At 41.8% G+C, this 144,179-nt stretch overlaps 2 protein-coding genes across 2 annotated transcripts in view; one reads left to right on the top strand and one right to left on the bottom strand.

The window, feature by feature from the left end:
* Window positions 1-23,989: 23,989 nt before the first annotated feature.
* On the top strand, window positions 23,990-136,977 carry disp3 (dispatched RND transporter family member 3; the record flags this gene model as incomplete). Its single annotated transcript, XM_079827739.1, has 21 exons — window positions 23,990-24,295; window positions 67,067-68,062; window positions 69,724-69,943; window positions 71,944-72,080; window positions 81,865-81,999; window positions 82,081-82,241; window positions 86,139-86,278; window positions 87,704-87,792; window positions 88,683-88,847; window positions 94,941-95,102; window positions 100,448-100,579; window positions 107,163-107,299; window positions 110,993-111,166; window positions 111,362-111,488; window positions 114,596-114,771; window positions 115,012-115,138; window positions 115,222-115,367; window positions 120,325-120,484; window positions 120,735-120,848; window positions 131,181-131,356; window positions 136,633-136,977. The coding sequence occupies exons 2-21, from the start codon at window positions 67,075-67,077 to the stop codon at window positions 136,975-136,977; spliced, it is 4,011 nt and encodes a 1,336-aa protein (XP_079683865.1). The 5' UTR covers window positions 23,990-24,295; window positions 67,067-67,074.
* A 3,979-nt stretch (window positions 136,978-140,956) lies between these two features.
* bmp1a (bone morphogenetic protein 1a) overlaps window positions 140,957-144,179 on the bottom strand; it is a 158,037-nt gene continuing 154,814 nt past the window's right edge. The window contains exon 20 of the mRNA XM_079827733.1: window positions 140,957-144,179. This exon is cut by the window's right edge and continues 368 nt beyond it. The gene's annotated coding sequence lies outside the window, so the exon portion shown is untranslated.

Below are 144,179 nucleotides of genomic sequence, written 5' to 3'. Positions count from 1 at the left end.
ACGGCCTGGATCCGGCTGACTGCAGTAGACCTCGGGATAGAGACAGAGAGACGATCATTAGCGTAGATGCCATTCTTCTGAGAAAAGCCAGAAAATGTATTTTTGGCTCATATGGATGAAAGACAACAACTCCCAAAATGAACTTGCTTTGCTGCCCTACAAGGCCACTCCCAAGCCACGCCTACCGGTTACATCTCTTGCCCACCGCGGCACCACCCCACCGTCGTTTTGATTTTTATAGTAGTAAAATAATTTAGTTCAGTTAGAGAACCGACACTACAATTAAAAACTGAATGTGTCTGCTCAATACAGCACGAGCCGAATGAGAGTCGCAGCAGGAGTCAGATTTCATTCATCAAAGAGTGAGGAGCTGACAGACCAGATGATCGCGGAAGATTTGGTTTCAAAGCGAAATGCACCTATTTAAGTGAGTTTGTCATTGTACCGTTTTGTTGTTGTGTTTTCATGGACCCACAATTCAAGCAACCCGCCCCCCGAATTGGTGTTAATTTTAAACCGAAACTAAAATGAGCACGGCCGACCGACATTCATTCATGGCCACATTGTCATTCATTCACAGCCTCAGTCGTTCACGGCCACATTGTCAGTCTGGCGCATTTTCAGTTCATGCCTATGGAAGGTTAACTTTCATAGGAATTCATTAAGAACACTCGCTTAGCTCCGCACTGCTCCGTTATGAATGTCCGTGATGCCGTCTGTGTCTTAAGCCCTGTTTCCACCAAAATTACCCAGAACAATTTGTACCAGGAACTTTTTTTTACAGGAACTTTTTTCCCCCCAGACCTGCTACTGTCTGTGTTTCCACTGCGGTCTAAAGTACCGAAAAGATTAGGCAAATTAGTCCAGAGACGTGGGACTGCGCGCGGCTGCTCCTTCCAGTTAGCGACGGACAATAATCATTTTTGTGCGATACTGTCTGCAACAATAACAAGTATGGAGGAGATGCAAGCAGTGCTGCTTTAGCTAGTTATGTGGTTTACTAAATATGTAATTAACAAAACGGCGGAAAAGAGACGAGCACTGATACTAAAGCGTATTCTGAAAGCTCGTAAAGCTAGATTTAAAATAAGACAACGCATGTTATTATCAGCTATTACGGACATTGACCGTGCGATTGCTGAGACGAACGCGCGCCATCGGACAGAAAGAGCAAGACTGATATTTACTGAACGCAGAGCGAACCTCGCAAGACTTTTAAAAATGCCGGTTGAAATAAAATGTTGCGTGAGCTCAGCCGATCAGCATGTTCAGCGGCCAGTCCCACCCCCGAAAGTTCCGGAACTTTGAAAAAGTACTACCTCGGGAGCAGGGCTGTTTGGAGGGGGAAATATTTAGCCGGAACTTCATTTAGACCCTGGTTCCTGCGGTCGAAACACACCAAATACCACCCCAAAGTTCCTAGTTCCTGGGGAAAGTTCCTGCGGTGGAAACGCGGCTTTACATTTTGTGAGTGAGATCCCACCCCTATGGGAACTAGCTCCTACTACTGGCTGTAGTCTTTAGCCTCTGGCCAAAAAAGCCTCCGATGACGCAAAATGATGATATTTGCATCATCGGAGGCTTTTTTCCAGACATAAAATACATAAATCTCTCGTCTCAGGGGGATATGAGGGGGTGTGGGGAGCACGATCATTCGAATATACTGGGTTTCTATACAAAGCTTAATGCTAAATCACTGAAGTAACCCTTTTAGTACACCACAAACAGAGGAACTAATGAGACTAATTAAAAAGACACACCTGAACTAAGGACTCTAATCAAATGTGAGACCAAGGAGACAAACAGGCAGGGGATGGAGGAAGACTGAACTTATTAACAAACTGAGAGATTAACAATGAAATTTAATGTGACAGTATCTGCCACTATATTGGTATTAGCTGATAAACACTATATTGCTCAAACATTTTGGGACGTCTGCCATAAGATGCACATGAACTTTAATGACATCCCATTCTTACATAGGGTTAGAGTTGGCCCACCCTTTGCAGCTATAACAGCTTCAACTCTTCAGGGAAGGCTTTCCACAAGGTTTAGGAGTGTGTTTATGGGAACTTTTGACCATTCTTCTAGAAGCGCATTTGTGAGGTCAGGCACTGATGTAGAAGGCCTGGCTTGTAGTCTCCGCTCTAATTCATCCCAAAGGTGTTCTATCGGGTTGAGGTCAGGATTCTGTGCAGGCCAGTTAAGTTCCTCCACACCAAACTCGCTGATCTATGTCTTTATGGACCTTGCTTTGTGCACTGGTGCGCAGTCATGTTGGAACAGGAAGGGGCCATCCCCAAACTGTTCCCACAAAGTCGGGAGCATGAAATTGTCCAAAATGTCTTGGTATGCTGAAGCATTAAGAGTTCCTTTCACTGGAATTAAGGGGCCAAGCCCAACCCCTGAAAAACAACCCAACACCATAATCCCCCCTCCACCAAACATTACACTTGGCATAATGCAGTCAGGCAAGTACCGTTCTCCTGGCAACTGCCAAACCCAGACTCGTCCATCGGATTGCCAGACAGAGAAGCGTGATCACTCCAGAGAACACATCTCCACTGCTCTAGAGTCCAGTGGCACCGTGCTTTACACCACTGCATCCGACACTTGTAGGGCTTGGATGCAGCTGCTCGGCCATGGAAACCCATTCCATGAAGCTCTCTACGCACTGTTCTTGAGCTAATCTGAAGGCCACACGAAGTTTGGAGGTCTGTAGCTATTGACTCTGCAGAAAGTTGGGCACTGTGCACTGTGCGCCTCAGCATGCACTGACTCTGCTCTGTGATTTTTACGTGGCCTACCACTTTGTGGCTGAGTTGTTGTTCCCAATTACTTCCACTTTGTTATAATACCTCTAACAGTTGATCGTGGAATATTTAGTAGTGAGGAAATTTCACGAATGGACGAATGCACAGGTGGCAACCTATCACGGTACCACGCTTGAATTCACTGAGCTCCTGAGAGCGACCCATTCTTCCACAAATGTTTTTAGAAGCATCTGCATGCCTAGGTACTTGATTTTATACACCTGTGGCCATGGAAGTGATTGGAACACTTGAATTCAATGATTTGGAGGGGTGTCCCAATACTTGTGGCAATATTAGTGCATATATCGTCATTAGTGTATATATCGTCATATTGTCCAGCTCTAAAACTTGTGTAGTTTATCAGTGTTTATTTAAAAACACCTAATTATGCAGAATATAAGATGTATAATATTTAATTGATGAGTTGCCTATACAATATATAACAATACAATTATAGGGTGTGTTTTTAAACCAAAGTTCAACATATTGGCACAAAATAATAACTCCAAATCCCTGTTTTGTTGCCTGGAGTCCAGTTGTTTCTGAATTGCAGCGATCCTTTTGCTTTTCTTTTCTGTAGTTTTCGGCAGTCAAATATACCTCAGATTTCTTGTCAAATCTATTTGTACAGTCAATCTCAACGCTCTTTCCCGTTTTAGATGTGTTTTGTGTGTTTTTCGCGGCATTCATACTGTAAACCAATGCTGGTCTTTTTGACACTCAGTGGGCGTAACTGCAGTCACTCCAGCCGACGGGGATGTCACGTGCTTACTATTTTCTTCTTTACCTGCATATTGGTTCATTATCCCTCATTAAACTCCTCATTTCCTCTTATATTTATTCTCCTTGTGTTCTCTTTCCTGTGCTAGACTGTTGTCTAAAATGTACTGTGCCCCAGTCCTGCCGTATCCTGTCCTGCCCTGTCTTGCCCTCCCTGACCTGGTGACTGTTAGATTTCCCCTCGGGCAGCTTTTGTTTGTTTTTGTTTATTGTTTGTATTATGACCTCTGCAACTGAGTCTCTCCCTCCTTCAACCTTAAACCTTACAAACTGATCTCAATATGCCAAGATAGCCAGTTTATAATAAAATAAAAGTCACAGTGATGAGTTCTGGACGTGACATCTGTACACAGTGTCTCCAAAATCACATATCGCGAGGAAGCAGACTGGTGTATTTTGGCAGATGAAGTAAAAGAAGTTTGTATGGTCCAAAAACAAAGTCTGGATTTCACCTTCATTTGTACATTTGCTATAGCCTAGGAATCTAGACGCAGCCTAGCAAATCTAATTTGCAGCCAGGGTCGTCTAGCAACTCTGCGTTGGCTTGCGAGCTGGAAAAACCAAACTCTGGTCAGGCCAATCACATCGTGTATAGAGTCGGTGGGCGGGCTTAACATAATGATGGCAGAGTTGTGGCGGTTCCGCATGCTACTTGTAAACAAAGAAGCTGGCGAAGAGCGGTCTTTCGAATCGGCTTTGGCCGCGACTCTGGAAGACTTGGAGTTAAGCTTTTCTTTGAGAAAAGAACAAAGAACGGCACTGAAGTCATTCTTAAGAAAGGAAGATGTGCTCAGAGTTTTGCAGACTGGATATACGGCAAAAGTTTAATCTATCAACTAGCTCCGCTTCACCTGCAGAGGGAATTTGAACAACAACCGTTTATCCCGCCCCTCGGATTGAGCCCTGCCAATGGTGTGTTACCAGTCCCAACATCTTTATGTGGCTCTGGTAACACACCATTGGCAGGGCTCAATGGGTCTAGATTGTCAGGCTACATTTGCTAGGTAGTAGTTTTATAAATGTTTTATAAAAGTAAGATGTTTTACTTGTACCTAACCCTAACCCTAACCCTAACCTAATTTAAGTTAATAAATGTCAGTCTTTTCATCTCACAAAGCTACCGGCTTCTCAGAAAAAAGCTCATAAATGTAATGGACTATACTTTACGATATTTTGATGTGCTTTTTGGAGCTTGACAGACATGATCAGCATCTTCACACACTCCTTATGTATCTCCTTTTGTGTTTCACGGATGAAAAAAATGGGTTTGGAACAATGGGGATCGAGTAAATGAAGATTTTTCATTTTAAATTGTTTATGCGTTTTTTACTAAATAAAAAAAAAGTCCAGTTTAGGCCTACAGAAAGTTATTTCTTGGAAAAGATGACTATAGTGTTCAAGCATATTGTTAGAATAAACTTAATGAAACTATAATGTTGTTTAGAGCGATGCCCTTAGCTTAATTATATTGAATGTGAACTTATAATGTACTTTTAAGGGTTAGTTCACCCAAAAATGAAAGTTAGCCCATGATTTACTCAACCTCAAGTCATCCTAGGTGTATATGACATTCTTCTTTCAGACAAATAAAATCCGGAGTTATATTAAAGGGTTAGTTCACCCAAAAATGAAAATTCTGTCATTAATTACTTACCCTCATGTCGTTCGACACCCGTAAGACCTCCGTTCATCTTCGGAACAGAAATGAAGATATTTTAGTGTAAATCTGATGGCTCTGAAAAGCCTCCATTGGCACAATGGCACTTTACACTCTCAAGACCCTTAAAAGGTACTAAAGACGTTGTTACAAAGTTACAAAGACAATAGCTTTTGTGCGCAAACAAAAACCCTAAATAACGACTTACATAGTGATGACGATTTCAAAACAAGGCATCATGAAGCTTCGAAGCGTTATGAATCAGCGAGTCGAATCAGCGGTTTGAATCGCCAAATTTCAGCAGTTTGGCGGTTTGACACGCGATCCGAATCATCATTCGGCTAACTGATTCATAACGCTTCGAAGCTTCATGATGCCTTGTTTTGAAATCGTCATCACTATGTAAGTCGTTATTCAGGGTTCCCATTCAGTCGGTCACGTTCGACGTACGTCGGACGTACCGACGAATTGGGATCACTTCTGGGAGCCCCTATCAGCTTCGAGCTATCTAGAACCGGCCAATGAACAATTGGCGTGCGAGATTTGCATCTCACGCTCCGCCCCGCGCCGCAGGTATAAACAGGAAGCGAGAGCGAATGCACGCTGTCATTCACTTCGGAGCCAAACGGCAATCGAAGACCACTCAATATTGAGTTCGCTGCTATCAGCAAAGAAAAGGAGTTTGAAAGGAACCGGAGAAGAGGAGAAACGCGTGTTGGAGAGACGGCACATTCCAGCGGGATCGCGGAAGACTCATCTGCTGCCTCTGTGGTACAGAGAAAACTGCTGTTTTCACAGCAACAAATTTCTGTTGGTCTGGTTGGGCGTTTTCCCTGTTTGAGTACAGGCACGGGCTGCACACAATCCCGTGCGCTGTCGCGTTTCCCCCTGAGTGCTTCAGCACAGAGCGTTTCCTCACAAAAGAGTTCACGGGTGACGTGCCGTCCTTTTCAGGATGTCTTACCACCCGTGCGTTTCTGGATGCGGTCGTTCCCTGTCCCCTGCTGGCGGTCACAATCGCTGTCTCACGTGTTTGGGCACACAGCACGCTGAGGCGGCGTTTGTGGATAGTTCATGTTCCCACTGCGGGAACATGACTATCTCGGAGCTAAGATCGAGACTCTCCTACCTCCGGGCTGGGGGAGTCCCCTTACCCATCCCACGAACCAGGGCTGCCCCTAACCCGGGCGGACCTGCTTCTTTGGATGGCCAGGGTGATCTGAGGATTACGTTTAGGGCAAACCCGCCGAGCGACCCTCCGCAGGCCCCTAATCCTTCAGCTCCGCAGCCGGTAGAGCCTCCAAGAGAACCCGCTGGACCCTCCCACGGGAGACCAGTGGTGACTTTTGGAGCTCCAGCGGACGAACAGATGTCGATCGCTGCATCGGAGGGGGAGTTTCAGTCCTCAGAGGATGAAGGGTCAGCTGTACTGCCTCCCTCTGGGAGAGTGGCAACGGCTGCCCCGGACCCTGAGATGGCTGCTATGCTTGCCCGGGCCGCCGAAAGGGTTGGGCTCGAGTGGAACCCTCCACCGTGTCCCGAACCCTCTAGGTTGGACGATTGGTTCCTCGGGGTGGGTCGCGCTGGTTCTCAGCGTCCCGCCCCGACACCTTTCTTCCCGGAGGTGCATGAGGAGCTCACGAGGTCGTGGACGGCACCTTTTTCTGCCAGAAACCGGCCGAGTGACTCCTCCCCCCTCACTACCCTCGACGGCGGGCCAGCCAAGGGTTACGTGGGGATCCTGCCAGTGGAGCGCGCCGTCGCGATGCAACTGTGTCCGGCGACCGCCTCTAACTGGCGCGGTGACCCACGTCTCCCGTCCCGGGCCTGTAAGTTCTCTTCCGGTCTGACCGGGAAGGCTTACAAGGCCTGCGGGCAGGCTGCGTCCGCCTTGCATGGCATGGCGTTGCTTCAGGTCCACCAGGCCCAAGCACTCCTTGACATGCACGAGGGTAGGCCTGACCCAGAGCTCCTCCGGGAGCTCCGGACGGCGACGGACCTCGCCCTCCGGGCGATCGGTCAGGCGATGTCCACACTTGTGGTCCAGGAGCGGCATCTCTGGCTTAACCTGGCTGACATGAGGGAGACCGATGAATATCGGTTCCTGGACTCCCCCATCTCGTCAGATGGGTTATTCGTCGACGCGGTCGAGAGCTTCGCCCAACAGTTCTCGGCCGCCCAGAAGCAGACGGAGGCGATCAAGCACATCCTGCCCCGGCGGCCCGCTGCTGCCTCCACCCCGCCGCCGGCGGCAGCGCCTCCGACTCCTCGTCGCCGAGGACGTCCACCCGCCGCCGCCTCCGCCCCCGCCAAGGCACCGCAGCAGCCTTCCACCAGCCGACGGCGTGGGGCAGGCCGTGGGAAGGATGTCCAGCCCGCTCAGGCCGCTGCCAAGCCAGGTGGCAAGCGTCGTCGCAAGCGACCCTGAGACGGGCCGCCCAGAGATGGAGGAGACTGCTCTGAGGGAGATGGCTGCAGCACCACTCCTTCCCCCGGAGGAGGGCCGGGGGAAAATCTTTTGTTTTTCTGTTCCGCCGCTGGCCCCAGTGCCAGCGGCACCCAAAACATCAATAAAAGAGCAGTTTCCAATATCTCTGGGTGCCAAGAGAGCGCGCTTGGCGGTGGTCGACGCTCCCATGCCTCACCACCCTCAAGTATCTCTCCCTTCGCCAGCAGGGGACGCCGGCTGTCGGGACGCACACAAGCGGCCTCCCCACACTCGCACGTCCCCTCCGCGGATGCAGGTAAGTGTTGCACAGCACACTCAGATCCCGCTGCGGGCCGCTCCCATGCCGTCCGAGCCGGATCCCTGCGTTCCGCCTTGCTGCCCCGCTGCGGGTACGTCTGTGGTGCCGATGGTCCCCCTTGCTCGGAGTCTGGGAGCCTGGCTAGCGCTTCCCAGCCCGTCTCGGTGGCTCATCCGTACCATCAGACTCGGCTATGCGATTCAGTTCGCCCGGCGTCCCCCCAAGTTCAGGGGCGTTCACTTCACGACTGTAGTGGAGGCGAACGCCCCCATGCTCAGGGCGGAGATCGCTGTCCTACTGGCGAAGGACGCGATAGAGCCGGTCCCTCAAGCCGATATGAGGTCCGGGTTCTACAGCCCGTACTTCATTGTACCCAAGAAAGGCGGCGGGTTACGACCGATCTTGGACCTGTGATTCCTGAACTGGTCCCTTCACAGGCTGCCGTTCACGATGTTAACGCAGAAACGCATCTTCAGGTGCATCGGTCCCCGAGATTGGTTTGCAGCGATCGACCTGAAGGACGCATACTTTCATGTCTCGATTCTCCCTCGACACCGGCCCTTTCTGCGCTTTGCGTTCGAGGGACGGGCATATCAGTACCGCGTCTTACCCTTCAGCCTGTCCCTGTCGCCCCGCGTCTTTACGAAGGTTGCGGAGGCGGCCATTGCTCCCATGAGAGAGCATGGTGTTCGCATCCTCAACTACCTCGACGACTGGCTGATTCTTGCCCAGTCGCGAGAGCAGTTGTGCGAACACAGGGACAAGGTGCTCAGTCACCTCAGCCAGTTGGGACTTCGGGTCAACTGGGAGAAGAGCAAACTCTGCCCCATGCAGAGGATCTCTTTTCTCGGTATGGAGATAGACTCGGTCGCCATGACTGCGCGCCTCACCGAGGAGCGCGTCCAGTCGGTGTTGAACTGCCTGAATTCGTTCAAAGGCAGGACAGCGGTTCCACTGAAACATTTTCAGAGGCTCCTGGGGCATATGGCATCCGCAGCCGCAGTAACGGCGCTCGGATTGCTTCATATGAGACCGCTTCAACGCTGGCTACACGATCGAATCCCGAGATGGCCGTGGCACAGCGGTTCCCTCCGCGTCCAAGTGACTCCGAGGTGCCGCCAAACCTTCGGCCCGTGGTCGGACCCTCTGTTTCTCCGGGCGGGAGTTCCCCTAGAACAAGTGTCCAGGCACTCCGTTGTCTCCACGGATGCCTCATCCACGGTTTGGGGTGCCACGTACAACGGGCTTGCAGTTTCGGGTCTGTGGACGGGGCCTCAACTGCAATGGCATATCAATTGCCTCGAGTTGTTAGCAGTTCGTCTTGCACTCAGCCGCTTCAAAGTGCCGCTCAGAGGCAAGCACGTTCTGGTCCGGACGGACAACACTGCGGCCGTAGCGTACATCAACAAACAGGGTGGTCTACGCTCCCGTCGCATGTCGCAACTCGCCCGCCATCTCCTCTTATGGAGTCAGAAGCATCTGAGGTCGCTTCGTGCCGTTCACATTCCGGGCCTGCTCAATCGTGCGGCCGACGAGCTGTCACGTTAGCAGGTACTTCCGGGAGAATGGTGACTCCATCCCCAGGCGGTCCAGCTAATCTGGAGTCATTTCGGGGCCGCACAGGTAGACCTGTTTGCCTCCCCAGAGACGACCCACTGTCAGTGGTTCTATTCCTTGACCGAGGGGACCCTCGGGTCGGATGCCCTTGCCCATAGCTGGCCCCGGGAAGAACGCAAGTATGCGTTTCCCCCAGTGAGCCTTCTTGCGCAGACACTGTGCAAAGTCAGGGAGGACGAGGAGCAGGTCCTGTTGGTCGCTCCGTATTGGCCCAACCGGACTTGGTTCCCGGAACTAGTGCTCCTTGCGACAGCACCTCCCTGGCCCATTCCTCTGAGACAGGACCTCCTGACTCAGAGACGGGGCACCCTATGGCACCCGCGTCCGGACCTCTGGAAACTCCATGTTTGGTCCCTGGACGGGACGCGGAGGTTCTAGGTGACCTACCGCAAGCGGTAGTTGACACCATCACTTCCGCTAGAGCCCCCTCTACGAGGCGCCTCTATGCGTTGAAGTGGAACCTGTTCGTCGACTGGTGCTCTTCTCGCCGAGAAGACCCCCGAAGATGTTCGGTCGCATCTGTGCTTACCTTTCTACAGGATGGGTTGGAGCGAAGGCTGTCTCCCTCCACCCTCAAAGTCTATGTCGCCGCTATCGCCGCTAATCATGAGCTCGTAGATGCAAAATCTCTAGGTAAGCACGATCTGATCGTCAGGTTCCTTAGGGGAGCGAGGAGATTAAATCCACCTCGTCCTCCCTCCATACCCTCTTGGGACTTAACTCTGGTGCTAACTGCACTACAGAGAGAACCTTTTGAGCCTCTGCAGTCAGCTGAGTTGAAAGTTCTGTCGTTAAAGACAATACTCCTGACTGCGTTGGCCTCCATCAAGAGGGTAGGGGACCTGCAGGCATTTTCGGTCGACGAATCGTGCCTGGAATTCGGGCCCGGTAACTCTCATGTGATCATGAGATGGATATGTGCCCAAGGTTCCCACTACTCCCTTCCGGGACCAAGTGGTGAGCCTGCAAGCGCTGCCTTCGGAGGAGGCAGACCCAGCCCTAGCTTTTCTCTGTCCCGTCCGTGCTCTCCGGACTTACGTGGACAGAACGCAAAGCTTCAGGACCTCAGAGCAGCTCTTCGTCTGTTACGGAGGACAGCAGAAGGGAAAGGCTGTCTCCAAGCAGAGGATGGCCCACTGGATAGTGGATGCCATCGTCTTGGCTTATCAGTTCCAAGACGTGCCCTGCCCGCTCGGGTTAAGAGCCCACTCCACTAGGGGTGTTGCCTCTTCCTGGGCGCTGGCTCGTGGCGCCTCGCTGACAGATATTTGTAGAGCTGCGGGCTGGGCGACACCTAACACGTTCGCTAGATTCTATAGCCTCCGTGTAGAGCCGGTGTCTTCCTGTGTGCTCACTTCCCATAGTCAGTAACACCGAAGTACCCGTTCTAGTGTCGGCTTGCTGCGCCATTCCCTCCCCTATGGTAGACGGATGCGTGCGCTTATTCTGCTCCAGTCGAGTTCCCCGGAACGGCGAACCCTGTTGAGTCCTCCGCAACCCGCGGCAGTCGGACGTGGCGGAGCGTTCGACGCCAGGTCTAACACTCGTATGCATTGGTGGAACTTGTGTTAGGCTGGGTTCTGTATGTAGAGTTCCTCTGCCGTCCCAGGTACATGTTGTCTCCCTCCTAATTGGCCGGGGCCACCCCTGGGACTTCCGTATGTTGTGCTGCCCACGGCCAGCCCATACGTGTATTCTCCACATGTTACTCCCTCTGGGCATGATGTGGCTTCCGCAGCTGCCTTCACAGGCACGCTTTCCCAGCGTTATCCAATACAGTCAGCTGAATGGGTCTTGCGGAACAGCAGCTTTGACTCTCCCTGCGTGAACCTACCCGCCCGCATCAGATCGGGGTCTGTGGGGCTCATCGCTGGGCGCTGGAAGTGGTAGTAACTATGACGTTTTCCATAGGGGATCCCAATTCGTCGGTACGTCCGACGTACGTCGAACGTGACCGACTGAATGGGAACGTCTCGGTTACGTATGGTAACCCTCGTTCCCTGAAGGAGGGAACGGAGACGTACGTCCCGTCGCCACAGTTGCTGTACCATCACTGCAGGTCGAGCCACTACGTTTGGCTCCTCAGTGAAAAACAGCGTGCATTCGCTCTCGCTTCCTGTTTATACCCGCGGCGCGGGGCGGAGCGCGAGATGCAAATCTCGCACGCCAATTGTTCATTGGCCGGTTCTAGATAGCTCGAAGCTGATAGGGGCTCCCAGAAGTGATCCCAATTCGTCGGTACGTCCGACGTACGTCTCCGTTCCCTCCTTCAGGGAATGAGGGTTACCATACGTAACCGAGACGTTTTTTTGCGCACAACAACTATTGTCGCCGATTCATAAAGCTATTTTAGAACCACTGTAGTGAGATGGACTTTGTAACGAAGTCTTTAGTACCTTTTAAGGGTCTTGAGAGTGTAAAGTGCCATTGTGCCAATGGAGGCCATTCAGAGCCATCAGATTTCAACGAAAATATCTTCATTTCTGTTCCGAAGATGAACGGAGGTCTTACAGGTGTCGAACGACATGACGGTGAGTAATTAATGACAGAATTTTCATTTTTGGGTGAACTAACCCTTTAAAAATGTTCTGGCTAATTAAGCTTTATAATGGCAGTGACTTGTTGGTTAGTTTTTGAAGTCCATAAAAGTGCATTCAGCCATCATATAACTGCTCCACACAGCTCCGGGGGGTTAATAAAGGCCTTCTGAAGTGAAGTGGCGCATTTGTGTAAGAAAAATATCCATATTTAAAACTTTATAGACTAAAATAACTAGCTTCCGGCGGTCAATCATGGGCTAAATTTCATTTTTGGGTGAACTATATATTTTTTTTAACTGTACTTGCAAATAATATAATTAAATTAAATTAAAGTACTTTCATCATAACAAATGTGCAATTACTAATAAATTTAAACATACTTTAACCATATTTCAAAGACAATAGAATCATGAAATTACATATAAAGATTGTTCTTAAGAAAAAGAACGCTTAAATTCATCTAATTGCATCCAATTCAGTGTCTGAAAACATTACATTCAATTTCAAACTTGAGCAGCTTGAGGAGAGATGTTTTATATAAAATATGTTTAATAAAAAAAAATAAAAAAAAGAACATGTGCACAGAAATTGTCAGGGCTGGGTGGCAGAAGGCAGAATGACCCCCTCTGATAACTGATCATCAACCAATGTGTATAATTCCATAACAGTCAAATTGGTCAGTTAATCCGCCTGGATGATATATTGGTATATTACTATACAAAACAATTCCATTTGTCATAATATCAGCAATAGAAAGATGCTATTATTTTACAACACCACCCAGCCGCAGAATAGAAAAAGTGTTCTGTTTTGCTCCATTCTAGTTCTACACCCTCTGTCCTACTAACAAGTTTCCGCTCTTTATGCAATATCAGAGACCTAATAGCAATTCCATCATCATCATCATCCGAGTCTCACACACTCCAGTGCTTAAACATGATGAAACCCGGAGAGATGAGACATTTCGGCATGGTGGAGGCACTGAACAAGCAGAAGAGGTGATTATGCATGCAGCTTCTCTAAAATAACATATGATGAAGTGTCATAATGGAGCTCATCACTTTTTATCATTTTCCTTGCAAGCGTCTTCTCCTGTAACTGTTGGTGCAGCATGGAAACATTTCATAGTGTTAATGCCCTTTTATGTAAAAATGAGAGCCATCATCCTGATACATAAACGTATACAGTCTTTTGCCATTAACTTATCGAACATATGTATCCATAACCCTACAGGCATAATTAAAAAATAATGATTAGTCGGAAACAATTTGAAGGTTAACTGTCAAATGAAGGGCACTTTCTTTAAAAATTGAAGATGCTTGTGGGTTTTTATATCTGCGGCGCACACGCCTTCACAATGCCAGTTTCTTTAATTAAAAAGCCAGCAGGGATCAAAATGTGACGCTTCTACCAAATATGCAGTTTAACATCGTGAAGGATGCCGTATGCCTGTCTCTGAAATGCTGGTTTAAAAAAAAGTTAAGCTCTATAATCAGATTTGGTTTATTGTCACACACTTACAACTAAGGGTAAGTTTACACGACAATAATGTACTAAAAACAGAGAAGTTTTCCCTTTACATTGTTGAAAACGACCCCCGTTCACACGGATTTGCTGTTATAACCCGGCTCAAAGGTTATGACAAAAAAGTGGGATGCAAGAATTGAATCAAAATATAACCAATTTATTTAGCAAACCAGAATTAAACACAAAATGCCGGCAGAAACAAAACATAAGGAAAAGACACGCAGGAGAGAGAAGCTCTCTCTCTCTTCTAGGGGAAAGGCAGGAAGCTTTTATAATGAAGTAAGACTCCAAATCCAGGGCCCTCATTTATCAACAGTGCGTACGCACAGATTTGTGCGTAATGAGTGCGTAAGAACAGTTTCACGCAAAGTGTGGGATCTACCAACTTGTAGTTATACGTAGAAATGTGTGTAAATATAAGCACACTTCTGAGCATGCTTACGCAGAGAATACTACACATAAAAAGCATTTAAGAGTGTCACAGAATGCACATATGTCCTGTGTTTCCTTTAATTATATAACACTCAATTGATCATTTTTGTAGTTTTAAACACGATGCGTAATTGGTGTCAAACCCTATAAAAGACAGCTGTGACAAATGTTGGATGCAATTATTTCCTTGGCCCAAACCCACATCCAGTTCCCTTACCAAAATCCTCAACTGTCACATGCCTGTCCTGTCTTGTGGAGCACATGTGGTGTGTTGTTATTTTGGGCCATGTGCTCGTGTCTCTGTCTGATCCCTCCCCCTTGTTATCTGATTAGTATTTGATTTCTCCCACCTGTTCCCTCCTGATTTCTTCCCCTTTAAATAGTTCCCTTGTGTTCACAGTCCTTGTCGGTACATTGTCTATACGTCCTGCTCTGCCTGCGCCATCCAGGCGTCCTGCTCTGCCCGCGCCGCCCTGGCCTCCCGAACTCTGCGGGCCGCCCTGGCCTCCTAAACTCTATGGGTCACCCTGGTCTCCCGAACTCTGCGAGCCACCCTGGCCTCCCGAACCATGTGGGCCGCTCTGGCCTCCTGAACTGTCTGTTTCCCCTGTCCCACCCTGGTCTATCCTTCCTGTCCCGCCCTGGTCTGTCCCTCCTGTCCCTCCCTGGTCTGTCCTTCCTGTCCCTCCTGTCCCACCTTGGTCTGTCCTTCCCGTCCCGCCCTGATCTGTCCCTCCCGTCCCACCTTGATCTGTCCCTCCCGTCCCAACCTGCTCCGTCCCTCCCGTCCCACCCTGGTCTGTCCCTCCCATACCACCCTGGTCCGTCCCTCCCGTCCCGCCCTGGGGCCTCGCCCTATAAGAATGGTGTCCCAAATTCCTACTTCTGGTTCAGCAACCGATGCACCTAGGAAGCAATTTTAAGAACCCAGAAGAGGCAGCATACACAGGACAAAAGCAGTTACACAAGACAGCGCATCCACAATCACATTGTCAACTCCCTTGACATAACAAACATCCAAGCAATAGGACTGCAAAAATAATGACCATCGAATCAATCTTTGGTTCGGACATTGCAAGGAATTCAAGAAGGTCAGGAGATTATGGTCAGTAAAGACCACCACAGGAGCACTGCCACTTACAAAATGTTTTATAGCCACAATCAAAGCTAGCATCTCCTTTTCGATCACTGAATACTTCACCTGATAAAGATTGAAACTAACCGGCCTCTCAATGCCACGTTCATCCTCCTGCATTATTACTGCCCCAGCATCTACCTGGCTAGCATCCACATTTACAATTTAAACGATCTATCAAAATGTGGCACCGCTAAAACAGGAGCCATACATAGGAGCATTTTGACGCATTGAAAGACACTTTGACAAGCAGGAGACCAGACGAATTTAACTTTAACCCTCAACAAATCAGTGAGAGGCGCCACAACAATGGAGACATTTCTACAAAATGCTTTATAATGACCTACCAGGCCTAGAAAATGCATCAACTCTTTTTTTAGTTGTTGGAACTGGAAACTGCTCCATTGCCTGAATTTTCACATTCACCGGACGCACCTGACCCTGTCCGACTACAATGCCAAGATAGGTCACGGTCACCCTCGCAAACTCACACTTTGCGAGGTTGACCGTGAACTTGGCCTCCGCAAAACGAGTAAAAAGTTCCCGCATACATTCTAAGTGAGTATCCCAGGTGTTTGAATCAATGACTACATCGGCAAGGTACACAACGCAAACCTGCATGTCACCTACAACACGATTCATGAGATGCTGAAAGGTTGCAGGTGAGTTTCGAAGCCCGAACGGCATTACTTTATAGGAATATAAACCCTTTGGCGTAATGAACACAGCAATCTCACGGGCACGACTAGACAAGGGGACCTGCCAGTAGCCACCTCATCGATGCAGTCATCCATTTTCGGGAGGGGAAACAAATCTGGTTTTGTAACAGAATTAACTCTACGAAAATCAGTGCAAAAATGCATAGTGCCGTCCGACTTAGGAACAAGTCGACAGAGAGAAGTCCAGCTACAAAAACTAGGATCCGCTATGCCATTTTCCAGCATGTAATGTATTTGTTCCTCCATTGCTTTTGTTTTTCTGCATTTACCCATTAGAATCTCTGTTTTATTGGTTTCACATCGCCCACCTCAATGTCATGTTCTATCAGATGAGTGCACGTAGGAGAATCAGAGAATAAACAAGGAACACTATTCATTAACTCTGTCAACTGCGCCAAGTCTGTTAGTTATTAAAACCATCTATAGACATTTGTTCTACCTCAGCTAATGTATTTTCAATATGAGAGGTCCCGGGTTCAAATCCCGGACGAGCCCCCATTTGTCATTTGGCTCAAAGGTTAGGACAAAAAAGTGGGATGCAAGAATTTAATCAAAGTATAACCAATTTATTTAGCATACGAAACCAGAATTAATCACAAAATGCAGACAGAAAATAAACATAAGGAAAAGACACGGGAGAGAGAAACTCTCTCTCTCCATTAGCTGAGAGAAACTCTCTCTCTCGGACTATAAAGCAGCAAAATATCAGGAAAATGTGGACTGGGAGTCAAGTACTCGCACATACCTATAGACTAAACACACATGATGTCACCCATAGGTTTCTGAAGAGCATTTTTGAAGCCCAAAGTGGGCGGAGCCAGCCATCACTCCCAGATAACTGAAAACTGGCAAAGAGCCGGAACGTGCGTGGAGCTGAGGTGCCTGGTTGCTGAAACCACACCCACCTAGCTTTACCATAGTGACAATCCACCTGTCACTCAAGTGGCCACGCCCTTAATTATGCAGAATTTTAAGGCTTAATATATTTTAAATGGATTAGTTATGAATTCACCCCCCTCACAGTTGTCATGAAGGGCAAAATTAGCTATAAACCAAAACCACTTTTTGTACCAGGCTGTAAACGTATAGATTTTTTCTGCTGTAAAGTTTAGCATTTTAATATTAGGGGGTCTATGGGATTGACTGTACTCTAACGGCCGATGAATTGCAGTTTAAGTCACTTCAATGTTGGATTCAAGAGAGAGGCCAGAAGGTTGCCGCTTGGTCCTGAAAGGTGAAGCCAAAACATTTTGATCGCCCCCAGGTGACTGCTCCCGCTCATAAACCCCACCCTCTCCATGTATTCTAATGGGACGCAAGGCAAACTAAACAATCAAATTACACTTTAAATAATATATATATATATATATATATATATTATTTTTATTTTATTTATTATTTTACGTCGTTTTTATCACGCTGATGATAGTTCAAGTGTTCATTTTTTAAAATAAGTTTGGTTTTAGTTAGTTATTTGATCTCAGCGAAGTAGCCACTGAGGCACTGATATTTTTTCGGGATTTTCATGAGGAAAGTAGAGCTTTAACTTTAATTTCTAAATTTTTTCTACACCGACATTATGAGTTGTAGTAAACTGTACTAACCATAGACCATAAAAATATGGAAGACGCATCTTCACTACGTTCCACTGAAGAAAAGTGAAGCCACCAATGTCTGGATATGGTGCTGACATCTTGCACAGATTTGGGACCCGCAGTAGAGCAGTAGAGAGCAGGAAGTAGAGCCGCTATATCAAAAGCCCATCCACACTCTCGCAGATGCAGAACAATTCATAATGTCGGTGTGAAATAAATATGGAAATGTAGAAATTAAAGCTAAAGCTCGAATCTCCTCCCTGAAAACAGTCGGTTGGTGCCTCAGTGACTACTTCACTCAGAGAAGCCGTCAATCTCAGCTGTCAATCATGATGACGTCACACACCCCATTTCAAATAACTAACTAAAACCAAACGTATTTAAAAAACGAAATCAGCGTGATAAAAACTGCCTAAAATAATAGAAACCATCTTGTCTTGCGTAGGGATGGGCATTTTTGTCAATTTCTCATTTCGATCATCGATAGGTCTCAAAAACGAGTACTCGAGTACTCGGGGACGGGGCATGTGCAGGGGGCAGGGCATGTCCGTCATTGAGATAATGAAAACTGTTATGAAAATGGTTGTTGACAAATACAAATGTGACATGAAAACAGGTATATGAAAACATGAACATATAAAACAAAAAATAACTGCTAGATTATGATGCATAATTGTCTTTGAAAAAGAAACATCTCTATAAAATGACCGTCTCAAATAACCAAGTCAGTAATATCGAGCATTGCCTTTGAGCTGAAACTGTGAAATAACACCACCCTGCAGAGCTTGCTAGCTGGTTAATAAACTCAACCAAACGCACCCTATATCAATATTAATATGAAGATTATTATGAACCTATTACGACATAAATCAACACAAAAGGACGTGAATGCGCACGTGAACTTCAGCGTGCTAGATTTTACAGGCTATGGTTTGAAACTGAACATTTTGAATTCGCTCTTCCCTTAACAACGCTGATACACAGACAACGAAAGCACACACAAACAACATTTTATTAAAATCGTGTTCTCATTATAATGCTTTGACAGATTGACTCTGCACATCATGCACTTAATTGTATTATTCATGATCGAAGCGTTTACAGACTTCACTGCGCGTTTTCACACTCATAACGAAAAACAGCTTTAAATAAACTAGGTCTACTGTTAAAAAATACGAGAACAGTATAGCACTGCTGCATTACTAATGTCAATGATTCTGTTCAATGATCTGTCTCTAAACCATGTCGAGCTCGAGCTCATCATTTGAGCTGAAACTGAAGAGAATGAACAGCCGGTATAACGGCAGCGCTTTGCTAGCTTATTATGTTCAACCAAACGCGTTTTATATTAGATTAATCAGATATAGACAACATAAAAGTAATCTTACAATGTGCATCTGCAGAAAAGGACGCGAATGCGCACATGAACTTCACGCGCTAGTCTGAGTGTTCTCGCTAGTTTCTCTGTGGATCAGCTGATACACGGGGAACTAAACACAGATCATTTACAGATCTTTCCATCGTGTTCTCATTATAATGCTATGTAGGCTATGACAGATTGGCGCTGCACATCTTGCACTAACCATTTAATGATGATTCCAGACATCACTGCAGTGCACGCCTCAGTTTCACTTTATTTCGCCGGTCTGGAGGCATGCTGTATAACGCTAACCAATCAGACCTCCGGTACCGCGCAAAACGACGCAATAACCAATAAAAAAGAGACAAATATTTTTTTTTTCAGGGCGATCATCGTTCTCATGATCGATGATCGCTGTCACGTTCGAGTACTCGATTACTCGACCACTGTTGCCCATCCCTAGTCTTGCGTCCATTAGAATACGTGGAGGGGCGGGGGTTATGACCTATACTGGGACCAACCACCTGGGGGCGATCGAGGCCATCAGCTTCAGTTTTCCACATGAGTGCAGCATTCTTGGTACTAACCGATTCTGCGGTATTGTGAGCGGTCACACTTTCCATCTTTTTTACAGTCTATGGTTGACACAGATGGTTATGGTATTGTTTTCAAAATATGCATTTTGAAACCTGTTTTTTTTATTTATTTGCATTTTCAGACTCCAAAACACTGTCGTCGTGTAAATGAACGAAATTAATGGCCAAAATGGAAAAAAAAGTTTTCTCTTTTGTCGTGTAAACGCCCCCTAGGTTTTGGAGACACTGCGAGGGTTTAAAAGCAGTAATTTACAGCTTGTGTTCTTGTTAAGGTTTATATAATACATAATTCTTAATGAAATGTTTTTTAATTTTTTATTTTAGCTGTAAAGTTGAAATTGTCCATTTTAGAGATGGGACTTGATGGATGAGCTTCTGATGTAATTCCTGTAGGAATGTAAACAGTCTCTTTCTGTCTCTCTGTGTAAACAGTCTCTTACTGAAATCCTTGTGCTTATCAATCGAAAGCTGGAAGGTTTAGTGGCTTTACATGGTCGTGACAGAAGCTATATTGGCTATAACATCTCTCAGAGAAGGTTAGTAAGTAAAATTCTGTTATCATTTACTCATCCTCATGTCATGTTGTCCCTTGTGAAAAAGGCTAAAATATAGTATACTTTAAAATACCTTAGTAGCCTATACTTTAACAAATATGAATATAAGTGCGAACTCAGTGTAATGTTTCAGACATTTATTTACTGTTATTTACATTTAAATGAAAATTGTATAGTTAAAATTTATAATAAATCCAATTAGCTTAACTTTAGAGTGCTTTTGAGTCCTTTTTTGTAAATGTAATTTCATAATTAGAATAAAATCTTTTGTGTTTGAAACGTGGTTTATGTAAATTTATACCATGGGCTGTCTGAATATTTGATTCTGATTGGCTGGAAGGTGTGCAATAAACCCACCGTGCAGGTAGTTCCAAGTCAGTAATCGCCGTTCTATAGTAATGCGCTGTTTTCATGGAATCATTCAGGAGCACAAAACCTTGTTTTCAATGCTGCACCACGACTTTTAGTAATATAATTTATATATAGCTATTTTGAAGTAATCATTCAACTCACAGCGTTGTTGTTAATAGAGAGAGATGCTGAACACAGGTACGAATCTCTCTCTCTCTCTCTCTCTCTCTCTCTCTCTCTCTCTCTCTCTCTCTCTCTCTCTCTCTCTCTCTCTCTCTCTCTCTCTCTCTCTCTCGATAATTAAAGGATTAGTTCACCCAAAAATGGCTAAAATAATGTAATTTATTACTCACCCTCATGCTGTTCCACACCCGTAAGACCTCCGTTCATCTTCGGAACACAAATCTGAAGGCTCAGTGAAGCCTGCATTGCAAAGGATAAGTAAATCTGTCATTCACTTGTCAGAGTAAAACATTTTGCACCAGTGTCTAATCAGCTTTGACATATTTAAATATGCATATTTGTCATATTTGTACCTTTTTATAAAGGGCATTTTATAAATGGCATTTTTCCATAATCTTATTAAATATAGGATATGCTTCAGCTCTCCTTTTATATTCTTAAATTTGATCTATAAATGAAATTAGAATAAGATAGGCTGTTACCAATCAAATTAAATCATTTACACTGAAAAATTACAACTGCATTAAATAATGTTAAGAGATTATTTTAAATATTTTTGAATATACAAATAAGAAATGTTGGAAAGATGAAACTAAACCACCAGTAGGTGGCAGCATGTGACCGTCTTAATGAGCGAGTCATTGAGTCGATTCAGTGAAACGGCTGATTCATTCAAGAATTTGGCGGTCGTTTACGCATAGTTCATTGAATCTTTGATTCAACCGATTCAAAAACGCTGAATCATTCACTAACACACACCGTTGTTGTGAGATGCGTTACGGTTCTGGTGTGATATTTGTTTGGAACTATTTTCGCTGCTGAAATAGAACAAAAACAGTCCATATTGCTTCTAAAATGTAAGTGACTTAATATTAAATAATTGTTTATGGAACTGGCGTATGAAATCAGTGTCATTTTCAGTCGTGATGGTATTCAGGAAAACAACACTCTTGTTAGTGTAATGTTGCTTAACTGTATCATATGTTATAAATATAAAAACTGCACGATTTTAACTGTGTATGTTCGCTGAGTTTCTGTGTGTGAGCGGCGCTCATTTGTTTTCGATGTTCTCCTCGAGAGGCTGCGCGAGCCTCAACAGCACAACCTTGTTAACGTCATTTCGTTTTATATTATTCACTATCGATCGCCACTTAATCTAACTGAATGCAGAATCATTATTGCACTTTGGTGATTCCCTAGTTATTTTTTGTTTTGCCGTTTTAACCAGGATACTGCGGACAAGCGTTAATGTCGAGCCCTGTTAGTACATTAATGGATCTTAAGAGTGTAAATTGCTTTGCTCCCTATGGAGGCCTCACTGAGCATTCAGATTTCAACAAAAATATCTTAATTTGTGTTCCGAAGATGAACGTGTCCCGAGGTCTTACGGGTGTGGAACGGCATGAGGGTTTGTAATAAATGACATTATTTTGGGGTGAGCTGACCTTTTAATTCAAATAACTCAACGCAATCTTAAGCACTATGTTATCTCTGTGTCTGATTCAGCGTGGGAAGAATGCTAGATCTAACGAGCTGCAACTGACGAAAAAAACCGTCAATTTTAACGGTAACAGTAGTCATTCTGGTTAAATATTGCGCTGCAAACATCAATAACAGCTTTAAGTGGTCAGTGCTGCCAAATGACCATGGTATAAGCGGGATAAACCACGTCTAGCTGTGCATTAAACGATTTTCAATGCACTTATTTGTCTCCACATCGTGCATTCAAATCGTTTAATGCACAGCTAGCCACATTGAAATATGTGCACTGCCAAATGTAGTTACAGACTAGCATTCTGGCAAACTAAAATACTTCTATTGAAACTTGTATGTCTTGTATTTATATTTGTAATTACACATTTGTAATGATGATGTTCCAATTTACATTTAAAATATATGAACTTTAAATGTAATATTGAATAACACAGTAACGTTACAGTTAAGTACATTACACGTCCTTTATTCAACACATCAACATAAGTGTACTTCTTTAACGCATGACAAAAGATGATTAATTCATAATGATTCAAATATACTTTTAAGTTGAACTTTTAATTTAACATTAGAAGTGCACTTTTTAAAAGTGTATTTGTGTTAAAAACCATATGAAAGTGTTCTCTCTTTACAGACACAATAGCATTGTAAAGCTTCAAAAAGGAGATAAAATCACAATAAAAGGAGTCCACGTGACTTGTGTGATATATTTTAGTCTTTGAGTGGTTCCCTGAACGATCATAGCCTTCAGCAGATCAAATATGATCAATGGTTCCTTTAGAGGCATTATGTCTTTTTTGACATCCTGTTTAGTCATGCAAGAACCATTCATTTGAGATCCAATCTGGCACAATGTGTCTAAAGCCAAGGTACTATATCATGGTCAGTCATGGTGTTATTACACATATTTACTGACATATCGTTTGAGACTTACTAATATTATAATTCAACTTTATTTGGAGTACCGGTACTTCTGTATTGCACAATGCATATTTCTTAATATTAAGCCTAAAATGTGTTTTTATATCTCTATTAGTAAGGATAGGATAGTGTGATCACTGTCTTTAAATGCAAGATATTTAAAGTGTACCTGGGGTATACTTGCTATAGTTCCATTTTAGCACGTTCATATATCTTTAGTTGGACCTCAGCACTATTTCCAGATAACTAAAGTGCATTATGTACAAAACTAGTTGTTCCAATTTCGCAGACTTTAAGTACCAATGTAGTATATCAAAAGTACAATTGCAGGGTATTTATATTCAGTACATAAATATGTAAATGTATTTATACTTTGCATAAAATCAATGTCTTTCAAATACATTTTGGTATTAATTTTTTCACTATAGGGTGTACATGTCATTATTTACTCACCCTCATGTTATCCCAAAACTTCTTTGGAACTACATTTTTGGGTGAACCATACATTTAATTAATAATGTTACAATGTAAAGTCTTCCTTCATGATCCTAAAATATGCCTTGTAAGATTCAATCTATCGCTATTATTCACATTTAGTTTTAAATTGTTACCTTGTTATTGATTCTACTTTTCTGGTCTTTCATTATCGTATATATCTCCTCTCCAGTGTGTTTGCCTCTCTCTCTTTCTCTCTAGGTAAGACCAAACCATCCTCATCTGTACAGGGGTGCACATGTCTTCTTAATACAACAGAATCACATTATCTACAGCATTTGCTTTAAAATGACCAAACCATTCATGTATGTTCAAGCTAGTAACATCAGCCATGTTTTTGTCATTTTGTCTTCCCTCCCAGCCACCGCATTGCACACGAACATCTCTCCTGTCTCCCCCTCTCTATCCAGCGCCGATGAATCGGCTTGGATGGAGAAATGAACAAAGCCGAGCGGGAGAGCGAGCGGACGAGTAGTGCTGAGGAGAGTGGAAGCGCGCGCTCAACTCAGTGATGCTGTCGCCAGGACAACAACATACAGTACAGACACACAGAAGAAGCGGTGCAAACAAACAGATGCCAACATAACGCAAAGCCAATCCAAACCCCCTCTAGCCACTGAAATATAAGGATTTTTGTGTTATTCTAAGATTTGATGAAGTAGTTTGTGGTGTTCTCTACATTAAGAAAACAAAGACAAGTGCTTTCACTGCAGCGCTGACTCGCTGGCATTGAGGAAGTGCAAACCTTCACATCTTCACATCCATCCAGAGCGACTCAGGTAAGACTCTTTTTAATTCACTTCAACCTTATTCCGTTCAAAAGTAAACTAGGTTGTTACGACTGCAAGATAACAAGGTAAAAGACTAAAGAAAGTGTTCGGTTGTTCTCAAACCTGGACCACCAAGGTGTGATGTTTTCATCTCATTCAGCATCTTCAAAGCTGCTTCTCATAAGAATACCACTTTCCATATCACTTTTCATTCACTTCTATTATTTTGTAATAAGCTTATGTTATTTTCATAAGCCCAACCCTTATAGAACCCTTTATGCATTTATATATTTGCTTTATTTTAGGGACCAATTCTCAGTTGCTTATTAGCATGCATATTACTAGGATATTGGCTGTTTATTAGTACTTATAAAGCACATATTAATACATTATTCTGCATGACCGTATTCTACATTCATAATTCCACCCAATACCTTAACGTAACAACTACCTTACTAGCTGTTAATAAGCAATAATTAGGAGTTTATTGAGGCAAAAGTCATAGTTAATAGTGAGAATTGGACCCTAATCGGAAGTGTAACCATTTATCAAGCCTTATTGATGGGAATCATTGCCCCCATTATGCAGATGATTTCTGGTTTTACCATGTTTGTGGGGACGTTGGGTCCATAGAAAGTTCTTTAAAAACACACTATCTCCAGATCTGCAAACTCTCTCTCTCACGCAGAATCATTCATCCGGTGCGAGCCGGGAGCGGCTGATCTAATAGACGTGGACACATCCGTAAGCAAACGCTGGCACTGTGCTCCAATCGGTTTATCTCCCATTTCTCTGCCACACACACATTCACACTGTCACACTGCATTTGATAACATTTAATAGACCTATAGGAGACAGACTAGCTTTCTCCGACTAGCTCTGGTCTCTTGGAAACGGACTGGGTGGTTATTTACCTGTGAACTTTCCTGATTTTGGAGAGAGACTGGGCGAATGAGTCACTGTTGTTCAGTCTTAAAAGACGCCCGTTCCAGACAGTCAATCACTGTCGAGATTGATGCTGGTTTAAACTATGGTGTTGCGCACTTCACACTTCAGTGTGAATGGAGATTTGGAGAGTGAGATTCACACATGAGGTGGTGAAGGGGGGTGAGGGAAAAGGTGAGCAGAGGCAGGTGAAGAAAGAAAGAAAGAAAGAAACAAGGAAGGGGAGGGGGGGCTCGACTATTTTTAGCTTCCATCTGATGAGAAGGTTATATAGTCTGCCACACAGACGTGAGATTCGGTTTATGTGCACATATAAACACAATACCTTGGAAATGCTTGGGAGAGTATTACCAAACATTTCGATTAATTTAAAACAATGAGGTTTTTGCATGAGTCTTATTATATTAATATTGATCACTGCCGCTGCTTTATTGGATTTTCTTTATGAAGGGACTTCACTGTGCAAGAATCGATGTTTAAAACATCAGCATCCATAAACTCTAGCCTCTATACTTGATACCACTGTGGAAAATGTTCAGGTAGTTGAGCAAATTGATTCTTTTTAGCCAGAATATATTCAATATGAATGCCGTGAGGGTCATTTCTGATGCATTATGGATGGTCAGATGGACTGACGGGCCGGCATATTTGATCATGCGAAAATCCACAAGTTGAAACTTTGACAAAAATGTTATTAATGTTCACAGTGGCATGAGTTCATCTCCCTCGGGAAGATCAGACACAAACATTTAAATCAGTTTGTGCTGCAAGTGTGTCCTTTGAAAGGATAGTTTGCCCAAAAATGACAAGGATCAACAATGATTTATGGCTCAGGTTGCTCTAAACCTGTATTACTGTCTTTCCTGGAGCATAAAAGAAGATGTTTAGAAGAATACTCGTGCTGCTCTTTTCCATACATGAAAGCATATATTGTAACCAGGGGGTTTCAAGCTCAAAAAATCTACATAAAAGTATTATAATTAGGGCTAGGTATTAACACAAGTTTCACGATTCGATTTGACTTTAATTCACTAGCTTGAGATTTGATTCAATTCGTTTAAATATCAATTTATTTGGATATATATCAGGTGCAGTACAACACATTTTCTCAAGGAAAAAAAAAACTCTACTAATGCTGTAAACGATTCAGGGAGTCAGTTGGTACTATATTACTATAATATTGAAGGTTAATATGAACTGACTTTAACTACACTCAAGGAGATTTTTATAATAATAAAGTTATAATGCTAACTTCATAATTACATAATTATGTTTCAACTCCAATTGTTTTAAAAAAAAAAAAAAATATATATATATATATATATATATATATATATATATATATATATATATATATATATATATATAAACATTTAAATAGTGGCTGCCATAAAAACTTAGTGGGTGGGATATATTAGGCAGCAAGTGAACATTTTGTCCTTAAAGTTGATGTGTTAGAAGCAGGAAAACTGCGCAAGCGTAAGGATTTGAGCGAGTTTGACAAGGGCCAAATTGTGATGTCTAGACGACTGGGTCAGAGCATCTCTAAAACTACAGCTCGTGTGGGGTTTTCCCAGTCTGCAGTGGTCAGTATCTATCAAAAGTGGTCCAAGGAAGGAACAGTGGTGAACTGGCGACAGGGTAATGGGCGGCCAAGGCTCATTGATGCACATGGGGAGCGAAGGCTGGCCCGTGTGGTCCGTTCAAACAGACGAGCTACTGTAGCTCAAATTGCTCAAGAAGTTAATGCTGGTTCTGATAGAAATGTGTCAGAATACACTGTGTATTGCAGTTTGTTGCGTATGGGGCTCGCATAGTAGCTGCAGACCAGTCAGGGTGACCATGCTGACCCCCGTCCACCGCTGAAAGCACCAACAGTGGGCATGTGAGCATCAGAACTGGACCATGGAGCAATGGAAGAAGGTGACCTGGTCTGATGAACTCAAAGTTTTCTTTTACATCACGTGGATGGCCGGGTGCATGTGCGTCACTTACCTGGGGAACACATGGCACCAGGATGCACTATGGGAAGAAGGCAAGCCGCCGGAGGCAGTGGGATGCTTTGGGCAATGTTCTGCTGGGAAACCTTGGGTCCTGCCATTCATGTGGATGTTATTTTGACACTTACCACCTACCTAAGCATTGTTGCAGACCATGTACACCCTTTCATGGAAACGGCCTCTTTCATCAGGATAATGCGCCCTGCCACAAAACAAAAATGGTTCAGCGTTCAGGAATGGCTTGAGGAGCACAACAGTGAGTTTGAGGTGTCGACTTGGCCTCCAAATTCTCTAGATCTCAATTCAATCGAGCATCTGTGGGATGTGCTGAACAAACAAGTCCGACCCATGGAGACCCCACCTCGCAACTTACAGGACTTAAAGGATCGGCTGCTAACATCTTGGTGCCAGATACCATAGGACACCTTCAGGGGTCTAGTGGAGTCCATGCCTCGATGGGTCAGGTAGTGCTGTAGTACTCGAGTCTGGTCTCAGACGTTTTTCTGTTGTCTCGGACTTGTCTTGGACTCGTTAGCATTTGCACTCGGACTTGGTCATTGGACTCGCCAAATGTTCTAGTTGGTCTCGACCTAGTCCAGCAATATATGCTTTTTTTCTCCTTCAAAACAAAACCATTGATGGAGTGCGCTTGTGCAGAAAACGCGTTATCGGTTTGATTCACAATCCATCGAGAACCTTCACCTTATTATTTTGGTTACTTTGTACTATGGATTCTTTATAACAAGTAATAAGTTCAAGAATGGAAACATTTTTTTTGTGACACCTGTGCTGCTTGTTATTTGTTACATTTTCCATTGGCAGCCCAGAATGTCAAGTCAAGTCAATTTTATTTATATAGCGCTTTTAACAATGATTTTTTTAACAATGATTATTTTTCTACTCAGCCCTAATTATAATTATGGTCCATATGAATCTTCTGAAGCTATACAGTACTTTTTAGTAAGGAACAGACTGAGAGAAAAATGTACAGTGACAGTGTAACAGCTTAAAGGGATAGTGCTGTCATAAATGCTGTCATCATTTATGCACCCTCATTTCGTTACAAAACCTGTATGACTTTGTTTACAAATTATGTTAATGGTCACCAAAACAGGTTACCAACATTCTTCAAAATTTGGAAGGTTTTGGAAATTGGAAGGTTTGGAATGGCACAAGGTTAAGTAAATGATGGCAGATCTTTCATTTTGTGGTGAACCATCACTTTAAATTGAAATCTGTTCCTCTTCAGAAGACTTGCCATTTTAGTGCTGTGATTTTTTTTTGGAGCTCATATTCCCATTGACTTTGAAGGTAAAAGGCAGCTCGATCATTCTACAAAACATCTCCTTATGTGTTCCATGGAAAAAAGTAATGCCGAACGACATGAGGATGAGTAAAAAATGACTAAATCTAAATCTCTTTGTTTGGCCCTTTGAGAATTCTGAAGACATTAATCTGTTTGTGCACGAACAGAATTAGAAATACATTCTGTTATATAAAGAGGTTTAAATAAAATAATTATGCTAATATGGATGAGTGTTTTAAATTAAAAGTAAACAATAACAGCGTTTCAATACTCTGAGCTAACAGCAATTCCAGTAAGTAATCCCACCTCTGTTTCGAAAATGCCAACAAAATCCCTGGTTAATATTTGTTTGCAGACTATAATAGTTTCACCTAATCTAAATATCTGCATATTTGTTGTTTGTTTAATTCCTAAGGGTTGTTCAGCTGTTCTTGGCCTCCAACTCTGATAGCAATTTAAAGTGAAACGATCCTGCTTCAGGTGTTTAGATTAGCTGGTTATTGATGATCATCCTGAGTGACATTAAAGGCAAAACAGAAGACAGACTTCGGCTTCCTTTACTCTTATCTAAAAAGTAAAGACAACATGAGAAGGTGTGTGTGTGGTCCGATCAGGTATAACACTATGACTGACAGGTGACAGGTGACGTGAATAACACTGATTCACTCTTCATCACGGCACTTGTTAGTGAGTGGGATATATTAGGCAGCAAGTGAACATGATGGCTGCGTCTGAAACCTGGAAAATGCTGCCTTCGGAGGACACATTTCAAGGCAGGAAGGCACCAAGGCACGTCCGAATCCTGAGATACCTTCATCTGATTGATTTTTGAAGGCAGCATATTTGTATCCTTCACTGCCTTTGATATCCCACAATCCTGTGCTTTCCATTCTGTGACAGTTGAGCTGGAGAAAAAAAGATGGCGTCATTTGCTGGTCAGTTTGTGTGTAAATGTACGTTTTTTTACAAACATTTTCCACTTCTGATGTTATTTCTAGCGAGAAATTACTAATGTAGTAATTACATATTTGTTTAGTTCTCACCAAAGCTCTCTCTATTTTGCTGTTGATCATTAAACGGTTACACTGCCTAAGAAGTCTGTCCGGAATTAGTTTCGCGAGGTGCCTTCATACACAAACGCTGCCTTACAAGCCATTGTCTGATAAGCCAACGAATCAGCTGCCTAGGTTTTCGGATGCAGCCTTTGTCCTCAGAACTGCAGCTCTTGTGGGGTGTTCCCAGGCTGCAGTGGTCAGTATCTATCAAAAGTGGTCCAAGGAAGGAACAGTGGTGAACCAATGACAGGGTCATGGGCGGCCAAAGCTCATTGATGCATGTGAGGAGCGAAGGCTGGCCTGTGTGGTCCGATCAAACAGACGAGCTACTGTAGCTCATAATGTTATGCTTGATCGGTGTGTGTGTGTGTGTGTGTGTATATATATATATATATATATATATATATATATATATATATATATATATATATATATATATATATATATATATATATATATATATATATATATTAGAGGTGTAATGGTACAAAGAAGTCATGGTTCGTTACATACCTCGGTTTTGGTGTCACTCTTCGATACAAGTTCTTTACAGCAGGAAAATTTGTCACGCTTTAAATTAGGGTCCAATTCTCACTATTAACTAACGGTTAACTATGACTTTTGCCTCAATAAACCCCTAATTACTGCTTTAGTTTAGGTATGGGGTAAGATTAAGGGATGTGGAATATGGTCATGCAGAATAAGGCATTAATATGTGCTTTATAAGTACTAATAAACAGCCAATACCCTAGTAATATGCATGCTAATAAGCAACTCTCTAATAGTGAGAATTGGACCCTAAACTAGTGTTACCGGAAAAAGCAACAAATCCAATCCTAGGTTTCTTTTATTTTGAACAGATATTAGTGCAAATTACAGTTTGTTCCATCTAGCGGCATTTAGTCCCCATGCGGTAGTTGGTACACTACCTCAGCCCCCTTTAGCAGTAGATCATATTTTTTTTGCAGGGCTGAAAAGCAAAACTAAATTTGGTCACAATCAGCTACAAAACAGAAAAGCATACTGTTATAAAAGTACAAAATAAATAGAATAATGAAAAATAAAAGTGTTACAATTTGCTCCACTTAAACTATACTCAAACCTTTAAAGCTTAATAGCATAATAAGTAACATACTATTTCTGCAGAATATTATTTATAGTGCACACTAGACACTGAAAAAAAGGAGCGCATTGCATTGGGTACTATATTCCAAAAGTCAATGCTGCTGACTTGACCTCGGCTGCAATTGTTACTTCTTTCTTGCCCCATTATTGATCGGATTACAAATAGTTAAAACAATTCTACACAAAAATTTAGATTCAAAATGTGTTTTTATCTCTCCTTACTCAATTAAACAAGCAACATAGGCCATGTGTAGCATCCTACTATTTGAAACGTGTATCGCTGCATAATGTATTCTGTTTTGCAAACTTTTTTTATACAGTCTACATTTTCATCAGACATCGATCATGTTGCCCTCTCACCATGTTTGATTCAGCAACTCTGGCTGTGTCTCTGTTATCTTTGCTTTGCTTTAATTATTTAAAACACTGCAGTAGCGAACAGTGAACTCCCTGATAACCTTAGATATATCAGAGCCTTATATCACATGGAAAAAAAAGACTCTTCAAAAGCATAACTTCTGTGAAATGAAAGAAAAAAATATGCTCGGTCTGTCAATGTAGGTCTCTCTGCGGGGCCGCAGCCTTGACAGAGATTTGATTCCACACCATCCATCAGTCTTCTATGGCCCGAGGTTTCTCTCTAATGCTGAAAGATTCATTTTAACCTTTTGGAGAAACGAGTGGAGTTCTCAGATCTGATGCAGTGGGACACTCCAGCAAACTCTGAAAACAGCCTGAGCGTCTCTATCATGAACAGAAAGTGGATACAGCATTGTTAGCATAGACCATAAAAAAATATGGATGACGCAACTTCATTGGCTTCCGCTGAAGTAACTGAAGCCTCCGGAGGTCCAAATATGACGCTGATCTCCGGTACCGGAATCTGCGCGGTAGAGAGCAGGAAGTCGAGGTGCGATATCAAAAGCCTGCCCACACTCTCACAGATGCAGAACAATTCATTATGTTGGTGTGAAATAAATAGTTATGGAAATGTAGAAATTAAAGGGGTGGTAAAACACTGGCCCAGTGTGTTGTGATTTGCTAACCGCCTAGTGCACATTTGTCGGAAACGTCACGCCCCTTACCTTTACCGGTAGACTGTGCTTTGGAAGTATTAGAAACAATGGCGTCAATAAAACCATACCAATTTGAGCCCGAATCGGACCCAGACAATTTTAGTGAAGATGATTGAGCAGAACCTGTTCAACCTGTTCAGTCCTCAAGAGTAAAGACTGCGGATCTATAGTGATCGCTACTGAATGGCACCGTTACTTTTGTATTTTTAGAACAATTATAGCCAAATATCTGTCGCAAGAACTATTAACCCAAAACGAACACTAAACATTGGCTTTACTATAGTAGCCAAATCAAACACAGAACCATGTTTAGCATGCCTATAGATAAACAATACATAAAAGCTCTAATCAAAGAATAATTTACACTAATTCCAAGTTCGCTGTGAGATTTAAAAAAGTTTGTTACGTTAGGTGTTTGTCGGATAACGTTAAAGGTCCCATGGCATGGCATTTTTCTATTATTTTATAGTGTTTCCTGAGGTGTACTTATATTGTTAGTATGATTTTTACATCATAAAATAAAGAAATAAAAGGCATTTTGTCTATACTGCTGTTTGCCCTGTGGCTGACTGCCCTGTTTCAAGAGGCGTGTCTGCTGTGAGACTTCAGTAAAAACGCCCACTGTTGTGATTGGCTGACATCTTTGCATTTGAAATGAGCGGAGGGGGCGTGGTTTAACGAGGTCTACGACGCACGAGCTGCTGCCAGAGACACGGATGGACCTGAGTTCACTTCTCATCAGTTCTCTCAGCATGTCTCAGTTCAGGGTGAACTGTTGTAGTTACTAGAATATACTTCAGGTTATTAGTTTATTTCTAGTCGGAGGGGCTGTCACTCATTAACAGTCAGAAAGTTAATAACTTTAGTAAATTATGGATCAGCGCTGACTCGAGACGCAAACCGTTTAGAACGATTCAGTCCGATTTGGTGAACTGGTTCGGTTCACTAAAAAGAACCGATTCAAAAGAATGATTCGTTCGCGAACCGGACATCACGGAGACGGAGCGATTGCTAACAAAGTTATTTATAGTAACTACTGAGTTGTGAGAGCGCTGTCTGTCAGCGCGAGTTTATTGTGTTTGTATCTGAGAGTTCAGAATAAACACGAGTCCCAGTCACGCCGAGTCCGTCTTCATCATTATTCTACCAACTTTGTAACACATGCAATGTACCATTACAGCGAGATAAACGAGTTAGTAAGTTTGATTAAAGCATTATTTCTACATATGTTCCAATCATATGAAAAGCGTCAGTGACGCTCATTGAGTAACTTACACAGCGCAAACAAAGACACAACAGCAGTAATCGAATGTAATCCAGTTTATTGTGGGGAAAGCTGGCTAGCCTAGCCGGATACCCTCACGCTTACCCCCCTTCTGCTTAATCTCACGCCGCGTTTGGTGCCTCCGCTGTGGGCCAGATGCAGTACTGGGGGTCGGGGATGTTGAAGGCCGAGCTTCGGCGTGCGTGAGGTTTATCTCTAAAGATGTGGCTCTGCCGATGTTAAGCAGAAACTCCCGACTGTATGCACATTTAAGAACAGATAGACGCGACGAGGACGTACAAAAACACGGACTCACAAGATAGAAAACACGAAAACACCGTTCTGTCGGGAGAGAGAGAAGCCGCAGTGTGTGCACGAATAATAAATAATTAGCTACACATAAGAAATCACTGATCACAGATCAGAAGGAACTGAAAAAAGACTTCTGTTTTCATTTGTACATCCAAACGCTGAGAAACTGCCAGCATTCACTCGTTCACAAGCCATGATCTCTCGAGCGTTTGCATGGGCGTGCCAGATTCTCTGGGCGGAGGAAAGGGAGGTATTTTTTTTAGGATTTTCTCAAAGGCAGAGAAAGACAGCCAGAACTCGGTTTTACACCGATCAACATTTCTATCCACTTGGGGACAATATTCAGGCTAGGGGAACTCATATTAATGTTGAAATACCTCATAAAATGAAAATTTCATGCCATGGGACCTTTAAGTATGAATGAGCATTTAACAAACTGGTTTGCAGAGCCAAACAGCGTTTTCATTTGTTTACTTCCTTGCTACAACGTACAATTAACCATACAAACTATTACAGGAAAACACATGGATGAAAAATAAATCATACTTACAGGTTGTGGCCCGTAAACAGCTTCTGTTTTTAAATCCATCTTTCAGGACAAGCAGTTGTGCGAATCCTGCATTGAACTTGCGAAGATTGTGGAAGCTTTCCTCCGTAAAATGTGCAGCTGGAGCCGCGCGCGCCCGTTGTGCATTCACACTGGCAGCGTTTGTCTCGCGCAGCAGAACCGCGGCTCGTGTATTGCAAATACAGACGAATATTGTTCATTATGTCACATTTTCCGGTCTTCTCCTCCGACCCCTGTCTGTCTCGTGCTTTGATTTATGATGGGCAGCATATATCTGCTGCAAATGCGACCTGTTCCCCTCTGTCTCATACACACATGCATATAACATGTTGTATGTTAAACGCACTACAACGCACCCCCGTCCCTAGGAAGGCTGAACAAAGTGGATAAAAAATAAAATAACAGCGTTTCGTCTGCATTGCGGCAACAACACTCCAGCCTAATAATACCACAAAATCTTCCCCACAGCGATACAAAATGGCCTCGCCCTCCCTTATTTAATATTCTCGGAGGAGGGGTTTATGTAAATATTGAGGCTGGTGATGTCAGCAGCCCTGGAGGAATGTCTGTAGTCCCTACTGGCCGTTTGCTGTAGTCCTTAGAAATTGACTTCTTTAAAAGCAGATATCTCCCTTTGCTTTAAACTTTGAACGTTGTAACTTTGCAGATGTTGTTTATGCTCAAACAGCAACATTACACACTAGCTAAAGTTAGAAAAGTGAAATCGTGTTTTACCACCCCTTTAAAGCTAAAGCTCCAATCTCCTCCCAAAAATCCAGAAAAAAGTCAGTTAATGCCTCAGTGACTACTTCACTCAGAGAAGCTGTCAATCTCAACTGTCAATTATGACGTCACACCACCTGTTTTTATAGCATGAAATAACGAACTAAAACGAAAGTTATTTAAAAAACGAACACTTGAAATTAAACCATCGTGATAAAAACTGCCTACAATGACAGAACCAACTTTTGGAAAAAAATATTGAAAAAGTGTAATTTGATTGTTTTGTTTGTCTTGCGTCCATTAGAAAACACGGAGGGGTTCAGAAGCCGCTAAACTTGGTGCTAGGTTGTGCATACAGTGCATGTGACGTAAATTTCATCATTAGCATAGTACACATGTACTGTATGCACAGTTTTTAAACGTGTGTACTCTGTACACTTGTCCCGTTTTAGTCCAGAAGAAGATGGTGATCCAAAAAGGTTTCAAAACAAAGTAGTCCAGTAGTGAGAAATAGGCAACGTGCAGCTTGTAATGACACAAACAATACCAGACAAATGAAGAGTGTACAAGGAGGAACTTGACATAACACTCCCTCCGGGAAGGTGCAACCTTGTGCTGTAATAGATGAAGCAAGAGAGGGAGCTTTGGAGCTGGATGAGGAGTGAGCGAAGGGCCAAGGTGGAACTGAGGGCCACGAGGGACAAGGCAGAGCCCGGGACTCCTCACATCAGGGCAAAGCTGATGGACCGGAAGTCCCAAGGCGGATCAGGGCTGCATGGCAGGGCTGATGGTGAGGGGCTGTAGGGAGCCAGTGGAGGTAGAGCCGAGGGAATGGCTGGCTTCGACACAAACAATAACAGACAAATGAAGAGTGCATAAGGAGGAACTTAAAGGGTTAGTTCACCAAAAATGAAAATTCTGTGATTAATTACTCACCCACATGTTGTTCCAAACCCGTAAGACCTTCGTTCATCTTTGTCTCCTGCCGTAGAATGTCGGCTCACTATTGGCTGAGCACCTTAATGTCACATGCATGACATTAAGGTTGAACCTCTTGAGTCACATGGACTATTTTAATGACGTCTTTACTACCTTTCTGGGCCTTGAAAGTAGGGTTGCCACCCGTCCCGTAAAATACGGAATCGTCCCGTATTTACAAGCAAAATGACGCGTTCCGTATCAAACCAATACGGGACGCGATTTGTTCCGTATTTTACATAGGTCACACATAGTTCAATAAACACATAAGGATTTTGCAGTGTGGAGAATACTGATAGCAAATATAAACAAATCAATTTCACAATAAGTAGTACAGGAGCTCATTTGTGCGTGATTGCGTTTTAGCGGCTTTGTTGTCATAGCGGCGGAGTCTCGAGAACTTGCGCTGTGCCGTGTGCCTGTGTTGTGCGTTTTTTTAAAAACATGTCGAGCTCGCGTCGCGTGCGTCCACCGTTTTAACGCAAGAGGATCTCCAGATATAGAGCTGAATAACAAAAAGGTATCAATGGGTCTGTCCAGTAACTCATGATGAATCTCAGGCCAACTGCACACTTTGTGAGAAGCATTTCAGTTGCTCAGACTGACTTAAAGCAACAGCGGTGACAGACACATCTGTGCTTCTTTTAATGGATAATATATTAATATAATATTCCATTGATTATCAGAGCTTGGCAGACATAATTATTATTTTTTAGACAGGTTAATTAATAGATTATAGCCTAATGAATGTAATCATTAATTTATAATTTAGCTACGCTATAATCATACATAACCAATAATCCTGTCATATAAAGTTTGACATTTAAAAAATTTTTTAGATAAAAATGGGACAAATAATTACATGATAGTCTTAAAAAATATTTTTATTTTTAATATTTTTTTTTAAATAAAAAAAAATACATTTTTGAAATTCAAAATAGTCATTACTGGTTCAGAATGACTGCTTAAAGGGACAGTTCACCCAAAAATGAAAATTCTGTCATAATTTTCTCACCCTCAAGTTGTTCCAAACATGTATACATTTCTTTGTTATGTTGAACACATAGGAAGATTACTATGGAAGTCAATGGTGCCCCCAAGCCTGGTTTCAAACATTCTTCAAAATATCTTCTTTTGTGTTCAGCAGAATAAAGAAACTCATACAGGTCTGGAACATCATGAGGGCGAGTAAATGATGACAGCATTTTCATTTTGGGCTGAACTGTCCCTTTACAGTGCACCAAATAGGCTACTAAAAAGTTCTTTAGAAATAAATAAAATAATCAAATGTAAAATAATTTAAATAAAATGTGTTCTGTTGCAAGTTCACATACTTGATCTCATGTTTTCTTATGGTTTATTATTGAGCTGTCAAGTTGTCAATGTAGAAATAATCATTTCATGACGTGTTTTTTTTTGGGGGGGGGGGGGGGGGTCCCTTATTTGGCCACACCAAAGGTGGCAACCCTACTTGAAAGTGGTCATTGTGTTGCTGTTTGTGGGGTCAGAAACGTTTCGAATTTCATCAAAAAGATCTTAATTTGTGTTTCGAAGATGAACGAAGGTCTTACGGGTTTGGAACAACATGAGGGAGAGAAACGAATGACACAATTAAAATTTAATTAAAAGACTAAAAGTCCATGGAAGTGAAACTAGTCCATAATTGTGATGACGCTCAACTCGCACATGTGCCTTAAATTTTTTTGTCGCTCTAATTAGTTGGTCCACAAATTGGCGACACTGACCCAGTCCGTGGTTTCACTAATAAGTGGACTACTGGAAACGCAACAACTAGACGTCTGTTTTGATGAGCGCTGAGGAGTGTGTACACACTCTAAGGGGCTATATGCAGGGGTTAAAGTGGGCTGGAACGTTGCGGAACTGCATTCCGGCACCTCAGATAAATGAATAAATAAATAGATCCAGCAGTCACAGCACGAGTGCCAGGTGCCAGGCAGTCGCTTTATCCGTTTGAATACAAGTGCAACATCAAGTGGACAGTAAAGTCTTTGTGGCTGAACTAGCTGAACCAGACTGAATAGCTCCGACCATGTAAACTGAAGTGTTGAGGTAAACTATAGGCTGCCTACACGGCTGTAATTATGGCCGTAGCCAACTATTAGGTCTCCAAGGATCCGGACCTCTGTATCTTTCAGAGGTGTATTTTGGAATAATTGACTAATAGAGTGTTAACAGTACTTTAGTGCTGCATGGATATCTTCTCATCTAAGCTGCCTGTGGTCTGTCACCGCTCATCAATGTCAAAATATTTGTGATGACCAATCAAATTAAAGTAGGCAGGCTTTATGTCCACAGAAGCTGCTGAGCGAGAATTCGCATTTTGCTGTGCAAGTCGCGCGACGCTTTGGTAAATCGGTGCGAGATGTAAGTAGCTAAACTAAACATTTCATATTTGACAGCTGTTTTAGGATAGAAATGTTAAACACCCGTCAAAAATAATCAGGCAAACTAATACAATTTTGTCTTAATTTTGCCATTTTGAATTTAAAAAAGTCATTAACGAAGCCGATTTCATCAGATTAGGCATAAGATAATGAATTTGTGTGTACATATTGTGAATTCATTTATTAAACTTTTTATTTAACTAGTGTTCGCACCCATCAGTGAATTAACTTTTACTTAATAAAATATAGGCTAAATATCAGTTGACCCTATGTTTACTTTCTTCACTGACACAGACGAAAATGAAAAGACTATCAGTCAGAGCTCAGCAGCTTTTGGAGGGGAAGAGACAGGGCAAGAGAATGAGACCAAGAGAAGAAGAAAGAGCGAAAGAGTGATGGAAATGAGGAGAGTGATAGAAATGAGAGAGTGCAGGTATGACAGATAATCTACTGCCCACTAACATGGTTATGAAAGCTATTTATTATAAATTTGTTTAGCCTTCAAACATCTTAAAATGAACTTATGTAGATCAGAGAAATCAACATTTTCTTCGGGGACCATGCCCCACCGAACCCCCCTAAATAGCTCAAATTTGGGACCTCACTGTTTTTAAAACTCCTTAAGGCAATTGTATGCTCAAAAGTTGTTGCTGTTTCTGGAAACCTGTTTGCTTTGACCTCACATCTGGAGTTAATGCATTTATACTGTTAATGTGTTGCAGCCTGAAATATTTATATATGGTCCTACTTAATGTTACATTTGAATATTCAGACAGTATATACTCATTGTATCTCTATGCTTTGAAGATTTAGGTTAAAAAAATAAATACAAAAAAACTAATTATTTCTGTGGTAGAAAAGGTTGTGGCACCAAGATCGGCTACTGTGGGGGCCTTTGGGTTTGTTATAGCCCCAGGGCCCTACGTGTTCTTAATCTGGGCCTGGTTGCAGTGGAGTTAAAAGTACAAATCAAGTCACAGTACCAGTCAATATGGGAGCTATTTTGACTGGATGTGAGAATAGCCACAATATTTGGACCATCATACATTGTTGTTTTGTTGTTATTGTTTCTTATGTTTTATGATACAGCAAAACTTTCCGCTTTTTGCTTTGACTCTGCAATAGGTCTATCTAGGTTGTGATTTATTTCTGTTATAGTTGTGTCTTCAGCCATTTTGGTGTGTTAAATTTTAATCAGTTTTAGACTTCCCATTTTTATGTTTGAATTTGCATTGTGAAAAAACAAGGTTGTGTTCCATATTGTGGATGTAGATGGACCAAAATAAAACCATTAAAATATAGGTATAAGTATAAGTAACCATAAGTTAATAAGTATTGTGATACTTGGTGCCACAGTGACACTCTTATCCCACAAAGTATTGCTATACCACGATACTCAATCTGTTGTCCCACGGTGAGTAATTTTTACCTGTTGCAAAATTTGAGGTTTCCCCCACCTGCCAAATCCCACTTTAACCACTGGCTATAAGACTTTTTATATATTCATTGCTTTTTTATTACCAATGTGTGAAGCTTGTAATGAAATTTAAAAAATGAGACCTTCCCTGACTTTCTAGGTTGTCAATGAATGCCTGTAGACTGATTTTTATGTGAAGGACTCAGGTCGTTCTGGCTGGGAAAATCAAAAGAATGTTTATGCGCGCTCCCGAGAGCCACTCTTCCGTCCAGTGACACATGAAAAGATTGTTTATACATGCCGATTCTGTACTGCAATATCAATGTGTCATGCAAAGAAAAAGGATTCATTCAAACTATATTCTGACAGAGCCAGATCTATAGTCTATAGTCTCACTTTATAATCAAATCATCAAAACAGTGTTATTTTAATGACCTCATCTGTCAACATGTTGCCAGTGAATTACAAAGATGGTGCAAACATATCCACATCGCTATGATCAGATGCTTTCTACCTGCCGCTTTCTCACCGCTGTCATTTCTTGTTGTGTGTTTATTTAGTTATTGAGAGGAAAGCATGCAGCACATTTTTACATAAATTTAAAGGGGTGATGAATTGAGAAATCAACTTTCCCTTGAGCCTTTGATATATAAAAGTTCATAGTGATATAAGAATATCGTGTAAGTTTCAGAGCTGAAAACTTCCTTGTTAGTCAAAGGAAAGCTTTTATAGACACCAGGCCCAGAAAACTATCGATCTCAGAACTTACTTACGTAATAGGATGCAGAAGCACCGCCTCAAGCCCGCCCACCGACTCATGGAGCTAAACGGGTCGCGCTACCGAGCAATAAACATGACGGTTCCAGCTCACGTACGTAAGATATTGCGTGTTTGTTCGCTTCATTTCACCACGGAATCGATTGTAAACAAGATACAGGTCGAGACTGGATTTGCAGACATATTGAGATTAAAACACAATGCTGTGCCTTCTATATTGGATCCGACAGGAACAGTGCAACACACACTTATGTGAGTAAAACATGTTTTTTATATGTGTTAGTATTGTATTGTTACAGATCATTTGAAATCTATTGATTACATACCTAAGTACGCGGTCACAGGCTGGAGAATCCTCTATTTGAAGTGTTATTGTTTCATTCGTGATCATACTCGGACTTGTAACGTTATGAGCCAGGGCTCAGACTTGACTTTTTTAAAAGCACAACATCCCCGGGGCTATGTGTTTTTCTTAAATAGTGAAATAACATTCCGTTCTTGCGCGCGCACTTGTGTGTGTGTGTGTGTATGTGTGTACAGTTCGCGGTTATATTCACTGATCGGGCGACAACATTCCAATCAATCGCGGGTGGATGAGAGATGAATCTTTTTTGTTTGTTTGATAAAGATATTTTGCGAGTCCTGTGAGCGATTCCCCAGACGCTTTCAAAACAATGCCCACATGTACTGAGAGGAGCATAAGCTCATTAAATATGCAAACCTTATCCAATCCTAGCCGTGGGCGTTTACTTCCAAGTCTTCAGTGTGGCACGGCCATCAAAACCGACCGTTTCTTCAGAGAGCCTCAGAATCTTATTCTTATCCTTATTACTTATTCATTATGATGTTTTTGAATGTAAAAACCATGCGAACGTCATAAGTTGACCTCAGACAACAGTATAAACATTTTTTAAAAGCCAGTTCACGACAACTTTAAATGTCGAGCTTTATCACTTATAATTTCTGGAGAGAAACGATACAGACACTGGACAAGGAATACATTTTCTAGAGCGCAAGTGTTCACCTCCTGTGATCGTACACACTATTACATGGAGTATACTTTGAAAGACTATGCATTCGGCTGTGCACGCACATATGCTAAGCATTTGCATCAGATATAATTAGGGATCTCACACATAGTGTGCAAGCCTTTCAAAGTATACTCTACTGATCATGAGTGCGGATGGACATGTTTGCCACACACATCTAGTGGACCTTTCTTAAGCCCAATTTGACAGTTCGTCCGTAAATGCGCGCTCTGTGTGGCCGTGCACATTTTAGTTCCGGTTTTGAATTAGCGGCAATTCAGTGGCGGGTTGCTTGAATTGGGGGTTCATTAGCCTATTATTCTTAATGAAATGCACAACAACAAAACAAATGACAAACTCCCTTAAATAGGCGCTTTTATGCTGCGCTTTGAAACCAAATCTTCCGTGATCATCTCTGTCAGCTCCTCACTCTCGTGATGAATGAGATCTGAATCCTGCTGCGTTTGTGCCTAGACTACGGTCGGATCATTATTAAGCAGACACATTCAGTTTTTATTTGTATTGTCTGTTCTCTAACTGAACTAAATTATTTTATTACTATAAAAAATCTAAACGGTGGTAAGTGATGTAACCGGTGTTGAGTCTGAACAACGGTAACACCGGCAACACAGACTATCGTAGCAAGCCTACTAGAGATGCTTAATTTGTATTAGATACAACAACACAAGCTGCAAGAAAAGTTGCTATCTATTTGCCGCCATCACTGCTGCTGCTACTCCGACTCTGGCCCTGTCCCAAATGGCACCCTAAACCCTCACGGTCTTCCTCGGAGTCTGCATTTTCACGACGTAATGTCGCTTTGACTGCCGGGAAGAAGTCCGCTGCATAATCCGCACCAGTGCGGGCTAAGCAGAAGTGCGCATCGAGGGCGCATATCGACCTCAAAGGGGGTGCTCGCAAGCACCCTTCTGAGACCTAAAATGACAAATGGGACACCCTGCGGTCTCATGGACTTAACGGACACGTGCACGCAGCGGCCATTGTACAAGTGACGCAAGTCCACAAGACCGAAAGTGCACATGAAGTGTGCCATTTGGGATAGGGCCAATGTACACAGCAAGCTGCTTCTTCGGCTTTTGCCTTGATACTGTGGGTTACACCATCAACATGCCTCTGTACACTGCCTACTAGTCTGCATGTGTAATTGCACATTGACGCGGACAGCAACGCAGAAGTATAAATGAAAACAGACGCGTAACTTGCGGCATAGAGGATACACCGTATGTCCGACGCAGAAGTATTAATCAGCCTTTACCAGGTGCTCAAATCAGTCACACATGCACTGTTGTTCACACGTAAGTCTGCACATGGTTGGTGTGTGTGCAGAGATCAGCAGATTGCATTGATGACAACAAAATACCCAACCGGAAGTAAACAGTACTTCTCGCTGGTTTTTCAGCATCTTGCACACAAGCACTGCATTTTTAAGATGGCGTGACAAGGTAAAATACTTTTTAAAATGTGTCTTTTTTTTCATCCATCATCGTCAATCGTACAATTCAGCAACGTTTCTCGTTTTCAAAGGGAAGAATGCGTTCTATGTGAATGGCCCATTAATTCTAATAGTCTGGCTATGCAAGAGTTGATTACAGCATTGTTAAAACAAAATAGCATCTCTATTTCACAAAACGACCTAAAAGGCAAATTGATGCGCTTTATGGCATTTTAATTATTGCTTTTAGCATTTCCCCCCTACTGTTTGCAGTCAGAACAGTAATATGACTCATTTTATGACCAGCCAGTTGAGAATCATTGCTCTATACGACACAGTGAACTAAAAGATGCAACAAAATATGACAGAAATGTAGGACCGCTTACTAGACATTTTTAGGGAGCGGTTGTTACCTTAAATATCTAGGTTCATTATGTTACCCAACCATCTCAAAATCTGCCAAGATTCTATCCTTTTTTGTCAATCACGAATGCTAATGTGACAGATAGAGAGCGTGCTGGGTTTGCACAGTGTAGCAAAAAAACACAATGCCACGTGAGACTATTCCTCACAACCTCACCAAACACAACACTGTGGTCCAGCTGTTAACAGCTCATCCCCATGCTGTCAATCAACAGCTGAATCTATTTAGATATCACCACTTGCATGGCAGCCAGGGAAAAAGAAATGACTAGAATCCCACCTCACTTAGTATGAAGGATTTTTTATCACTGTATTGAACTACAACTGTAAGCTACCGCACCATAAATATTACATTCTCTTTATTTCTTAGATGGAGAAAGATATTAAAACAGTTCTGGATGAAACCATGGACTGTGCAAATAACAGTACTTTCTCGTAATGGTTTGGTAACGGCACTTTTGGGTCAATTTAGGTCAACTGAGTATTTTCGTAGCTGAATAAAGTGGATCATGACTGCACCATCAAGGCAAATAGCGTAAAATTGAACAGTGACTTTGAATGTCTACATTGGTTTGCTGTTAAAATCAGATCACGGAACTAAAGCATAAAAAAACATGGACCACTTGCAATAGGTTTCCTTTAGACCAGGCCAGGGTTATTATTGTAGCCTATATTATAAACAAAGACATCATTAACAAACTAAATTAATACAATTACAAACAGTGGTTGAAAAATGAACTGAAATAAAATAATCATTTGTTTATACTAGTACTACAGTATCTTAGTTAACTACAGTATATTAGTTAACCTAAACCAACAATGGAAAAAAGCATTTATTAATCTTAGTTAATGTTTATTTCATCATTTCCTAATAAATTATTAAAGGGGTCATGAATTGAGAAATCAACTTTTCATTTAGCCTTTGATATATAAAAGTTCATCGTGATATAAGAATATCCTGTAAGTTTCGGAGCTGAAAACTTCCTTGTTAGTCAAAGAAAAGCTTTTATTGACACCAGGCCCAGCAAACGCTCTATCTCAGAATGTGCCAGGCTGTGACGTCTGAGTGTGGGGAAACGCCGCCTCCGCAGAAGAAGATCAACGCCTACTTCATCACTGCCTGTTTAGCCCTGCCCACCTATTCGGACATGTAACATAGGCCTAGTGTTAAACCAGATCGAGCTACCAAGCAATAAACATGCCGTTGAGGATTACAAAATATTGTGCAGTGCCTGGGCTCGACATTAATGCAACATGTAAGTAATTGTGTTCATTCTAATGCCTGATCTGAAATGTAATGATTCATGTAGTCGGATGTTCTTTGTCTGTGTGTCAGTAAATCAAACCAGTGACTAGACGTCAACTTGCATTGTTTCTCTTGGTAGGATGAAAATCTGTTATTTAACAGTGATTAAATTCTATAAAGAAAGCGATTAAAGAAAGCTCCCTTTGCAATCATTGGAGCAGCACGCGCTGCAGCTGTCATTCAAACTGCAAGAGTTTATCAGTGACGCGTTAATCAGTGACTCCCGTTTTATAGTGATGCACCGAAATGAAAATTCTGGGCCGAAACCGAAACCGAAAATTTAGGATGCACTTGGCCAAAAACCGAAACTGAAGCCGAAAATGGCTTCTTTTAAAAACGTATATATATATATATATATATATATATATATATATATATATATATATATATATATATATATATATATATATATATATATATAAATTGCTTGAATTTAATGGATCTGAAATGAAAAAATCAGGAACCAATAGAATAATCAAACTTTTATTAAGTTACATAACAAAACCTAAACTATTTTTAACAATAAGTATAGATAATAATACCAAATAGGCCTAATATTATTCTTCAAGTTTTATGTTCCATCAAATAAAATAGTTTTTAAACAGTTGTGCAAAAAAAGATCCACAATTATCTGAATAACTGCACATAAAATCACAGAATGGTTCTCATTAAGAACATGAGACGCTGCACTGAATAGTCTCTCACTGTCTGTCACTGTTCTCTGGGAAAAATGGCATTTGGGGGGTAAAATATGTGTTTTTTTGGCAGGGTTGCCTGCTCAACCGTGAGTGAAACCTAAGCGCTTGCGCACGGATGGGAGGGGGCGGGTGACATTCATTTTCGGTTTTCGCTTTAGGCTGTTTTTTTTATTTCGGCCCGATACCGATAATGCCATTTTCGGCGGCCGAAATTTCGGTGCACCCCTACCGTTTTATTCAACGAATCTCTTAACTAGCATGCGTTAGTGTACAGAAACTGAGTTGCAATGATGAAATCACTGCTTTCATGCGCTCAACATGTGTGTGATCGGCTATCACTGCAACCTTTCATGCCACGATCTTAATATAATGCCATTAGGGGTGTAACGATTCATCTACTACATCGATGAATCGATTTATTTTCCTATGATCTAACTACATCGATCTGTGCTCGGCAAGATGGCCTTCCGGACGACATATATCGATCTAACATCGTTTTAAAAGGTAATCAATCGATTGTATCGATCATGGGAAATAACGCATTGGATTTAAGCACGTCAGACTTTATATGGATATTTTTTCTTAGCACTTTTAATGATAAAGCCGTTAAACGTTACTCGATTAAGTCTGCCTATCTGTGACATCATCGCAACGCACGCACCAGCAGCAGCGCTAAGAAAACAAAACATAGCATGGCGGATGACAGAGAAGCCAACGTGCGAGAAATTATCAAGTCACCAGGAGAAAGAGCTGAGTTAGTAACGTTTTACCTGTACTTTCAACCCTTGCTAAATGTTACCTGTGAATTCCTGACACCAGTGTGCCTGCAGAGCGAGTTTTTGTACTGCTGGTGACATAGTGAACGCACAGAGAAGTGTTCTGCGGTCAGATCATGTTGATATTTTTGAAAAAGAAATCTGTAGAGTCATTGAAGAGTAGTTGGTTACATTTTATCTTTGTTAAATATTGTTTGTTTATTAAACTGAGAGTAGTAGCAGGTTCAGCCAGTTTATTCAACCTGAAGAAAATTGGTTGCACTTTATTTTTGATATTAATATTGTATTTGTATTATTTTAATGTTGTAAAACAACAGCAAAAGTAGCAGGTAAACCTACTATTAATTAAACCTGAAGAGTAGTTAGTTGCACTTTATTTTTTATACTAATATTGTAATAGTTTTATGTTGGAAAACAAATTAAGCAGAAGTAGCAGGTTAATCTACTGTTGAAATGTTGGTTGCACTTACTGTGCTTTTATTGAAAATGTATTGAAAATTGAAAATAAGAGCAGAAAAGGTTAACTTCCTTTTAATTCAACCTAAACTGTTGGTTGCACTTTATTCAAATAAAATTTGAATGCATTTGCCATTAATTGTTGTTTACTTGTTTGTTTATATCCATAATTAATTGATACCTGATTCCCTTACAAGAAACAACAGGAATCTAGGAAACTTCACCTGCATTGAGCAGTATACAGATATTTATTTCAGTCACACAATTTTTGGCTAAAAAGTTACTGAATCGATTTCAAGTCACTGAATCGTTTCGGATCGTATCGTTCTAAATGAACCAATATCGTCCTTGAATCGTATCGACAACCTCAAATCGTGATACGAATCGAATCGTTGTTAAAACGAATCGTTACACCCCTAAATGCCATAGATCTAAATGTAACGCAACACTATTCAGGATTAGTTAACCATGAGAGCTGTATTAGTAAAAACTCGCTAAAAGAGAGAGTAATACTATTTCAAATGGAAAGACGTTAGCCAATCACAGCAGTGGGTGTTTACACTGAACTCTCACAGCAGACACGCCCCTTAAAACAGAGCGTTCAGAGCAGAGGGCTAAAACCAGGGTAGAAAAAAATGCCTTTATGACAATTTTTTATGTAAAAAGCATTCTAACATTATAAGTGCACCCCAGGAAACATCATAAAAGAATAAAACAACGCAGTTCATGAGCCCTTTAAGGCAAGACACCCCATAGGGTATAAAATAGGGTAAAAAAATTTACTAATAGATATCATCATACTTCCCCAGTTGATTGATTACATTAAGAATTGCAAAACAAATGTTGAAATGTTTTCTGAAATGTTGAATTTAAATATGCAAATGAAATTAGGCATTGTTTAATTAAATAAGCACAAATGTGCATACATTTCTAGAAAAAAAATCTGAACAGTGGATGAAGTCAGGTTTAAAATTATTGTTCCATTAGACTCAAATGATTTTACAGAGGGGATTTTGGATATCTCTTTTTATCCCTCCATAAATCAGAAGATACTGTCAACAGCCAGAAAAAAAATATTTTACAATTTTTTTTATGAATAAAATGTTATATATGAACACACCCCTCTGTAAAAACCATCAGAATATAGATAGGAATAAAACTGTAAAGTTTGGTGTATGTAAGTGCTGCTGAAGTGGAGATTTCTGGCTCAGTGTAGGAGAAAAAACTCATTTTGAGAAAATGGCCTTTACGTAAAGAGACGCTATATTGCCAAAAGGCTTGCTCTTGAAAGATGGGTCAGTTCCCAGTTTATTTGGAATAGCTTGCTCCTCAGAATCACAAACTGTAAGTATGAATAATTATTGATGTATATATTTTCTACTGGGTGTTCAAAATATGTAGTTTTGTGTTTTATATTGTGTAAGTTTCCGGCTAACTCACATTATTGCTGTCTTACTGAAATACTTCTGCAAATCAGCTATGGGCCACTATTACCTAAAACTGTGTCTATTAATGCAGATTAATAGTTTTGCAAATTATATCAGTCATTTACGTTAGTGCTCGGCCAATGTATGCGCTGTTATTAATACAGTTCCCACACGGGCACCAGAATAAATTTGAAATATACACATGGGTTTGTTGATGGACATACACTTGTTAATACTGATGGTGAGGAATTACAGCTGAAACATCTCATGATGAACATCAAAACGACTAGCGTATCACTGAGAAACGTCCTGCTCAAGTCGTCCTTGCAATGGAGGTTCAGCTTGAATAACTAGTTCTTCCAATGTTTCATCATTGGACTCGCGCTCGGATTGATATGGTAAAATCGGCGTCATCATTACTGTCTTTACAGTCAGTGTGTACAATTGCTGAGTATTGTAATGGGCGTTTAGTTTCCGAAACACACACTGTAAGTGGTAGACCAATCATAACAGACTGGTCCATGTGGCCAATAAGAGCAGAGCAGGCTCTCCAAAAGGAGGGATTTAGAGAGACTGATGTGTCTGACAAGTTGTTTGAGAATCATTTAAAAATGTGGTGATGTGCAATGTATGTTATGAGAAAACTAAACAGTTTTTTGACCTTTAATGCATGTAAACCGGTTGTAGGAGACTCCAAAACAAAACTAGGAAACTTTAAAATAGCATAATAGGGGCACATTAAACAGGTGATTCCTCAGAGGTTCAAGATTTAGCTGCTCCAAATCCCTTCTTGCTAGTTGCGACAACTAGCCTATGCAACTCCCACACCATACAGAGCAAAGTAGCCAGAGTGTGAATCAGGGTAACAAAAACACGTTTACATTTTGTCACTTTTAAACAAAAAAGTTACACAGTATAGCTTTAATTAAATTTCCTATTTTGGAAATAACTCTGTAAATGTTCTGTTGATTCCTCATTGGAATTGAAAAATTTAAATTCTGTCATTATTTAGCCACCCTCACATTTTTTTTAAATATCCTCGGTCCATTGTGGTAGCAGTGACTACTATGACCGCATCGAGTTAATTATTGAATTAAGAACCACTGTCTGATTTGTGAACAAATCATTCAGGGCAGCGTTTCCGGTACAACAATGTAACTCGCTGCTAAACCACTATAGTGTGATGCATCATTGTAGAAACTAACTAGCTTATATAGCTTTCCATAATGCAATTTCTCAGAGATGCTGCTGTACTGAACATGGCATCTTTTGTCCCCCATCATTTTACTTTAGTTGATGTTTGAGTCATCGAATGTTTCCTCTTACGTCATACTCTGGGGTTCCCTTGATCATTTATGCTCATTTAAATGGAGTGAAGGATATAGAATCTACTAGGGATGTCACGGTACCAAAATTCCAGTAGTCGATACCAATAACATTCAAATTTTACGGTTCTTGGGTACCAATTTCGGTACCACAGCAAAATTTGTTGAAACTATTTTACTATTTTATTTAACTATTTGATAAAAATATTACATTCAATTCAATGAGTTTATTTTTTATGATGGTGATCATTATAAGTAAATAATTCATATAAACATTTGAAGGCTACATGATAGATCTGTTTATAAAAAGATCAAGTGAAAAATAAGCAAACCCCTATCCACACCTAATAATAATGATAATTATTATTATTAATATTATCATTATCATTATTCGTGTTAATATTATTATTATTACATTGAGACGTAGCTAAATCTACTGTCGCCGAGGACAGATGGCGAATGGCGCCGCCGGTGTGCGTACACTCAAAGAAAACAATGCGTTCGAACTTTAAAGTCGTCATGAAATAAAAATTGACATTATTTATTTTGTTAGCGTATATTATTAGTTTTGTGGTGAACAATTAATCCGTGCAAGTCAATACACAGAATTTTTTTTTTGTCATGGTAATCTTTTATCAAAATCTGAAAAGTTACTTCCGGTCTGGAATGGTGTTCCTTCTCAGGTGACATCAGTTTGACGACTTGGGTTTGAAAATCCTTAACAATTCCCCTCCAACCGCTTAGCTGCTATGAGCGATAGATGGAGAGGAGGAGTGCTGAAGTAAAACCCTGCCCTCTATTCAATATTCCGTTTCACTTGGAAATACGTCACAACACTGGAGAAAAGTCAGTTGCAACTTCCGGTTCATGGGGACTTTAAAGGCGCGGCACTGCGCTTCTCGTCCGGTTTGCGACTCCCTTCAGTGTGTTAGGTAAATTAAATTGTACGTCTGTGCAATTCACTCACACAGAGACATGCAGAACATCCAGAACTCAGGTGACGTCAACAACCCCCTTCACTTTTTATTCACTTTAAACATCGGATGAAGTGATTATTTTCTCTTTAAAACAGACAATGCTGAGTTATTAATAAATTAGTAATGACAAACAATTATGATAACCAATGTATTTTTCTATAAGTCCGATATTTTAGCGCTTGTTGTTTTGGTAGCTTGTAAATCACCCACTACAACTAACACGGCGATAAGCTTATGTGTGAACTGATATTAGGCTAATACTGTAAATCTACCGCTGTGTTGGGGTTTGCTCAATGCTATGTGGAAGAAGGAAGATCATTTAATAATCATATTACCGCGTGGTGAACCTAATATGATAACTCATATTTAAACAATTATTACTTTGTGTTGTTGGCCAGATAAAATGACACAGAAAAGAAAAACGGACATTAGATCATTTTTCAGTGCACCAAAATGCCACAAATATACTTACAAGTACAATTTTGGCTGTATTATTTGTGTCCCCTTCAAAAATTGCCCTTGAGAAATTTTATGTTTACCCCCCCCCAACTGTTAATTGAAATGTTGGTAATGTCACCTTTTGAAAATTTCAGTACCGACTTGGAAGTACCGTACTTTTGATATTCCCAAAATCTACTATGTTAGCTTGCTGTTTGTTCCACATGGGGCATAATCTTTTTTAGGCCTTGATGTAATACTAACAGGAAAATATACTTCTAATCAGAGGTCGAGAGCTATAGTTCCAACCACACAAGTTTGCGAAGCTGTTTGTGAATGTTTGTTGGAACTAAGGTTTCAGAAACAGAATTGTTACAGAACTATGCTGGAAACAACGGAGCTTGTGCTTTTGGGAAACATACCACAGACTGGGATTATTATCTGGATCCACACTGTAAATTAACATGGCTGAAAGTAAGATTAACTAAACTGAAAATTTAATTAAACTAGTATTAAGATGCACATATAATTAAAACAGTATTAAAAGGCAAATTTGGAAAAGCAAAACTATAAATACCTTGCTTTAGACAGCCTTTTATATTTTGTCGTTTTCCAATTTTCTCTGTCTTTCATTTTCTCAAGTCAGGAGGGAGAGAGAAAAAAACAAACAGGTAGAAATGAGCAGGTCTGGCCCATTTCTCAGCTGCTACTACAGTCCCAATGTCTTTCACGCATGGGGACCGGCAATGACAGCACAGCAACAGCAGAAGAAGCAACCATAATTAATGTGCTCATGATATGCTATATCTGCCAGTGTTTCAACTCTCAGAGCAGGCACGCTTACAGTAAATAGATGAAGTCTCAGGCGGCATTCAGTGGGAGATTAGTAGGGACTGTTTTCCACCTGACTCAGGGAATAGAATCAGGCTATTAACCCTTTAACCAGACACACTTACAGCAGAACATATCAAGAGAGTTTGAAAATCAACATGAAATCAAAATAGACCCTATTAACTAGGGGTGTGCAGCAATGGCAAAAATATTTCATATCCTGTAAACCAAATGTGGGTGGGGCTTAAACCAGATTGTTTTAAAGATTTATTTTTGCCTTTTTTGCCTTTATTTAGATAGGATAATACTGGGATAGGCAACATCTGTCCCGAAGTGCCGCTGTCCTGCAAAGTTTAGCTCTAACTGGAGCTTGAAATGGGCCGGTACGCTTTGTTGCGCACTACCAGAATTTCTCTATTTTAATCAGTATACCCTTACTTTCTGTTGCGTACCTACACTTCTCACATGTTGGGGGTACTCTGAGCGTCCACACCGAAATATAGAGGTAGACTGTTAATTAATTATATACATCGTGCGTTCGCAGCTTTTATAACCTGAACGGATCAATTACGGATCAATATTGTTCAATTAAGTGGCGCGCAAATCACTGTAGATGCGTTCTCCAAAAGTGTGTTAAGATTTGCACGAGCCGTTCCTATGCGACCCTGATGATAAAATGTGCGACCAGTGTGAATTCTATCGAGAGTGTAGTAAAACGCTACGGAGAAAGTCGAACATGATCTAAAACAGCCACTAAAATGACTGATGAAAAGAGGGGAAAACATCATCCTGCAAGATTTTTAAACTCATGATGACCACATTTACTAGAATTTATCACGTTCTATTGTATAGATTGTGGTCAATTTTGACTAGTTGTAGAATTGAACAGATAATTGTTTTTCCACTAAAGATGCATGTTACACCTGTGGCATGTTGTAGCTATAGTTTCTAACTGTGTTGCTATTTTTCATAACAAATGCTATAGATAGAAAAAGTTAACTCAAATCATGGTAAAGAGGAGCCATAAATGGTCTTACCTGTAATTATATTCTTATTGTATCAATTGCTATAGTTAAACAATTACAAGAACTATGTTACTTTTTCATAAGGCCAAGTACAAGTTAGAAAGAGCTTTAATTTGCACAGAAGCACTATTCGGCCACAGTCTGGGCCTTCTTTAATTATTGACTGAACAATTGGTTTTCTCCATGTTTAAAATGCGGTCTGCTAATAATGACAGATATTAGGAAAAACCTGGCTTTAAGATATTCCAAATTAACATGTTCAGTGATTGTTAGCTACAGGCTACTTTATTGCAGTTGTTATCAATCAATTTGCATATTTGGACCATTTTGCAAAAACACACCATTGCAACCGAGGGAGACAACCAATCCCCCCATGAAACCCCCCCCCCCCCACCATCCCCCCAACAAAGCCCCGCCCCCTTAGTTTTTTTCCACTTCAACTACTGGCTCTATCCCTTATCAATCACAGCCAAACAATCCAATCAGGATTATTTCAGGATTACTGCTGGCAGGTGAGTTTTTTTTAATCAGGGTTGGAGCTAAACTCTGCAGGACAGCGGCACTCCAAGAACGATGTTCCCCATCCCTGGGATAGTAGAACACACAGGAAGCAAAGTGATAGAGGGAGGGGAGCGGGATCGGGAAAGGTTCCCAAGCTGTGACTTGAACTTGGGTCACCCAAAGAACATTCTCGAATTTTCATTCACATTTTCATTTTTAATCACAAATTTACAGGACAAGCATAAGGGCAAGATTATGCATGTATTTATTTAGGAAGAGAAAAGATGAACAGACACTGAGCGTCACTTTTAATAATAATAATAATAAATAATAATAATTTGTTACATTTATATAGCGCTTTTCTAGGCACTCAAAGCGCTTTACATAGAAGGGGGAATCTCCTCAACCACCACCAATGTGCAGCATCCACCTGGATGATGCGACGGCAGCCATATTGCGCCAGAACGCTCACCACACACCAGCTGATTGGTGGAGAGGAGACAGAGTGATGATACCAATCGTATATATATGGGGATGATTAGGAGGTCATGATGGACAGGGGCCAATGGGCAAATTTGGCCAGGATGCCGGGGTTACACCCCTACTCTTTACCGATGGGCATCCTGGGATTTTTAATGACCACAGAGAGTCAGGATCTCGGTTTAACGTCTCATCCGAAGGATGGTGCTTGTTACAGTATAGTGTCCCCATCACTACACTGGGGTGTTAGGACCCACACAGACCACAGTGTGAGCACCCCCTGTTGGCCTCACTAACACCTCTACCAGCAGCAACCTAGTTTTCCCTGTTGGTCTCCCATCCAGGTACTAACCAGGCTCAGCCCTGCTTAGCTTCAGTGGGAAACCAGTCTTGGGCTACAGGGTGATATGGCTACTGATTATAAAGCAGATATAATAAAGCAGATGAATGTTTGTTTTTTCTGCAGTCAAGTCAAGTCACCTTTATTTATACACTCTAAAAAAAAAAAAGGTTCTATATGGCACCAAAAATGGTTCTTCGTCGTAATCATAGAGGAACCACTTTTGGTTCTATATAGCACCATATCTTAACATGTTCTGTATATGGTAGCGGTGCTATATACCACTATAGTTAGCAGTGCTATATAGCACCTTAGTCAAAGAACCGGTGAAGAACCTCTGAAGAACCACTGAAGCACCAAAATTGGTGCTATATAGCACTTAAAAAGGTTCCCCCATGATTACGAGCCAAGAACCATTTTTGGTGCTATATAGAACCTTTTTTTTTAGAGTGTAAAGCACTTTTTACAATACAGATTGTTTCAAAGCAGCTCACAATGGTAACATGAAAATAATGCAACAGAGTTTAATGGAAATTAATATAGTTAAATATTTACTTTCCCCAACTGAGCAAGCCAAAGGCAACAGGGGCGACGGTGGCAAGGAACCAAAACTCCATCAGGTGACAGAATGGAGAAAAAAACCTTGGGAGAAATCAGGCTCAGTCGGGGTCTCAGTTCTCCTCTGGCCATCAGCTGCCCAGCTCCATAACTAGGAGGGGAGCGAAATATAGAAAAGTGGACTTTCCCACTCCATTTTCTTTAACAGCACCTTTTCTGCCCAAGGGAAGTGCCATAATGCCATTTCCATTCTGAATATGATTCAAAGGGAAGTATATTGATACTTCTACAAAACTCTATGCCAGGAAAGAGGAAGTACGATGCAAATGTGGTATTGCCCATTCTTCCTGTCCCCTAACTAGCCTATTTGACATGTGATCACAGGGGGAGCACATAGCTAACACCTCCGCACTGCTGTTACCAGGGGGAGGGGGGGGATGCGAGGGTGAAGGCGACCAATGAGGATGTGGGGCACGGGTAGCGGTACCATCATCCACATTTATCACAGCCAAACTGCAATAGAGGAAGCAATTGCTACTACCTCTACACTCCTAGTATCGAAAACAAACGACAGATAAAGACAAAGAAGTATACGTAAAAATGTCTTTGTTCTGGAAGATATTTTAAAGAATGTTTGTACCCAAACAGTTGTGGGGTACCGTTGACTTCCATAGTGTGGGAAAAATACTATGGGGGCCAGAAAAAGTTTGGTTACGACCATTCTTCAAAACATCTTCCTTTGTGTTCAGCAGAACAAAGAAATCTATACAGGTTTGGAACAACTTGAGGGTGACTAAATAATGACAGTATTTTCATTTTTTGGGTGAACTATCCCTTTAAGTGACCTTTAATCTTATTAATATACTATCTGCAATACAAAATTAAGTACACATATTTTTCATAGGTGTTATGGAGAATAAAACTGTTTTTTTAGGCCACCGGTACATTTATACCTGACAAAAGTACTATTCATTTCTTTTGGTGTACAGCAATAGATGTGCATCTTTAAGGGATGACGAGAATGTTTTTGATCTCATCTGCTGTAATTACTCTGATATAATCGACCATGTAGGTTACTTTGAAACATATAAGCACAAATTAGAACTGACATGTTGACATTTGAGAATATTTTATGCTGAATGAGTGTCTGCTCAGCATCAAAATATAGCCATCATGGCTCTTCAGCTGTCAAAATGGATATTAACCCAGATTGCGCAAAGCTGCTGTGGTCAGCACCAGGGATGTGTATTGTGGTGTAAATGATAAATTGGGGGATTTGACACTTTAAGAGATATTACCCTCCTCTGATCTGGGGACAACTAATGTTTATTTAAGCGGTAAAGCAAATGTGCAAAGCATGCATAATGGTGCTGTGCTGTAAATAATGAGTCTCATTACCCGAGGTGTCAGAATGCAACATCTTGCATTGTCTCTTAAGCTGTTTAGTATCATTGCTGATACAACAAATGGTTTGCAGGTCACATGGGAGTACTGAATTAATCATGACTACTCTCATTCTCTAGGATTTTCTCAACAACCTTAAGCTATACATCTCAGAAAGTGGTGCAACCACATTTTACACGGCAAGAAAGATTCACAAATCATTTTGTGACAGATCTGGAATAAGAAGTGGGATTTTTAACACAGAACAGGGTTTGTGGCACATAGATGTGCTCTAAGATTTGCAGTTGGTCAATTTTTGTGTTGTAAAGGGTCACAGTGCTCTGTACTGGTGTAAGAAATAGTCAATCAGCCTGTAGTTTCACAATGAGAGACTAGGAAACAGTGACCATCATTAGCTTGTGAGGAAGATTTTACTTTGTGAAACCACTTAGGATATATTGAGCCTATACTAATGTTGGAAAAAGCAGCTGGAGAATATTATCATTGGTTATGAAAGAGATCAATAACGGCATTCTATAACTGACTTTTATATTTTCAGTACTTCTGTATGAATGAAACTGCATAAGTCATATAATTTAATTTATTTATGTCATGAGGAGCATGCTTGATTTTCATCTGTCATTATGTTTCATTTAAAAACATTGATTAAAATTAGGATACAACTTATACAAAACGAAATTCACTGTAAAGAAAGGCTTTTCACAAAACAAAACTTAATGAAGTGGTCAAAATCATTTCTGACAAACTCCATGTCTTCTGACATATTGCGTTTCTAATGATGTGTCCTTTATTACTCACGCTGTTCACTTTTCATTAAATCAACATATATTAAATAAAAAAATAACATTAGGCCATGATATTTAAACATCAATTTAAAACAAAATACGTTTTATTGGCTACAACAGTAGCATATTGTACTCACAACTTATAGCATTTGAGCAGAACTTTGCGAACAAAAGCTTTATTGATGTGACTAGCTATTTTACAGTAAACACTTCATAATCTGTCCAAAACAGGCCAAAGAAATCTTCTCTAAACAGTCTTGCATTTATGCCATTTTATGTTGCAGCCGGATTCATATTTAAATGCTATTTTTGCGTTTAATATTCACAGACACTAACAGAATAAACTTACCTCACAATCAGCTGGCAGTTACTCTTAGAAATAAACAGCTTTTCTTCTTAGGTAAATTTCTCCAGGATTATTCTTCAACGTGTCTCAAAACGATGTACCTAAAGTATAACACTACACTTGATGTGTTTATTTGAGTTGATGTGGATGTTGACTCTGCTCTCATGGATCGCCTCAGTATATGAATCTCAAAAGAACGCGCTCTGTGGGCGCGGCGCATTAACAGATAATGAAGAGGCTCGCGAGCAACTGACATCTCTCTCTTTTTAAACAAATAACATAAACAGAGAATATTTGTTTTCGTTTTGATTTACATCATTTAAAACCTGACATTTCAACATTTCTTTAGACATATGTCTCATGTTTGTGTGATAAGTTTTCACTAAGTTACAGTTACTTTTCTGAAGATTATCTGAATGAACGTCATTGAGAGAGAGGCTGCAGATCGCGCATCATGTTTGTTTTCTTTATGTTGCAAAAATATTTTTTTCCACATGTTTTTATTGTGACTGTACACAAATAAAAGTAGAAACTTAACAGATTATAATGATGTTTAACACTTGTCTGAATGATAAAAATCGACAGAGTTATTTGAGTCTCTTAGGCACTGATTAGAAAAAAGCGAGTTGATTGCGACGGCCGCTGTTCGTAACTTTTTTTGTGTTCAAGATTTACAAAAATTATATAATGAGAATGTACAACATAAATCCATTTTCCATTTTTTTTGTCTTACCCTTATGGTACACTTATAATAAGTGTTTATATTGGGACTATTCCAGACAGGTCTTGTAGGAACCACAGCGGAGAAGCACAGTTCCTGCGTGACTTGCCATAGACATAAACAGAGAGAAGTAGCTCCGGCTGCAATGTTCTTCCGCAAGATGCATGCAGTTGTGCTTATTAACCACTAGAGCTTTAAGAACCATAACTTAAAATCCCTGGTAATAACACCAAGTTTGGCACACACCAAGTCAAAACCAAATATCTATAGGAAAACATATATTCAACTTTTTCTCCATTACACCACAATTGTTTGATTAACATTAATGAGACAGACAGCCTATATATTAAGACCTACTGTACTGCAGGGATCTAATATAATGTTACACATCAGATGTTTTTCCACAACAGTTTACCAAACCTTCACATAAGACATAACAGATAATGTGAATACATGGCAAGAAAGATATTTTGCCATCCATCCATCATCTTTCCGCTTATCCGGGGCCGGGTCACGGGGGCAACAGTCTCAGCAGAGACGCCCAGACTTCCCTCTCCCTAGCCACTTTCTTTCAGCTCTTCCAGGGGAGCCCCGAGGTGTTCCCAGGCCAGCCGGGAGACATAATCCCTCCAGCGTGTCCTAGGTCTTCCCTGGGGCCTCCTCCCGGTGGGACGTGTCTGGAACACCTCCCTGGGAAGGAGTTCAGGAGGCATCCGAAATAGATGCCTGAGCAACCTCAGCTGGCTCCTCTCGATGTGGAGGAGCAACGGCTCTACTCTGAGCTCCTCCCGAGTGACCGAGCTTCTCACCCTATCTCCAAGGGAGCGGCCAGCCACCCTACGGAGAAAGCTCATTTCGGCCGCCTGTATCCGGGATCTTGTCCTTTCGGTCATGACCCACAGCTCATGGCCATAGGTGAGAGTAGGAACGTAGATCGACCGGTAAATCAAGAGCTTTGCCTTACAGCTCAGCTCCTTCTTTTCCACGACAGACCGGTACATCGACTGCATTACTGCCTCTCCTTGAACGGTCACCTTATCGTGGTGGAGAGGTTTGAGTACCCGAATGATCCTGGGAGCTATGTTGTCTGGGTCTATATGCCCCTGGTAGGGTCTCCCAAGGCAAACAGGTCCTTGGTGACAGGCCAGAATAAGAACAGTTCACAAACCCTTTATGATGACAATTACAACAAGGACCGAGACGTCGCCCGGCATGGCGCAGCCGGGACCCCACCCTGGAGCCAGGCCCGGGGTTGGGGCTCGTATGCGAGCGCCTGGTGGCCGGGCCTCCCCCCATGGGTCGGGCCGGGCTCAGCCCGAAGGAGTGACGTGGGGCCGCCCTCCTGTGGGCTCACCACCTGCAGGTGGGAGCGTAAGGGGCCGGTGCATAGTGGATCGGGCAACAGTCGAAGGCGAGGCCCCCGACGACCCGATCTCTGGACACGGAATCGGACTTTAGGGACGTGGAATGTCACCTCGTTGGCGTGGAAGGAGCCTGAGTTTGTGCGGGAGGTCGAGAGGTACCGACTAGATATAGTCAGGCTCACCTCTAAACACAGCTTGGGCTCTGGAACCACACTTCTTGAGAGAGGTTGGTGGAGAGTTCCTGCCTCAAGTGGAGGAGTTCAGGGATCTTGGGGTCTTGTTCACGAGTGAGGGAAGGATGGAACGGGAGATTGACAGACGGAAAGATATTTTGAAATACTGTAATTCTGTGTAAGTGTATATCGGACACACTTACGGTATATCGAACGCTGTCTGATGCGTCTTTGTTGCACATGCGCCGGATCTGTCAGTCAGCATGAGCAAGATTGTTTTTTATGGACAAGGGAAAGCTACTCCTCCCAGAAAATGCCTAACCCTAACCTAACCCTACTTTTAGATGCTTAATTGCTTTTAATTTGAGTATTGGGGTCACTAGATGAGGGCTTAAAGGGTTAGTTCACCCAAAAATGAAAATAAGCACATGATTTACTTACCCTCGAGTCATCCTAGGTGTATATGACTTTCCTCTTCCCGCAGTTCAAAATGCTTACACCACATCTGACGACATTGCACACCAGTCATGCTCGTCATACGTAGCATAAGCATTTTGAACTGCGGGAGGCGTTACACTTTTTCCGTAAGTTGAATACGGAAGGGGATTGGCCGAAAGCTAGATAATTTACTTTATAAAGTTTCAAGTATGGATATTTTTCTTACACAAATGCATCGATTCACTTCAGAAGACCTTTATTAACCCCCCGGAGACATGTGGCGCAGTTATGATGGATATAGATGCACTTTTATGGACTTCAAAAACAGAGCAACATTTACTGTCATTATAAAGCTTGGAAGAGCCAGGACATTTTTTAATAAAACACTTATTGTGTTTGTCTGAAAGAAGAATGTCATATACACCTTGGATGACTTGAGGGTGAGGAAAATCATGGGCTAAATTTCATTTTTGGGTGATCTAACCCTTTAATGAAAAAATGTTTATGAAAACCTCAAAATCGACCAACATTTTAATGTTTAATTGTTTTGCCTGTAGCTCGAAATTATCCTGTGCGCATTCCAACTCCTTTTGCCAGCACCGGTCACATATTTAAAAACTTTTTTTAAAGTGCCCCTATTATGCTATTACTGTCACCGTCCCACAGGAGGGACGCCTGGTGCTCTTTTTTTGATCGCCTTTTTTCATATCATATATTTAAGTAATTATCACAAATTAGGTATCATTTGAAAGCTTACAAACTCAAAATTCATCCTGTGAAAACCGTTTTGAAATCGGACATTGTGTTGCCATGGAAACGTTACTCTAAATTATTCTAGTGGGCTCCTCCCCTAGTGGGCGCTGTCATGTTTCATATTACAACAATTATTTTAACTACTTTATATTCAAAATCTTTTCCAATCTTCACAAAACGCATATTGTCGGAAAGGTCTGAGTCTCAAGGGTCCATATTTGGTGACTGTTTTGTGATGGAAGTAATATTTGGACAGAAATTTACAGGAAATGCATCAAAACAACAATAAATGGAATTTGAATGACACCCGGTGGCTATTTTTGGTACAGCACCCTAAACAAAATCTCATGGGGACTTCAATTTTTGTGATATCAACTTCAAATTTGGAACACAAATTGGTTAGACATATGGCATTGATTTTATAGTAATTTAAGAGTAAATTCTTTTTTGTAAAATATATATTTTATATGAAATAAAAAATATTTAGTACAGTATTTTTCATTTACAGTAAATTTAAACTTCCATAACTATTTCATACTTTCATATTTTGAATTGCTTTCACTTCAGCAATAATCTGCAGAATGTCGTCTTTAAAACGAGACCAAACTTTGGTCTATATTCCAAAGCATTCTTGAATTACAGCCCTTAAGTTTGGATAGTGCATTTTCATGTGTATTCTCAAAAAGGGGGGTGACAGTTAAAGGGTTAAAGGTTCCTAATTTGGAGTCTCCTACAACAGGTTTACATGCATCAAAGGTTTCATTTTCTCATAAACATACATTCCACATCACCACATTTTTTTCAAATGACTCGATGGATGGATGAATCAGTCTCTCTAAATCCCTGCTTTCCGTCAGCCGTCAATAACGGTGCAAACATTAGACAAGCACTAACATGAATGACTAATGTAACAAACGTTTGTAAAACAAATCTTGCTCCATCCTTTATCTTTACTCAACGACAGACAATCTGCATTTATAGACACAATTTTAGGTAATACTGCAGCCCACAGCTGATGAGCAAAAGTATTTCAGTAAGACAGTAATAACTTGGCTTAGCCGGAAACTTTCACAATATAAAACACAAAACTATGTATTTTGAACACCCAGTAGAAAATACATCAATAATTATTTATACATACAGGTTATGATTCTTAGGAGCAAGCTGGTCCAAATAAACTGGGAACTGACCCATCTTTCAAGAGCAAACGTTTTGTGAATCCTGTGTTGAACTCTGAGATTTGAGAAGCAGTCGTCAGTAAAAATGACGCTTGAAAGCGTGAAAAAGATGTTTGTGGGCGGACAACGTACAGCATAGATGGGCATGATGCAAATGTTTATGTTCTAGTGACGTGTGAAACTCATGCATTAGGATTCGAAACACAAACGACTCGTTAAGGCGGCTCAGAGTCGATTCTTTATTTTGGGAGAAAATTACTTTATTTATCGTGCACTTTCGACTTTCACAAACAGCTATATCACTGCATGAAAGGGAATATTCAAAAAACCATTATGGGGCACTTTAATATAATGATGACATCTTCAAGGTTCAATGACTGTGAACGTAGCTTTAGATTCTCTGTTTCTCTGCTCCTCATATCTGTTCCTATCTGTCTGTCTCTTTCTCTCTTTCCAAAAATGTATTCTCAGCCTAATGAATTTGTCCTCTGTTGAGGCAGATGTTGAGCTCTCTGCCTACTGTGAAGACAGATGTTGGTTCCCAACCTCTTGAGAAACCACCAACCTAATATCCTGCTCAAAATAACCATATTCTCCTGTGGAGAAACACAATATGCTGTCAGGACTGAACTGAAAAAAGACAAAAACCAATTAAAACTTTTTAAACAGTCATACATTAATGAACCTAAAAGCTCAATTGCAATCATTTCAGATGTTTAATTATATCATTTGATCATAGTTCTTGGATTTATGGACGTTTGTTGATTATGAAGTTGAGAGAAGGAATATTGACAGACTTACAATCATCATACGGGTATTTGCCATGTATGAATCACAGATTAATATTACATTTAAGTATTTGAGGCATCATAAACCAAGGGAATTAAGGACTTTCTTTCAATCTCTGCATACTTTTAAACAGATTCCTTTCCGTGTTTTCTAGCACGGCCACTTTCTACTCAGCATTAACAATACAAAATAATAATGAAAGAGTAAATGATGACAGAATTTTCATTTTGGGGTTAACCATAGCTTTTTGTTAAAAATAAGCTGCAAAAATCTTTTAAGATGACAAACGAATACTTCAAAACGGAGTACCCGTCTCATAAGAGCCCATTGAGCTTACACTAGAGCGAACGTCTGAGCTTAGCCAACGGTGTTTGTGCATTGAAAGGTGACTTTTAAATGGCTCCTATCTCAGAATGCTAATTACTACTTCAACAGCTTATCAGTTTTCCAGGAGGGTTTATTTAGCGCCTAAATCAAGCATCGATCCACCACAGACTATCTGATCCCAGGAGGGAAATCTTCAGATTCTCTGTGGGGCAGAGATATAGCCTAGAGATGGAGCATCCATACCTGTCTGCCTCCCCTCCTCTCTATCTCACTCTCTCTCTGCCCCTGGGCTCTAACGCCGTGGTGAAAGTCAATGACTTCCTGGCCTTGCGCTTGCACACATGGCTCTGGGGGAAATCTATGTTGGAAATGAAATGGTACAATCTCAGTTTCATGCTGCCTCAGGCTGTATTGTACATCAGACTTACTGGACTCCTGTCTCTCTCTCTGTCAGTAATTAGGCAGGCTTAGACGAGTTGAATGATTTAATTTTCAGTGACGCTGCCAACTGTGTGTCAGCTGCTGATAGCATGTTATCTCTGGCTCTCTGTCCCTGTTCGCTCGCTCACTAGTTCACGCTGTCTCTCTTTATGTGTGTGTGTGTGTGTGTGTGTGTGTGTGTGTGTGTAGAAGGCAAAAGTGAGGTTTTTGATGATATCAGCAGAAATCCTTATAATTTCAGTGTAAATGCATTAAAATAACTTGCAATTAACATGAATAGTTAATTCCTAATGAAGATTAAGAAAACTTTTAGAGATTTTTATAAATACCTCTGTTTTTTATATGTTTTCAATTAAATTTCTATTTCATAAAATTGTTCAAAGTTTGTGTTGTCACTTACTGCTACGATTCCTGTTTATGTTCTCCTGTTTTGGATTCTTATTTTGATATGTAGTTTCTGTTCTCTTGCTTCCTGTCTTTTACTTCCTGTATTTGCCTTGTTTCCTTAGTCCCATGGATTGTTTCCGTTGTTAACCACATTAATCGACATACTAATCACTTTCACCTGTTCCTTGTTCCAGCTTTAGTTAACTTGTGTTGTCCTTTATGGATGTTATGTGTGGGTCTATTTCTGCCCGTGTCTGGAATATTCTGTTACTGCCTGGATTTACTTTTGTTGTGTTTGTTTGAATAAATGTTTCTGCTGCATCTAAATCCGACTATCACTTGTTTCTAAAACAGCCGTGTTACACTTACAAATGTAAAGTCACAACAAAGGGGCCTCAGCAAACTTCCAAGGGTCAAGATGACTTGAAGAGGTCCTATAATGCCTCATTTTATAAATAAGTCTCTGATGTCTGAGTGTGTATGTGAAGTTTTAGCTCAAAATACCCCACAGATAATGTTTTATAGCATGTTAAAATTAGCTGCGTTTCCATTACCCTTCAAATTGCGCAAATTGAAATTGCGAATTGAAAATGCGCCCAATGGAAACGCGTCAATTTCGCAAAAACTCCCATATATTGCAAAAAAGTTTTTACGCTCGCATGAGGTGGTTTTTCAGGCCATTCGAAAAAGGACATTTTCGCAAAACTGCAATGGAAACAGTTTTTTCGCATTTACAGGTCACCTGGTACGGTCACGCATTGCTCTCACATAGGGCCTACATATAACCCCCCCCCCCCACTCAAGTATGTCTAATAACGAGATCTTATGTCGTTAAAATGACATACATTTTCTCCTAATAAGGAAAGTGGCGTAACTTTATAATGACGGACCCCGGTGCAACCACAAATATCATAACTATCTATAGGCCTACTGTAATTAAGACATATATTCAAGAAATGTATTAAAACAGAAAGACGCTATAGTTTCAGCCTTGCTCAAATACTGAGGAAACAGGCCAGTTACGCACGTCAATCCATTCCCAACGATCTTGGTTTGCTTCTTATTTATTAAATATACAGCCAAATAGTTGATTAAACATTGATCAAAATTAAAATACAGTTTATACAAAACAAAATTACTTTTAAAGAAAGACTTTCTAGAAAACACAATTCAATGAAGTGCTCAAAATCCACGTCTCCAGACATATGTGCATCTGATTATGTGCTTTACTCATGCTGCTCACTTTTCATAATCAACATATGAAATTTAAAGATTATAATATTTAGACATAGCCTAACTATATGAAACTAAATAGGCCACGTTTTCTTTAACCCTCTGTCCAACGAAGTCATCGGCGCCTTTTGATGGATTTTTTCCTTATTCCTGCGGAAACTCACAATACTCCATCATTTTTAGCCATACAGATAAGTGCAAGACATAATTATAAACCGTAAACTGTCTACTTTTATTTGTGTACACTCAATAACAGCAAAGGCCGTGGAGTCAGGGAACGGATTATTTTGCACTCCACTCCAAACGCTGTCTTCATTTCAAAAATATATTTTGTCTATTAAACGCAAAGTTTTTCATCTCAAAAGCATTTCTAAATTCAGTTTATATTTCCAACAAACGAAATTCCAAGCCAAAATAACGAAGTGGTACAAAAAACCTTTGAGTTACCACCATGCAAATTCAAACTTTTCGCTCATCTCTGTATGTGGCAATGCGTCACAATAATCTGGCATATGTAAAAGTCGATCATTCTTTACAGATGATGGTATGTTTGGACAGAAGACGAGTTCTTTATTAAACTAATTAAAAACAATAGAATATAAAATGCCACAATTTATCATAACACCTCATATGTGCCGCTCAAGTATAAGGTGCTTTCCTTGCCATCAGTGCTTGGATAACACACACGTCTCTTACCATTAAAAATAATGGCGTGCGGTGGCTGGGATATACATAAACCTAACAACATACGTAGCATGATTTTTGGAATGATTTATCACGAGAGGAAAAAAATAGTTTTAGTCGCATAACATCAGTTAATGGAAACGCTGTCATTTCGCAATATTTTTTTATCGACTTTTAGAAAATATCACAAAAGTTTTGCGCAAATCCGTAATGGAAAAGCGGCTATTGTCACTTTTTGAGGGTGTCCCTTTAAATGCGAATGAGCTGCTGCTCCCGGCCCCCTTTCAAGAAGAGGGCGGAGCTTCAAAAGCTCTTGTTAGCAGCTCAGATTACCTCACACAGAAAATGTCCGAAACTGTTCATTCAAACCGGAGTAGGACTATGATGGAGAGACTCAAGAAGAAGTGACAACATGTAGAATGAGGCAGGACGTTTCTGAATGGTTAGTTGATGAATTTATGTGGCTGATGTGGAGTTAACTATCTTCAAGTCACTGATTAGCATATTCTGTCATGTTCTGTTATGATAAATTGCTCGTGTGGGAACTGTTGTAAGATGCCTTCAGAGTCAGAGAATATATGCAGCATGAAGATGTAAATGTTCGTGATGTCACTAACCCGTGAAGAAGCTTGTTGAAGCGATTTCTTTAAAAGAAAATATCTCCCTTTGCTTTGAACTTTGAGCGTCGCAACTTTGCAGATGTTGTTTATGCTCAAACAGCAACATTACACACTAACTAAAGTAAATTTTTTTAATCATAATCAACCACCCCTTTTAAAGTATTTAAACGAATCAATTATTATAATTTTTTTTTTTTTTAAATCTCACTGTAAAATAAAATGCAAAAAAAAAAAGAAGATACAATCCAGGTGTGAAATGAAAGTAACTAATGTTTCATTGAAGAACATGCAGTTCTTGAAACTTCTGGAATCACAAAAGAAATCATAGTTAATTAATTTGATACATCAATACTCACAGTTACAGTTAATAAATTTTTTAAACCAGCTTTGTCATGATTACAGCATAAATACTAAAAATATCTTAGTGTATATGGTGGGTAGGGGTTTTGAATATTTTGTTGCTTTCAAATCCACTGCATTAGATAATACATTTCATAAAGGCACCTATATTTAGATCTTTTCTCAAAACTAACTTCACTTTTTTGCAATGACTACCTGGTGTCAAGGTGATTCTTAGTGGATGCATTTATTATTTTTACAGGAATTATATTTTTTCACAGTATACTGACAATTGGGGGAGAAAGGTTTAAATATGCTTAGATATTATTATGATGAAAATAATATCACAATGCAAAACAACTTTGAATCCTCCCAAAATGATTCCTGCACATATGCCTATATAGTTTTCACAAGGCTCCCCTACTATAAAATCTGCTCACAATTCGATGAGAAGAATATATTATCACACACACACACACATCTGAGTTCAGCATCTCATACCAGAGGCCAAACCATCTGCCAGCCTGATCGCTGGCCTGTGAGACTCGGTTCACTGTTTCCTTCATTTCCTTTCACCACTCACTACCCAGAGGCCAAAACCTTCCACTATTACACTTACAGAATGACAGATTTAACGGCTGTGTCCTTGTCTTAGCAGTGGCCAGCTGAGAATAACCTGCCACTCTCTTATGGATGCTCCGTAAATCAAGTGTACTTTATCTCAGTATTCAACCATCCAGGCACAAGCGGGAGCAAACACAAGGCCGAAAGGCGTTAATGTAAGTGTTTTGTGTCTTTGTTGTAGTGCCTGCCATGGATTCAGAAGATGAACCCTTGTTGCTCCAAGGTACCTGGAATCTAAGCGAGTTTGAAGAGCAAGAGGAGGAGGAAGATGAGGAGGAGGAGGGAGAAGAAGGAACAGAACGAGCAAATGGAGACGAGCAGGTCTGTAAGGGGTTGTGGTGGGCTTTGGGCTGGGTGTATACGCAGCCTTGGGCCAGCGGGCTGGTTCTAGCTGTGGGATTTCTGGTACCCTTCACCCTTTCGGCTTATATGTTCCTTCACTGTGAACCATTAGACATTGACCTTTCCTACAGCGCATTCGAGGTCAGGAGTCATGCCTCTGCAGAACGGTTTGACGCTCTCGCCATTGCCCTGAAAAGTCAGTTGGGGTCTTGGGACAGGCACAGACGTGACGCTGAGGGATTTGACCTTGAAGCCAATGCTCTGAGGGACCTTTTGTTGCTCATGGTAAACAGAAAAGGGAAGGACGTCTCTGCAATGACGAATGACACAGAACCTGATGGGATCTTTGGGCAGACTGAGACAGGGGTACACAATGACAGCAGACAGTTTGGAAATGAGAAAAACAACAAGATGAAAGAGGAAAAGACAGACTCGACAAACCCTAAGATAGCGGCAAACCTCAATTTCAGTGATGCTGAAGATCACAGGAAACCAGACTCACCCTTAATGAGGGAGCGAAGATTTGCAGGCTACTCCTACCTCCAGACCCAGGCCCTGTGGAGAATAGAGCTAGTTTTTGTGGCCCAGGGCGACAAGGATAACAACATTTTCACCCCCGAACGCCTTCACACCATACACCACGTGGAGAGACTTCTAATGCAGCACCCTCAGTTTCAACAGTTCTGCTGGAAGCCACTGGAGGCGTTGCGAGACTTGCCCCTGGGACCTTCCTTCTGCTCCCCTCCAAGCTCCCTCCTATCCTACCTCTTTCCCAGTGAGCGTGCAGGGAAGATCTACTATGATGGTATGGGGCCTGATCTAGCTGATATACATGGTGAGTCATCTACTAATGATTCAGTAATCCTCATTTATTTTGAATATTTTTAAATATATAGATATATAGAGTTTGTGTCATTATGTGTCATTATGTACAATTGATGTAACTACTGTATATATGATGTTGCGGTGCTAATGATGTATTCAGTCATTGAGCTTGATTGCTAATCAATGGTTCTCCACAGTGATTGGTCATGTTATCATTTTAAATGTGATTGAGTTTGAACATTATGATTTGTATATGCCTGAGGAAGGTCAGGAGACCAAAACGTTGGCAGTACATTTTTGATACTTTTTGCAAGTATTGATAGTGTGCGGGTTTTCCTTTGCCTTTTTAAATATATAGAGTAAAATGAAGCTCATTTGTAGTAAATAAGCTCAGCTAAACTCTCTAAAACCAGCAGCCATATCACCCTGTAGACCAAGACTGGTTTCCCACTGAAGGTAAGCAGGGCTGAGCCTGGTTAGTACCTGGGTGGGAGACCAACTGGGAAAACTAGGTAGCTGCTGGTAGAGGTGTTAGTGAGGCCAGCAGGGGGTGCTCACACTGTGGTCTGTGTGGGTCCTAACACCCCAGTATAGTGATGGGGACACTATACTGTAACAAGTCTCGTCCTTCGGATGTGACTTTAAATCGAGGTCCTGACTCTCTGTGGTCATTAAACATCCCAGGATGTCCTTCGATAAAGAGTAGGGGTGTAACCCCGGCATCCTGGCCAAATTTGCCCATTGGCCTCTGTCCATCATGGCCTCCTAATCATCCCCATATACAATTAGCTTCATCACTCGGTCTCCTCTCCACCAATCAGCTGGTGTGTGGTGAGCGTTCTGGCGCAATATGGTTGCGTCGCATCATCCAGGTGGATGCTGCACATTGGTGGTGGGTGAGGAGATTCCCCCCTTCTATGTAAAGCGCTTTGAGTGCCTAGAAAAGCTCTATATAAATATAACAAATTATTATTTTTATAATTATTATTGTTAAAACAGCAGTGTGTTTTATTTGATTCCCTGTTCACATGGTATCTGGCTAGTCCATGATCCAACCCTGATCCAACACACTGTCTATAATTATCAAGTGATCCTGGAGATCTTGGCTTGTTCAGGTGTAATGGATCAGGGTTGGAGCTGAACTTTGCTGGAAGGTAGATCTCCAGGAACAGGATTGGGAACCCCTGGTTAAGATAGTTGACCAGTTGGTGAAGATCAGGCTGAGCTGATAGACCACCTTGGACCAGCAACATAGCAGTTTAACCAGGTTAAACTCTAATGGCCTGGTTTTCCAGTGTGGTTAGCCCTGGTTAACATTAATCAGGGGTGTCCAATCCCCAGTGTGAGAGTCCTATAGAGGTTGCCTGGAAGTTTTAAGCTATCCTGGAGATCTTGATTAGCTAGTTCAGGCCTGTTTAATTAGTTGGAGTTGGAGTTTAGCTATCCTGAAGATCTTGATTAGCTAGTTCAGGCGTGTTTAATTAGTTGAAGTTGGAGTTAAGCGTTGCAGAAAAGTGTCCAGGAGAAGAACTGGACTCTCCTGACATATATTGTAAAAAGTAACAACAAATGGTGTCTATTTGATGTTCAAGGCCTCTATCACAATCAATCCAACCAGTAACTGAAATGTTTTCCATAAAACTCTCTGATTGTAGTATCCTCTATTCTCAGGTGCCCTGAGCTTGGCGATTACCCATCCACAGTTTTACTGGTATGTGGATGAGTCTCTCACACCAGACAAGCTTCAGTCCTCCCTTCTTCGCAGTGAGATCCATTTTGGAGCACCTCTCCACTCTTTCTACTCTCTTCAAGACCGACCTTTAGAACAGAGACGTCTGTTTAGAGACTTTGTGGTGCAATATGCGGGCATCCTCTCACAACAATCCACCAGGTGGGTGTCTAGATTGCATTTGTTGTTGGTACAGTGAATTACGTAAACAAGAAGGCTTTTTGTTTATTTGTCTGGTATAATACCATGTGTGGTTAAATGGAAATTCAATTTAACAAACATGCAAACCAGAGGATTCATCAAGAGATTCATGATGGCTTGTTGGGCAGTAAACATGGTCATGGAAACATGCAGAATTAACTTTATAGATCCCATTTAGCAGAAGCTTTATTTCCCCATACAGAGCTTATTGTTTGTATTATTGATAACCTCATCTGCATATAATTCCATATGCATATTCATTCAGACAAGTTGATATTTGAGATATTATATTGCTAAAATACTTAGATTAAAGACTAAAATCTGAGCGCATTGTCTGAAGCGCATGGCGCAGGTGCACTTAGGGCAGGTTCGAATTCACTTTTGCTCGTTTGACGACGGAAAAAATGGTTGCCGCGCCTGGCACATGGTCCAAAAGGGTTATACGTAGACTCTTAATGAGTCATGGGTGCAATAAACTAATCAGAGTCTCATATCCCATTCCCTTTAAAAGCCAATTGCTCTTGCATCATGGCAGATTCGCTATTTACATGGCGTAATTTACGAGCGGAAAGACTGAACGCTTCTCCAGAGAGAAATCCTTTTATTTTTAATATTTAAAAATGTTTGTGTGCTGCTGCGCATCCCTGTGTGTGTAATAAGCAGAGTGTATGCATGTTGTGCACCCACCTATAGGCGCACATTACTAACACACCCTTTAAATAAACCAACAATGCGACGTGAAAAGGATAACTGCGTCGGACTGAAAGTAGCAAAAACACTTACTTTTCGCCTGGCGTTGCATTGCGCCGGGTGTATGATAGGGCCCTATATCTTGAATGTTTATTTTCTCACCCAACTGGAATTTTACTTGTTTAACGCATAAACCAAACATATATTTTTCAGTTTTGATTCTCAGATTTCTGCTCAGATTACTTGCTAAGGAAAATAGCTGTTGAAAATCTGCAAATCAAAGAAGCTTAATGTCTTTTTATTGGTGTACTGCATGCAGTGGATGGGATTATCTTTGCAATCAGGGATACAATTCAGTGTGACAACAACCCATTTTTCTACATAATGTTGTTTATTAAAATACATTTCTGTAATTCCAAATGCACAATAAAAAAAGTGTTCCATAAGTTATGTAATATTTATTAAAAAAAATCTTCCTTTCAGTGCTCAACTCCATACATAAGAAGGACATTTTTATTCTAAAAGTAATATACTGTATTAAATGAAAGTTAAGTGTGCATGAAAGTTGTCATAAGGCAGAATTTTCTTTCACACATTTTACATCCATATAACTGAGCTATCAACTTACAAGGACAATCTCAGTGGCACAATGGTGATGAATCACTCAGTCCTCCCGCTCTTCTGTGTGGCAGCTGGAGATTCTGTTCACTTTACTAATGCAAAACTAACGAGTTATTTATAAATGATTAAACACAAAATGGGAGTCTATTAAGCCACTAAGTATTCCTTAGTGTCAAAGACAGAAGTCAGTTAGTCAGACGTTTCGATTTTGGTTTTAGTCATTTTTGCAAATCAATCCCAGAAGGATGATCACCAAACAAAACCAGTTATGAATCACAGAAAATGACCCAAAGCTTTATTACATCTGCAAAACACCCCTAATATAACACAGTGGATGTAGGCAGATGCTCTTCAAATGACAATCATTACTGCTGGGATGACAATGGTAGGAAGCCTAGAAATGAACCAATGGCCAGACACAGAATGGCCATTCATTGTAGATGTTCATTGTATCTCTGATACTGTAATAACTCCTTTAAGAGCTCACCGATGTAATTACGATAATCTTTTCCCATCTGCTAATGTGTGCCCATTCTCTCTCTCATCCCCCTCAATTGGTCCTTCTCTTATTACATATCGTCTGATAACCCACGCTCATCTTGACTACCCTTCCCTTTCAACCAATGTTCTGTTTCTTATTCTCTCTCTAGTAAAGTGAAGGTGTTGTACGGGGGTACAGAGTTATTTGATGACGAGGTGCGGAAGACCTTCCACAGTGACATATTGTTGGCTTTGTTCAGTGGAGGGTGCATTACTGTCCTTGTGTACGTTCTAACCTCATTTTCTGGTAAGACACTCAACAAGAATTCTAATCAAATAAACCTAAAGATACCATGTATTACAGTGATTTTAGCCCAGTTAACTTTGTTGTTCAGTCAGCACAGTAAAGAGTCTGTAAAGCTGTTTGATGTTGCAAACTGGTATTTCAGTTTCACTTTATTTTGATGGTCCTTTTAACACATTCTGTTTACTATAAGTGACATTACTCCTACATGTCTACTAACTCTCATTAGTGTGTTAGTAGAGTATTAGTAGACTGAATGGGTATTTCCTCTGAGGAGGCAAGGGAGGCAGTGCCTCCTAAGAAAAAAACTGGATGACAAAATAATCGATTCCAAAAATAAAACAAAAGCAAATATTACAAAATTTGACAATTAAAAGGTGTAAAAGTCTATCGTTTTTATAAAGTCTACTGTCCAACAGCGACACCCGCAGGTGTCCCCATTGACTTAAAATAGAGCCCCTAAAGGCTGATTTATACTTTTGCGTCGGACCTACGCCGCATCCTCTACGCCGCAAGTTACGCATTGGTTTTCATTTATACTTCTGCGTTGCTGACCGCTAGTAGGCAGTCTCCACCAGCATGTTGCTGGTGTAACCCACAGTATCAAGGCAAAAGTCGAAGAAGACGCAGCTTGTTTATGTACATTGTCGGAGTTGCAGCAGCAGTGATGGCAGCAAATAGATCGCGACTTTTCTTGCAGCTTGAGTTGACAAATTCAGGCATCTCTAGTTGATTAGTAGAGGTAAATAAGAGGCGATCTGGCGCTGGAATGGGTTTTTGAAATCACACAGAGTGCTCGTGGCACTGTTTTCAGTATCGGTGGCTCGTGCACAGAAAGAGCTTCAATCGTTTGCTTTTACGGAGACTTTATTCGTTTTGTTGAAATCACAAGATTTTTGTTATTTATTTATTGACCTGAGGGAGGGGTTCTGGCAGACCAATCACAGCGCTTGCGGTCTGTGTAGAATTGACGAGGTGCACGTCAGGGTACATCGCAGGTTACGCGTGCAACACAGCCTACGACGTAGCTACGGCGTACACTCGACGTAGAAGTATAAATTGGGCTTAATGTGTGCGGTGAGTTTTTTGGGGGGTAATTCAAATTAATGGGGAAAAGTCACATGAGAGGAGGCAATGGCTCCATCGCGGTGTGATTGGATATGATCGGTTATGATTGGATATGATTGGTTCGTGCGTTAAATCCCACCTCTTGTTTTTGTGCATGTTCAAGGATCGACCTGAAGATAATGATGGGAAAGTTACTTATAGTCAACAGAATATTCAAAAGGGACCATCAAAATAAAGTGTTACCAATATTTCTTATCATATTCATTTATTATAATTTATTGTAATCATAAACACACTGGATTCTAGCGCAAATAGTTTTAATGTTAACTGCATTTTGTTATTCTTATAGTTATTTACCTAGTGGCTAATGAATTAGAGGTCTCGCACATTCACAGGAAATAGCTTGAATCAAAAAATGTAGTTATGAATCAAAACGTTAAACACATAAAAAATTATATTGCACAAAATGTAAACTTATGTAATGTGTTCTTAAAAATTATGTTTTCCTTGGTTTATTACTTTTGTGCTCTTACATTTTCTGTTCATATTTATTAGTTTTGATTCGTGTTCGTTATTTTTTTTAATTATTTACACTTATAATAATATGACCATGTTGTTTGCTGTTTTGATCATTTTGCATTATGTTTTTCATTTTGTGCAATATATTTTTACATGTATTTTTACATTTTGAAATCTTGCTTATTATTTTTTGATCCGTTGCAAGACATTTGGCGGGAATTTAATCCCATAGGCAACAAGTAAATGGCTGCATCTGAACAAGCATACTTCCCTACTATATAGCAGGTGAAAAACAGAATGTGAAAAGAGCCGTAAATACAAATTAACTAGCCTGACGTCGTCATACTCAATTCTAGTCAGAATATGAGTCTGATACTGCTCCGTTGGGCTGTGATTATGGGGCGTGTTTAAACCGAACCAGGAAAGACCTCAATTGGATAGACCTACAACCAATCAGAGCAACGGAGCGACGCATAACGTTAGTTGTCAAATGTCAACAGAACTCAACTGCACTGTGTTGCCATGTCCGCGGGTTGAAGCGACCCCAATTATGTGATATACAAACCCAGGAATGCGATTTTTAGCTGCCAGCCCTGCCTTTTTTTCCCCCGGAGAACCCCCCCTAGAAAGCTATTGGGCTTGTTTTTGGCTAGTTTTGAGGAACGTTAGCAATTGGGCAGGTTTTGTTGTAAAAACTTGGCAACCCTGTCTGCACGCACGCTGGAATAAGTAGCCTAACGTTAGAAGAACAAGATTAGTGTAAACGATCTTTGCCGGTGTTGTAAAAAAATAATTTAAGGATACACAGAGTACTTACCAACACGATCATCATTTCTGAGAGAAATAGTAAAGGTGAATGCATACGAACAAGTTCTCCGTTTAGGATTAGAACAAACTCAACCCAAGCGCCTTTGATGACGTAGATGATTACGTTACTGTTGATCATCTGTCCATCATCGTCTAAAGCCCGCCCTGACAATTTCATTGGTCCGAACAGTTTCTGTTCGGGCATAATTACTTCTCTACCGATCAATTCCAGACCGAACTGCCCGAGTAAAAATGTTGTGGGCGGGGCTAAGTTCGGCTGGCATCCAGGCTACAAATTCATTCATTCATAATAAAACTGTAAACAGAATGTACCTGGATAACCTACAATTTCCGACGAGATTCTGAAGTGCGCATCTGATAGACACTTTACTGAGTCATAAGGGAATTAAGCCAGCAATTTTGACCATTTTCACAAAAATTTCATGGCCCCCAGAATATTTTGTTGTATCAATATCTGAAAATTATATCAAAACAAAGAACAACGTCTCTGCTTTTAAACAAAATACTGAGAAAATCACGTTTTTGTCAAAGACTACATCTGGATCATATTCAGAATGATGATCAAAACACAGATGGAGTAGATCCAGTTCATCAACACCAGCATTTATTCAGAAACATTAGGCAGTTTTGAGTTATATGCTGTTTAATGTTGGTGATTGTGTTATTTTACATATCCACCTTATTCCTACGCCCCATGATGCTTTGCGTGAATTATGGGTGTAAATTCCGTTAAGCTGTAAACAATTAGTTAAAGGCTTGTTCTATGCAAGCAATAATACGTTTTTTTTATACTGGGTACAATGAGATTACACTATTCTGCTCACCCTTCAACTATCGAACATTAAAAGGACCTTTAAAAGTGTTAAAGCATCAACAATGTACTTGCAACAGACCATGAATAACCTCAAAAGCGTGATTCTTTCCACAGCAATAACAAATGGGTTAAATATTACTGTAGTAATATCTGTATTATGTAACATACGTTGCTTTAATCAAAACATTTTATTAACTTCAGCATTGCATGATACTATTTCAAAGTGATTTCCATCCTTTTGACAGATAATAAGTTGCATTTACCTGGGAAAACAAACCTGGAAAGAGACGTGAGGATTTGAGGAAAAAAAAGAGAGATTGTGAAACGGGGTTTGAGATACGTTTTCTCTTGTTTGGAGGGTGTGTCAAAAATGTCAGCCCAATCAGCAGCAACATGTATATAAACCGTGCGGTGTTAAAGAGACAGCTCGCACAATGGGTCCAAGTAAAGTCGTTTACAAATATGTTCGCTGCAGCTCGGTATACGCAACAATTGAAGATATTAGAAGACATGTTGGCAAATGTTGGATCACAATAATTAGGAACCTCAGTTTCCACAAATCCTTCACTCTTTTATTCTGGACAGCAAGGGCAGTGACTGTAACAGTGAGTGTGTTTTGCAGTATTAAACATGAATTTATACCGATTTCATCAGGCTCCAAAAATTATTAAAAAAGAAAAAAAAAATGGCGTTCTCAGCTGCCATAGTTGCAACTCTTGCGTCATCAGAACAGGGTGTTCAATGCACCACCGTGTCCGTTTAAAAAACGTTTTGCAATGTTTCGTCGGGGCTGAACGCATCCCAGATCTCCACGCTCCACCCACTCGTTCACAGTCTGCTGAGTACTAATCACCCGCACCTGCACTTCATCGTCAAGGACACTGTAAGAACACTCACTCCCTGCACATCATTGGCTGCGTCCGAAACCTGCAAAATGCTGCCTTCGGCAGACACATTTCAAGGCAGGAAGGCACCAAGGCACGTCCAAATCTAATGTTAGCTTCACTTCCTGTCTCCTGAGATGCCTTCATCTAATCGATTTTTGAGGGCAGCATATTTGTATCCTTCGCTGCTTTTGATATTCCACAATCCTGGGCTTTCCATTCTGTAACAGTTGAGCTGGGGGGAAAAGATGGCATCCGAAAGTTGCGTTTGCTGGTCAGTTTGTGTGTAAATGTACGTTTTTTACCAACATTTTCCACTTCTGATGTCATTTCTAGCGAGAAATTACTAATGTAGTAATTAAATATTTGTTTAGTTCTCACCAAAGCTCTCTCTATTTTGCTGTAGATCATTAAACGGTTACACTGCCTCAGAAGTCTGTCCGAAATTAATTTTTTGTGAGGTGCACAAGCGCTGCCTTTCAAGCCATTGTCTGATAAGGCAGCGAGGCAACGAGTCAGCTGCCTAGGTTTTCGGACGCAGCCATTGTCTGGTCTTGTCTATACGTACCTGGACTACTTACCCGCTACTTACCTGAGTTTCCCTTGTCTTCATCCAGCCGTTTTCCGTCTTCAGTTCTTCGTTCTTCGTTAATCCCTTCACCTGCAACAGAAATGCCTGTTATCCTTCAGCTAAGTGACTGTTCGCTAAGTGCTTGTTCTTTACTCACCTGCATCCACCATCTGCCTGTGTTCGTGTCTCTGTTACAATAAACTTCGGTGTTCACTTACCCCTCTGTCTCCGTCTGTGTCCTGACAATAGCGTACTTCAACACTTTAAAATACCAAGCGTTATAATCTATAATCTGAAAATAAAATAAAACATGAAGGAAAATTGACATCTCATTCAGTCAAACTGACGGATAAGATTTATTTCTTGCTCAAAGATTTGAAATGATTTGTTTCAGTCTTTTTGAATGGAAGTTCCCCAAACCGGAAGTTCCACTGATAATTCAAAAAGCAGTCGGCTCTTCAGGAATAAGGTGGATACATATGCTATCGCTTGTTTCTGCTTCTTATTCGCATGTGTTTTGATCAGGAGATTCTGTACTCTTTCAGTAGATGTGTCATAGCGCCCCCTACAGTATAACAGCGAAAACACAGAAAGCCGGAAATTTCCGTCAGTGGCGGGGAAAGAGTTTTGAACAAATTTAATCTTATAGTAAAATGTAAAGAGCTAATTAGTCGAGACAGGGTTTCAGTCTTGCTAAAATATTGTTACAGATATGATGCAAGCCTTGATTTATCCTTGTTTTTATGACTTGTGTTTTGTCGGAATTGCAACTGGATTTAATTTCCTCATCTACAGACGGCCACAGTTTGCGTTGTGTCAACAGATAAGCTGCAAATGATTTCTGAAATGAAATCTGACTCATGTCTTGAACCTGCACAGACTACCCACACATTTTACAGCTATGCAGTATGACTTAATTAGACACAGCAGTAAACATGTATTTTAGCTACGAGTCTATTAAAAGCACAAGACGATGCAGACTTGAAGGTGTACTAACTGTGACTATAGTTGTTGTGCTATTCATCAAGTAAATCTGATTGATTTGGCCGTCTCACAGCTCCACAGCTGGTTTTCTTGGTATATTCAGGTCATTATACTATTTTTGTCAGGACATTCCTAAAATGAGGCTTATTTTCTCACAGCTGCTGCACCATCAACCGTCTGGATAATGGAAAATGGAACACCACTTTTCCATTTGACATTTTTATAAAAACCTTAATGACATTTTCACGTTATGTAACTTGACCTCTGTGCTTTAGCTGTATATCATATAACCTTCCCTGAACCTTCTGAATTCATTTAGGTGTCAGCTGCGCTTGCAATGCGCTACCTTGTTAGAGAAACAATAGAGAGCTCTCGAACGCTGACGTTCCTCTCAGCTTGCGCACCACTTTGAAACTGTTTGTTACAAAACCTTTAGCACTCTCTGTACGCCACAGCGCGTTCAGTTAATTCAGGGATAAAAGCTTGAAACCACAGAAAACATCTCCTAGTGCTGTAAAGCATTGGGGCCAAAAATATCTTGGCAGTTTGCGATTGCTAATTGTACATTCAAAACTGTGGTTTGTAATGGTGACAGTATTTTAATTTGATTGTTAGGCCTTGTTGAAATCAAACAGGGGTGCGTTTCCCATACAACGACGTAACTCACTGCTTAACTACCATAGTACGATGCATCGTTGAAGAAATCAACTACCTAGTCACGACTGTTTCCCGAAACCGTATTGTCGCAAATCTGTCGTTCAACCACGTTGGTTAATGATGTCACGCAGGTGGTGGAGTAATAAATACTTTTAATGAATTATTTTGAGATCGAATTCATGCTAGATTTTTTGCTATACATAATGGACATGGCACCTGAGGAATAATTAAAATTTTTCTCAGTAATTTTGCTTTATTTCCAGATTCTTTTTACGTACTAGAGCACGTCCGCACATGCGGTGCTTTAAATCTCTTGACAAACTAAAAGACATTAATGACATTTGTATGTATTCTAAATAAAAGATATAGGTTGTACTGAATGTCAGCTTGCTTATTTTGCTCAAGATAAGGATTTATTAAGTCCATGTCATGCAAACAAGAAACTATGCTTCTAACCACAGGTCGAGAGCTGTCGTTGCAACCACACAAGTTTGCGACGCTGTTTGCGAACGTTCGTTCGAACGACAGTTTCGGGAAACACCGACTGGTTGAACTATGTTGATAACAACGGAACTTGCGACCATAGTTGGCTAACGATGCTTTTGGGAAACGCACCCCAGAGCTGTCAAGAGTTGCCTGTGTTGGAGTAATTACCTTGAAGGTGTAGCAACAATGAGTTTTGGGGAATAATTAATTCAAATGGTATGAATATTCAGGAGTCTATGAATATTATTTGCTTGTTGTACAGACAAAATTTACGTATAACGGAACCTTTAATCATTTAAAAGTAACCTTTATCCAAATTGATTTCTTCATCAATTATCAATCTTACAAACCTTAAGAAACATTGATCTGTTTGATCAGGACAAATAATATCTCTTATGTTTGTACGATCTGCACTACTGAAGTAGTACTACATGAAAATCAAGCTTAAATGGGTAGCTTAGATCTTACGCTTCAGTGACTTCGAGATTTGTGAGCCAAACAATACGGATTCAATTTAATGTAATTATTGGGTTTTAATAAAACAACTACATTTTACAAAGCTACGATTCATACGGGGAAATATGCATATATATGTAGGAGAAAACAAACAATATGGTACAAACAAGGAAACATGAAACTTAACGAATAATAAAAGGGGAAGAAGAATTAACAAGAGAGAGACAGAGAGAGACAGAGAGAGAGAGAGAGAGAGAGAGAGAGAGAGAGAGAGACAGAGAGACAGAGAGACCGAGACAGCTTCACAGTCCTTTCGCAAGAGCCCACAAGAAATTCATATAAATTCATAATTCAGACAACCTTTTCCAAGCAGTTTGATTGTGAAATAGAATACTTGCATTACTACGGCTTCTCGTGTAAGTGTCTGAGTTTGAATCGTCGGGGAAGTTCGCTAAGGATTTGCGAGTCCTAGGTGAACTTCTTTGAAGTTTAGGAAAGTCGCCCAAAGAGTTCAACTCTCCAATCTCTTGCGGCTACATGATGCGGTTCGGATCTAATCAGCGTAACACACAGGCCCTTTGTTTAAGTATGATTTGATTAGACAAGTCACAAGGGCTGTGAGGTGTTCAGACTTTGGTCTATCCTGCCACATGACTGATTGAATCATTACTGTTACAAAGGATTGATGCTAAGTTACCATAGTTCTTACAGTACAAAGCTAATGTTGTAGTGCTACTGTTGTTACATTGCTGTTTTTATAGCAGTTATTGTGCATGCAGCCATTCATTTTAGTGAAAGATTGTACTGTAGCAAAACAAGATTTTGTAAAATTGTGCTGTTCATTACTGTTTGGTGTCAGAGTAGAATTTTTGTCCCTGAAAGAAATTAAAGAGATAGTTCACCCAAAAAAGAAAATTCGGTCATTAATTACTCACCCTCATGACGTTCCAAACCCATAAGACTTTCATTCATCTTCAAAACACAAATGAAGATATTTTTGATGCAATCTCAGAGCTTTCTGTCCCTCCATTGACAGCTCGCACAACGCTTCAAAAAGTTAAAATGAATCCATATGAATTTAGTGGTTTATCCAAATTTTCTGAAGAGACTCGATGGCTTTTAACTTAGGCTTTTATTCACATATAAACATTGATCAACTCACACATCAGTTGTGGTAAACAAAAGCTCAAGCATGTTCGCTTGACGTGCGAGAACCAATGAGGTTCATTCTCGTGTGTTAACCAGCACATTTAAGCTTCCTGAAGAAGCAATAAGGTTCATTCTTGTGTTACGCAGAAAGTCTGAGCTTCTGCAAGAACCAATGAGGTTCATTCTTTCTTGTTTTACGCAGCATGTTTAAGCTTCCTCAAGAAACAATGAGGTTCATTCTTGGGTTACGCAGAAAGTCTGAGCTTCTGCAAGAACCAATTAGGTTAATTCTCGTGTTACGCAGCACGTTTGAGCATCAGCAAGAACCAATGAGGTTCATTCTCGTGTTACGCAGCACATTTGAGCATCAGCAAGAACCAATGAGGTTCATTCTTGTGTTACGCAGAACGTTTGAGCTTCAGCAAGAGCCAATGAGGTTCCTTCTTGTGTTACGCAGTACATTTGAGCTTCTGCAAGAACCAATGAGGTTCCTTCTTGTGTTACGCAGAACGTTTGGGCTTTGGCTACAACTAATGAGGTTCATTCCCATGTTACGCAGCACGTTTGAGCATCAGCAAGAACCAATGAGGTTCATTCTTGTGTTAATAAGCCCATTTAAACTTCTGAATATAAGCAGGTTCGGTTGAGCTTCTGTTTATGTTCACTGATCAATGTTTATATGTGAATAAAAGCCTAAATTCAGTCTGTTCATTGAAGTAGAGTCGATCGAGTCACTTCAGAAAATTTGAACTAAACCACTCAATTCATATGGATTAGTTTTACGATCTCTTTATGAACGTTTTGAAGTGTCAAAGTGGTGGTTGTGTAGACTGTCAGTGGAGGGACAGAAATCTCTCCGTTTCATTTTTAAAAAATTTTTTGAAGATGAACAAAAGACTTAGGGGTTTGCAACGGCATGAGGGTGAGTAAATTATGAATTCAATTTTTGGGTGAACTAACCCTTTAGTACTTATATTCAGGAAGGCAACATTAAATTGATCACATCAAATATCTGTTTCAAATAAATGCTGTTTTCTTTCCACATTTAACAGCATTTATCTGTTCATCAACTGTTTTCAACATTGATAATAATAATAAATGTTTCTTGAGCAGCAAATCATCATATTAGAATGATTTCTGAAGGATCATGCGACAATATATCATGTGACATATATTGTAAATTTAGAAGTAATAAATACCCCTTGCAATTATCAAATTACATATATTTTTAAATAAATTGTGCTTGTAAATATCTAATTTTGTTAGTAACTTGTAGTGTATAATTAACTAAAGATTCCTGTGCTAAAGTCTCCATGTAGTGTAATTTCTTGATTTGGCATTATGCGTCATATCCATTCTGTTACTCCACAGTGTTTCTGACGTTCTTTGGCTTGGCCAGTATTGGTCTGAGCTGTCTAGTGGCACTCTTCTTGTATCATGTGGTGTTTGGAGTAAAATACCTTGGCATTCTCAATGGAGTGGCAGCCTTCGTCATCATTGGCATTGGTGAGAATAATAATATATCAACCCGCATTATAAATGAAATTGTTCTTTGGTCTTACTGTCTTCCTCTTTCCTTCCCTCTAGGTGTGGATGATGTGTTTGTGTTCATAAGTACATTCAGACAGTCAGCCCACCTGACTTGTTCAATGCAGCGAATGATTTACACAGTAAAGACAGCAGGCAGAGCAACGTTCCTCACGTCCTTCACGACGGCAGCAGCATATGCTGCAAACACCTTCTCACAGGTGCAGCCAGCGGAGCAGAATAAACATGTCCAGAAAATCAATTGTCAAAACAAAGATGTGCTAACATTTAGTCCATGCTGGGGACAAAATCTACACTTTCTCAGGATTTTATTAAATTCACTTGCAATGCTAGTCAAGGTTTCCAGCACCCAAAACAGTTGTATTTAAATTTTTCTAAACCCTTTTCCACTTCTTTGGTGGTTACAATTAAACAGGCTGTTTTTGCTGTTATACACTATATTGCCAAAAGTTTTGGGACACCTGCCTTTACATGCACATGAACTTGACCCACCCTTTGCAGCTATAACAGCTTCAACTCTTCTGTGAAGGCTTTCCACAAGGTTTAGGAGTGTGTTTATGAGAATTTTTGACCCTTCTTCTAGAAGCGCATTTGTGAGGTCAGGCACTGATGTTGGACAAGAAGGCCTGGCTCACAGTCTCCGCTCTAATTAATCCCAAAGGTGGTCTGTCGGGTTGAGGTTAGGATTCTGTCCAAACTCGTTCATCCATGTCTTTATGGACCTTGCTTTGAGCACTGGTGCAGAGTCATGTTGGAACAGGAAGGGGCTATCCCCAAAGTGGAGTGTTCGTCACTCCAGAGAACACGTCTCCACTGCTCTATAGTCCAGTGGGGGTGTGCTTTACACCACTGCATTTGACGCTTTGCAATGCACTTGGTGATTTAAGGCTTGGATGCAGCTGCTCGGCCATGGAAACCCATCCCATGAAGCTCTATACGCACTGTTCTTGAGCTAATCTGAAGGCCACACAAAGTTTGGAGGTCTGTAGCTATTGACTCTACAGAAAGTTGGTGACTTCTGCGCACTGTGCACCTCATCATGCGCTGAACCAGCTCTGTGATTTTTACGTGGCCTACCACTTCATGGCTTAGTTGCTGTTGTTCCCAAATGCACTTTGTTATAATACCACTAACAGTTGACTGTGAAATATTTAGTAGTGAGGAAATTTTACGAATGGACTTATTGCACAGATGGCAACCTATCACGTTACCACGGTTGAATTCACTGAGCTCCTGGGAGCGACCCATTCTTTCACAAATGTTTGTAGAAGCAGTCTGCATGCCTAGGTGCTTGATTTTATACATCAGTGGCCATGGAAATGATTGGAACACCTGAATTCAATGATTTAGAGGGGTGTCCCAATACTTTTGGCAATATAGTGTACCTTTAAGACATCTCTATGTAAATGACCTCTGTTATGATTTGCTAACCTCAACAAACTAACGTAATCCATGCTTATCAGTGCTGGTTGCTTAATACTGCACAGGCAGGTCATGACATCAATACCCTGACAATTTTGCTAGGACCGACAATTTTAGACAATAAGATAATACAATTCTGTAGAGCTTCGACCAGATCCCGAGGGAGGCTGGAGATATTGAGTCCGAGTGGACCATGTTCTCCACCTCCATTGTCAAAGCGGCTGCTCGGAGCTGTGGACGCAAGGTCTCCGGTGCCTGTCGAGGCGGCAATCCCCGAACCCGGTGGTGGACACCGGAAGTAAGGGATGCCGTCAAGCTGAAGAAGGAGTCCTATCGGGCCTGGCTGGCTTGTGGGACTCCTGAGGCAGCTGACAGGTACCGACAGGCTAAACGGACTGCAGCCCGGGTGGTCGTGGAGGCAAAAACTCGGGCCTGGGAGGAGTTCGGTGAGGCCATGGAAAAAGACTATCGGCTGGCCTCGAAGAGATTCTGGCAAACCGTCCGGCGCCTCAGGAGGGGGAAGCAGTGCCCTACCAACGCTGTTTACAGTGGCGATGGGCGGCTGTTGACCTCGACTGGGGATGTTGTCGGACGGTGGAAGGAATACTTCGAGGATCTCCTCAATCCCGCCGTCACGTCTTCCATTGAGGAAGCAGAGGCTGGGGGCTCAGAGGAGGACTCGTCCATCACCCGGGCTGAAGTCACCGAGGTGGTCAAGAAACTCCTCGGTGGCAAGGCACCGGGGGTGGATGAGATCCGCCCTGAGTACCTCAAGTCTCTGGATGTTGTAGGGCTGTCTTGGCTGACACGCCTCTGCAGCATCGCGTGGCGGTCGGGGACAGTGCCTCTGGGATGGCAGACCGGGGTGGTGGTCCCTCTTTTTAAGAAGGGGGACCGGAGGGTGTGTTCCAACTATAGGGGGATCACACTTCTCAGCCTCCCCGGGAAAGTCTATGCCAGGGTACTGGAGAGGAGAATCCGGCCGATAGTGGAACCTCGGATTCAGGAGGAACAGTGTGGTTTTCGTCCTGGTCGCGGAACACTGGATCAGCTCTATACCCTCTACAGGGTGCTGGAGGGTTCATGGGAGTTTGCCCAACCAGTCCACATTTGTTTTGTGGATTTGGAGAAGGCATTCGACTGTGTCCCTCGCGGCATCCTGTGGAGGGTGCTGGGGGAGTATGGGGTCCGGGGTCCTTTGCTGAGGGCTGTCCGGTCCCTGTATGACCGAAGCAGGAGTTTGGTCCGCATTGCCGGCAGTAAGTCAGACTTGTTCCCGGTGCATGTTGGACTCCGGCAGGGCTGCCCTTTGTCGCCGGTTCTGTTCATAATTTTTATGGACAGAATTTCTAGGCGCAGCCAAGGGCCGGAGGGTGTCAGGTTTGGGGACCACACGGTTTCGTCTCTGCTCTTTGCGGATGACGTTGTCGTGTTGGCCCCTTCTAACCAGGACCTTCAGCATGCATTGGGACGGTTTGCAGCCGAGTGTGAAGCGGCTGGGATGGGGATCAGCACCTCCAAATCCGAGGCCATGGTCCTCAGTCGGAAAAGGGTGGCTTGCCCACTCCAGGTTGGTGGAGAGTTCCTGCCCCAAGTGGAGGAGTTTAAGTATCTAGGGGTCTTGTTCACGAGTGAGGGGAGGATGGAGCGGGAGATTGACAGACGGATCGGTGCAGCTTCTGCAGTAATACGGTCGATGTACCGGTCTGTCGTGGTGAAGAAAGAGCTAAGCCGTAAGGCGAAGCTCTCGATTTACCGGTCAATCTACGTTCCTACTCTCACCTATGGTCATGAGCTTTGGGTCATGACCGAAAGGACAAGATCCCGGATACAGGCGGCCGAAATGAGCTTTCTCCGCAGGGTGGCTGGGCGCTCCCTTAGAGATAGGGTGAGGAGCTCAGTCACTCGGGAGGAACTCGGAGTAGAGCCGCTGCTCCTCCACATCGAGAGGGGACAGCTGAGGTGGCTCGGGCATCTGTTCCGGATGCCTCCAGAACGCCTTCCCGGGAAGGTGTTTCGGGCATGTCCAACCGGGAGGAGGCCCCGGGGAAGACCGAGGACACGCTGGAGGGACTATGTCTCCCGGCTGGCCTTGGAACGCCTCGGTGTCCCCCCGGAAGAGCTAGAGGAAGTGTCTAGGGAGAGGGAAGTCTGGGCATCTCGGCTTAGACTGCTGCCCCCGCGACCCGGCCCCGGATAAGCGGAAGAAGATGGATGGATGGATAATACAATTAATTACAAAAAAAAGCAATGCTTTAATCATGACCTGTGACCCATACATTCTCTATTAAGGGTTTTTTACTGCCATCAAAGCAGTTTAAGCTTTAAGTGGTATGATAAAATGAGCCAAAGTTCTGAGTGAACTTGCAGATTCGTATGTGACCACCTACTTTGAAGCTCAGGATATAACATCAATCAAAAAATAAACACAATGATGTAATAAGCTGCAAGAACATGTAGACAGTAGACAGTCAAACTTTAAAGAGAGGACTTATTTTATTCACAGTAGCTTTTGTACCCATGGGGCTTTTCTGTCTCTGTCACTATCTCATGTTTATTCAGTAGTGTATCAACGTAATGAGAATCCACTGGTTAATTTATTTTAAAGCATGCAAAGTGAAAAATTCTGACAACACCTGACGCGTGACCTTTATCTGTTTTGCATGCGTCATTAGATCCCAGCGGTTCATGACTTCGGTCTGTTCATGTCTCTGATTGTGAGCTGCTGCTGGCTTTGGGTGTCCATTCTCATGCCTGCTGCCCTTTGCATCTGGACCGAGTGTGGAGCTGCACATGGCAACCCCTGTCCCAAATGGTAGTGTTTTTATGTCTTTCCAAATGTCTTTTAAGAAATGTGCGTGTTCTTTTCTTGGAATTGTATAACTTTTATCACATTATTCATTCATTAAAGGTACATAATTGCTGTATGACTTCTTCTGTGGAATACAAAAGTAGATTTTACGAAATGTCCATACAATGTAAGGCAATGGTCACCAAAACGGTTTGAATACCAAAATTATTCAAAATATCTTTTATGTTCCGCAGAGGGAATGAAATCATTCAGGTTTGGAATGACATGAGGGAGATTAAAATTTTCATTTTGGAATGAATCATGCCTTTAAAATCATAGTTCACCAAGAAAAGCAAATTCTGTCATCATTAACATCATGCTGTTCCAAACCTGTATGACTTTCTTTCTTCTGCGGAAACACAAACAGAGAAATTTTAATGTGCTGGTCACTCTTTTCCATGCAATTTCAGTTCATTTAAGTGCCCCATTATGCTATTTTAAACGCTCCTCTCCTACAATAAGTTCACATGCATTCAAGGTAAAAAAAACACGTAAATTTTCTCATAAAATACATTGTAGCATTACCTCTTTTGTCACAGTGGCTGTAACTGTTTGATAAAGAATTCAGTTTCTCTAAACCCCTCCTTTCTAAGAGAGCCTACTCTACTCTGATTGGTCAGACGGACTAGTCTGTTACAGCATGTTTTGGAAACCAATTGCTCATCAACCATATCTGAATTTCAGCTGCGGTCTAACAATGGCGTCAGTTTTACTGTATCAATTCCAGAGTCCTCATCCTTTAGAAGTGTGTCAAAGTGGATTTGCAGCACAGAAAACAGCATATTCTCAACATGTCAACAACACAAACCAAACTCTTCCAGTCTCAGCTACAACAGTGTTTGAGGACGGGGCAAAGTAGACTGTTTGCGGGCAGCCAATGATGACCATAAACTGGCATTATGCAAATTTGTTTAATTGTTACATAGTTAGGTAACAGGAAGTGAGATCAGAATATATGTCTGTTTCATGAACAAATCGTTATTTTTAATTGAATCTTTTTAATGAATTTGTTTATCCAGTTAAAAAAAAAACACATCTTAATGATTCGTTCATGAATCATATTGATCCAGTTCTCAAGCTAAATTCACTGACAGAGTGATCCAGTAACAGCTTACTGGAGGGAAAGATTTTTGGTGAATGACATTTCTGCACAAGTCATATCATGGACACGTTTATGGTTTTTTAACATTGTTTTTGAAGACTGAAGTCCCCATTCATTGCAACTGCATGGAAAAGAGCGACCAGCATCAAAATATCTTCTTTTGTGTTCCACAGCAGAAATAAATGCATACTGATTTGGAACGAAGCATTAGAGTGAGTAAATGATGACGTATATGTTTTTTTTTGGGTGAATTATCCCATTAACACTAAGATTGTTAAACCTAACAGGTGGACCACTCTAACTAAACTGTCCGCCAGCCCTAGTCCCCTCTCAGATGATGATGATGTTGCTCTAATAACTGTAGAAATGGAACCAGGTAATGATGATTTAATTTTCATAAAAGATTACAAAGACAATGTCTTTTTCTCCCCCTTTTTTTAAACATATTTTTATTGAAAAACATGGAGCATAACAAGAAAATATCCACAAAAAAACGGACAATTTCTTATTTGGAATAATGTGCACCAATGAACCATTCACTATAAAACCAGGAATGTGAATTAATAGGGTCTATTTTGACTGCGTGTTGATTTTAAATGGGTCATGACATGGATTTTTTATTATTTGAACTTGTCCGTTAAGGTTCACTTATAATGTTGATAACATAATTGAACAAAAAAACAAATATATATGCAGAAAAACAATTATTTTCCACCTTAATTCTGACTTTTTGTCTGAATTTATGCGTTTTTTGGGGGCGGTTCCTTTAAGGCTTGTCAGTAAACGGCCACTGTTATGATGTTATGGCTTACATCACTGCATAGGAAACAGTATCAACGCCCACTCGATATTTCACACAAGTTATTGTTTTGAAAACAGTATCCATATAAAACACACAATAATTGACTTGCCGTTTGTAATTTACAAAACAAAATGCTCTGAACAAACATATAATCCTCCAACATGATCCTGGACACCATTAAAATAAACCATCCACTTGTTCCTGACACTGAGATCCTTCTGAAGTCTGTACAGAGACGCAAATGGGCTGTTTAAACTGGAGGCGTCAAAGCAAACGTTCCTTCACTTTTCCATTTGTCCTGTTGTGGACAGACTGAAGCGCATTGAGTAAAACAGAAACTGAAGGCGCATCTGTATACTGTATCAGTTTAGACAGCATCACTGATTTTAATAGGTCCTATTTGCTTTTGACGCGAAACCTTGGTGCATTATCTCAAATTGTTGGATGTCTTGATTTCTGTCCAGGTGTGTATGATTCTGAATCAGATGCAGCCCTGCTGACGCTCTCTGTTGAAGCTCCTTTGACCATGTCCTCTGAGGGCAGTGTGGGAGTTGTCAGTGCCCACCTGCAGAGGCTCCTGAGACACTGGGTGGCAGAGCCTGTCATCGAGAAACGGAAAACTATTATAGGTGAGTAACTTTTGTTATCATTAGTAACATTTGTGATGATTATCTCAAAAGACGTGATGTGCTTTCACGATACTCACATTAGCTAAGCATCTTTATTCATTTGCTCTTAGCCACAGACAATGCACTCACAGACCGCCTACAGAGCTTTCATTTACTGTCTGATGTATGTCGCGCACAAAACTGCCAAGAGCTGGCTGGAACCTTCCATTCTGATTGGCTGGTTTCCAAGCTACTTTCTGAAGTTGTGGTGCGCAGGCCTTTATCAGCTTGTCTGAATCCAAAATCGTGTACAATTAATGCCTCAGTTGATTTGCTAACATTTGAAAGTTTCATGTAAAATATCATATAAGAGTTTAATTTGAGGCAAGATATCCTTGAGCGCACATCACTTTGTGTGCAGTGCTACAGTACTTCTGAATTACTCGCATCACATAAAAACAAACTTTTGTTACTTTGCCCTTGTGAAAAACAAGTACAGTGCGTGGTGGTTTTGTGCGCGTGAACATCATGGCAATGTACAACACAAAGTACCTCACGTGGGAAACACTTAATGTAATGCATAAATGCAAGTAACAAACGTAAATCAAGCATAGTACACGAAGTGTTGGCGAAATAACACATTATCGGACCGGAGAGAATAATATGGAATTTCTTCCAGAAAACTTCTTGCACAAAATAAATTCAAGCACTTTCAAGGACCTGTATGTATGTTTATTTTCAGTCATGTCATTGTACTCAGCCCTCTCTTTCTGCACAAGGGAAAGATGATTGTGTTGGTTCTTTACTGCTTCAGACATTGTGTTATCTGGGAGGTTTGCACTTCGTATCAGCTGCTCATTGCTTGCTGCTCGTGTATCAGCCACCAGGGTTGCCAGGTTTTCACAACAAAACCCGCACAATTGCTACTCAAAACTAGCCCAAAACAAGCCCAATCGCGTTTCAGGGGGGCTTCTCTGGTAAAAATCGCATTTCAGGGGGTAAAATATGTGTTTTTTTGGCATGGTTGCCTACTAAAATTCACATTCCCGAGGCTAAATATCACATAATTGGGGTCGCTTCAACCCGCGGACATGAAAAACAGCGGACTTGGCAACACTGAGCCACGCTTCCCTTAGAGGGCGGGACAATAACAAAAGAGAAACACGCCTCTGCTGCATGCTAGAATCTCCTAAAAACAAGCCGATTTCAACCTCAAAGTGTATGCTTTTAAATATACCAATACTGCTATCTCAAACATGGAGAGGCTTCTTCATGATCTCAACTAACAGATTCGGCAAAAAAGCGAAAATCACCAATTTTGAAAGAAAACGCTTCATTCTCATTTTGCTCGAAACTTGTGCTGCCGACTTGTGTCCCTGGTTGCCGTAACGGGTCACATTTATTAAAAAATAAAAAAGGAAAAAATTACATGTACATAAGTATTCACAGCCTTTGCCATGACACTCAAAATTGAGATTCATCCTTGAGATGTTTCAACAACTTGACTGGAGTCCACCTGTGGTAAATTCAGTTGATTGGACATGATTTGGAAAGGCACACACCTGTCTATATAAGGTCCCACAGTTAACAGTGCATGTCAGAGCACAAACCAAGCCACAAAGTGCAAGGAATTGTCTGTAGAGCTCCGAGACAGGATTATATCAAGGCATAGATCTGGGAAACAGGATTATATCAAGGCATAGATCTGGGAAAAATCTCTGCAGCATTGAAGGTCCCAATGAGCACAGTGGCCTCCATCATCCTTAAATGGAAGAAGTTTGGAACCACCAGGACTCTTCTTAGAGCTGGCCGCCCGGCCAAACTGAGCGATCGGGGGGGAAGGGCCTTAGTCAGGGAGTTGACCAAGAACCCAATGGTCACTCTGACAGAGTGTTTGTCTGTGGAGAAACGAGAACCTTCCAGAAAAACAACCATCTCTACAGCATTTCACCAATCAGGCCTGGTAGAGTGGCCAGATGGCACATGACAGCCCACCTTGAGTTTGTCAAAAGGCACCTAAAGGACTCTCAGACCACGAGAAACAAAATTATCTGCTCTGATGAAACAAAGATTGAACTATTTAGCCTGAATGGCAAGCGTAATGTCTGGAGGAAACCAGGCACCGCTCATCACCTGGCCAATACCATCCCTACAGTGAAGCACAGTGGTGGCAGCATCATGCTGTGGGGATGTTTTTCAGCGGCAGGAACTGGGAGACTAATCAGAATCGAGGAAAAGATGAATGCAGCAATGTACAGAGACATCCTTGATGAAAACCTGCTCAGGACCTCAGACTGGGGCGAAGGTTCATCTTCCAACAGGACAACGACCCTAAGCACACAGCCAAGATAACAAAGGAGTGGCTACGGACAACTCTGTGAATGTCCTTGAATGGCCCAGCCAGAGCCCAGACTTAAATCTGATTGAACATCTCTGGAGAGATCTGAAAATGGCTGTGCATCGACGCTGATGGAGCTTGAGAGGTCCAGCAAAGAAGAATGGGAGAAACTTCCCAAAAATAGGTGTGCCGAGCTTGTAGCATCATACTCACAAAGACTTGAGGCTGTAATTGGTGCCAAAGGTGCTTCAACAAAGTATTAGGCTGTGAATACTTATGCACATGTGATTTTTTTTGTTTTGTATTTTTAATACATTTGCAAAGATTTCAAACAAACGTCTTTCATGTTGTCATTATGAGGTATTGTTTGTAGAATTGAGGGGGAAAAATGAATTGAATCCATTTTTGGAATAAGGCTGTAACATAACAAAATGTGGAAAAAGTGAAGCGCTGTGAATACTCTCCGGATGCACTGTATACTTTAGCAATTAAATGCATTTATTTTTCACAAGTGTGGTTACATAGACAGTTCGTTCCTGTCTAAAATTAGCTGCACTGATAACTAGACTGTTAGCAATATACTATTCTGTTTGCTGCAACATGTATACTCTATATCTCTCTGTATATACTATTTAGGTATAGTATGCAAATTGTCTGTATGCATGGAATGATTGGATGACTTACAACACTTGCCAAAATGTGCAGTGTGCAACAGAGCATGGGATACTCTATACTGCAGTCTAATGTGTGATTGATGAACCGGTAATATCATTTCTTTCTTGACTCATTATTTGACCAGACTGCCAAATGTGGAGACATTTTTTATAGGCTATAATAACACCATTGGACACCATTTATTTAATTAAACATGCAGTGCAATGAGGTCTGTGACAACCATGTTGCATACTAGTACTTGGAATATTTAGTGTAGAATAATGCGTATACTGGTTTTCTTATTATTACATTTTTTTTATCTATATAGTACATATGGTTGCACTTTATTTTACAGTTTGTGTACTTACAGTGTGCTTGGGAACACTGCTGGTGATGTAATTAATGGTTATTTACAGCATACTAGCCACATTTTGTGCATAGTAGGCTGTGCATAGAAAACGTAACTAAGTGGGTTAGGTTTAGGGATAGGTTCAGTACCTAGTTATTATCCCGTTATTGTAATTACTATAATAAGTACATAGTATGTACATGCAGAACATGACTGTAAAATAGAGTGCTACCGTACATACTGTGCAGTATTAATGTAAGCTGCTAACATTCTGCCTGCTGCATACTGCACAAACACTGTATGCTGCCTACTATTTCTTTAAACAGTAGTACATTATTTGACACCGTAAAGAATATGCCACAAAGAACATTTACAGATAAACTTAGAAACAAACAATGTTTTCTTTTAGCATTTTTAATACTATTTTGTGTAAATGTGTCCTTACTTTTGGCAGTTTGATTAAATGCACTCAAGTGAATTGTATTGTGGGATGCAATACTGATTAATGTTCTCTGGTTGTATACTGCATATTTTTGGCTAATTTAGTACATTATCCAGATATTCTATGCATAGACTACTATGCAAAAAATGTGGCTAGTATGCTGTAAATAACCACTCAAATAAATAAGTTGAAGTTGAAGTACTAAAATTAAAGATATATAGATATTTATAGATATTAATAGGAGGGATATATAATGAGGAGGGAACGGAGACGTAACGTCAGGACTGACGAATGGGGGTTTTGCTTAGAAGCCTATCATCTTCGAGATCATAGAAAACGCCCAATGGCCATGCAATGCCATGGGCCTGTGGAATTTGCATAGCGTAACTCCACCCCACCTCGTGGGTATATAAGGAAGTACGCTGGCATTATCACACTATGTTACCTGCTGAGGAGTCGAGACTGAACTCCCGGCTTTTCCAGCGGTACAGTGGAAGGGGTAGAGGGACGTCTACCCCTTCAAGGAACGAGGGTTACATACGTAACCGAGACGTTCCCTTTCGTTCAGTCACTCCTAGTAACGTCAGTGACTGATCTAATCACGCCACTCGGCTGAATCATGTAGCCGAGCCTGATGGTCCAGCGGGACAGCCTGGGAAGCTCTAGCCAGGCTTCCAGGAACTGCACCAGCGGGGTCATGGGAACCACAGATGTACACCGGGTGGGGCAGCGAGGTGGCCTGACTGGCCCAGACGTGGGAGGCATAGCCTCCCGGTGTGGGGGCATGGTCATCTGCCTGGTCCTGACAGAGGAGACCAGGGAAGGATGCACGTTCCAGTGGGGTCTGCTCTGAGAGGAGGCTGGCACCAGTGGGGGACGAGAGTGGCATGGCCTGGGGGCAGCACACACTGCCATCCGGGCTCTCTGGGTGCTCAGGGATGGGGGAATGAGTTCTTTCTTTAACCACATTAGGGTACGGCTGACATGGGGGCCAGCAGCGGAACAAAAGATTCTCCCCCGGCCCGCCACCGAGGGAAGGAGTGGCCCTGCTGCCATCTCCTGGAAAGAACTGCCCATCCGCATCAGGAGCGCCGCTTAGCCTGGCGTTTAGTGGGCTGCGGGGCTGGAGCGGACTGAAGCAGAAACACAGTGCGATATTGCCAGCGTACTTCTTTTTATACCCACGAGGTGGGGCGGAGTTACGCTATGCAAATTCCGCAGGCCCATGGCATTGCATCGCCATTGGGCGTTTTCTATGATCTCGAAGATGATAGGCTTCTAAGCGAAACCCCCATTTGTCAGTCACTGACGTTACTGGGAGTGACTGAACAAAAGGGAACTATAGTAAAGCTATATAGATATTTATAGATATTAAAAAAACTTATAAAAATTTAATTGTAAAAAAAATTACAATTGTATTACTTAAATATTGTTGTTATTGTTATTTATGTATCATTTATGTATTATGTATTATTTTTCTTGTTTTTTGCTTTGAGTATAAGCAAGGTGCATTGAAAATAAAAAATTATTATTAATATAAATGACAAAAGCATACAAAAAAAGACAAAAACTTGAGCTAAAATGATTACATATTAAAAAATACTGTAATATATGTATACAAGTATAAATAAATAAAGATATAACTAATACTAAAATAACAATGATTGCCAGTATTTACTTTGTAATTAATCAGGATTGTGTCTAAAAAATTGCACCAAAATTTACTTTAAAAACATACCTTCATAAGAACTAAAGAATGCTTACAAAAGTATAAAGGTCTGATAAATGATTATCCATAAATGAACAAAGAGTACAGTACTGAACTCATGCAAGTCAGATTTAGATTTTTCTACCAATGTACACACAATTTCTGCATGAGTAAGATGAAAATTTCCTGGCTGTTTTGTTTCAGACTCCCTGTAATTTGTTTCTTATTCTCAAGGTCAGTCTATTCACAGTTCAAACAAAAGAGCTATGAACTGCATCCCTTATGTGCCTGTGACAATGCAATTAAGTTTGTATTAGCATGGTGGAGTGTAGCAAGAAATTTCAACAAACGCCTATTGTGTAAATGCATATTTATGCAACTGTATGCATGTCAATAAGCTAAATTAGAGCCAGGTTTTTTCCCAGGCCACCACTACTCTTTCCTCTTATTAGGTGAGCAGCCTGAGCAGTGTTGAAACAACAGCAGTATAATTATAGACTTAGAGACGATTACAATACAGTCATGCATAATGCAGCAGGATGCATTACCCAGCTTTAGCTTGTTGTGATAAACATCCTCCCCCTTCCACATCGCACATCTTATCCTCCTGTCTGGTTTTTCAGGTGTGTATGCTCTGATTCTGCTGGGCTCGGTGTGGTGCTGTTGTCTCCTGCGGCCGGCCAGTCACGCGCCTGTGCTGTTCCACAGAGACACCAACCTGCAGAGACTGCTGGACCTGCGCAGTAACCTGAGCGCTCAGGGGATCGCCTGCCATATGTGCTCGGGTGGGCCTTCTAAACAGTGCAGTACACTCTTGTGGATCATTGAAAACAATCGCTTGATTCATTTGTGCTGCTTTATTTAATTAGACTACAGATTTTCTGCTCATGGCACGATACAGTAAATGAAGGTAGCGGGTAATGAGCCGAAACATGAGTAGAGACAATATTTGGGTGTCAGGTAATAACTTTCATCAATAAGCCATTATGTAAGGGATTATGTCTGCTTCGCATCAGGGTCTAGTGTCACCCACAAGGGCTTCATTTTTTGTTGTTATGATTGGCTGACTGTATATTATTCATCATAGAGGAGACATGAACTAGACCAGGGTCCGTATTCACAAAACATTTTATCAAATTATAAAATGCCCGACAAATTATGTTTTATAAACAAAGTTCGAGAGGAGCACGTTCAATTGGTCAATCTAACCAGCTCGAGAGGACACAGCCAAGAGCCGACTCACCTAGTTACCTCCACAGTTTTCTGCATCCCTCCACCACCCCGTTTCTCATTCACGGTCTGCGATACGGGGCAGAACTCTGGGTTTGGGCTAAATTCCAAGCTCGGAGCCCTCGATCCCCTCAGACAGCACGTCAAATACGCTTATATTTTTTTACTCTATTCAATCATTTGTAAGTGTGAACTTTAACTAAGTTCACCGAAGCCCTGCGGTCACCGAAGCCCTGCGGATAGCTAAAGCTGAGTCCAAATCATCAGTCCTTGTCCTCCTTGATCTATCTGCTGCCTTTGACACGGTAAATCATCAAATCCTTCTGTCCACCCTCTCATCACTGGGCATCACAGGGACTCCGCTCCATTGGTTTGAATCTTATCTCACAGGTAGGTCCTTCAAGGTTGCCTGGAGAGGAGAGGAATCCCAAGCACATCAACTGACCACGGGGGTTCCTCAGGGCTCAGTGCTTGGACCTCTCCTTTTCTCCATTTACACTACTTCATTAGGTCCCATCATACAGGCACATGGCTTCTCATATCACTGCTATGCTGATGACACTCAGCTCTACCTTTCATTCCAACCAGACGACCCCACAGTAGCTGCACGAATCTCCGGCTGTCTGGCTGACATCTCTGCATGGATGAGTAAAAATCACCTACAGCTCAACCTGGCAAAGACTGAGTTCCTCATCTTTCCCGCCAGTCACACTATGCAACATGACTTCACCATCCAGCTAGGTGCATCCCTGATCTCCCCTTCAAAATCAGTCAGAAATCTTGGAGTTACATTTGATGACCAGTTGTCCTTCAGAGAACACATTGCTAAGACAGCTCGCTCTTGCAGGTTTGCGCTCTACAACATCAGGAAGATCAGACCGTTCCTAACAGAACACGCAACACAGCTTCTTGTCCAGGCCCTGGTTATTTCTAGACTTGACTACTGCAATGCGCTTCTGGCTGGACTCCCCTCTTGTGCGATCCAAACACTTCGAATGATCCAGAATGCAGCGGCACGTCTGGTCTTCAACGAGCCCAAAAGGACCCACGTCACACCACTCTTCATCTCTCTGCACTGGCTACCACTCGCTGCTCGCATCAAGTTTAAGTCGCTGACGCTTGCCTACAGAGCCACCACGCACTCAGCTCCTGCATACTTTGACTCGATTCTACGTCGCCACACCCCCACCAGAAGCCTTCGTTCAGCTAAGGAGCGAAGGCTTGTGGTACCATCACAGAGAGGCAAAAAATCCCTCTCCAGAACATTTTCATTCAACGTTCCCAGCTGGTGGAATGATCTGCCCACCGCCATCCGAAATGCGGATTAATTGACAACATTCAAAAGTCAACTAAAAACTCATCTCTTCCGTGAGCACTTAACCTCCTTAAAAAAAAAAAAAAAAAAAAAAAAAAAAAACCTTTCCTTTCCTCTTTTCCCCCTTTCCCTCCCTACTCTAGCCTGTGCTACACTGAGAAATGTACACGGACCAAGTATTTCAGGCACTTGTTGCGCTCACTCGACTCTTCACGACCAATCGCTTATTTGTACCCCCAAGTTGTAAGTCGCTTTGGATAAAAGCGTCTGCTAAATGCATAAATGTAAATGTAAATGTAACTTGTGAAAACAACTGCCACAGGTAATCTGACATTATTTATTTATTAAAGATGTATTTTTGGGGTTTTATTGTAGATTAAAATCTATTAATCAAAATGTGTTTTGTAGTTATGAAGAAAAGATTCAGCATCCAAGGCTCTATCGGTGATCTCCTCAACAGGGTCTTTGGGTGAATTGCTGAGGCGCATTGTTTGTGATTTGGTCTTAGTGACTTAGGAGTTCTCTTGATTACTCCTAGCATTTCATGGATTTAGGATCTAGTTTTAGTTTAGTTTAATACTCTTAGAGCAAAAATTCCTAAAAAAAAATCCTAAAAGTTTCTCCTAAATTGACAAGTTAGGAGCTACTTTTAGCCTTAAGATGTTTTGTGTATACGGCCCCAGATATTCAGGAAATATTTTTTTTTATAAAAATGATAAATGATATTGTTTAGCCAAAATATTCAACCACAAAATGCCATCAATTGACTAATAAGAATCAGGTATCCCATGTAACAAAAGCATTATATAATGCTTAAACTAGCAGATGTTATATATTCAGTCATAAATACCTAGATGTAAAACAATTGAATATTTGTTTGTTTTTTTCCCCTCACATACACAAAAAAAGGTCGCTGTTTGGATTTAAATAGGCAAATGCGTAAGAGTCTATGATTGGATCATTATTGCAGTGATTATTATGTTCCTATCATGTAATATGTTTGGTAATAGTTCTTCTAACCCTAATTGATGGAGTGTGTAGCTTTTCATTTCTTAAACAACCATGTTGGAAGGCGCATCATGGACATATTCCAGGATGACAATGTCAAGATTCATCAGGCTCAAATTGTAAAATAATGGTTGTGAGGGAGCATGAAGCAGCATTTTCACAGTTGAATTGGCACCTCTGAGTCCAGACCTTAAATTCATTGAAAGTCCTTGGGATGTGCTGGAGGAGACTTTACAGAGTGCTGGACTCTTGCATTGTCAATACAAGATCAAGACCAAACATTGATGCACTTCTTGATGGAAATAACATAACAGCATTTATTTACATACGGAGGTCCATCCATTTTTGGACAAGATCTTTCCCATCCTGTCTTTCCATATCCTGACAAAATAAAGTTGCAAAAAAGGCCCAAAAGTACACACTATAAGGACAAAATACCTGAAGAAGACCTGGCTCGCAGTTCTCCATTTTAGTTCATCCCAAAGGTGTTTGATGGGGTGGAGGTCAGGGCTCTGTGTGGGACACTTTTTTTCACACCAAACTCATCCAACCATGTCTTTATGGACCTTTGTGCATATGGGCACAGTCAGGCTGGAATAGAAAAGGGCCACGCTGTTCCCCCTGTTTCCAGTTGCAAGCAAAAGGGGTCTAGCCCATCCCTTGATAAAAAGCCCCATGCCATTATCCATCCTCCACGAAGACTTTACAGTTGGGACAGACAGGTACCATTCTCCTGGTATCTGCCAAACCTAGACTTGCCCATCAGACTGCCAAACAGAGAACCGTGATTCGTCACTCCAAAGAACACGTCTCCTCTGCTCTAGAGTCCAGTGGTTGGCCTGCTTTACACCACTCCATTCAATGCTTTGCATTGTACTTGATGCAAGGCTTTCTTTCAGCTTCATGGCCACGGAAACCCATTCCATGAAGCTCCCGCTGCACAGTTTTTGTGCTGATATTAATGTCAGTGGAAGTTCGGTACTCTTTAGGTGTGGAATCAGCAGAGCGTTGGTGACTTTTAAGCAGTATATGCCTCAGCACTCCGTGACCCCACTCTGTGACTGTGTGTGGTCTTCCGCTTCCTGGCTGCGTCACTGCTGTTCCTAAATGCTTCCACTTTTCAATAATACCATTAACAGATGCCCTTGGAGTATCTAGCAGGAATGACATTTCACGAACTGGCTTATTGCAAAGGTGGCATTCTATCACAATGACACGCTCTAATTCACCAAGCTCTTCAGAAGGACACACTTTTTATTCAGCAAAGATGCATTACATTGTTCAAAAGTGACTGAAAAGACTTGCATCCCAATTCGCATACTTAAACTACTCCCTAAAAGTATGTACTCTTTTTGTGAAGAAAAAGTACATACTTTTGAGTATGTAGCACAAGAGTAGGCAAGCTTTGGGACATACTACTTCGTCATCTTTAACGGACAGCTCTGTCGCTTGGTTACGTGCATCCTGTCACCATTTAAACTGCCCTGTCAATCATCTTGTCACAGTTAAAACCTTCCACATTCAATTTCATTTCCTACCGCATCGGAGAGAAATGTTATAGTACATTGATCTGCCAGTCGTCTTTCATGCGGAGACTCTCCTCATGCATTTGCAATTTGAATATAATGATGCATTTAAAACGTATCATTACAGAAGTTCACAATGCTGCTGCAGATTAAATTTAATGTGGATAATAGTAAATAAATATCTTTTCGTCAGGTTAGATACTGATAATGAATCACTCAAACCCCTTTATCTAAACCTCTCTACTTAACTGTCGGACTCTCACATGCTCCATGTCTGTAGTTTTTTAACACTTTTTACTCATGTTTGTAGTTATAATCGAATCCTCGTCCAACGCGCAATGGGTTGTGGGCAATATTAGCCATCAGAGTGTGCATCGATCTGCACTTCGGATTCTGACCATAGTAGACCATCTGGGTTATCTTTGCAATACTCATTTCATCATACTACGATTTGGGATGTACTAATTCTATTTTCGAATATTATTTAGGAAGGATAGTATACAAATTGGGACGCACCATTTGATATATATATCATATAAATGTTCTTTTGAACTTCCTATTCATCAAAAAATCTTTAAATGAGTATCATGTATCATCCACAAAATAATATGAAGCAGCACAACTGTTTTCAACATTGATAATAATAAGACTCTTAAGATTCTTGAGCAGCAAATCATCCTATTAGAATGATTTCTGAAGAATCATGTGACACTGAAGACTGGAGTAATGATGCTGAAAGTTCAGCTTTGATCACAGGAATAAATTCGATTTTAAGCATTAAGAATTGCACTGCTAATGTAGCTCATGTACAATTATGATATCAAATGAGAATAGCATGGTGCTGTGATAAATAATATGATTAACATAGTTGTGTGGTACTCTACACCCATATTCAACACTAATAATGCTTGTAATAATATTAATAATAATACTACTAATACTACAATGGTACATGCCTAAAAAATTCCACTGACTAGCTTTAAATTTGAGACATAACAAGAAATAAACTGGTACTACAGACTGACATGTACGACCTCTCTGTGTCTCTCAGGTGTTTTTATGGAGCGACCTCATAATCTACACAGCACTGCTGATTTCACAAGCTCTACCTCAGGGAACCATCCCACAATTCCCTCAAACCAGTCCAAACCAGCATTCAACAGCACCGCACAGATGCTCGCAGGTTTGTTTGTCTGCTCTGCTGGGAGGAACGGGTGGAAAAACACTGACACCTGTTTTATCAAAACTTAATCAGTCTTTGATGCATTCCCTGCTGGAAAAAACAGGTCATTTCAGAAAATGGTTGTAAAGCTGGTAAATCGATGTCAGAAAATGGGTTAATCAGCTCACCTGGGTCTCCACCAGCTTAGTTAAGGTGCTTTACTAGCTCTAACCAGGTTAGCCAAGATGGACACAGGTTTGCAAAATGTTTTTGGCCAGCACCCCCTATCCATTATCCAGGTCCAAACGCTCCCATCAAATAAAATATATTATTGTCTTCACAATGGTTTTACGTCCTGTCTATACTTTAATGTGTCCAGGCCAGTGCATACAGTGGCTGCAGTAATTGATTGAGAATATTTCACTTTGAATTGTCCCCTTACCAGTCGTAAAAAAAAACATTTTGGACGACCCTGTCATTGGCAACATATTCTTATAAAACATCACTGTTTTTACGAGGCACACACAGCTCTCACATAAAATGTAAATAAATGCACCACATTGCTGATATACATCCACTGACAAGCTGGGGCCATTTTAATTGGTTTATTAACCCCTTACCGCACACCCCTCATTCTGGCAAGTGGGGCATAAATGTATGTATGTACCCAAAATAAAAAGGTTGCTGTTCATAAGTCATCCTGAATAGACACATAAGCAATCACTTGAGAGTTTACAGTTCAAGACTTTTATTAAAGCTGCAGTCCGTAACTTTTTTGGGTTAAAAATTATCCAAAATACATTTACAAGTACATAACCAGCCAGTGTCCAAAACGATCTCCTTACCTTAGCCCGATCACAATGGTAAGCTTGTAATAATGTGTTATAATTTGAGTGGTACTGGTAAATTCGAGCAAATCTTTGCGTCATTACGTCACGTCTGTATACATAAATAAGAAGTCTGGCCAATAGGCTATCGCCTGTGTGGATGCTGCAGGTGGCGGATCATTTATAGCCTTTTCTCACAGCAGCTGGAATAGTTAAACATATCATTTTCATGGTGGATTGTAATCCAGAAAGGTCCAAATGACAATCATCAGTGACAACGTCTCGGTTACGGATGTAACCCTCGTTCCCTGAGGGAACGGAGACGTAACGTTAGTGACTAACGAATGGGGGTTTCGCTTAGAAGCCTATCAACTTCGAGTTTAGAGAAAACGCCCAATGGCGTGCCAATGCCATGGGCATGCGGAATTTGCATACGTAACTCCGCCTCACTGCGTGAGTATATAAGGAAGTACGAGGCAATATCGCATTATGTTACCTGCTTGAGGAGCCAAGACTGAACTCCTGCGTTCCAGGTAGCACAGCTGATGTGGCAAGGGGACGTTACGTCTCCGTTCCCTCCTCAGGGAACGAGGGTTACATCCGTAACCGAGACGTTCCCTTTCGTTCAGTCACTACGACGTAACGTTAGTGACTAACGAATGGGGGTCCCAATATAATCCCGCCACTCAGCTGTCTTCCAGCGCCCTGCGTAAGTGTGAGTACCCTGTCGTAAGACTAATACGGACGAAGGACTCCCACTTAACACAGGAATACCAAGGTACACTGGGAAGCATATCCCAGTGAGGGAATGCCAAAATGCCTACCCGTGGGGAGGACTTAAGACACATATGACCCGCTAAGGGCTGGATATGGAAGATCTCTAGGGTACCAGCCGAAGGTGGATTTTTAACCCTAGGGGTGGCGGGGACACGCCAAGGGAAGAAACCCGCTCACTGCGGAGACTTACGGTGAAATACACATGTGGGGGTCGCCGGAGGGAACCATGCACATGGGGCACCTGGCCGGACATGAGGGTCTGGGCTCGAAAGGGCAGACTGGACTGATGTCAGCGTCGACAGTGCTGGAGGAGCTCAGGGCTCTCGGGGAGCTCACCTGAGGAAATATCGCACGTATCCAGTCCGTGGAGTGGAGTGGCGAGCAAGCGAAGACACCTGAGCCTGGCCCATCACCGGCCCCTCGGGGGGGCGAGTACATAGTCGGACACTGGCTCCACTCGGAGATTGTAGAATCTGGCGAATGTGATGGGTGTCGCCTAGCCTGCAGCTCTGCAGATGTCTGCTAGCGAGGCGCCATGCGCTAGAGCCCAAGAGGAGGCCACACTCCGGGTGGAGTGTGCCTTCACACCAAGGGGACATGGTCGGCCTTGCTGCTGGTAAGCCAAAGCAATGGTGTCCACTATCCAGTGAGACAGCCTTTGCTTTGAGAGAGCACTTCCCTTCCGCTCTCCACCATAACAGACAAAGAGCTGGTCTGAGGTCCTGAAACACTGCGTCATGTCTACGTAGGCACGGAGGGCGCGTACTGGACAGAGCAATGCCAAGGCTGGGTCTGCCTCCTCCAAAGGCAGCGCTTGCAGGTTCACCACCTGGTCCTTAAACGGAGTGGTGGGAACCTTGGGCACATATCCAGGCCGGGGTCTTAGGATCACGTGAGAGTTAGCCGGCCCGAATTCCAGGCACGCTTCGTCAACCGAAAATGCCTGCAGGTCCCCGACCCTCTTAACTGAGGCCAATGCGGTCAGCAGAGCCGTCTTCATAGACAGGAACTTAATATCAACCGACCGCAAAGGCGCAAAGGCCCAAGAGGGTACGAGAGGAGAGCGAGGAGGATTCAGTCTCCTGGCTCCCCTCAGGAACCTGATGACCAGGTCGTGCTGACTTACCTTTTTGTTCTCCAAGAGATCGTGGTGGGCAGATATTGCAGCCACATATACTTTGAGGGTGGAGGGAGACAGCCTTCGCTCCAGCCCCTCTAGGAGAAACTCAAGCACGGACCCGATCGGGCATTTCCAGGGGTCTTCTTGGCGGGAAGAGCACCAGGTGACGAAGAGGTTCCACTTCAACGCATAGGCATGCCGAGTGGACTCTGCCCTAGCGGAAGTGATGGTGGCGACCACCGTAGGTGGTAGGCCACTCAAACCTGCCGCGTCCCGTCTAGGAGCCACACGTGGAGGCTCCAGAGGTCGGGACGTGGGTGCCAAAGGGTGCCCCGTCTCTGAGTAAGGAGGTCCGGTCTCAGAGGAATAGGTCAGGGAGGGGCTGTCGCAAGGAGTACGAGTTCGGGGAACCAGGTCCGGCCGTGCCAGTACGGGGCGACTAAAAGGACCTGCTCCTTGTCCTCCCTGATCTTGCACAGGAGCTGTGCGAGTAGGCTCACTGGGGGGAACGCATATTTGCGTAGGCCTCGCGGCCAGCTGTGCGCCAGTGCATCCGTGCCGAGCGTGCCCTCGGTCAGGGAATGATACAGGCTGCAGTGGGAAGAGTCGAGGGAGGCAAACAGATCTACCTGTGCGTCGCCGAACTGTTCCCAAATCAGCTGAACCGTCCGGGGAAGGAGTCTCCATTCTCCCGGGAGAGGCTGAAACCGCGAGAGCTCGTCGGCTGCGTGGTTCAGGACTCCCGGAATATGGACAGCACGAAGGGACCTCAGGCGCTTCTGACTCCATAGAATGAGATGGCGGGCGAGTTGAGACTTACGGCGGGAGCGTAGACCGCCCTGGTGGTTGATGTACGCTACTACGGCCGTGTTGTTTGTCCGGACAAGTACATGTTGGTCCCTCAGCAGCGCTCGGAAGCGGTGCAGGGCGAAACGTACTGCCAGCAACTCGAGGCAATTGACATGCAGGAGGCGCTGGGGTCCTGTCCAGGAGCCCGCGGCTGCTTGTCCATTGCACATGGCACCCCAGCCCGTGGCAGAGGCATCCGTCGATACGACAACATGCCTGGACACTCGTTCTAAGGGCACACCGGCCCGGAGAAAACTGAGGCACGGGGTGAGCGTCTGTAGGCAGGCCCGAGTCACTTGGATCCGGAGCGTGCCAGACTGCCATGCCCATCTCGGGACTCGATCGCGAAGCCAGTGCTGAAGCGGTCTCATATGAAGCAATCCGAGCGGCGTTACCGCGGCTGCAGATGCCATATGCCCCAGGAGCCTCTGAAATAGTTTCAGTGGAACCGCACTCTTGCTCTCGATTTGACGGAGGCAAGTCAGCAGAGACTGCGCGCGCTCGCTCGAAAGCTGCGCGTACATGGCGACCGAGTCGATGTCCATACCGAGAAAAGAGATCCTCTGCGCTGGGCAGAGTTTGCTCTTCTCCCAGTTGACCCGAAGGCCCAGACGGGCTAGGTGATGGAGCACCCGATCTCTGTGTCCGCAAACCTGCTCCCGAGAGTGGCCCAGTATGAGCCAGTCATCGAGATAGTTCAGGATGCGAACCCCGTGCTGCCGAAGGGGCGCAAGGGCTGCCTCAGCAATCTTCGTAAAGACGCGAGGGGACAGAGATAGCCCGAATGGGAGGACCGCGTACTGATATGCCCTCCCCTCGAAAGCAAACCGTAGGAACGGTCTGTGTCGAGGAAGGATGGAGACATGAAAGTAGGCGTCCTTCAGGTCGATCGCTGCAAACCAATCGTGAGGACGAACGCATTCGAAAAAGCGTTTCGCAGTCAACATCTTGAACGGAAGCCGGTGAAGGGATCGGTTCAAGATGCGAGGGTCCAGGATTGGCCGTAACCCACCGGTTTTCTTGGGTACAATGAAGTAGGGGCTGTAGAACCCCGACTCCATCTCGGCTGGAGGGACAGGCTCAAACGCACCCTTCGCCAGCAGGGTGGCAATCTCCGCACGCATGACGGGGGCATGGGCCCCGGTCACGGTATAGCGGACTCCCCTGAAGCGGGGAGGAGCCTGCGCGAACTGAATCGCGTAGCCGCGCCTGACGGTCCGCGCGACCCAGCGGGACAGCCCCGGAAGCTGAAGCCAGGCTTCCAGGAACTGCACCAACGGGGTCATACGGACGGTCGACGTACCCAGGGTGGGGCAGCGAGGCAGCGTTACCGGCCCGGACAGGGGAGGCTGTTGGGCGTCCCGGGGTCGGGGCACGGTTAACGGCTGCGTCCTGACAGAGGAGACCAGGGAAGGACGCACGTTCCACTGGGGTCTGCTCTGCCAGGGGGCTGGCGACAGAGAGGGATGCGAGTGGCGAGACCCGAGGGTGGCGCGCACTGTCATCACCGGTCTCTGGGTCCTCAGAGACAGGAACATGAGTTCTTTCCCAAGCGCTGCTGGAAGGATTTTCCCCCGGCCCTCCACCGGGGGAAGGAGAGGCCCTGCTACCATCCCCTGGGAAGAACTGGAACCCATCTCTGAGTTGTCCACCTCCAGCCTGGCGTCTAACCAGTCTGGGGAGCGGACTGGGCGACATCCTCAACCACCTCCACGGCACGGCCCAGGTGAAGGCTGCTGCTGGGGCCGGGCGGGAAGAGGGAGGGCGCCCTCGGCGGCGAGCGAACTGAGGCGACTGAGCCGGCGGCTGGTGCAGCAGCTGGCCGCCGGGGCAGTACGTGTTACAGCCTCAGTCTGCTCTGGGGCGGCCGAGAACTGTTGGGCGCAGTTCCCAGCCGCGCCGCCGAAGAGGCCAGCCTGGGATATGGGTGAGTTGAGGGGGCGGGCCCACTCAACGTCCTCCACATCACCAGGTAAGGCCAGGTGTTCTCCCGGACCACAGCTGTGGACATCGCCCGACCCAGGGAGCGTGTGGCCACCTTCACAGATTAGCGACAAAGAGGCAAATCTTACGGACTGTAGCTTTAATGTGGAAATATTTCAGCTCAAACATAAAAACAAAAGTGAAAAAAATATATTTTTTAAATGTATAAAAAATATATAAAAATATGATGTGTCTGTGCTGTAGAAACTTAGAGACACAACGTAGCAGAAGCTACAAGTCTGTTCAAGCTTCATTTCAAATCTGAGGATGATATCTCTAAAACTATGAATTTTATGAAACATTTTCTAAGACCATATCATGTGAGTTTTTAGAGAAGGCTGATAAGATCCTAATACAATATTTTATTGCCCTGTAAACACCCATTTGCAGTCTATTGTCTGGCGAGGAGAACTGTCCCATTCATGTTTGTATTGTTCTCACTCGAAGAACCTTTCACACCTCTGCCGTTAAGAGACTTAAACATTATTCTTTTATTATTATTCTTTTGTTTGTATTCAGCCATTATTAGCCTTTATTCTGGCATTACATAGCTTGCCCATCTACACTACTTTCATCCCACTATACGTTAAGTCTTTCTAGAAAACAAAAAAAGAGTATTCTTGTGACCTTATGTGAATTCTTTTAACAAATTCGTTTTTTTTAATAGAATAGCTCCTGCTACAATTAGCATCAAGCTGCATAACACAATTTAAGATTAATATTACGCGTTTACTCAGAACTCACTTTAAACCAATATTGCGTGTTTGTATTAACTAATCTAATAATCTATTAAAATCCAAATTAACTTTTTGTGTCTGTCTATTAGTTTTGAGGTCATAAATGCTAGTGCACTCCTTAACATTGACAAAATTATGTTTTAGCAGAAATACAGTATATGCTAAACATAATGAAGACCCATTCCCATCCCAATGTCCAATTCCGCCAATTCTTCACAAAAAAAAACCCATTACTTTAGACCTCATTTGGGGTTGTTGTGAATTTTTTTTTTTTTATGTTTTTGAAAGAAGTCTCTTATAAAATTCTGCAGGTGGTCTCCTAACTGTCTATGTGTTTAAACTGGAAATGGGCTCTGCGGTTCCTCTATATCGCTATTCACTAAGTGCCAGTGTACCTGCACCCTGGCAAGCATCATCAGCCGGGCACGGGGAAGTGCCATTCTTTCAGGTCTGTATGGCCACACACATTCACTCAGACACAAATAAACACCAGGACTGCGTGCCATTCACAAGAGAATTGAGAATGCCTTTAAATTCCAGTTCTGTTCCTGAATTAGAGTTTCATTTGAATTAAAGCAAATAGGGTGCGCAATTGTATTCATAGACAATTAATTCATTGTCATTCATATAGAAAATAAATATAATTTGACTTTAAAAGCAAGTTCAAAATATGAATAAATAGTATCTAAATTTGAGATACTTCAGTAGCTATTTATTCATATTTTGAATTAGCTTTTTTATATTTTCAGTTTTCATTTTAAGTTTTAGTGCTTTTGTCATTATTATTAGGGGCCAAGCACTGAATGCACCCTATGACGTACTTTTCCATCATTAAATTTTTTCCGCCATTTTCAATTTTATGAAAAACTCTACCTAGACCCTTTCTGCGATTTTCACGAAAATCGATCAGATAATCCTCAGACCATGGCAACAAAAAGTAATGGAATTCATGTTGATATAATTGAACTTGCGAACGATTTTGACAAAGAGTACACCAAATTGGACGTGAGGCTATATCTCACAATGCTTTAGCACGTTCAGACCAAACTTGGTGTTCATTATGACAACCATGACTGGAGGGGTACCTGCACAGTTTCGGCGCAGCGCCCCCTGGTGGCCAGGAAATATGAAAAATTGCTATTTTTGCTTAGAACTTCTAGGGACGTATTACAGAAACTTTCAATATAGGTCTAAACTTAAGATATGATAAGTTAATTTAGGATTTTTCACAATTTCGTATTACAGAAGCAAATCTTAACTTGATTTAGGATTCTTATCCTATCTTACAAAATCTCATCTTATCTCTTGTTGGGAAATCTTAAACTGCTCCATCGAGTTTGGCAATCAACTATCAGGTCTGTTATCAAGCAACCAACAATTGCGCAAACTGTTTGAGGTAAACCTAAAATCAAAATGGAGAAACAACGGCATGCTTTTAATTTCAGTGCGGCAGTGATTGAAATTTTGATAAGCTCCGTTGAAAAGTTAAAGCCTGTTTTATTAATCGCCTTTTGCAAAAAAATCCTACAAAAAACAACCTAAGGCGTTAGTCACTTGAAGAATGACTGGTAATGCTCCGTGACGGCTCGTTGGCCTCTGTAATGTTGCAATTCGTCAACTCGCTGCAAAATCATGTGTCATGGGAGTTATTCATTACGAGTTTTTTATCATCGAAGCACAGCGCATCCTCTGGGTCCTCCAAAAGTCTCTCCACCATCAAACGTCGCTGCTCTTTTCCTTGTATAATCAATAAATGTACGCCATTCTCGAAAAAGGCTTTTTGTACTGTGATTTTTACTGTTGGAGTTCAAAAAGGTTTGAAGTTAGGACACCAGTGGGGTTGTCCTAAAGTTAAGACAGCTTTTGGGATTTTTTGTCGAGATGAGATAAAATGATGCACTTAAGAAATTTCATTCTGTAATAGCTTTTGTCCTAAATGCGGTCCTACTTGAAATTGCCATGGTTACCAAACAGATAAGTTTCTGTAATACGCCCCCTGAAAAGGTTGACCAAAATTCAAGACTGCTCTCTTTAGAGTCGAGGCGGCATGCCGAGTTGAACAATATCTAATTTGATCATTTCAGCCATTTTAGGCGTGTGAATTTTGTCGTAAAAAGCGTATCATTAGTGTATCATTACGAAACTCGGTATGTGTTTTCAGCATGATGCATTGAAGGTACTCAAAAAGATTTAGGGTAGCACCACCTTGTGGTCAAGATTATAACGAAATATAAAAAAATGCTTTTAATTTATTTTGCTTATTTTATTGAAACTGGTCTTGATAGATTCCTTACCGAGAACAATGATACCAATGCCATAGTCGATCGAACTTGCTGTCTTCCATTTTGAATTTCCTTGAAAACCTACCTTGTCAAACTCCTCCTACAAAGGGTGCGTCTCAATCAGCTCCCTGGTTCAGTGGTCAGGGCACTGATCAGGGAATCAGTCAATGGGCTGACTCCCTGATCAGTGCCCTTACTACTCACGCACACACAGTTGGTCTGATTTTCACTAAATTTGAGTCATATCAATGCCAGCAAAAAGTAATGGATTTAGTGTTGATATGCCATATAAACCATTATAGTTTAACACAAAGTTGATGGCCTGATGCCAAAGTGACTCCAAGGCTGTATCTCTGCAAAGCTTTGTGTGCGTCATTGTCACCCCACACTGACCACATCACATCAATTTGGACACAGCGCCACCTATTGATCGGAAGTGATAAGCAATTAAGTCGTTACTAGTGATTCTATTTAAGATTTTTCAGCCATTTTGACTAAAATCCTCTAAAATGTTTTTAATTATTAATTGTTGCAGTTGGTCTGATGCTACCAGCCATGCTTGCATAACTCATCATGTCTCTTTTGTGCTTGGCCCTTAATTGCTTAATTTGCATATTTTTTGTTTTACATTTATATCTTAAAGCTTCAATTTATTAAAGTTTTTCATCTATTATTCAATTTTATGTATATTTCAATTAATTAAAATTATTTTTATTATTACATTACATTTTATTACATTATTTTTAATTTTAGTTTTTAATTAACAATAACACTGTACATGGACTTTAGTTAAAATATTTACCAGAAACATTAGATGCTTTTAATAAGCAGTGTTTGAAACCCATTTAACTTTGTATTTATACCAATTTATTTTATATTATATTTCATTATAACATTCATTTTACTGACATTTAACTAATTTACGTAATTTAAACACAGATTAAAATTTTGATGTCAATATTTTTATTTAAAATTTTGTGGTGTACAAAATGTGGTGAAAACCTTTTATGGGTTTATTAAATATTTTGACAGTATTGAAATAGGTCTGGTTGAGAAAAATATAAACGGAATAATTCGTGGAATTAATAATGTAAGTAATAATATTTTGCCTAGTGTTTAAAGGCCTGTTCACACCAAGAACGATAGCAATAAAGATAATTATAACCAAATCTATATTAGCGTCCACACCTAAGTGATTCCAATGATATCGTTGCTTTGTGCTGTTATAGTTCGTGCGGACACTGCTGTTCTTGTATTTGTAGAACTATATCTTAATAGTTATTGTCCTTGGTGTGAACGGGCATTTCTCTGTTCTGCAACTGTTGATTTTCTCTGAATTGCAGTTCAGTAAATTCCTCTTTCTGTCATTCCAGTTCAACATCCTGTGAGCCATGGTCAATTCAATTTATATTTACACGAATTAATGGGGAAAAAAGCCAATTCTTTGTTTTTGCCTTACTCTGGCATTTACACACAGAGGCTTGCATGACTGCCAGTTGAATATTCTCCATTAAGCAAAGAAAAGGAAACAATGGTCTATTCGAGCACAAACAGTTGTTTCGGAAGACAGTTGTGACAAGCCATTTTCTTGAAAACATAATTATGATTGGCAAATGTGTTTATCACATTGCTTAATGCTTACACTACACAGACAAAAACCATTACCGCCTGTTTGCTAATGCCTCAGTGAATGTACACAATCTATTGCAACACCTCAGAATTCTATCATCCTCGGAGGAATTTGTGCAGCGAAATATCTGTGGCGTGTGTTCGCATCACCTCAGCACACTTCAATTGCCCTTATAGCCCCATTCCATCTGAGCTGACAAACACTGATCGATGTGTTGTCACGGTAACAGGCCTACAGCAGTCCCCATAGCAACTTCAGCACGCGGATGACCGTGTGTGTGTCTCACGCCTATCACCCCCGCCCTCGCTGGATGCTTACACTGCGGTCATGTGACGGCAGCCGTCGCTGGAGATCAGAGTTTGAGTTCTACGTGGCTTCGCTTGAGCAGCAACACAGCAGGCGAGTGTGAGGGGGGACACGTGATGTTCACAGATGAGCCATGACTGATTGAAATCATGTTTATTGCTTCTCAACTGTGCAATATTTAACCCTGTATGCCTCAGTGCCCCATTTGAAGAAATCAAAGTGCCTGAAAATGATCCGGGATAATGATAATCCAGTAATTAATCTCCTGTTTGTGTATATTTTTGACAGGAAGCTGTATTTTGCCCAACACACCATCAGCCCTTACCCCAGTCGTGTGTGTGAGGGGCCGCCGGGGTGTGTGTTCAGCTCCGGGCCTGATGGACCCACTCAGGGCAGCTTCTACGCTCCACTTCCTGCTGGTACATGCACAGTTTTAAATGTATTTGAAGTAGTGCATATCATTTAAGGTTGTGGTAGAACATCCCCTTGTGAAAAAGTAGTGCGCTTAACTTTATTGAATGTGAACTGTTTTTCTTATCACACTTATGCATACTTTTAAAAAGTGCACTTTGAAATAATGTCTTACCTTAAAGTACATTTTAAATCATGTTTTATTAATCTTTTGTCATGCTTTAAGAAGTACACTTATTTTGATGTGTTGATCAGCATACTAAAGCACATGTACTGTAATACACAGGATTATAATTGTAACTGTAGTTTGTTATATGCAGTTTTGGGGAAAGTCACATTTAAAAGAAATGCGTTTCAGTATTGCGTTATTCCCTAAAAAGTAACTGATTTGCGTTACTTAGTTACTTTTATGGGAAGTAATGTGTTACGTTACTTTTGCCTTACAGTATTGCATTATTCCCTAAAAAGTAACTGATTTGCGTTACTTAGTTTAGTTTATAGAATGTACTGTTACGTTACTTTTCCTTTACAGTATTGTGTTACTCCCTAAAAAGTAACTGATTTGCGTTACTTAGTTTATTTTATGGAATGTAATGTTACGTTACTTTTGCTTTACAGTATTGTGTTACTCCCTAAAAAGTAAATGATTTGCGTTACTTAGTTTCTTTTATGGAAAGTAATGTGTTACATTACTTTTGCGTTACAGTATTGTGTTACTCCCTAATAAGTAACTGATTTGCGTTACTTAGTTTAGTTTATGGAATGTAATGTTACGTTACTTTTGCTTTACAGTATTGTGTTACTCCCTAAAAAGTAACTGATTTGCGTTACTTAGTTTCTTTTATGGAAAGTAATGTGTTACGTTACTTTTGCGTTACAGTATTGTGTTACTCCCTAATAATTAACTGATTTGCGTTACTTAGTTTCTTTTATGGAAAGTAATGTGTTATATTACTTTTGCGTTACAGTATTGTGTTACTCCCTAAAAAGTAACTGATTTCCGTTACTTAGTTTCTTTTATGGAAAGTAATGTGTTACGTTACTTTTGCGTCACAGTATTGTGTTACTCCCTAATAAGTAACTGATTTGCGTTACTTAGTTTAGTTTATGGAATGTAATGTTACGTTACTTTTGCTTTACAGTATTGTGTTACTCCCTAAAAAGTAACTGATTTGCGTTATTTAGTTACTTTTATGGAAAGTAATGAGTTACTTTACTTTTGCTTTACAGTATTGTGTTACTCCCTAAAAAGTAACTGATTTGCGTTATTTAGTTACTTTTATGGAATGTAATGTTACGTTACTTTTGCTTTACAGTATTGTTATTCCCTAAAAAGTAACTGATTTGCCTTACTTAGTTACTTTTATGGAAAGTAATGTTACATTACTTTTACGTTACAGTATTGCGTTATTCCCTAAAAAGTAACTAATTTGTGTTACTTTTATGGAAAGTAATGAGTTACGTTACTTTTGCCTTACAGTATTGCGTTATTCCCTAAAAAGTAACTAATTTGTGTTACTTAGTTACTTTTATGGAAAGTAATGAATTACGTTACTTTTGCCTTACAATATTGCGTTATTCCCTAAAAAAATTATTTCATAAGCGAAATGAATAAGCCTCAGGCCAAAGGAAATGCAAATTCATGCTTGTACTTTAGAGGCAGCTCAAACAAACACTTCAGCAATAAAAAAAGAAACACAAATGTGATGTTTATTTAAGTCATTTTTGCTAATTGGTATGGTTGAATTGGATCATCGAAAGACAGCAGCACAGACATTGGAGAAAATATTGAAGTGAGATTAAATACAATAACCCCCGGTTTCACAGACAATGCTTAAGCTAATCCTAGACTAAAATGCATGTTTGAGCTGTTTTAACTGAAAGAATCTTGCACTGACAAATCTTAAAATATGTCAGTGGCATTGTTTTGTCTCAAGATGCACACCAGTAATGTTTTTTTCTTGGGCACGTTTATAAAAGTTACTTAAATGTCCTAATTGAACTAAGGCCTAATCCTGGTTTAGTCTAAGCCCTGTCTGTGAAACCGGGCCTAAGTATATTTGTGTTATTTAACGTATTTAATTACTGCAGGTTTGCGTCATGTTCTGAGTTTGCATTTCTCTTTTTCTAATCATTTTTAGGAATACTGAATATTTTGTGCAAGTGAGATGAATAAAGTAAACTACAATAGATATCATGTTCACACACAGCGCCTCCGCACTTATTCACAATTACTCTCAACATGGGGACAGAAAAGCTGTCAGTCAATACATGGGAAAACAAAGTAACTTGCGTTACTTATTAGAATAAGTTACTCAGATATTTTGTTGCGAATCAAATATCTGATTACGTAACTTGCGTTACTTGTAATGCTTTACCTCCAACACTAGTTAGATAATATTACATTGTATGACATTCATTTATATTCTTTTATATTCTTGAAATGTACTAAATTGCTACTTCATCATTTAAATACATGACATACAAGTTTCAAAAGAAATTACATTAAAGTATATTTTAGGTTACCATAAATGTTTATCAGTGCATTCAGCAACCATATTTCAAAGACAGAAGTAATTATTAAATTACTAAAGATGTACTTAAGGCCTACATGAGTGGGTTAAAAAAACACTCTTAGTTCAACTAATTACATTTAATATACATTTTAACTAAAATAAATGTTTATTTCATTGTAATTAGCTTGCAATTAAGTGTTTGAAAGCATTACATTCAGTTTGAATTTAAGTGTATTCTTTTAAAGTATATTATTTCTGCAGTAAAAACTCTTTTTAAAAGAATGCTAAAGTGTACTTCTATTTCACAAGGGTCTACACATGAGTGATATTGTATCTTAAAAATATCTACAACTGAGATCTGTTTAAACTTTATGATACATAGTTGATAAACAGATAGCAGATTTAAAATGTACTGTTTTTTGCAAAAATATTGGGTTCTCAAAAAAGACAAGAAAAAAGAAAAGTAGATTTCGTTTCTGTGACAGAATCAGTATTCATTCGATATTCCCCAAACTTCTGCACCAGATGCTGGATACTTTTCTTTTATGACAATTTGCTATCTGGACTTTCTTTGCTAAGCATTTTCTATATCTGATCAGCTCCTACCCAGATTAAGATCTCCAGGACTTCAGGCTTTAACCCCTGCGGTGGAGGTGAATGTGGGAAACCAGCAGTGCGCCCTCTAGTGGACACCGGAGCCATGGTGTTTGTGGTGTTCGGCATACTGGGGGTCAACCGCACTCAGCGCTCAGACAACCATGTTATTGGAGACCTGGTAAGACAGAATAAATCAATTTTCACTATTTAAAAAAAAAACTCAATTTGTGAAAATGTTTGAGAATAATCATACTCAACATAAAAAATGGCTAGTTACTTATGTTTAAATGAAAAACCCCTGATTTTAATGTAGTCTCAGTTTGTACATTGTGCATTGATTATTTTCCTTTGAAGCTGATTTATGTATTATTAATTGAATTATTAATTTAATGATTATTGACGTTCCTCCCCCTCAAAGGGCAGTGTGATCTATGATCCTGACTTTGATGTTTTTAATGAGATCGGGCACTTATGCAAGCTGTGCAAAGCCATCAGTGCCAATACCAAGCTGGTGAAACCTGGTGGAGCTCAGTGTTTGCCATCAGGTGAGGGAGAATCATCCACAAGTTCTTCTCAAATGGCCTTTCAATCGCTCACAGTTTTACCACGTCCTGTTTCTTTCTTTCAGGTAATAGCCTCACATCCATTCTGCCCTTGCTTCACCCGGAGTGTCACTCTCTTCCTGAGCCCAACCTCTTGCCTGGCCAGCTATCCCATGGTGCCGTGGGCATGCAGGGGGGTAGAGTGCACTGGATCTCTATGGCTTTTGAATCAGTGAGTTCACTACTGCATTTCAATAGTCCACACAAAAATGTTGTTGAGTCATATAGACTACTTTCATGGTGCTTTTTGCCCTTTTAAGCTACGTTCACACTGCAAGCCTTAGTGCTCAATTCGGATTTATTGCTCAGATCAGATTTTTTTTGTATAACTCACATACACTATATTGCCAAAAGTATTGGGACACCCCTATAAATCAATGATTTCGGGTCTTCCAATCACTTCCATGGCCACAGGTGTATAAAATCAAGCACATAGGCATGCAGACATTTCTACAAACATTTGTGAAAGAATGGGTCACTCTCAGGAGCTCAGTGAATTCAAGCGTGGTACTGTGATAGGTTGCCACTTGTGCAATAAGTCCATTCATGAAATGTTCTCACTACTAAATCTTCCATGGTCAACTGTTGTAAACAGTTAACAAAGTGCAATTGGGAACAACAGCAACTCAAGTGGTAGGCCACGTAAAATCAAAGAGCGGAGTCAGCGCATGTAGAGTCAATAGCTACAGACCTTCATGTGGCCTTCAGATTAGCTCAAGAACAGTGTGTAGAGAGCTTCATGGAATGGGTTTCCAGGGCCGAGCAGCTGAATCCAAGCTTTACATCACCAAGTACAATGCAAAGGGTCGGATGCAATGGTGTAAAGCACACCGCCACTGGACTCTAGAGCAGTGGAGATGTGTTCTCTGGAGTGAAGAATCATGCTTCTCCGTCTGGCAATCCGATGGACGAGTCTGGGTTTGGCCGTTGCCAGGAGAACGGTACTTGTCTGACTGCATTGTGCCAAGTGTAAAGTTTGGTGGAGGGGGGATTATGGTGTGGGTTGTTTTTCAGGGGTTGGGCTTGGCCCCTTAGTTCCAGTGAAAGGAACTCTTAATGCTTCAGGCATTTTTGATGTTTTGCTTATATGTAGGGCTGTCACTGTAATACTTATTCTATTCTATACTTATATTATTATACCTTCACTGACCGCCTTTTGCAACTGTCTTGATAACTTTGGGTATGTATCTTTGAAGTTGCTCCCATGAGCACAAAATTGTGACGAATGTCTATCTAGGGTGATATAAAAGTTTAATGAATTCCAATATGACTGTTCAGTCTGATGTCGCATTGCAAAACATCTGATCTGTATCGGATTTAGGACCACATATGAAAGTGGCACAAATCAGAATGGAAAAACGATCAGATTCCATGTGGTTTGTGACAAAAACAGATCACATATGAGCAAAAAAAATTGGATTTAGGCCACATTTACCTGCAGTCTGAATGTAGTGTGACAGCCAGTGTTGGGGAAAGTTACTTTTAAAGGTAATGCATTACAATATTGTAACTCCCTAAAAAAGCATCCCCTGGAAAGTAATGTGTTTTGTTACTTGTGTTTTACATTTTTTCACTTGGACTCGCTCGCATCACGCTTTAATTCAATGAAGACTAAGATGATGAGAATAACTATAATGTTTAATAGATAACTCCAAAATAACAGACGACATACGAAACGGTGTGCTATACACAAACAATACCAGACCACTGAAGAGTGAACTTAAATACATGGTAAATGAGGAAGATAACGATGAACACCTGTGATGATTAAATAAATTACCATGACAACAAAAAGGTGGCCGGAAAACTGAACAAAGGAAGACGTGACCAATGAAAACAAACTGAATGTCCTTGAAAACTAAAAAAAGGGAACATAAATGTGACAGCTCGCTTCCAGGTCTTGCGTGTGTTTTTGAGAAGTTCTGAGAAGTTAATTTTTGCACTAGTGTTTCTGTTTAACGCAGTAATGTATTAAACAACATTCAACAGCCTATATATGACATACACCTTCATTTTCTTTTACAAACACATCTACAATATTATTATATTCTGACCACTTATAATATGTCCTGACTATTCCCACTAGATCTATGCCATACAAAAGATCTCTTAAAGCTACACTGTGTAACTTTTTTAGTCTATTCTTTGCTAAAAACACTTAGTTCTTTCAAAAATATATGTGCTCATTAATGTATATTTACTTCTTTCAAGTAATAAAGTATTCTCGTACGTTTATAATATGCCATTGAAAATACATAAGGTAATGGGATCTAACGGTGGTCGCCATGTTGCCCCTCCATCTTGAAAGTACATTAGCCAAAGAGGGACATACCCGTAAATTCAAGCTTCGCCTTTCGCGTTTTAACCGGCTTTAACACTTGATGGCACTGTACAAAATTCTCTGCCTCGCGCATGTGCGCGTCAACTTGTTCAGACTTGTCTGGTGCATGTGCAGAGAGTTTTCATCTTAGCAGCGTCCAGTAACAGAGTTATACAGAGTTTTCCTGGCTTGTTTATTCCTCAAAAGTCTGTTTTTCCTTGTGTGGTATTTCTGTGCATCAATAACTCCGTAAGTAATAATAGTTATTGTCATTGTAGTTGTGTTTCAGAGTGTGTCATCGCGTAATTCAGTTGATGTCACCTCAGAAGTATTTTTGTGTCAACATACAATAGCGTAATGCTCACCTATTTGAATAATCATTCAGTTATTTTGTTATCAACAATGTTTATTCGTTTATAGAAAATATTTGCTTGTAATGTATGTTGATGGAAATATGTATCAGGTCTGATCGGCATATTAACAATTGTTATACAGAGCGCACTGCAGTGCTAAAGCGGCGCACACACTTTTGTAACCGGACACCGCTTGTTAGCAGCAGCAGCGGCAGCTCCGTTTAGCGCCTATATATGGTACAATAAGTTCTGGTTTACGGTTACATTATACAAATGTAACTTATAATTATAGTTATACAGTTCTTAACTGTGTATGTATATTTACCATCCTTATTTGTTCTCTCACAGAAACCACATTTATGTACATATCCACGCAAACATGTTTATGCCTTGCAATTGGATGACTGAATAAACATTACTATCATCAAAGTTCACTCTGGATTAGCTGCAGTTCTTTCTAGCCGAATAATTTGGCCAGTTGAGTTCCAACCATCCCACTGCGCACAGAATATCCCACAGGCACCGTGTCGAATGTGGACGAGGTCGAACTGGACGCCATGTTAATCTTGGACTAAATCGGCCACCGTAGGAGTTGAAACGAAATCGGAATTGAGAGGAACAGAAACTAAAATTCACTGGATGGTCATATACCTTTTCACCACTAGATGGGGGAAAATATCACACAGTGTAGCTTTAACATTACGGGTTTTATTACCTACTGCGCAACTCTTTTTATTAAAAATTGGAGGAAAAAAAAAAATTTGTCTGTTCCCACCAGAGGTGTTTCTAGCCTTTCATGGAGCACAGGCTCCCCATCAAAATAATGGGTTACACTTTATTCTTAGGTGACGTAGTTACAATGTACTTACTCAAATAAGTACTGAGTAATACTAATGAACTGCATGAACTTACTATAGAGTTAGGGTTAGTTACTTGTAATTATGCTTAATTTAATGTTATAAACGTAGTTTGAGCGACTGAATGGAGCTCAAGCGTAGTTCTGGCAGACCATGGTGACAGCCAGCTATCAGCTGATGCTCGGCTGATATGTAACTCCTCCCACAACCGATTAATCAAGGCATAAGTTCATCCGTACACTCACTTGCTTTAGTCTGTCCCACAGACATGCGCTTACCCATCCTCCATCCCCAGCTCCTCCTTATGCCGGAACATGATCGCTTAGCTGCTTGTCCAAGGAGATATATTTATCTATCCAGCTAGTTTTTGCTCAATATTGTCCAATCTCATTACAGTACTTGTATTACTTCTGCATGGAATTGTGTAACTGTTGCTTATAAAAATTCTGGTTAATTGCTCCGAGGGGTTCAAACCTCAGCGAGGTTTGCACCCTTCAGAGCAAATCCTGCCGCCAAATAACATTCAGAGCATCTACAATAATCTTAATCCTGACAGAACTATAGGAAGTACATGTAGTAACGTGTAACTATGTCACCTTAAAATAAAGTGTTTCCAAAAAATGTTACCATATTGTGGTACTTTTTCAAAATACTGTTTCGGATATAAATTGTCTTTACCTGCAGAATAGAGTCATTCACAAGCTACATGCAATAATTGTAGTACATTTTTAGGTAAATCTTTAGTAAATCTGTAGGTAAATATCAAACTCATTCAGAGCGCTTTTTGTTTTCTGCCTTAGTCTCCTGTTACTATTTTGGTGTGAGAAACTACTGCAAATTAGCGTGTGAGTGAACTGTCCCAATCAAACAGAATTACAATTAAAGTGACAGCAGCCTAATATACCTGAAATAATATTTTTAATATCTAGATGGCAGTTTTTCACCATGGTATCGGTCGAAATTGTGGCCAGCGAAAGTGGCTAGTAACTTTGGAAAACCACTAGTCACAGTGGCTGGTGAGCAAAACATAATTTTAAGCCCTGAAAGTAATCCATTACTTGTTACTTCAAAAAAGTAATCTAATTATGTAATGCATGTTACTTGTAATGCGTTACCCCCAACTAGTGCTTGAAGTGGGAAAAAATATTTGATTTGTAATTGCTCTTGATTCTTGTACTTGGCCTTATGAAAAATTAACACAGTTCTTGCAATTGTTTAGTGATTTTACAGTAATTTGCGCACCACTCATGCAAAATTAACCAATTGGGCTTCAGTCATATTGCGCAGATAATGGGTCCATTTAGTTTGGCTTAAAAACTTGCGATGTAAACAATGAATTAATAGCCTGATTCTATGTTTTGGTGTGGGTGGTCAGAGTACTGGCTACATGTGAGAAATGCTGGTACGCAAGAAAAACGCGAGGGTACGCTACTGATTAAAATATAGAAGTGCCTGTACTGCGTATGAATATTTACGTAACGGCCCACTACAAGCACTGCCCAGCACTTAGTGACAGCATTAATTTCAATACTTGATGTCATACTCCAGGTTATTAAGCATCTTTATGCAACTCTTTCTTCATGTGTCTCTCTGATTCAGACCACCTACAAGGGAAAGTCTTCGTTTCAGACTCACTCTGATTTCCTCCAATGGGAGAGCTTCCTGCAGAAGCAGCTTGCATCACTCCCAGCGTCCTCTGCCTTGAGACGAGGCTTCCAGACCTGCCAACACTGGAAACAGATCTTCATGGAAATTATAGGCAAGAGAGCAAAAAATAGAATGTGGCAAAGACCGAAACCAGCTTTGATAAAAATGGCTCTGCTTGAACAAATGAGCAATTTAAGAGCGATTAGTCTGAGGCGCAGACATCATTAACACAAGTTCTCATTAACCTGACTCTCAACAAATGACAATAATGAATCTGCATTCAGATTCTCTATTTATATTACATTTAACATGGACTGACTCCCTCCCTGAACTCCTCTTTGTGCACTACCCCTTGACTGTAGGTGTAGAGAGCGCCCTCTACAGTCTCCTGCTGTCACTTGCCATCTGCATCGCATCAGTAGCAGTGTTTACTGCACATCCACTTCTGCTGCTGCCAATCCTGCTGAGCATTCTGGGTATGTCATACCACTGTACAAAATATGAGCTATTGATATTATTTTTGTTAGTATATTAGGACCCACTTTATATTAGGTGGTCTTAACTAAATGTGTACTAACATTTAAATGAATAATTTGATACAATGCACTTATTGTGTACATACATGTTCTTACATTGTACTAACATTTAAAAAATTACCTGCATGTAATTACATCTGTAATTAATTTCTGTAGTTACATTCATAATTACACAGTTGACACTTCCCTTACACCTAATCCTACCCTTAAACTTACCCATACCAACACCTGTCCCTAACTTTACCCGTATCCCACCACAATATCAGCAAAAGTGTTTTGCAATAAAGTATGAACACAATAAGTCCATTGTATTTATTTTTTGATGTAAGTACATAGTAGTTAAGGCCACCTAATATAAAGTGGGACCGTATATTATTTCAACCTAAAAATCACAGGAAGAAAATCAAGCTAATAGTGTACAAATGATTGTAAAATAACACTGATTGCAGTACACGAGAATTAGAGCATAATTAGAATTACAAAAAAATGCCGATAAGATGCATTGCTGCAGTTCTAAAAATGTATTCATATTTTTTTAGATAGTTTTTTTTTTCTTTTTTTTGCATGAAATGTGACCTGGACATGTTCGCTCTTTGATTTACTGCATCCCCTTGAATAGTTTACCACCGTTTTTTTACGACCAACTAATTTTCACTGTACCAAATGCAGCGTCTGCCATCAAATGCCTGTTTCTTCCATTCTGTTGAATTTAATTGTCATTTATGTAATATGTACTGATGGTGAAAATCATTGCCTTTGAAATGTGCAGCTCTATTCCCATCTCATTTATATGTTAATACAATATGCCAGACATGACCGTAATTTAACTTGCTTTCAACCAGTAATATTATCACTACAAGTGATAACTCACACTGAACGAATATACAAATTATGTGAAATGAAAAGAGACTCGGAAAATCATCCCACTTCTATGTGTCCAACTAAACGAGGAAATAGATTTCAAAAATGTGCAATGATCCTTGAATTTAAGTAGAGGAAAAAATAAAAGTAGAGGAAGGAATAAAAACAGTGAAAAGGATGTTAGCAGTTTAAAGAAGACCTAGTATGCTTTTTTTTGTGTTTGTAATGTTGCTGTTTGAACATTAAAAAAGTTCTGCAACGTTACAAAGTCACTTGAATTTAAGTAGAGGAAAAAATAAAAGTAGAGGAAGGAATAAAAACAGTGAAAAGGATGTTAGCAGTTTAAAGAAGACCTAGTATGCTTTTTTGTGTTTGTTATGTTGCTGTTTGAACATTAAAAAAGTTCTGCAACATTACAAAGTCACTTCAAAGCGAGTTATTCTCTATATCAGTAAGCACTGAACTTCCTGAAACGCCTCAATTGTATTCTTGAGTTTTCTTCCGGGAACATATATGTCCCATTATTCTTTATTTATATAATTCCCGCCATAGGCAACAAGGTGCGAAGCCGGGTTGAGTTAGTAGAGTGTTGAAATTTGTGCTTAAGTGGTGTGACATTTCCAAAACACACTTGAAGCATTTGACCAATCACACTGGTCCAACAACCAATCAGAGCACATTTTGCTTTTCAGAAGGTGGGGCTTCATAGAGACAGGAACTAACGTCTCGGTTACGTATGTAACCCTCGTTCCCTGAGGAGGGAACGGAGACGTACGTTAGTGACTAACGAATGGGGGTTTCGCTTAGAAGCCAATCATCTTCTAGTATTCAACAGCGCCCAATGGCAGTGCCAATGCCATGGGCATGCGGAATTTGCATGCGTAACTCCGCCCCACCTCGTGGGTATATAAGGAAGTACGCTGGCAACATCGCATTATGTTACTGCTGCAGGAGCCAAGACTGAACTCCGCGTTCCAGTGCAGCACAGCTGACGTGGCAAAGGAAACGTACGTCTCCGTTCCCTCCTCAGGGAACGAGGGTTACATACTTATTATACATACATTCCCTTTCGTTCAATCACTACGACGTACGTTAGTGACTAACGAATGGGGGTTCCAATACAACAACGCCACTCAGCTGTCATCCAGTGCCCTGCGTAAGTGTGAGTGCCCTGTCGTAAGACTAGTACGGACAAAGGACTCCCACTTATCACAGGAATACCAAGGTACACTGGGAAGCATATCCCAGTGAGGGAATGCCAAGATGCCTACCGTAGGGAGGGCTTAGAGAATACACATATGACCCGCTGAGGGCTGCATATGGAAGATCACTAGGGTACCAGCCGAAGGTGGATTTTTAACCCTAGGGGTGGCAGGGACTTGCCAAGGGAAAGACACCTGCTCACTGAGGAGGCTTACGGTGGGAATACTCGTGTGGGGGTCGCCGGAGGGAACCATGCACACGGAGCACCTGGCCGGACATGAGGGTCTGGGCTCGAAAGGGCAGACTGAACTGATGTCGGCGTAAGCAGTGCTGGAGGAGCTCAGGGCTCTCGGGGAGCTCACCTGAGGAAAATATTGCACGTATCCAGTCCTGGGAGTGGAATGGCGAGCAAGCGAAGACACCTGAGCCTGGCCTATTACCGGCCACCCGTAGGGGCGAGTACATAGTCGGACACTGGCTCCACTCGGAGATTGTAGAATCTGGCGAATGTGTTAGGTGTCGCCCAGCCTGCAGCTCTGCAGATGTCTGTTAGCGAGGCGCCATGCGCTAGAGCCCAAGAGGAGGCCACACTCCGGGTGGAGTGTGCCCTCACACCAAGGGGACATGGTCGGCCTTGCTGCTGGTACGCCAAAACAATGGTGTCCACTATCCAGTGAGACAACCTCTGCTTTGAGAGAGCACTTCCCTTCCGCTCTCCACCATAACAGACAAAGAGCTGGTCTGAGGTCCTGAAACACTGCGTCATGTCTACGTAGGCGCGGAGAGCGCGTACTGGACAGAGCAATGCCAAGGCTGGGTCTGCCTCCTCCAAAGGCAGCGCTTGCAGGTTCACCACCTGATCTCGGAACGGAGTGGTAGGAACCTTGGGCACATATCCGGGCCGGGGTCTCAGGATCACGTGAGAGTTAGCCGGCCCGAACTCAAGGCACGCTTCGTCAACCGAAAATGCTTGCAGGTCCCCGACCCTCTTAAGCGAGGCCAATGCGGTCAGCAGAGCCGTCTTCATAGACAAGAACTTAATCTCAGCCGACCGCAAAGGCTCAAAGGGAGGCCTCTGCAGAGCACTTAAGACTACTGAGAGGTCCCAAGAGGGAACGAGAGGAGAGCGAGGAGGATTCAGTCTCCTCGCCCCCCTCAGGAACCTGATGATCAGGTCGTGCTGACTTACCTTTTTGTCTCCCAGGAGATCGTGGTAGGCAGATATTGCGGCCACATATACTTTAAGGGTGGAGGGAGACAGCCTTCGCTCCACCCCCTCCTGGAGAAACGATAGCACGGACCCGATCGGGCATTTCCAGGGGTCTTCTTGGCGGGAAGAGCACCATGTGACGAAGAGGTTCCACTTCAACGCATAGAGGCGTCGCGTAGACTCAGCTCTAGCGGAAGTGATGGTAGCGACCACCGCAGGTGGAAGGCTACTCAAACCTGCCGCGTCCCGTCCAGAAGCCACACGTGGAGCTTCCAGAGCGCTGGACGCGGGTGCCAAAGGGTGCCCCGTCTCTGAGTGAGGAGGTCCGGTCTCAGAGGAATAGGCCAGGGAGGGGCTGTCGCAAGGAGTAAAAGTTCTGGGAACCAGGTCTGGCCGTGCCAATACGGGGCGACCAAAATGACCTGCTCCTTGTCCTCCCTGATCTTGCACAGTACCCGTGCAAGAAGGCTCACTGGGGGAAACGCATACTTGCGTAGCCCTGACGGCCAGCTGTGCGCCAGTGCATCCGTGCCGAGGGTGCCCTCGGACAGGGAATAATACAGGGAGCAATGGGAAGAGTCCTGGGAGGCAAACAGATCTACCTGTGCGTCGCCGAACCGTTCCCATATCAGCTGGATCGTCTGGGGGTGGAGTCTCCACTCTCCGGGGAGAGGCTGAATCCGTGAGAGCTTGTCGGCTGCACGGTTCAGGTCTCCCGGGATGTGGACAGCACGAAGGGACCTCAGGCGCTTCTGACTCCACAAAACGAGATGGCGGGCGAGTTGAGACATACGGTGGGAGCGTAGACCGCCCTGGTGGTTGATGTACGCTACTACAGCCGTGTTGTCTGTCCTGACTAGTACATGTTGACCCCTCAGCAACGCTCGGAAGCGGTGCAGGGCGAACCGTACTGCCAGTAACTCGAGGCAATTGACATGCAGAAGGCGCTGGGGTCCTGTCCAGGAGCCCGCGGCTGCTTGTCCATTGCACATGGCACCCCAGCCCGTGGATGATGCATCTGTTGTCACAACAACATGCCTGGAAGCTCGTTCTAAGGACACTCCGGTCCGTAGAAAACTGAGGTTCGACCACGGGGTGAGTGTCTGTAAGCAGGCCCGAGTCACTTGTACCCGGAGCGTGCCAGACCGCCATGCCCATCTCGGGACTCGATCGCGTAGCCAGTGCTGAAGCGGTCTCATATGAAGCAATCCGAGCGGCGTTACCGCGGCTGCAGATGCCATATGCCCCAGGAGCCTCTGAAACAGTTTCAGTGGAACCGCACTCTTGCCCTCGATTTGTCGAAGGGAAGTCAGCAGAGACTGCGCGCGCTCGCTTGAAAGCTGCGCGCACATGGCGACCGAGTCGATATCCATACCGAGAAAAGAGATCCTCTGCGCGGGGCAAAGTTTGCTCTTCTCCCAGTGACCCGAAGGCCCAGACGGGCTAGGTGATGGAGCACCAGATCTCTGTGTCCGCAAACCTGCTCTCGAGAGTGACCCAGTATGAGCCAGTCGTCGAGGTAATTCAGGATGCGAACCCCGTGCTGCCGAAGGGGCGCAAGGGCTGCCTCGGCAATCTTCGTAAAGACGCGAGGGGACAGAGATAGCCCGAATGGTAGAACTGCGTACTGATATGCCCGCCCCTCGAAAGCAAACCGTAGGAACGGTCTGTGTCGAGGCAAAATGGAGACATGGAAGTAGGCGTCCTTCAGGTCGATCGCTGGAAACCAATCGTGTGGACGAACGCATTCGAAAAGGCGTTTCGCTGTCAACATCTTGAACGGAAACCGGTGAAGGTAACGGTTCAAGACGCGCAGGTCCAGGATTGGCCGTAGCCCACCGGTCTTTTTGGGTACAATGAAGTACGGGCTGTAAAACCCGTAATTCATCTCGGCTGGAGGGACAGGTTCGATCGCACCCTTCGCCAGTAGGGTGGCAGTCTCCGCTCGCATGACGGGGGCGTTGGCCCCGATCATGGTGGAACGGACTCCCCGGAAGCAGGGAGGAACCTGCGCGAACTGAATCGCGTAGCCGCGCCTGACGGTCCGCGCGACCCAGCGGGACAGCCCTGGAAGCTGAAGCCAGACATCCAGAAACTGCACCAGCAGGGTCATACGGAGTACAGACGTACCCGGTGTGGGCTTGCAGCGATGCAGCGTCACCGGCCCGGACATGGGAGGCTGTGGGGCGTCCCGGTGTGGGGGCACGGTTGACAGCTGCGTCCTGACAGAGGAGATCAGGGAAGGACGCACGTTCCACTGGGGTCTGCTCTGCCAGGAGGCTGGCGACAGAGTGGGATGCGAGTGGCGGGACCCGTGGGTGGCGCGCACCGTCATCACCGGACTCTGTGGGCTCAGGGATGGGAGTGTTAATTCTTTCTTTGACCAACATAGGGTGCTGCTGACCCGGGGGCCAGCAGCTGAACAAAGGATTCTCCCCCGGCCCTCCACCGGGGGAAGGAGTGGTCCTGCTACCATCTCCTTGAAAGAATTTCCCATCCCTGAGCCGTCCGTCTCAGGAGCGCCGCTTGGCCTGGCGTTTAGCGGGGCGCGGGGCGGCCTGAGGGGACTTGGACGCCTTCCTACGGCTTCCTCCGCGACCCGGCCCGGGTGAAGGCTGCTGCTTGGACCGGGTGGGAGGGGCGGGAGCCTTAGGAGGGCGTCCTCGGCGTGGAGCAGACTGAGGCGACTGTGCCGGCGGCTGGGTGGAGGCAGCAGCTGGCCGCCGGGGCAGTACGTGTTTTATAGCCTCAGTCTGCTTCTGGGCGATTGAGAACTGTTGGGCGAAGTCCTCAACCGCCCCGCCGAAGAGGCCGGCCTGGGATATGGGGGCATCGAGGAACCGGGTCCGCTCGGTGTCCCGCATATCGGCCAGGTTCAGCCATAAGTGACGCTCCTGGACCACATTTGTGGACATCACTTGACCCAGGGAGCGTGCGGTCACCTTCGTCGCCCGGAGAGCGAGGTCGGTGGCGGCACGCAGCTCATTTAAGAGCCCCGGATCAACTCCACCCTCGTGCATGTCCCTGAGGATCCTGGCCTGGTAGACCTGGAGGATCGCCATGGCATGCAACGAAGCGGCAGCCTGCCCCGCGGCTCTGTGCGATTTCGACACCAAGGTTGATGTGAACCGACAGGCTTTGGAGGGGTGCTTAGGATCACCACGCCAGGTTGAAGCGCTCTGAGGACACAGTTGCATCGCAACAGAACGTTCAACTGGAGGGATCCCAGTGTACCCTTTAGCTGCCGCCCCATCGAGGACGGAGAAGGCGGAGGAAGTCACCGAACGGTCGCGGGAAGACAACGGGGACTTCCAGGACCGCGTGAGTTCCTCATGCAGCTCGGGAAAGAAAGGTATTGGGGGCGGGGACTGACGGGTGTCAGCGCGGGCTCCCAAAAACCAATCATCGAGCCTTGAACATTCGGGACAGGGTGGAGGGTTCCACTCTATCCCTAAGCTCGCGGCTGCCCGAGACAACATGGCTGTCAGCTCTGGATCTGACTCGGGCAATGCTGGCGCGCCCGAAGGCGGCAGCACAGCCGAATCATCATCTCCAGAGGACTCGAGCCCACCTTGTGATGCGGTGATCGACATCGCATCTTCCTCCGGAGCGCCAAACGAGATGCGCGGGGGGGCCGGAGCCGGCCCCGCGATCTGCATCTGAACGCTCGCGGGTTGCAGTGTGCAAGACGGGGGTGTGGCCCGAGGCATGAGCGTCGGGGCTTTGTTCCACACCGTAACCGTCAAGTCACCCTGACCACCAGCCGAAGTACTGGGCTTCTGGGACTCAGTAGATCGGGGTGTGGTAGAGGGGACTCTCACTTCTTTACAAAGGTCATGGAGTCTTGACCGCAACACTGCGATGGTCATGTTCCCGCAGTGAGAACATGACTCATCCACGAACGCTGTCTGAGCATGCTGAAAGCCCAAACATACCAGACAGTGTTCGTGCCCATCAGAGGGAGAAAGCAACCGACCACACCCAGAAGTACACGGACGAGACATCCTGAAAAGGACGCGCCACGTGTAAGCTCTTTTAGGAGAGGAAAGCCTCGCAGAGAACGCCGAAGCGCCCAGGGACCACACACCAGCTGTCTAGCGGACCACTGCGCAGATCAGCAGGCAGGCAGTTTGATGATCACTGGAACGCGCCGTAACACCAACGCCTCTGGAAAGCTGCTCGTCTCGAAAAGCTGTCGAAGACTCAGATCAGGCTTGTAGGAGTGAAGAGATCCTCTTGGCTCCAAAGCAGAAACATAATGCGATGTTGCCAGCGTACTTCTTTATATACCCACGAGGTGGGGCGGAGTTACGCATGCAAATTCCGCATGCCCATGGCATTGGCACTGCCATTGGGCGCTGTTGAATACTAGAAGATGATTGGCTTCTAAGCGAAACCCCCATTCGTTAGTCACTAACGTACGTCGTAGTGACTGAACGAAAGGGAACTGTCGTGAATGGCGTCACATGCAGGTGGAGGAGTAATAACTTCTGCTAATTAATGTATTTAAGATCTCAGAGATGCTGCTGTAATGAAGGTTCTGTTAACACCTGGTATTAAGATGCATTTTGGTCAGTCGGATCGCAAGTGGATGACACTAAATATAGGTGTAATCAGGGTCTAAAACGTTTTGAGCTTGTCCACTTTCAAACACTTCCAGAGGTGGTCAAAAACACATGCGGATTGCTTTTATGGAAGGCCAATAGGGTCAAAAAGTGTAAAACTAATGTCTTAACGTGTAATTATGTATATAACACGTTTATAAAAATTTGTTAATATTAGCTTTTCATGTACTTTCGTAGTGTAGATGCTCATGTGATCGAAAGCGTTAGAACAGCCACAAAAGACCGTCTACTCTCCGCCTACTGACCTAAAACATTATGGGAAGTGCGCTAGCCAGACGGGATTAAAACTTTGTTGGCTGAAGACCCAAGTTTGGTTTGAAGACAAAAATTCTACCAAGCACAATGTTAATAATTTGTGTTAATGTTAATTAGTATATATATATATATTAGGGCTGGGCAAATTAACGCGTTAACGCGGGCGATTAATTTTTTCAGCTTAACGCAATTAAAATATTTAACGCAAATAACGCAGCGTCCGTTTTTTTATCCATTTTTGCTTAGCGTTACATGATCATCACGCTCCTATTCATGTAAATGCTTCCAAGCGCGACAAGACACAAGCGAACGCGTTGTATGCCAATGTCCTGTGTGTGTGTGTGTGTGTGTGTGTGTCAGTGTCCTGTCTGTGTGGATGCGTCTCATGTCAGCTAATCAAGGGACACACACACACACACACACACACACACTCCACGCATAGATAGACTCGCGTCAGTTTCCTGCTCACATCGAGTTCTCTTTTGCTCTTGAACAAACAATAACACAGAGGATTTTGAGTATTCTCATATTAGGAGTCTTAAATTAGTTAAATAACGTCTTAAATGAACTTAAAGAGTTGTGAGGAAATGAGATGCGTGGGACAGCGCGTGAGATCCGCGGCTGTTCTTAAAGTGACAGTAGCACTGATGATGCCTGTCATTAATGTTCATCAAAGAACAACGGGAACAGAGAAAATTTTAGCTTTAATGATGATTCATCTATATTTAATTTATTATTTATGCAGTTAAGAAAGATAACTATTACATTTCTGTATATGTATAACAGGGAAGGCCATGGGTAAATATAACATTTATTATTTTGGGTTTATGTAAAGATTGTTTTAAGTTCACTTAAATTAAAAGTTGTTTTTTTAAAGCCTAATAAATGTTGAAATTGGGAGCTTTCAGTTATACTGTAATGTAACGGCATTAATGTTTCATAGACACTTTAGTATCAGTGATACTGGCCTTCATTCATAAAAATATGACAATACAACACATATTTAAAATATGCTGTCTTTAAATTGTTTATACATTAATTTGGAGAGTAACTGAAATTATTACAATATCAAAATATTAAAAACGTAAAATATTAAAAACTTGCGATTAATCGCGATTAATTACAGAAAAAAGTGCGATTAATTAGTTAATTTTTTTTAATCGATGCCCAGCACTAATATATATATATATTAGTATATATTATATATATATATTTATTATTGCATACAGCTGCAAAATGTATATATATGTATATATATATATATATATATATATATATATATATATATATATATATATATATATATATATATATATATATATATATATATATATATATATATACATATATATATATATATATATACATATATATACATTTTGCAGCTGTCAGTGCAGAAATGAAAGCTGCTGCTCTCCATATGTTTTTCTTCGTCTCAAAGCCAGCTTATTTTGTCCATTAGATCGAAATATCTAAAAAAAAACATACATTTACCTGCCCTTAGACCATTCCCTCAAAGAAATCAGGAAAGAAGTGAAAGGACAAAAGAGACAGAATAAAACACCAGGTGTAAATGGGTATGAGTCTCCTTCGTCTACTTGTGATCCGCTTGACCAAAACGCATCTTAATGCCAGGTGTAAACAGAGCCGAACATGGCACCTAATGAGTACTTCACCGTTTTTGTTCCAGGTCATTTTGCTTTATTTGATAAGTGCCCAATAACATGATCTGTTTAAGTCCACATGTCATTTAACAAGAAACTATGCTTCTAACAACAGGTCAAGAGCTGTAGTTCTAACCACACACGTTTGCAATGCTCTTTGCAAATGCTGTAACTATGGTTTCGAGTAATGCCAAATGGTTGATCTATGTTGGTAATGACGGAACTTGCGACCATAGTTGACTAACAATGTCCTGCACACCCCAGGACATTACTGACAGACTGGGAAGAGAGATGCTGAAACAATGTCAAATATGTGAAAAATAAGGAACATTCAAGCATGAAAACCTATTCTGGTAGACCCTAAAAACAAAATCAAGACTTATAATAGGTCCTCTTTAAAATGAGTCTTAAATCTTGAAATGACTTCATAACGTTTGTGTTTTGGCACTGGCAGGTATGGTGTGTCTGGTGGTGGCGGTGATGTATTGGCTCGGGTGGGAGATGGGTGCGGTTGAAGCCATCTCTCTCTCCATATTGGTGGGCTCTTCTGTGGACTATTGCCTGCATCTAGTGGAAGGCTATCTACTGGCGGGGGACCCTGAAACTTCAGGACTGGCTAATCAGAGTTTGGTATGATATACAATTATCCATTACTCAACAAATGTGTCAAAATAAATCTCCTGTGATTTTGAAATGCAACTGTTTTCATGATACAGTGGGGAGAACAAGTATTTGATACACTGCCGATTTTGCAGGTTTTCCTACTAACAAAGCATGTAGAAGTCTCTAATTTTTATCATAGGTACTCTTCAACTCTCAGAGACGCAAAATCCAGAAAATCACATTGTATGATTGTTAAATAATTAATTTGCATTTTATTGCATGACATAAGTATTTGATCACCTACCAACCAGTAAGAATTCCGGCTCTCACAGATCTGTTAGTTTTTCTTTAGGAAGCCCTCCTGTTCTGTATTACCTGCACCTGTTTGAACTCGTTACCTGTATAAAAGACACTTGTCCACACACTCAATCAAACAGACTCCAACCTCTCCACAATGGCCAAGACCAGAGAGCTGTGTTGGACATCAGGGATCAAATTGTAGACCTGCACAAGGCTGGGATGGGCTACAGCACAATAGGCAAGCAGCTTGGTGAGAAGGCAACAACTGTTGGCGCAATTATTAGAAAATGGAAGAAGTTCAAGATGACGGTCAATCTCCCTCGGTCTGGGGCACCATGCAAGATCTCACCTCGTGGGGCATCAATGATCATGAGGAAGGTGAGGGATCAGCCCAGAACTACACAGCAGGACCTGGTCAATGACCTGAAGAGAGCTGGGACCACAGTCTCAAAGAAAACCATTAGTAACACACTACGCCGTAATGGATTAAAAACCTGCAGTGCACGCGAGGCCACCCTGCTCAAGCCAGCGCATGTCCAGGCCCGTCTGAAGTTTGCCAATGACCATCTGGATGATCCAGAGAAGGAATGGAAGCAGGTCATGTGGTCTAATGAGACAAAAATAGAGCTTTTTGGTCTAAACTCCACTCGCTGTGTTTGGAGGAAGAAGAAGAATGAGTACAACCCCAAGAACACCATCCCAACCGTGAAGCATTGAGGTGGAAACATCATTCTTTGGGGATGCTTTTCTGCTAAGGGGACAGGACGACTGGACCGTATTGAGGGGAGGATGGATGGGGCCATGTATCACGAGATCTTGGCCAACAACCTCCTTCCCTCTAGGGCTGGGTATTGTTAGGAATTTGACAATTCGATTCGATTTCGATTCGATATTGATTTATTAGCTTCGATATCGATTCAATAATAAGTAAATACACAAGTAATGAAGTACTTGAGTATATTTTTAAATAATGTGTGCAGGATTACCAATGTTTAAAAACAAATTGACCCCAGCATGTTTCCTGTCATGGTTTATTTAGCAGAACAAACCGTACAATATTGTAAATGTGTTGAATACAAACCACAACTGTAACAAACAGGTGCTTTATTAACACCTCTAAAGTTTAAGAACGGTGTGACAATGCTTACAGACCATGTAAGCTGGCATTGGTTTTATCCACCTCTTCATTTGTTCCCGGCTTACGGCCGTTTCACACTGCAAGCGTGAGCAGTGCGTGAGCGTCACGTCAGCGTAACTACACCGTGACTGCAGCTGCAGACGCGCAAGAGTATTCACACTGGAAGCGTTTGTACAGCGTCACAGCAGCGGCTCCAATACTACATATAATGCTCACGTATATCATATGTGAGCATTTCTTTATAAAGACAACTAGCCTATATTTGTTTTTAGAAGGTGGTCATGTATAAACTTGATAGTCTTGAAACTTTGTTAAAATGGGGAGGTGTAGGCTGCAACATTTGCATGTAAATGGTAAACGACAAACACAACCAAGAAAACTGCGATCATGTGGTTTCATTCATACTTCGATATGTTTAGAAGACAGCAAACTCCGTAGACAAAAATAAAACGCACACTCTTGTTTGATTTATAGTGCTAGAGCCTAGACCTGTCTGTGTAGCCTAAAATAATGTTTATATATATATATATATATATATATATATATATATATATATATATATATATATATATACTTTCACCCAAGCTAATTAATTAAAACGGTTTAATGGGTAAATCTTCTAAAAATATCTTTTTATTTTTAATTTTATTTTCTGACACTCTTCAGTTCTTGTTAAAACACACTGCATGTGCTTCTTGTGTGCATTTTGAGCACCTTTTGTGTGAAATCATATTTATTTTGTCCATTAAAAGTGTGCTTTCACTTTAATTGAGCGTCAGCAGCGCAGCAAAAATAGGCTCTGCGCCGAAACCCCCGCTTCACTGCTGCTCACGCGACGCTCCTGCTTGACGCTCACGCGCTGCTCCTGCTCCCGGTGTGAATGCACTCATTGATTAACATGGGCGGCGAAAAAAATACGCGCTGCTCACGCTTGCGGTGTGAAACGGCCGTTACAGTGGAATCCAAAATGAGCCCAAACGTCGGCTTTTAACGTTGGCGGTGCAGGCTTGAATGGAGCGCAGCTGCTGTCTGCCATCTTGCTGTTTTTGTAAAGCGTGTCTTGTACAACGTTGAACCGTGCTGAACGCTCTCACTAGAGTGTTACCCACAGCGCCGCCACTGGCCGGTGGGCTGAATCGATTCAAAGGATTTGATGAATCGATATTGAATTGAGAAACAAATAATTGCAATGCATTGATGAATCGATATTTTTACCCAGCCCTACTTCCCTCAGTAGGAGCATTGAAGATGGGTCGTGGCTGAGTCTTCCAGCATGACAACGACCCCAAACACACAGCCAGGGCAACGAAGTAGTGGCTCCATAAGAAGCATCTCAAGGTCCTGGAGTGGCCTAGCCAGTCTCCAGACCTGAACCCAATAGAAAATCTTTGGAGGGAGTTGAAAGTCCGTATAGCCCAGCAACAGCCCCGAAACCTGAAGGATCTATAGAAGGTCTGTATGGAGGAGTGGGCCAAAATCCCTGCTGCAGTGTGTGCAAACCTAGTCAAGAACTAAAGGAAACATATGATCTCTGTAATTGCAAACAAAGGTTTCTGAACCAAATATTCTGCTTTTCTGATGTATCAAATACTTATGTCATGCAATAAAATGCAAATTAATTACTTAAAAATCATACAATGTGATTTTCTGGATTTTTGTTTTAGATTCCGTCACTCATAGTTGAAGAGTACCTATGATAAAAATTACAGACTTCTACGTGCTTTGTAAGTGGTCAAACCTGCAAAATCGGCAGTGTATTAAATACTTGTTCTCCCCTCTGTGTGTTCATATCCCTGACCGTTTCATTGGTAGTGATCTGGGCACGTAACACCAAAGCTCGGTTGGATCCCAGTTTGGGACATCACTTGAACTGTTAAGACGCAGGGATTTCCTCCTACCATTGTGCCCTAGAGCAAGGCACTGAACCCTGGCATGCTCCAGGGGAATCATTTTAATTGGTGTAGTATAAGCGAACATGAATAATACAGCATCTCCTAAACTAAAACCCAAAACAAGTTCATGTACGCAGTCATATTTCTATATGGCATTATACATAATAGCAGCCAAAGAACTTAATGAAGCTCTCTATAAATAGATTATAAAGGTATTCTTGATGCATTGTTATAACACAGTAATAATGCATTTATAATAATTAGATTTATAGCTAACATTAGGTGTGTTCATGTTGTGTTGTAATCAGGGCTTGACATTAACTTTTTTGCTCACCAGCCACTGTGGCTGTTGGTTTTCCAAAGTTACTAGCCACTCAGCATTTTCACCTGGCCACAATTTTGCTGTTTGGAAATTACATTTTATATGATTAAAGTTAACTTTGGCATGGTTAAATTACTTGATTTTGAGTCATTTTACTTGATTTAGAAGATTTAAAACCCTTTCAAACTTTCAAATACAGCTCTTACTGGCCTACGTCCATTACACTCACCCCCTAAACCTCACTCCCATCCGGGGTCATGGCACTAAATTTAACCGGTCCTACTCGACCCGCTTTAAGCGGGATTCAAACCGGGGTCTACAGCGTGGAAGGCGCTAAAGACCTAGCACGCCTCTTGAGGCCAGGGAAGTGAGATTTATACTGACAGCTCTTACTGGCCTACGTCCATTACATAAATTATAAAGGATATTTTTTATCAAAAGACAAAACTGTGGCTTAAACTAAAAACTGAGTAAACCTGAACACTGATCTAGTCTGACTGCAGTGTTATGCTGCGTTCACACCAAACGCGTATAGAGCGTCAGGAGCGAGTGATTTCAATGTTAAGTCAATGGAAAGGCGCGATGACGCGCGTCTGGAGGTCCCGCGGCGTTTTAAGCGAATTCGCGTCTGATGCCCGAGTTGAAAAATCGGAACTTTGGCGTCAATTCGCGCCGTGTTAACCAATCAGGAGCCTGCTTGCTGCTGTCACGTGGTAAAGTGACATGATGAGAAACCCTGCATAATTTAAAAATACTACTATTGTGTCACAAAATGTAGTTTTAAGACTTTTTCAGGTGAGAATGTAGTTGTTTAAAGCTCAAATCTGTGGTTTATTTATAAAGAGAGAGCCTATTTAAAAAAAAAATAATTGTGTTTTTGGAATTGTGAGATCCAGGCGATCACCGGGCACTCAGCGCTCATAAACCCGGCGAGAGCAGCCTTTCCTTGGCTAGTCCTTCTGATGTTTGCCTCTGGCTCTGATGTCCTGTAGAGGTTCGTCTTGTGTATATCTAATGGGCGATCTTTGGTGTCATGAATCTATAATTTGCTGTCTGCCAAATCATTTTGACTGAGGGCAAAGAGAAGTTTCATAACTTTACTTTTTAAGGATATTTAAATATACATGCAGTGAAGACAATGTAGGAGTTGCCTGGACCACATTTGTGTGACATTTAATGTTGGAAACTGTGGACGCGCGAATGGATTCAAAATGTTCACGCGTCAAACTAGACGCGATTTTTACGCTCTATTCGCGTTTGGTGTGAACGCAGCATTATGGAGAAAACCTGCTGTTACTGAGCACAAACCCAGTGACTAGGAGAAATGTCAGCATACTGATGAGATAAACTCGTCTGATCCTATATTCTGCTCTGTTCCCAGCATTCCTTTCCTCAAGCTTCATATCTCTCTAGTATTGTGCATTTAATTGTTGACAGAGTTGCAAAACAGCTAAACATAATGAGCTATTCACACTTCTTGATTTAAAAGATAGGTCAATGAGACAAGGAAGTCAATTTAAAAACATGACACCAAAGTAAGAGTCGTGAAACAGAAAGAAAGAGACAAGGTGAGAGTGTTTTTTTTTAGCGTGAGGTGAATGTTAATACAAAGAGTTTTCACAAGTGTCATTTCTTCTGCTTTTGCTTACAGGAGTCCTCCATCAAACGGCAGCTACGTACCCTTGAAGCAGCCAATCACGTGGGTGTTGCCATAGTTTCGAGTGCCGTCACTACAGTGATTTCAACCATTCCACTCTTTTTTTGCGTCATCGTGCCTTTCGCCAAGTTTGGTCAGATTGTGGCCATCAACACAGCAATTTCCATCGCGTTCACTCTCACGGTCACTACCGCGCTACTGGCAACAATGGGACCCCCCGACTTCACTCGGCCCCCCAGAGCCGTGCTCAAAGCTGCTCTGGTGGTCCTGATCATGGGTGTCTGTGGAGGTCTGCTTTGGTGGACCGGATCACAGTTTGCTCCTTACACACTGATCTAAATCACTCAGAGAATCCCTCCTACACCCGTTTCAGGCCGAAGAAACGCATTCCAGGTGGATTTCAAGTGTGCAACTGTGATTTGTTTGTGACGTTGAGACTACATACGTGAACATGAACTCATTGGGACGTTGGGAAAAAATGAAGTATTTATCATATGTGGCGCACTGTTAGAAATTAGGAAACCCTGTTCGTGAATAGTGAACAGTCTGCATGAAGGTAGCGAGCCCTGACCGATGTGGGAAATGACGTCAGACACATTTAGGTGAATTATACTGTCTTTGCTATCATGAATCGATCTGTCAGGGACTTGTATTAATGTATGACCAAAAGTGTTGATTTTTTCTCGATATTTATTCATGACCTAGACTGAAGTGACATTGGTTCAAGTGTGATGAAGCCCTGAAGTCTCAGAAGAGAAGAACATGAATTCTGTGAATTCATCTTACGTGCGGGAGCAGGACAACGCTGAAGGAGAAAGTCTAAGACAAAGCTACTTGTTCACCTCCCTTGAGGGATGTTGCGACAGGGTTGGTGTTTAACTCGGAAGTTAATTAGTTGAACCCCAAAAGTAGAAGTCCTACTGTCAACAAGAAATGACATTCACAAGCTGTTTTACTTGTGCAGTGCAACATAGTCGTACAGGATATTAGGAAATACAGTAGGGCGGGATTTGGTGCACATCCTGATTTTGCTGCAAATATTTTGTCTAACCATATCCCTACCTCTAAACCTAAGGAATCAGTTATGGGTAGGGTATCCATAACCTGACCCTAAAATCAGAGGGAAATGGCTTGAATATCTCTGATGTAGAAGCACCAAACCCTAACTGTGAGCCTAAACTTGTCCCTCAAATCTGATTGGTTGATTGTAATGTTGATCCAGGGACATGTTGCATTTGGTGAAATCAGTTTAGGCGGGATTTGGTTTTATCCATAAGGAATCGATTGGATGGTGAAAAGTGAAAGTTAAAGGGTTAGTTCACCCAAAAAGTGAAAATTGTCCCATCATTTACTCACCCTCAAGCCATCCTATGTGTATATGACTGTCTTCTTTTAGCCAATTGGAGTTTTATAAAAAATTATCCTGGAGATTTTGAAGCCCCAAAAAGCGCATCCATCCATCATAAAAGTAATCCACACGGCTCCAGGGGGTTAATATAGACCTTCTGAAGCGAAGCGATAGGTTTTTATACGAAAAAAATATCCATATTTATAACCTCATAAAGTATAATCACTGGCTTCCGGTAACGGCCGTACTCGAGTCTAGTTCCAGTGGAAGAGTGACCTCTGACCCGACGTATGATGTATTGACAAACGTGGAAGCACAGAGGATAGAGCAAAACAAAACACCGGTTAAAAAATGTGAATTTTTTAAGAGAAATGTGGGAGGGGCTTGAGTTTGTTGCCCAGCCCTATTTGTTTGAACCGCGAGAGGCGTTACTCTCACCTGAGCTTACGCTACTCCTACACCCTACGTCATGCATCGGGTCAGAGGTCATTGGAACTAGGCTCGTGTACGGCCGTTACCGGAAGCCAGTGATTATGGTTTATAAAGTAAAAATAACACTGGAATGTTTTTTTTCTCATGAGAAAAACGCTATTTTACAGTTTGCGGAATTGGTGTTGAATTCATACAATTTGATTTGTACTAAAACCAGTTGCAACCAATGCGCCAAAACATAAAATAGTTATGAATTTCCATGAGAGTATGTTGTTTTTTTCTTCGTATAACATGCTCAATAAGGTCAGGAACGTAAATAGGATCCATTTTGATTTCATGTTGACTTTAAGGAACAGAAACTAGGGGCCTCATTGATAAAATGTTGAGTAGAAACCGTCCAACATTTGATTTTTAGAGGAGATCTCAAGAGAACATACGCACAAAAAAACGTACTCTCTGCCACAAGGAAAAGTGCGTATGTCTGCTTTTGCACTCAAATCTGAGTATAATAAATGAGCCCCCAGGACTCTCAAACATATAGGATGCTCTGTTTCTTATAACAGCCAACGTGTTCCTACTTTAATGTAAGAGGTTACTGTACATTGTTTTGTATTTGTCAGAAAACCGTTGAAGAAGGTTGCAGTACCGATCAAACTGGGCACTTAGTTGTATTTCAAAGTAAACATGATAAAAAGTGTTTTTTTGTTTGTCTGGATTTTGTAAGATAGAAGTGTTAAATTATGGTGAATTTCATGCTGGCTTTTGTAAGATTCTGATGAAACAAACTGAGTTCTGCAGAGTAACGCTGTGCTTCTGATGTGGTTTGTTAAAATTACCAGTGAAACCAATGTTTGCCTTTGTGTTTCTGCTCACCAAACGAATCCACTTCACCTGATGTCTTTATCTTTTTTGATTGTTGTAATTTATCTGTCTTTCAAAACATATAGACACACAAAGTAATGCGACCTTCAATCTGCCTGATCATTTGACCTCCTAACCGGCAGTCTGGAAATAATACAGCACTTCAGCAGCAAACCACTTTCAGCCACAGACGCTCGCTCTCTCCACTGCGCTCCAATGCCTTCTGCGTGCAGGAATTTACAAACCGCACAGAGTTCAGAGTTCACCTTCACAGCTCTATCTGCTCAACTTGGGTGGTTTGCTGCGATAGTCATGATAAAGGATTATTGTAGAAAAATATTCACATATTAACACTTACACGCCATACTATGGGAGCTTGTTTCCGCTACAGAATAAAACAATAAAAAAAATAATTATTGCAATTGCGAGTTTATATCACAGAACTGCGAGATAAATTCTGTGGCAGAAACAAGCTCCCATACCATACAGTACAAAATGTGAATCTGACAAAGAAATGTGCAGGTTTTCACCTTAAAATTATGTAGAAAATTATTTTGCATCAAGAAAATAAAACCTATTTAGGATTGTTATAAGATGAGCACATTCCTTAACCAAATTCTATAATACAAAAATCCTGTGCGAATGCAAAAAAAAAATGTATTCATGATGTCTGATTACAAATATACAATGGCAATATACACCGATCAGGCATAACATTATGACCTAATATTGTGTTGGTCCCCCTTTTGCTGCAAAACAACCCTGACCCGTCGAGGCATGGACTCCACTAGACCCCTGAAGGTGTGCTGTGGTATCTGGCACCAAGATGTTAGCAGCAGATCCTTTAAGTCCTGTAAGTTGCGAGGTGGGGTGCATCCTGGTGCCATGTGTTCCCCATGTAAGAAACTCAGAACTCAAACGCACACCCGGCCATCCACATGATGTAAAAGAAAACGTGATTCATCCAGGCCACCTTCTTCCATTGCGCCATAGTCCAGTTCTGACACTCACATGCCCACTGTTGGCGCTTTCGGCGGTGGATAGGGGTCAGCATGGGCTCCCTGACTGGTCTGCGGCTATACAGCCCAATAAGCAACAAACTGCGAAGCACTGTGTATTCTGACACCTTTCTATCAGAACCCGCATTAACTTCTTGAGCAATTTGAGTTACAGTAGCTTGTCTATTTGATCGGACCACACGGGCCAGCCTTCGCTCGTCACGTGCATCAATGAGCCTTGACCACCCATGACCCTGTCGCCGGTTCACCACTGTTCCTTCACTGGACCACTTTAGATAGATACTGACCACTGCATATCGGGAACACCCCACAAGAGCTGCAGTTTTGGAGATGCTCTGACCCAGTCGTCTAGCCATCACAATTTAGCCCTTGTCATACTCGCTCAAATCCTTACGCTTGCCCATTTGTTCTGCTTCTATCACATCATTTGAGGACAAAATGCGGCCTAATATATCCCACCCACCAACAGGTGCCATGATGAAGAGATAAACGGTGTTATTCACTTCACATGTCAGTGGTCATAATGTTATGCCTGATTGGTGTATGCTGATAGTGGTTGCATGGTTGGTTAAATGTGCTTCATTTTCTTTATGCAAAATATTTTTTTTTGTATAAAATAATATGATTTTGGGGTGAAATTTCTTGAGTTTCTACAAGTCTCTCCGCAAAAATCTTTTTGGGTACATCGTACAATATCACATTCCCATTACAACAGTTAAAAATAAAAATACATCTTACAGTTTTTCACTATATTTCTAAATCACACATTTTCATTTGTAAGAGTTCTCAAACCAACCTCAAACTTGCAACACTTGCTTGACTTAAATAGCTCTTCCCATCAATTCTGCTTAATTTTTAATGTTGGAAATTGTAGATCGGCATTAATAATGCACTGTGGTGACCATTCATAATTGATGATCTGTTATTTCGCAAATTCAATACCGATATGTGGTTTATTTAGAAATCTGCACGGTCATCAAGACGAGCAGGAAGCCAAACTCCATCCTCAATGTGAGCTCGAGACCTTGAAAACATTAGAAAATATTGAAATGCCTCTAAAACATGTAGGAGAGCTTATATTCGAAAAACACCAGTTAATTGAAAGCATTCAAAATTACAATAGTGTTTAGCCTAGTGCCTTCCTGTAATTTGCTTCTCACATAGTGCTAACTACTGTAATGTAATTGGTATATTTGGGCTTTTATTGTTAATTAAAAGGTCAGTCCACAATTCCTGAGTCTACAAGACAAAATGTGACATGAAGCATTTCAAAATGAAAATAACATTTTATGAAATAGATGCACTTGTTAACACTATGTGCAATACATAGGTGAAAATTAGCTATACAATATAAATAAATTGCATCTTTTGTCTGCAATTACACATAGCCTTACTTCTCATCAACTTATCTATGGTTTAGTGTACTTTGAATACATTAATACATATTTACATACATACATATGATAAAATGCATAAACATGTACCAAGTCTTGTGTGGAAAGGCCGGTCAGGGTGAACAGATCAAGCATACACTATTATGCTGAGGTAACATTTCAGAAATTTGATAAAACAGATCATTTGAAGCCCGCATTCGGCCACAAAACACTCTATTTCTAACAGGAAATAACATGGGCATTAAAAACATTAATAATGCTTAGGAGAATGTGCTTTGCTTAGCAAAATGTACAAGTGCTCCACTACTCTAAAAAGCTATGCTAGGAAGCATATTCAAATACAGAGATGCGAAATTGGGTATAGACGTTCTCTTGGACACACAAAATAAAATCCATTTGAAGAACTAGGATATAAGTTAGTTGATCTTGAGCGTAAAGCGTAGCCATCCTTAGCTTGCAAGAACAAATATTGAGCAACTTGAGGCTTGAGGTGAACACGTGGCTTGAGGCGAACTGATTCAAAGTTCAGGTGGAAGGCATTGCAGAAACGTCTAAAACCTTTTAAAACCCAAAAATGTTTCCTCTAAAAACCATTTGCCTTCCTGGATTTCACACACCCAAGTCAAACAGTAGCCAAGTCCTGAAACGATTCAAATCTAGTGTCTTGAAATGATTCGGTGGGTAACAACAACAACAATCAGATATCCTGAACCTGAGATTTAAAAGAGCTTTAGGTAAATCCACAAAGGCAAACAGGTGTGAAGTGATATCAAATGATGAAAAGAGCTGCTGAAACGGAGGAGATAAATTCAACAGTCTTTGAAAGAGAGAGAGAGGTAGGGAGCAGTGATGTAGGCTGCATACTAGGGAACAGATCAAATAATAAACCCTGGGGACCAGACTATTCAGCGCTATTCCGCACAGACTTGACATCTAACATCCCCTATTCCCAACTGACATTGGACATCAACGGAGAAAGAGCGATTTCAGGGGATTCGACATGACCGGGGTTCAATTGAAATAGCACCATCCCACCACTCTCCCACACGCTGAGGTACGTTATTGGTACAAATGGACATTTTACAACAGTTTTAACAGTTTTTCCCATAGCCAACGATGTAAGAGCAACATCTACCTAGCAATGGGGCACCTTAAGACTGCTAAAAAGGACAATTCTTTCAGGCTTGAACTCAAAATCGCATTGCTGCACAGACAACGGACCTTAGTAGATGCCATATTTCACATCATTTACTCACCCTCAAGTCATTCCAAACATTTCTTTCTTCTGTGGAACACAAAAGAACAAGAGATTTGTTATGCCCATAAAATGAAAGTTGTTGTTTGGGACCCCATTGACTTTCATTACATGGACAGAACAAATTCTTCCAAATTGCTTATTTTCTGTTTTGCAGAAGAAAGTCATACAAGTTTGGAATGATATGGGGGTGGGCTTTTTGGTTGAACTACCTCTTTAAGGTCCTAGGTCATGTCTATTTTAAAGATTTTAGGAGTCTACCCTGACTAAAGGTCCATTTCATACTATGACATTTGTTACAAAAACAACTAACGATAGGGAAATTTGGGTCATGGACTGCAAGGAAAGAGCCTGAGAAAGAGGAAAAAGGCTAGAAAACAGCATTGGGACGTCGGGACACAAGCGTGTCCACCAATTCTTGTGATTGTGCCTAATTTGTTCATGATTGGCAAAGCACAGAATGAGCATTACGAGGACAGAAGCATATTAATCAGGACCTTGGAAAAGATGTGTGCTTAAACTAAGGACAACTGAGACGAATTTTGAATTTTCCACCATTCTGTTTTTATGCAAAAGCAATTAACAGCCATCAGACATGGGCCACGTTTTGTTTATTAGTCTTTTAATATGATAACCGTTTCTGGAAAACCTCCTGGAGAGTGATATCATCGGGCTGGGAACCTTCTGGACTAGTGGCCAGGAAAAAGCAAGTTTTTACAAATGCTGGTGCCATCACATCCACATTTCCTTCTAGCTGTACCACATGCATCTCTATGACATACAGTGTCATGTCCTCAAGTAACGACAAAGAAACCGACCCACAATGGCCAACGAGACAACAATGCCAATAATGTCAAGAAGAGACGGTTGTTTCCCCACAGTGCAGCGGTAAATCTCACGTTTCAAGGTCGGACAACCTGCAAGGAACCCCGTCCTGAATGCCCTGCTCCACTCATTTCTCACTTCCTCTATCCCACTGTTGCACAGATGACTGGTTTGGTTGACTGCTCGGTTCTCCTGCTGGAGTTCCTCAGTGTATTTATGTTTTTCAAACGCTCTCTTGGCTCATGAAAGATGGAAAAGGTGGGAGGGGGGTTCCAGTAGCCGATCAACTACACCCACCCTCCCATACAATAATCCCTTTCGATTTCGCCCCTATATTGGTGTCCAGCAACTGAATACATTCCACCCCCTCCCCCCTCCACATCTTGCCCCGAATGTAATAATTAAAA

Source organism: Gobio gobio, assembly GCF_949357685.1.
Source record: "Gobio gobio genome assembly, chromosome: 10".
In the NCBI taxonomy this organism is placed as follows: Eukaryota; Metazoa; Chordata; class Actinopteri; order Cypriniformes; family Gobionidae; genus Gobio; species Gobio gobio.
This window is presented reverse-complemented; position numbering and strand designations above follow the sequence as displayed.